Source organism: Patiria miniata, unplaced genomic scaffold (assembly GCF_015706575.1).
Source record: "Patiria miniata isolate m_02_andy unplaced genomic scaffold, ASM1570657v1 HiC_scaffold_6, whole genome shotgun sequence".
Lineage (NCBI taxonomy): Eukaryota > Metazoa > Echinodermata > Asteroidea > Valvatida > Asterinidae > Patiria > Patiria miniata.
The window spans coordinates 20018305-20124338 of NW_024037073.1; the positions used below are offsets into that span (position 1 = coordinate 20018305).

The 106034-nt window shown below is 40.6% G+C and overlaps 4 protein-coding genes and 1 long non-coding RNA gene across 10 annotated transcripts; 2 read left to right on the forward strand and 3 right to left on the reverse strand.

Annotated features, from left to right (window-relative positions):
• Positions 1–10750: 10750 nt before the first annotated feature.
• LOC119742521 (merlin-like) lies at positions 10751–26680 on the reverse strand. Its single transcript, XM_038218480.1, has 15 exons — positions 26250–26680; positions 25421–25549; positions 23950–24156; positions 22195–22346; positions 21395–21470; positions 20763–20897; positions 19335–19409; positions 18313–18426; positions 17619–17741; positions 16716–16847; positions 15885–15970; positions 14883–14988; positions 13473–13621; positions 12219–12378; positions 10751–11190 (listed from the first exon to the last, which is right to left on the reverse strand). Exons 1-15 carry the CDS (start codon positions 26328–26330, stop codon positions 11140–11142), a joined length of 1776 nt encoding a protein of 591 aa, XP_038074408.1. The 5' UTR covers positions 26331–26680; the 3' UTR covers positions 10751–11139.
• A 2281-nt stretch (positions 26681–28961) lies between these two features.
• On the reverse strand, positions 28962–43911 carry LOC119742522 (major vault protein-like). The gene is made up of 15 exons (XM_038218481.1): positions 43788–43911; positions 40643–40832; positions 39916–40111; positions 38856–39209; positions 38212–38337; positions 37182–37292; positions 36547–36672; positions 35769–35918; positions 35064–35305; positions 34430–34627; positions 33376–33520; positions 32366–32577; positions 31622–31865; positions 30615–30803; positions 28962–29497 (listed from the first exon to the last, which is right to left on the reverse strand). The coding sequence occupies exons 2-15, from the start codon at positions 40816–40818 to the stop codon at positions 29372–29374; spliced, it is 2595 nt and encodes an 864-aa protein (XP_038074409.1). The 5' UTR covers positions 40819–40832; positions 43788–43911; the 3' UTR covers positions 28962–29371.
• Positions 43912–45367: 1456 nt separating this feature from the next.
• On the forward strand, positions 45368–50188 carry LOC119743326. The gene is made up of 4 exons (XM_038219729.1): positions 45368–45375; positions 48538–48744; positions 48969–49138; positions 49422–50188. Exons 1-4 carry the CDS (start codon positions 45368–45370, stop codon positions 50186–50188), a joined length of 1152 nt encoding a protein of 383 aa, XP_038075657.1.
• A 1355-nt stretch (positions 50189–51543) lies between these two features.
• Positions 51544–84821, reverse strand: LOC119742498 (chromatin modification-related protein eaf-1-like). Of its 6 annotated transcripts, none has more exons than XM_038218440.1 (11): positions 84798–84821; positions 67960–68149; positions 66763–66958; positions 65702–66055; positions 63984–64182; positions 63693–63784; positions 62111–62302; positions 59671–60096; positions 59083–59253; positions 57917–58063; positions 51544–56726 (listed from the first exon to the last, which is right to left on the reverse strand). In XM_038218440.1, exons 2-11 carry the CDS (start codon positions 68133–68135, stop codon positions 56043–56045), a joined length of 2637 nt encoding a protein of 878 aa, XP_038074368.1. In that variant the 5' UTR covers positions 68136–68149; positions 84798–84821; the 3' UTR covers positions 51544–56042. The 6 variants fall into 6 exon arrangements, with proteins under 6 accessions (XP_038074368.1, XP_038074369.1, XP_038074366.1 ...); XM_038218441.1 differs by lacking the exon at positions 84798–84821 and adding an exon at positions 70021–70163 and having other exon boundaries at positions 59671–60090; XM_038218438.1 differs by lacking the exon at positions 84798–84821 and adding an exon at positions 70021–70163.
• On the forward strand, positions 70529–73986 carry LOC119742500. The gene is made up of 2 exons (XR_005272862.1): positions 70529–70722; positions 71727–73986. It is a non-coding gene; the product is annotated as an uncharacterized LOC119742500 (long non-coding RNA).
• Positions 84822–106034: the final 21213 nt, after the last annotated feature.

Sequence of the window (106034 nt, forward strand, 5' to 3'; positions counted from 1 at the left end):
CACTCACTGACTGACATTGACACTGACTGACTGCCTCCCCCTCACTGATTGACACTGACACTCCCCGACTGACATTGACACTCACTGACTGACACTGACACTCACTGACTGACACTCACTGACTGACACTCCCTCCCCGACACTGACACTCACTGACTGACATTGACACTCCCTGACTGACACTGACACTCACTGACTGACACTGACTAATACTGACACTCACTGACTGACTGACACTGACACTCACTGACTAACACTGACACTCACTGACTGACACTGACTGACAATCGGGGGGTTATGTAGAACATGTACACTGACGGTGACTGACAAACTGACTCGCTCCCCGACTCACTTGCGCCTTGGCAAGGGTTTTGGCTGCGGAAGAGTGCCGGGCAGTGCTATGTATAGGATAACTCCATAATGGGCTAAATCTAGCCCATATTGTGTAAACCAGATGCATGAAAAGACTTCCGGTGAATTTCGACGAAAAATTAAGGTAAAATCGCTCCAAAATTAAGACAAAAATTCACCGAAAATGGGTGATTTTTGCCCAAATTTTCAAAATTCTGCTTGTTAGAGTATTGATTGATTTTTCAAGAAAGATGTCTCAAGGGCCCTAAAACGCATTCCAAATCGATTGCTGGACAGATGTGCTATTAAAGGGGAAATTCTGTCAAAAAAATAAGATAAAAAAGTATGTACCGCTAGAGGCGACCACCAATAGTCGCCCCCAGAGGTACGTACCGCTAGAGGCGACCATCAATAGTCGCCCCCAGAGGTACGTACCGCCAGAGGCGACCATCAATAGTCGCCCCTAGAGGTACGTACCGCTACAGGCGACCATCAATAGTCGCCCCTAGAAGTACTTACCGCTAGAGGCGACCATTTCTGCCTTGTTTTGACAAAAGTCAATTTTTGGCCTTTTTTACTAAAAATATAAGGCAAACCCCTTGATTTTTTTTCAATTTTGGCCAAAAAATGAAATTGCTTGAAAGTTGCTAGAAAGATGTCTCAGAGAGAAAACGGCAGATGTAGTTGCTGATGCCACTAGTTTCGTTTTTGTGCAGTAAGTCCCATGAGACTGATTGGTCACGAAAAGAAGACAAAATATACAGAAGATTTAAACGAAATATTGTTTTTCTCTCCCTAAACAGCGTCTTGTGTCGCAACACGTAGCAAACTTGGCGATGGCCTAAAGTGGCAGTCCAAACAGAACATTTGCCTCACTTTTGCACAGGAACGATAGTCCACGTCTACACGCTATCTCCAAAATCAATTTGAGCATTGAATTGAATTTCGGCCAGATGATTGGTCACGAAAAGAAGACAAAAAAGACAGAAGATTGAAACGAAATATTGTTTTTCTCTCCCTAAACAGTGTCTTGTGTCGCAACACGTAGCAAACTTGGCGATGGCCTAAAGTGGCAGTTCAAACAGAACATTTGCCTCACTTTTGCACAGGAACGATAGTCCACGTCTACACGCTATCTCCAAAATCAATTGGAGCATTGAATTGAATTTCGGCCAGATGATTGGTCACGAAACGAAGACAAAATAGACAGAAGATTTAAACGAAATATTGTTTTTCTCTCCCTAAACAGTGTCTTTTGTCGCAACACGTAGTAAAACTTGGCGACGGCCTGCAGTGGCAGTCCAAACAGAACATTTGCCTCACCTTTGCACAGGAACGATAGTCCGTCACGACATGCTATCTCACAAATTAATTCGAGCATTGAATTGAATTTTGGTCAGATGATTGGTCACGAAAAGAAGACAAAATTGACTGAAGATTTAAACGAAATATTGTTTTTCTCTCCCTCAACAGTGTCTTGTGTCGCAACACGTAGCAAAACTTGGCGATGGCCTGCAGTGGCAGTCCAAACAGAACATTTGCCTCACTTTTGCACAGGAACGATAGTCCACGACGACATGCTCTCTCAAAAATTAATTCGAGCATTGAATTGAATTTTGGCCAGATGATTGGTCACGAAAAGAAGACAAAATTGACAGAAGATTTAAACGAAATATTGTTTTTCTCTCCCTTAACAGTGTCTTGTGTCGCGACACGTAGCAACACTTGAAGATGGGCTGCAGTGGCAGTCCAAACAGAACATTTGCCTCACTTTTGCACAGGAACGATAGTCCGTCACGACATGCTATCTAACAAATTAATTCAAGCATTGAATTGAATTTTGGTCAGATGATTGGTCACGAAAAGAAGACAAAATTGACAGAAGATTTAAACGAAATATTGTTTTTCTCTTCCTCAACAGTGTCTTGTGTCGCGACACGTAACAACACTTAAAGATGGGCTGCAGTGGCAGTCCAAACAGAACAATTGCTTCACTTTTGCACAGGAACGATAGCCCACGTCTACACGCTAACTCAAAAACTAATTGGAGCATTGAATTGAATTTTGGTCAGATGATTGGTCACGAAAGGAAGACAAAATAGACAGAAGATTTAAACGAAATATTGTTTTTCTCTCCCTAAACAGTGTCTTATGTCGCGACAGAACGCATTCCAAATCGATTGCTGGACAGACGTGCTATTAAAGGAGAAATTTCGACGAAAAATTAAGGTAAAATCTCCCCAAAATTCAGACGAGTATTCTCCAAAAATAGATGATTTTTGCTCAAATCTTCAAAATTCTGCATGTTCGATTATTTATTGAGGTTCCTCTTGCTTGCAGGGGAATTTGACAAAAGTCGATTTTTGGTCTTTTTTGACTAAAAATGTAAGGCTATCCCCTTGATTTTTTTTCAATTTTGGCCAAAAAATGAACTTGCTTGAAAGTTGCTAGAAAGATGTCTCAAGAACCCTAGAACGCATTCCAAATGGATTGCTGTACAGATGTGCTATTAAAGGGGAAATTCTGTCGAAAAAAAATAAGATAAAAAGTATGTACCGCTAGAGGCGACCATCAATAGTCGCCCCTAGAGGTAGGCACCGCTAGAGGCGACCATCAATAGTCGCCCCCAGAGGTACGTATCGCTAGAGGCGACCATCGATAGTCGCCCCTAGAAGTACGTACCGCTAGAGGCGACCATCAATAGTCGCCCCCAGAGGTACGTACCGCTAGAGGCGACCATCAACAGTCGCCCCTAGAAGTACGTACCGCCAGAGGCGACCATCAATAGTCGCCCCCAGAGGTACGTACCGCTAGCGTCGACCGTCAATCGTCGCCCCTAGAGGTACGTACCGCTGGAGGCGACCATCAATAGTCGCCCCTAGAGGTAGCTACCACTAGAGGCGACCATCAATAGTCGCCCCTAGAGGTACGTAAAGATGAAATTCCGTGGAAAAATTAAGATAAAATCGCCCAAAAAATTACCTTTTTCTCCAAAAATTGACGATCTTTGCCAAAATATTCAAAATTATGTGTGTTAAAGTATTGATTGATATTCCTCTTGCTTGCAGAGGAATTTCTGCCTTGTTTTGACAATAGTCAATTTTGTGCCTTTTTTGACTAAAAATGTAAGGCTAACCCCTTGAGTTTTTTTCAATTTTGGCCAAAAAATGAAATTGCTTGAAAATTGCTAGAAAGATGTCTCAAGGGCCCTAGAACGCATTCCAAATCGATTGCTGGACAGATGTGCTAATAAAGGAGAAATTTCGACGAAAAATTAAGGTAAAATCGCTCCAAAATTAGGACAAATCTTCTCCAAAAATGGATGATTTTTGCTCAATTCTTAAAAATTCTGCATGTTCGATTATTTATTTAGGTTCCTCTTGCTTGTGGAGGAATTTCTGCCTTGTTTTGACAAAAGTCAATTTTTGGCCTTTTTTACTAAAAATGTAAGGCTAACCCCTTGATTTTTTTTCAATTTTGGCCAAAAAATGAAATTGCTTGAAATTTGCTAGAAACATGTCTCAAGGGCCCTAGAACGCATTCCAAATCGATTGCTGGACAGATGTGCTAATAAAGGAGAAATTTCGACGAAAAATTAAGGTAAAATCGCTCCAAAATTAGGACAAATCTTCTCCAAAAATGGATGATTTTTGCTCAATTCTTAAAAATTCTGCATGTTCGATTATTTATTTAGGTTCCTCTTGCTTGTGGAGGAATTTCTGCCTTGTTTTGACAAAAGTCAATTTGTGGCCTTTTTTACTAAAAATGTAAGGCTAACCCCTTGATTTTTTTTCAATTTTGGCCAAAAAATGAAATTGCTTGAAATTTGCTAGAAACATGTCTCAAGGGCCCTAGAACGCATTCCAAATCGATTGCTGGACAGATGTGCTATTAAAGGAGAAATTTCGACGAAAAATTAAGGTAAAATCGCTCCAAAATTAGGACAAATCTTCTCCAAAAATGGATGATTTTGCCCAAATTCTCAAAAGTCTGCATGTAAGTGCGTTGATTGATGTTCCTATTGCTTGCACAGGAATTTGACAAAAGTCAATTTTTAGTCTTTTTTGACTAAAAATGTAAGGCTATCCCCTTGATTTTTTTTCAATTTTGGCCAAAAAATGAAATTGCTTGAAAGTTGCTAGAAAGATGTCTCAAGGGCCCTAGAACGCATTCCAAATCGATTGCTGTACAGATGTGCTACTAAAGGGGAGGGAAATTCTGTCGAAAAAAATAAGATAAAAAAGTATGTACCGCCAGAGGCGACCATCAATAGTCGCCCCCAGAGGTACGTACCGCTAGAGGCGACCATCAATAGTCGCCCCTAGAGGTACGTACCGCTAGAGGCGACCATCAATAGTCGCCCCTAGAAGTACGTACCGCTAGAGGCGACCATCAATAGTCGCCCCTAGAGGTACGTACCGCTAGAGGCGACCATCAATAGTCGCCCCTAGAGGTACGTACCGCTACAGGCGACCATCAATAGTCGCCCCTAGAGGTAGGTACCGCTAGAGGCGACAATCAATAGTCGCCCCTAGAGGTTGGTACCGCTAGAGGCGACCATCAATAGTCGCCCCCAGAGGTACGTACCGCTAGAGGCGATCATCAATAGTCGCCCCCAGAGGTACGTACCGCTAGAGGCGACCATCAATAGTCGCCCCCAGAGGTACGTACCGCCAGAGGCGACCATCAATAGTCGCCCCTAGAGGTACGTACCGCTAGAGGCGATCATCAATAGTCGCCCCTAGAAGTACGTACCGCTAGAGGCGACCACCAATAGTCGCCCCTAGAGGTAGGTACCGCTAGAGGCGACCATCAATAGTCGCCCCTAGAGGTACGTACCGCCAGAGGCGTCCATCAATAGTCGCCCCTAGAAGTACGTACCGCATTCGTACGTTGGCACAAGTGATGGACTTTTTTGTGGAGACGATAACTCAAGAATAACTCAGTGCACTGAATTGAAATTTCGTTCAATAATTGTTTGGGATATCGGACACATATGGTTTCAAAATTGACGGGAACCATTCAAGAAATTTTTTTAATATGATTTAAGGAAATACAGTGTACTAAAGCACTCTTTGTGGGGACGATAACTCAAGAACAACACAGTATCCTGAATTGAAATTTCGTTCAATAATTGTTTAGGATATAGGACATAAATGGTTTGAAAATCGACGTGAACCATTCAAGAATACATTAATATGATTAAGGGAAATACAGTGTACTAATCGCGAAAAATTATATTCGAATTCGCGGAGTCACTGTTGGAACAAAAATAGAGCACTCTTTGTGGAGACGATAACTCCAGAAAAACACATTGCACTGATTTGAAATTGCGTCCCATTAATGACTGTGATATACGAGACAATATATTTGAAATTCGACAGAAACCGTTGAAGACAAAAAACGCATACATCAAAAACAAAAACGACAATGTGTAAGAGCACTGCCGTACATTTTACCAACATCAAATTCTTGCAACAGAGGGCGCGCTACACAAATACTGGTCACCAAGCGCGCATACTTCTGTCAACGTGGATACGATCTGCCCAAACGAATTTGCACAGGTGATGGACTTTGTGGAGACGATAACTCAAGAACACAGTGCACTGAATTGAAATTTCGTTCCAAAATTGTTTAGGATATAGGACACAAATGGTCTGAAAATCGACGGGAACCATTCAAAAATAGAATTAATATGATTTAAGGAAATACAGTGTAAAAATCATTTTGCACTCAGTAACAAGGATTACACTTTTTTTTGCACGATAACAGCGAATACATCGTTTAGTGACAAAATACAATGATGCACAAATCATGGAAAGCCATTTGTATCATAAATATATATTGGGTTTTATTACAAACTATGTCAAATTTGTTATTAGTACCATGATAAATAGTTTTTGTACTGTCCAAGCAAAAAATGATAGAATGGTAGAAAGTGACAAAATTATGGGAACTCATTTAAATCAGAAAAATGTAATAACAATGCTGAACACCATATACTGAAATGTATGCTTTTCAAGGGAATCTTTGGGGTTTTTTTCCAGATGCGACTTGCAGGCCATTTTCAGACAAATCAATTTAATCAATGAATATTTTTTTTTGGGGGGGGGGGACCAAAATACGTACAGTATAAACCTTTTGTTACTAGATTTTTACATTTTTCAAAACGTTACATATTTTCACATTTTCTCTACTTTCTCAGTAATTTCTAATTCGCTGAATACTTTCCCAAAACAGTAAGGACCATTTTTATACACTTTTAGTTGGCAAGAAGAATGAAGTTGAAATCAGTTGCATATTGACACTTCATTGAATCATTGACACAGCTCTGCGAATCCACTCAATACAATCTACTCATCTCCAATATAATCACAATTAAAACTTCTTAAAGAAGGTATCCTAATGCTCAGAAAACCAAGTGCACACTCGGTAGAATCACCGTCGAATACTTTGTATTTGTTAGGCTTTTAGCATCCATTTTCTTGCTTCTACTGCAAGTGTTGAAAATTTCATAGGCACACTTTTTATGGACGAAGCTGGAGCTCTACAGAGGTAAATATGATGGGGAAATGTACACATTCTTTCCGTATGAATGGGAAAGCTTTTTTACAAAACAAAATACAGAAGGTCTTCTTACATTTGAATATCTATCAGTGGTTAGAGCCTTCCCGATGTTTGGCTTGAAAAAGACTTGAAGGTAATGTGCAACATTTGCAAACATTAAACAGCAAAACTACCATAATATTATGAAATACCTTACTGGACTGTAAGTGAATAATATCCCCAAGCATCCTGTGAAATTATGGCACCTGATATGCTGTCATTTTCAAGAAAAGTTGAATTTTGTATCAATTTCCAAATACTGCCCCAAATTCACCAAAGTTAGTTAGTCCACATTTTGTTTGTAATCAGTTAGACGTCCATGAACGGGTGCCAGCTTGTCTGGTTCCCTGACCTGATAATTCCCTGGCGTCTACAAATTGCTCTGTTTCGTCCAAAGCAGGGTCAAGGAACCAGACTACATGAACAGCAGTTTTTTTCAGTCTAACAATATTCACTATAAAAATACTAACCCCCAAATCCATCCACTTCTGAAAATTACAGCAAAAGCAAGTGTTGAATATTACCTTTAAACCTAATACATATATTCCACAGCGCTCAATTTACTTTGTACTTGCGTTCGTCTTGTGTTGTTTTGAAAGTCGTATCAAGTCATGTGAAAACAATTTCCCAAGAAGCAACATTGGTTTCACAAACTGCAACTGCATTTGAAAAAGGAAGAAAAGGCAGGTTTGGAAACCAGACGTCCATACCTGACCACTATTCTTTATACAATATCTTAGGAGAAATCTGGCTTCAGAATTTTGCACCCTCAAGACATGGTTTGCAAGACATGGTTTGCACTCAGCACAAAATTGAACGCGCATGCAAATTTGCGACGTCTCGTCAAGTTTTCTCGCTGCGAATTTGCAAAACTTGAACACATTTCAACCTGGACTACTTTTGCTGAGAATGTTTTGTGATGTCAAATTTGCTTTACGTTTGCATTCAGGCAGTATCCTTTTGTGACTTCATGTTTTTGAGCACACAACAATTAAAGAAAAATAAGCGTAGCCTGTTTGGATAGGAATACAAAATTCCCGCCATTGTAGTACAATTGTGCCCCACTAAATGTTCATCAATAATTTCTTGCAATGCTAAGAAAATAAATATACACTACAAGGCTAAGCAGCCCTGCACAATCACGTAGATAAATACGTATATTACATCATTATACAGGTCATTTTTTGTACACAAATTTGAACCATTTAAATAAACTCCAACTACAGCAAGGCAACTGTAAGTACTTCTTGTTACAAGATTGTCTCGGTGTTTTTGAGCAACATCACTTTTGAAAACCTTCAAAAAGTATCAAATTTATTTTACATAATTTTGGCAAAAATCCTACTGCTGTTAATAATGTCTTGGTGGTAGAACCCTGTTATGTATTTCAATTGTATCCCCTTCTTTTTACATTAAAAGCCCCCAACTGTTTGGGGCCACGCAATTTGTATATAGCTACGTAGGGCCAGTTGAGCTCCCACTGAAATATACTGTAAATGCAAACAAGCTTTTTACTTACAAAAATCAAAACATTTGTGTCCAAATTCTTTGCAATCAAACGTTTTCCCAGAGGCGGTTCTGAGGTCTGGTAGCCATTTTCTTAACCCTAACTCCCTAGGCATTTTTACTAGGATCCAACCTCAATCCTGCAAAATCCTCCCACTGCCTCCATGTCAAAATTGCATACAGCCTCAATCTTCCAAAATCCTCTGTTATCGCTGTCAATATGTTGAGGCAGAGCCAGTGACATCCTGGAGCAGTGCAGAGGATTTCAAGTATAATCTAGGCCTAAATTTATGCACGGCTGAACATAAACAACACAAGGTCCGGCCTGAGACCTTGACACACTGCATTCTCCAAAATCAGCCACGCAGTTTTGCCATATAGCCTCCATCCTGCAAGAGCCGCATTTTGCCAAGAGCATTTTGGAGGATATGGGAAGGTCTAAGGTTAAAGGTTTAATTCAAAAAAGTTCCAGTCCACAGAAAAGTACAGGTTACAGCATTATTCAGAATTGGAAGACAGAAATTATCAATTTTAATTTACATGTGAATAATGAAGAGCAAACATCTATTTTTGTTTGCACATGAGTCTAAATGTGTACTTACAAATTCAGTTGGCAAGGGCTGAATGAATACAGTATCGTTAATGGCTGATTTTGTAGTGAATATATATTTTGTTGACCTATGTTGTCTTTTTCTGTGCTTTTTTTTCACATACTAAGCATTCTGGAGTGTACTAACAACCTTGTCTTTGACAGCAAGACGATGCACCCACTGGTAACAATGCAAGATTACAACTCTACACTGGGGGGGGGGGGGGGGGGGGGCAACACGTGCCCGTGCTTCCCCCCCCCCCCCTCCCCTCCCAAGTGCCCCCTAGCAACCTAACCCTAGTTACGCCGCTGGGTCATTACACACAAGCTTGTCACCAACAGTAAGATCATAAACACTGTGAGTAGTCAAATTTCATCAACAGACAAAACAGGTAAGTGGTAGGTACAGCTTGCTTATCCATCACCACCAGTCAAAACATGGCTGTATCAAGTGACATAAACAGTCACAACCAGTCAATCCTGCTTTGGAGAACTCAACTGGCAGGAAACAGTCCCTTTCTTGAGTTTGACTGCTGGGATGGCTTTGTTGAATTTGCCAGACAGAGGAGTGTCATAAAAGGTGATTTGTAATAAAAAAAAAAATTCAAAGGAGTTAGGTCAAACGAGCTTTGAAATAAGTTTGCACAATTTAAACTCAATTACGATTGCCAACATAAATTACCCAAAACAGCTCATTTAAAGCACCTACATTTCATTTACAAGCACCAATTAATACAGTCATGACTGGAGAGGCAATCAAGTCCTTCGAAGGCTGAAAAATCCCAACAAAAAGAGGGAACTGAAGTGAATATTGACTTGCACTTTTGAACAAACAAATCCAAAAAAGTCCTCTAGCTAATTGTGGTTACAGAGGAACCTTACAAATGGGCCTTATACACGAGTCGGCCATATTGAATTGAAAGTGAGGTAAAAGCTTAATTTTTGGAACTTGCCGAGAGAAATGAAAGCAACTTAATTACTAATTAATTCCAGTCTGCTTCAATGAATTATTTAAAATTTGTGATTACACATTCCCTAATGTTTAAAGCCAGATTTTAAAAAAAAATTGCATAAATAGTCTGGCGCCATCCCATTCAATAGTTAATAATGAATGAAATACATTCAGGGAACTCGACAAAAATGGCCACTCGTGAATAAGGCTCATTGTGTGCCCTCTATCAACCAAAGCCTTTTACAGTCTTTATCAACGTACATCCAATACAAGATTAGCAAACAACCAGTTCTTATATCCACATGGAAAAAACACCCCCATTCTGCCATTTCTTTAGTTACGCCATTTGAATTTCCCACCTAGGATCCAACGGTTCAAAGCTTGGTTGGTTTCTTTCACAATTTAAAAAGAAAAAAAACAATTAAGGTCACTGCTCAAATGTGACTGGCTCCACAAAAAAAGGGTATTATGTCGCAAAAAAAGAGAGAAATTGAGTTATATACATGGGTGGAAGGCCCACAATGTAAGCTTTCATTTGGTATATAATAGAGCTCCATAGCCCCTGCTGTTCTGGAGATATGATGTATTTGCATATTAATTTCTTCCTTGGAGTTCGATTAAAACAACTGAGAAAACAGGCTTTGAAATAGCTGGCTTTGTTGTAGAACAACAGACCGATGCACCCAAATGGTTGTTTTTTCCACTTTGTTTATTAAAATCAACATTTCTGTGAATGAAACCTGGAACTGTAGGGATTTAAAGATGTCATTCATGACAAAAAATGAAAATCACATTTTGACAAAATTTTCACCCTCTTACACAATAATGTTTAGCGAGTTAATACCCTTTTTTGTGGAGCCGGTCACAAATCAAATACCACACTTTTTGTTCTTGTATTCATGCAAATTTGAAAATATTGAGGTACTTTAGCCTGCTCAGGGACATATTAAAGAAAAACTCTCTCTTCATGGACCAACCACTAAATTACACAAGTCATAAGCAGCCATATTTCCTAAGCAAGTTTTGAGCGGTCATTAAGAATCAATTTCAGGAAGTATAAATCTACAAAAGTTTGGTAAAATAAATATCTGCACTCTTTGTCAAACCTGGCTGATGGGGGGATTCCTCTACCTCTTTAAAGCTCTTCAAAGTACGCCACCCTTGCCTTCGTCGTGCCAGATTTGATCTGTAAAGAAAATCGAACAGAACAGTCAAATATTGAATATTGCAAATCTAAACCAGAGCTTATTTTACAATACTACATGTTCTTGTCGTCATACACATTTTTCTCAATACTTCAATTCTAAAAATTTAATACCAAAGTACAGTACAAACTTATGTCATCGCAAATACACCAAAAAAACCAACAATTATTAGTTATATCAGGCTTCCAGTGGTAAAAATAATCAGCGCATTGTTTCCTTTCGTAAAAAGTACCAGGATGACTGCAATATTATGTCAGTATTAAAACGTACCCAGATGAGCACAATATTTTTTTCGATACTGTCTTCATCCGGGCATTTGAACAAATTTCACTGTTTCCTGCTCAATCAAGAGTGTAGAAAGCCACAACTTGCATCAGTACAGCAAGGTCCCACAGATGCTTACACCTGATGCTCTGTGTTGCGTCTGCCAGGGTTAAGGTGCCTTTCCATATGCACATTTTTTGGTCCGTTACGCCTACGTTGCGTTAACATATTTAATTTTTAAGGACACAAAAAATTGACTTCATATTGACGCACACGTCCCTTTTCATAGGTACGCATACGTTGCGTGTCCATTTCGATCGTCCGCCAAAATCATTCCAAGAGCAATTTCGACACATATGCAACGCTTGGCGCAAGCGAACAACCCCCTACCATTACTGCGTTGCAATCAAAACGATGGTACGTCCCATTATCTTGCCTGCTTTGGACGATTTCATGGACCCACACCCAGTATTTTCGGTTTTTTTTGGAAAGAATTCTTTCACTGTAAGCTGCAGCTGCAATCAATGGACGCATTTTATTTTGACAGCTTGCCATTTTCTTTTTTCTACATTGCTATTAAACCAAATTCATTGCGCATACTTCACATATACATGGAAAGGTAAATCACGCGTGCAAAATGCATCGCGAACAACAGTCACGGACACAGCCAGGACTGAAAGCGCATATGGAAAGGCACCTTTTACTAGGAATCATTCTAAATAATTGAGATCGTCTTCCCACTTACTCTGACTAGCGTGATGTACTTGGTTTCTCCCCTATCCATCAGGTCATTGTGGATGCGATCAAGCTCCGTCTCTTTCTCCTCCACCTTCATCACCTCGATCTCTGACTTGAGCTCATTCAGTTGTAGCTGCAGATGCCTGCTCTTCTCCAGGTAGTCCACCCTGGGCGAGACAAACAATAGAGGTAGGCGGAGTAAAATAAAGGGTGGAAATTTGGAAAGACTCTTTAAGAAGTCCAGAGGGAAAACGGGATGACTAAAGGTGGTCTTCCATTGTGTTACTCTGAACAGGATGGAATTTGCATCGGGGAGATGGAAATTCAAGATTAGGTTTTGCCCTTCACCGAGAACAAATTCACAAGCTTACTCGGGTGGGACTGGAACCCACAGCCTCCTGCTTACTGGTGCAGACATCTTACCACTGAACCACCAAGCTTGCCAGGATCGGCTGGCTGGTTCGAATTGGATAAAGCAGCAGGTACTGCACCCAAACTATTTATAGAATGGAATTTGCGTTGGGGAGATGTACATTCAATAATGGGTGTTGTACTCTGTTCCTACAGTTTCATACTTTTGTTTCAGAGTCTCGCCCAACATAAATGTGTTTAGATTGACCCAAGACGACCAAAATAGAATTAGGTTTTTGACAAGCCAACTTCAATTTTCTACTGACTAGTCTCTGGACTTGTTTCAAAGGATTTCAACAGTCGATCTTCCGCGTTTGGCGCAGCTCCAGAATGCCAGGCCGCAACAGCTGTTAATACTCAATATCTGCCCAGTTTACTATAGGGGTGTTTTGTAAAACAAAATATTTTTTGGTGAACATTCAACTGCTACGTTTTGAGCTTGAATGTCAGCTTGAAAGAGATTTTTTATGATAAAGCAACTTCTATTCCATGTTCTTTTGTGCAGGGTAAAATATATTTTCTAGCCCTATTGCTGAGAGTGGATTTAGAAAGGTCATATAGAGGGCTCTCACTGACCCATTTGACTCGGCCTACATCCAGGTACCACAAAGTCAGCGTCGCCATTGTAGCAGACTAAGACCGATGGGTCGGCATGATTATGACAACCGTGCACGGCACAGGTAGTGACCATTATGCAATTTGATAACGGCTATGCCACACGAAAATACACCATACTGTCTAATTTACAATGAATGACGTGGTTGCTGACTAAAGGCTTGCCTCCTGCACTGAGGTAGGGTCTGAAAAAGCAGCTGGATGGATGTAGAAAACATATCACGTTGATACAAACCTTTCTTTCTCAATTTCTTTGGACAGTTTCTCCACGTCACCATCCGTCATCAGTTCATAGGAGTTGTTATCGTTGTCCACTCCGTAGTCTCCGTCTGTGAGCTGTAGCTTCTCAAACTCTGAGCTGGTTATGACATGCGCTGATGTTAACTGAGAGAAAAACACACAGAGGGAGAAATGGGTTACAATATTGCTTGAACATTTAATGGCGGAGGACGTGTAAACACGATCTGGCAGTGTACATCAGCAGGGGCGGGCGACGGGTTAAATCGTCAAGCTTTCTTCAAGTCTCAGGCGGTGGACGTGTTTACACGTCAGTGGTTCCCATTGGTTTTGTACACACTTTGTGTTGAACTTGAACTTGGCCATTACAGGCCTGGCATTGTATCATATCACTCCCTGGCGGGACCTCCGAGTTACGGTGAGGAGTATCATACAAATATTGTACAAATGACTCTCAAGATTTAGTATTTGTGGTGTTTGGCCGATATATTTAATCTTTGTGAAAATTTATGTTTTTCGGCCAAAAAAAATCCTGTCGTGAAGTAGCTACAGGTTATTATGGAAGTAAAACAAACTGTGCCACTGGTTTACTCATTGCATTGTGTGTTGATAACTGTCAAACACCTGCCAATTTTGTGAGCATTTTGTGCAATGAACACAAATTGCACAATGTATCTCTACAATCTAAGTTCTACTAAGAGCAAGTCATTTCACATTTTTAAGGTTATATGTGGGCAATTCCAGCATTATGAAAGGAAGTGTAATGTCCATGACAGAGCCAATTAACCACGATATCTAATTAATGATTCAGAGAAATGATCTAAAACTCCTAGTCTGTGGTCTCCTGGACCATTAATAGACGAAGGATGTAGAAGATTTGAAGAAAAATACATGTTCAGGTTTATTCACTGGGCTCTTAACAGCTCTATCACGGACATTACATTAACCCTAACCCTCCAGGGTATTTTGGCTAGACACCCTGCCAAATGCAGCAACATGCAACACTTGTCTAAGTGACAAGCCTGCCCAGTGCAGCAAGATCCATCAGGTCAAAATGTTTCAAGGCCAAACTGCCTCAGAGTCTGTGGTCCCCGAACGCAGCAGGATACAACTGTGGCATTGTTCAATGGGATTAGCTCTCATTGTCTCAGAAACGGCCGTTTACGCACTGGTGTTGGTGGCTGAATGCATCAAAGTGCACCAGACTTTTCCACCTGATGCACTGTGTTGCGTCTGCCAGGGTTAGGGTTGACGCTTAAACATTTTGGCAAAACCCTTCTGTGTGTCATTCACAAGCAAGTTTAATAATACTACGCAACATTTTGACTGCTAAGCTGTTTACATGTAGCATAGCAAATTTCTTATGCTTTCAGCTAAGCAGCTTCAAAATATCAGCCCAAGTACTCACATCCAGGAGTGGCAACTTGGTGACTTGGATGAGTTTCTCCTTGGCGTTCTTCTCAGCTTCCCTGGCCCGGACAAGCTGCTCCTTTAATCTCTCGGCCTCCATTGCTCTGAAAGAACAATAGAAACAATGACATCACTGACTTCCAATCTTAAAGCTTAAAGGGGCACGACGCTTCATCTCTGATGACAGGAAATGCCCTGTGCAATTAGAAATACCTACAGCGACTTTTTCAAGGGATCCCCATATGACCCTTGAAAAAGTAAAATTGAAAATCTCAGCGGGTGTCGGAGGATGCCTACGTGCCCAACGGAATCTGGGGCGGATTGCAATACCAAGGTCTTAGCTGGCGGGCTTAACTAGTCTGATTATACCTGGCTATCGCTCAAGGATGGTCTTGGTAAGATGCAAAAGCGATAAGCCGGTCTTTACTAAGCCTGCGTAAAGTATTGATTCACAAACATACATTCCGTGGTTATGGGCTATGGTGCTCACACGCCGTAATACCAGAGAAACTGCACAATTTTCAGCAGTCTGATTCAACTCATGCGAAATCAAATCTGTCGATTAGAAATTTGTGTTCAGAAAATTGTAACTGCAGTACAACTCAGTGTCATTACATTTCTTTAAAAGATTCCTTCTGTCTTAGACAATCCTCTCTCCAAGCAGTGTTCTGCTATTTAACATAATCATGTTTATATTAACTGAAGAAAAAAAATCTTTGACATTTTGTTTTGAACACACAGATGAATACAAGAAAATCCCAACAATAGACCGTTTTTAAGCCAGCCCAACCCGTACTTTCGAAAAATGGAATTTTCACAACAGGCATAATGAAGTGATGACATGAAGACGGTTAAGACACAGTGGTTTAATTTTTATAAAAATGCTGTCATTGCCACATTTTGTCGGTTAATTTTTCAGAGATTAAGCATCAGAAAAGCTGTCATCTTGGTACTAACAAGTTATAAAAAGATTCTGTGAATGGAAGAAGGCAGTTCCTACCTTCTATCTGACTCCTCAGCTAATCTGCCAGCAATCATCTCGGCTTCGTGAACTTTCATCTCCATTAAATTTCTCTCTTCTTCCGTCTACACAGGAGGGCAAATGTATGACAGGTTGAAAAAACAAAGAATCAATATTTATTCATATTCCTTCAAATCAGTAGAATTGCCGAAATGGGTACATCTTCACTTTAATAAACTTGTGCAACATGTGTGTTCGCATCGTACATTGTATCATCACAGTAATAGACCATTGTCATGTTACGGCCATCTTGATTTTTTTCTCATTTAAATCAACGTAACCCAAGCGAGGCTAAAAGGAAAAATAGTCTGGTTCCTTTTTGCACAAAAAATTATCATTCAGTACTGTTATTGGATACAGGGAACATGACTGAAATGGTGGCAGCATGATAAAGGTCTATGGCTTCTCATTACGTTTTGTTGAATAAGTCATCAGGTAATGCCAAGTAAAAAAAATAACAAATTCCTCGTCACTGCCAGTTTGATTTTTTTTCCCGGCTGCCTCCCTTTTTCTTTTTAATTGTACATTTGCAATACATTTTGTCTTATGTGTTTCCAGCGAACCTGTATCTATGTACAACTTCAAAAACTGGTAATAAGCATTGACGGCTCCTTTCGACACAAAATTATCAGCAAAAGAGTCAAGGAAATGGAAGAATCCATCTTAAAAAAATCCCATCTTGACAAATAAAAGGGCCGCCTCCTCCCTTCTGTCAAAAACCTGGATGAGTAACCATTTTTTCCCCCACTTTGTCTAATAGATGGTTCTTTTCATTCAAAATCCACCAGTCACAAAAGTCTTTCCGTTTACCTTGATAGCCTGTAGCCTGATGCGTTGTATCTCAGAATCGGCTTGGTTGGCCTTCTGAGCTAGCAACATGGCTTCCTCCTCCGCAACCTGGGCTTTCTCTCCGAGAAGTTCTGCCGTCTCCTCTGACCTCATCTTAAAACATAGCAAAAATGAACACAAATGAGGGAATAGGCCTAGAACACTTCTATTACAGTGGAATATTCACATGAGTTTGTGAGCACCCAACGAGGAAATTTGGATTGTAATGGGCTTATATTCAGCACACAATATCTGTGCTAGAGCTGCAAGCACAGACTGGTGAACTAAGCACGGAATTACGTGGTTCGACAAACCATGTTAGTGAGCCTTTTTTATTTTGCAGGTTTGAGGGAAGAAGGCCTATACACTATTTTGGCAATCTAAACTAGTGGCCATTATTGAGTTGGAACCATATTTGCATGCAGGCTGTATGCACACACTTACTATTCCTTTGATCAATAGCGTTACCAAAATGTGTACAAGCATGACATTCACTGTGTGGACTTCCCAACAAAAGATGTCCACATAAACCAGTTTTCAGCTACGTTGTGTGGACTTGCCCACGTCCACACAATGTTTCCCCCTCTCTGGAAAACAGGTTTAGAGGCATTTTGGGGTTAGGTTTATCCATTGCAAAAAAAATTGGGTGAGTTTTTACAGTGTGAGTAAAATGAGTTTTTTTTCACAGGTTTTTCTTAACAACGAAAACAAAGGAACGTCCACAATAGGTATGTAACGTAAACATATATGTGTGTGTGTGTGCTTCAATTTTAAGAATGCTGGAGAAATGCACACAAGCTTGGTTCAACCTCAGTCATGGCTTCCAATTTTGTTCATCAAATTAGTCTATAAACCAACATTAGGTAACAACAAGCAGCATCTCACCAGTGCATCGTGTGCTAGTCTTGCCTCGTCCCTGAAGTGCACCAGTTGCTTCTCCATGTCCTCCTTGTCACGCTCGGCTTGCTCCCTCAACTCTCTCTCCCTCATCAACTTGTGTCTCTCGATCTGACCCAAGAAAATCAAAAACAGTCTAACGTTTGTACATGGGAAAAACCTCTTTCTTAAAACTTAAAACTGGTGGTCAAGGGATTGAATTTTGGGTAAGAAGTAAAGTCTGTCACGAGCGAAATGGACCATCAGGCCAGTGTTTATTTCCAGTTTCCTTGGTGTGAAGTGACTGAGAACATTTCTACTCCCCTAGATGGGATACCAGTCCATCTTTAGGTAACTCCCCAGCTAATGCTGTTACCCATTTATACTCCTGGGTGGAGAGAGGCAAGTGGGGGTGAAGTGGCTTGCCCAAGGACACAACATATGGCCAGCAGCTGGATTTGAACCCCTGACTCTCTGATCACGAGTCAAAACCCTAACCCCTAAGTCACACTGCCCAGAGGTACGGACTTCACTCCGTGTCCAAAGGCAAGTCAGTTTAATAACTTCACTTTCCTTTATGAAAATAGCAATAAGCATGGACACTGGCATTAGTTGAGTAATAATCTCTGTCCATTCCAAGTGTTACGAGTTTTGAGATGCTCCCTTATGTGAGCACAAATCGACAGATTGACGGCTGACTTACATGTCTCTTGGCTTTCTCCTCCTTGGCTTGTGCTTTCATCTGTTGTACCTCCATCGTGTCCATCCGCCGTCTTTGCATAAACAGCTCGTGGTTCCCAACACACAGATCCAGAATCTACAAACAGATAGCGCACACATTTTTCAAAGTCACTTCACTATTGCCAATGCATTTTGGTACACCAAACGTTTGGTGCTATACCAGGCTTTGGTACTACTTGAGGTCTATGTCAATCATATCTCAAATAGATATAATTAAAATCTGTGATTTTTCGCAATATAATTTTGCATTGAGTGATGGATATTGGTTTGAGAAAGCCCACCTGGGGTTGTGGGTAGCAATTCTTACATACTATTGGGGGGGGGGGGGGATTAAGATCAACAATTTGATCTTAAGTATAGTTTTACAGATGAGGCTTAGAAAACTGATATTTTTCAACACTATCCCCTAAGGCCAAAAAAAAAAAGTCTCCGGTTTCTGGTATGGAGCTTGCCCAAAAAGTGATGCGGCGACGCGGCTTTTTTTTTTTTTTTTCCCTGACTTTTTTGCTTCAAATGTCGGCTGATGACTGCAAATGGTGTCCGACTAAACTGAGTGCAAATATATGGGAGTCCAGAGAGGCCACATAAAGCTTATTCTCGACCATAACCCAATCTAAAAACACGTTAAAATTGTGCAGCAGCAGTATTCCAGTCAAACCAGTGAGTTTGGTGGTTTTGGGACATCATCTTTCATTAAAAAAATTTTTTTCATTTTGCCGACGCGCATGGCTACGGCGACGCGCGCGCATACCAGAAACCGGAGACTTTTCTTTTTTGGCCTAAAATATGTGACAAACATATTAAAATTTGAGGACTGTTACGATTAATGATATTTTGGGAACTTAGTTTAGGACCTTCATTTTAAAAACAACTCTCAGGCTACAATGATCAATACAGCTTGTTTCCAAGTTCACCCAGAGTGCCCTTTTTCAAAGGTGTGATCTGTTCCACTGATAACAATGAAGATAAGGTACACCAACTCACCAGTTTGTTGAGTCTGAGCCGAGGAGATATGAAACAAAAGTCAGGTGATTTCTTGTCTATCGGCTTTATCGTGAACTGCAAGAGAAAAGTTAATACTTGTGAAATTTGTGCCGAAACCATTTGGGAATTTTTTCCAATCTAAATGTTTATGTGTGAAAAGATAAAAAAGTTTGTAGATATTTCTCCTGGTTAGATTGATGTTGATTATTATTCATTCAGGCGAAGTCATCAAATTGCAAGTTGGACTTGTGACTGGACTAGTGACTGGACTAGTGACTGGACTTGTGACTGGACTTGTGACTGGACTTGTGAAAGGATTGTGACTGGACTTGTGACTGGACTAGTGACTGGACTAGTGACTGGACTTGTGACTGGACTTGTGACTGGACTTGTGACTGGACTTGTGACTGGACTTGTGACTGGACTTGTGACTGGACTTGTGAAAGGATTGTGACTGGACTAGTGACTGGACTTGTGACTGGACTTGTGATTAGACTTGTGACTGGACTTGTGACTGGACTAGTGACTGGACTAGTGACTGGACTTGTGACTGGACTTGTGAAAGGATTGTGACTGGACTTGTGATTAGACTTGTGACTGGACTTGTGACTGGACTTGTGACTGGACTTGTGACTGGACTTGTGACTGGACTTGTGATTAGACTTGTGACTGGACTTGTGACTGGACTTGTGACTGGACTAGTGACTGGACTTGTGACTGGACTTGTGAAAGGATTGTGACTGGACTTGTGATTAGACTTGTGACTGGACTTGTGACTGGACTTGTGACTGGACTAGTGACTGGACTTGTGACTGGACTTGTGACTGGACTTGTGACTGGACTTGTGACTGGACTTGTGACTGGACTTGTGATTAGACTTGTGACTGGACTTGTGACTGGACTAGTGACTGGACTAGTGACTGGACTTGTGACTGGACTTGTGACTGGACTTGTGAAAGGATTGTGACTGGACTTGTGACTGGACTAGTGACTGGACTTGTGACTGGACTTGCGACTGGACTTGTGACTGGACTTGTGACTGGACTAGTGACTGGACTTGTGACTGGACTTGTGACTGGACTAGTGACTGGACTTGTGACTGGACTTGTGACTGGACTAGTGACTGGACTTGTGACTGGACTTGTGACTGGACTTGTGACTGGACTTGTGATGGACTTGTGACTGGACTTGTGACTGGACTTGTGACTGGACCTATGATGGACTTGTGGCTGGACTTGAGAACTAACTTGTGAGGGACTTGATTACACCTCTGCCACATGTGGGTTATTCTCATTATGTTTAGGTACAAGAGCTGGAGGTTTGTGGCATATTGCTTGCCATGGCTCACTTCATATATTCTGGGAATTCCAATTGTAATATATCAAATTTTGGCTTCTTACTTCACTTCACCTCGGCATCTTATCTTACCTTCTTGTCTTTGTAGGACACGTTTCTGATCTCGCTCCAAGGGAAGGATATCTTGGGCACCAGTTTGTTGTCAATCTCATACACGTTCAGCCCCATAGCGTCAACACCCAGATACAAATCTGTACCTTTCTCGTTCTAAAAACGAAATGCCAAATAAAAAGTATAAATACACTCTTATGGCAAAAGAATACACAATAAACAAGAAAAACACAATTTCAGTGCGATCTGGGGCTTTGCGTGGTTGAGAATACAGCATTGGAGAAGTTTACCAATGCTCCTCGAGTCAAAGTTACTTTTACTATAAAAGAAGATGGTAGTTTAGTTTTTCTCACTTCACATAGTGTACATATTTCTTAAACGTATTTCAATTGGAAATACAAATTGAGCAATACTTGTTAAACGGCTCTAATTAAGGTGAGAAATGTCGCATCACATGTTCACAAACTTCAATGAGCTCTAAGTTTGTGTGGTTCTGAAAAGAACTGTTTGGAAACTCAACGTTTTGGACAATATGCTCTGCCTGAGGTTGAACTACTCCCCAGGAACTCTCGCAAACCATCAGATTCTTCGCTGCGAACTCACAGTGCAACCCTTCAAATCTTAATTGAGCTCCATGTCTGTATGTAATTTACCTTAATCTCAAAATAGTTGACTCCATACATTTCAAGATCTTGTGTGATTTTCAAATACTCCATCTCTGCTTCATCCCTGTCAAAACAAAACATGAAAAAACATTTTAAAAATGTATTTCCTTTTTTGTATTAATTCTTTCTTAATTAACCTAAGCTACTTTCTATGTTACATTATGAATCGCTGTTAATCAGCATAGTATTTTCTTTATCGTGCTCCATAATTTTTTTTCTGGCCAATAAAATTGATTCCTCATTTACAAGATTTCATCCCTGGTCCAAATTCACAAACCTTGACTATGATTCAGGGTCACTATCCCTTGATCCGATACACCTCGTGATATTTACCACTTAATCCCACTGTTGGCATGCCATACTGTTATGTTTTTTTTTTCTCCTCCCACATATCACAGCCAACCAATCAAAACTCTCATTCACAAATCTTCATGACTGATTCGTGACCACCATCAATGGTTCCCTCATCTCACCATATTCTTGCCTCATGAGTCCCTGGTGCTCCGCATACCATGCTGTTATTTTTTCTCCTCCCACATACCACATCCAACAAATCAAAAACTCTCATTCACAAAGCTTCATGAATGATTCATGACCTCCATTACTGGTTCCCTCATCTCACCATGACAAATTTACCTCGTGAGTCCCTGGTGCTCGGCATACCACGCTGTTATTTTTTCTCCTCCCATATAACACATCCAACCAATCAAAATCACTCATTCAAAAATGTTCATGAATGATTCATGACCTCCACCACTGGTTCCCTCATCTCACCATGACATAGTTACCTCATGAGTCCCTGGTGCTCGGCATACCATGCTGTTATTCTCTCCTCCCACATCTCAGCTGTCATGTCAAACTGCTCCACCACTCTCTGCGGCAAGAGTTCTTCGTTGGCTAGGAACCCTGGCTGGTGCACATTCTGTTCGTAGTCGCCATACTGCACAGAACAGGACCAAGCGAAATGCTAGAGATTCACTACACAGTGTGCCAAAAAAGTGCAACATTCAGAAAACAAATAATTAAAACTGTTTAATGTTTTTCTTCAATGAAATTATATATTACATTAAAGCCTGACTATTTCTCAATCCACTCCTTTTTACCCCATTCCATTTGGGTCCCTAGATCCAGAAATACAATCAATAAGTGAAAGGGTGTAAATTTTACTTGGGCCACTCTCACCTGGACATGCTGAATCTGGGTTAAGCATTGAATAAGCACTGAAGTTGGTGACATCACAGGTGAGAGTGGCCGAAGTAATACGTACACCCTTTCACTTAATTGATTGTATTTCTGGATCTAGGGACCCAAATGGAATGGGGTAAAAAGGAGTGGATTGAGAAATAGTCAGGATGTGCAAAAAAAATGGTCAACTAAATTTGGTAAATTGGGGGCAGTATTTGTAAGAAGTCAGTGTTTCCAACCGTGGTCGGCCAACCATCTTTGCAAATTGATACAAAAATTACAATTTTCTTGAAAATTACAGCACATGATTGAGACTAAATTATAAAGTTACAGTCATGTAAGGTATTTCATAACAATTTGGTAGTTTTGTTTTTTGATGCTTGGAAATGTTGTTTATTATCTTTAAGTCCTTCTGAACAACTGCAAGAGTAAATTTTTCAATGCAGTCACTCCAAATTGGAGCACAGATGTTCCAATGGTCCAATTAACAAGGAAGAAAGAACTCCAATGCGATGTGTAGAATTTACGGCAATATAAAAACGGACAGCCACACCATAAAATTGTACGCAAGTTTAAAATTAAGTTGTTCAAGCATAGAGTAAAGACAGGATTTTTCATAACACCAACTTGCATGTCAGGCAACATAATGACAACAGGTAATTACACAATAAAACCTTCAGAACGACATGAATTTCAGGCAATCAAAATTGAATTTTCTTCAACAAGGCTCTGTTAATTTGACACAAATTGAGGGTATAAAATATTTGAAATGCACAAACTGCTCTGCCGTTTAAATTTTCTTCAACAAGGCTCTGTTAATTTGACACATATTGAGGGTATAAAATATTTGAAATGCACAAACTGCTCTGCCGTTTGTGCATTTTGTTTTCTGTAGCTTTTTAGCATTGCACGCATGTATTAGACGTTTTCATTTATGATGACCCTGAAAATTCCAACAGCTGATAATGAGCCAGTTCGGTATCTCGATGATGTAGTACAGGTCAAAGGTCATTCGGGATAAAAGGGCTGACTCGACTCAAACGTCTTGTAACCGCGATGTTACGCGAACACCCATTCTGCTCTTAATTAACGCGCAAGCGTCATGTGACTGTCTCATTGCGTGTCCATGCACCTTCAATGAGCATTCTCTTATCCCGAAGGACCTGTGACTGCGCGCATGGACAGTAAAAATACCGAACTGGCTTATTATTGTCGAAGATATGATTCTTAAAAATTATACACTCATTATTTTAAGTAACTTCTCAAACATATTTCCCAAGTACAAATTATGATAATTTTATTTTCATCTTATTGAAAGTAAAATTGAACAGTAATTTGTATTAACTTTAAAAACAAACCTTAGCCTGGACCGCATAGGAGGCCAGAAGTACGGAAGCCTCCGGTGGACAATACACCTCCTCGTTCAGGATCTGCTGCTTGACTTGTAGGAAGAAGAGATGTTGCGTGATCTCCTGTATCAGTTCCTCACTGACTTCCTCCGGGTAGAACTTGGCCGCAAAGAGGAAGGGCATGGGGGAGGTCTTGGGAATGCCCTGCTCCTGGACCTAAGGTGTGGAGCAGATAGGAATTGAATAGTCCAAATTGTGTCTAAAGGGCCCATGCATTAGTAAGGGTACAAATATATGCTTGGCCGGTTTTAAACAAGTACATTCAAAACCAGCTTGGGGCTGGATGCTGATAATGGCTCCAGCCAAAGGTGAGGGACATTATCGGCGACCAGGCCCCTAGCCGGCTTTAAACGTAGTTTGTTCAATACCGGCCAAGCTCGTAATTATTCCATTCATAAATACCTTTGAGTCAAAAAGTCAGAACAACTCAAAAGTTATAAGTTTTCAACAATTTTGTTCAACAATTTTACTTCATGTTTTTGTAGAAAATCCCCTCTAGCTATGTTATTGTAGGAGCCTCTCGCGAGTAGTCGGAAACATCTCCTTATATGGAGATTGTTGTGTACTGTCTTAGGCCGGACCTTGTGTTGTTTATGCTCAGACGTGAATAAATTTAGGCCTACATTATACTTGAAATCCTCCGTCCCGCTCCAGGATGTCACTGGCTCTGCCTCAATATATTGACAGTGATTGCTGGAGGATTTTGCAGGATTGAGGCAGTGGTCTCCCTTCCAAAGACCACATTCAAGAAATAACGGATGATTTTGGAGGATTTTGGAGGATTGAAGCTGTATGCAATTCTAACATGGAGGCAGTTGGAGGATTTCGCAGGATTCAGGTTGCATCCCAGCAAAAATGCCTAGGAAGTTAGGGTTTAAAAGCCTAAATATGTTGGGCCCGATCAGTGGATCTGCGTTATCACTCGATCGCCCAGAAATGCACTTGCGCGATCGGTCGATCCTGTAGGAAATCTCAGACTTTAGTTCCCTTTTCCAAAACAATCTTCCATAGCCATGAATAAGAAAGAAAATGTGATCAACTAATGGTGGTTCGATTGACTGATAGCACAGCGTGATCGACCGATCGCGCAGATCCACCAATCATGCCCAACAAATAATCTTGGCTTTTCCTCACTTGCTTTGGATTTTCCTTTTCAGCATGTCTACTATCTGCACAAGATGTGTATGTCATTCCCACTTGCCAGAGAATTGAATCCCTAAAAATGTCAACACTTTTTTTCTTATTTTTAGCCACCACAAACCAAAAATTCACAGGATAACGAACAAGAGCTGAAAAGGGTGTACATGTCTCCTGACAGCAGCTGGGGCTTACTGTCTGAAATAAGGAATAATTTTTAAAAAATGGGGGGGGGGGGGGGGGGGGCGGCGGGCGCGAATTTGTTCTTTCTCCCACTACTTACTTTTCTGTCCATCTTCAGCCAGCTAATGTATCCTTTGTGATCAATGAATCTCAGCCCAAAGTACCACGTTTCTCGTAACCCGATTGTCCTGCACACCATGTCAAATAACTGTCTCCCTGTAGCTTTCCACTGTTTGGTGAAAGGAAAAACAAACTAGCAAAGATCATTTTAAATGATAAATTATATATAATTAACAAGTGTATTATTTTTTTAGGACAACACAGCAAAACATTTAAAAACCATGGAACTCTAGCCAATGCGTCTGCATATTTTTACATGTAATTTTTTTTGCTAGGAAAGAATGTAGTATCCAGATGCCACTTCAGCGGATGTGTACAAAGTGTATGGAGAGTGAAGAACATTTTCTAAGAAGTTTCTAACAAAATTGGAAATGTTTCTCAGCCCCAGATTCATGTCTTTTCAACATTTTTGCAATGACTGACCTTTATTGAGATGATATGAAGAAAAAAAAAATAGGCGTCAAGTTGCAACATTCTTTCCTTTTTCTATCCCAACATTTTACTATTTTGTAATACAAATATAAATAAAAGTACTTTTTTATTGTTGGTTGTTGCATCAAAAATGTTGTTCCTTAAACTTTAAAGGCAATATTTTAAGTTAAACTTGAATAGTTCGATGTTCAATAGCTAACGCTTTAATATCCCGGAATGATGAAGAAAAAAAACAACTCAGACATAAATATGGAATATGATTCAGGCCCGTAGGCCTACCTCCCAAATTATTAATCAGTTCAATTTATTCCCAGATTTCAATGTTCTACAATCATTAAACCATAACAGCGAATTATCAGCCTGATCAGAGAACTCACATCTATGCCGAATTCCAACTCGGCATCCATGGTGGTGACGCGGACGGTGAACGTCTTTGGATTTCTACGCAACATCGACATGTTGCCGACCGTGAAACCGGCGGCCCTCTCCGCCGCATGCAGAGCAAAAAACACGGCAGCAAATCAACTTCCTTGTCCGCTCAACGAAGCCGCTAATCCCGTGGCCTCAAAAATAGATACACCGTCGGCACGGTTTTACTGTTAAAACCCGCAATCAACCAATACTCAGCAATCACATTTGGAGTTCAGACGGTGGTTGTAGTCAGAACAGAATGTCAGGGGTGGACGGCATTGTGTTAAAGAGGAGAAAACTGTGAGTAATTTAGTAAAAATGCGCTTTTGTCAAGGGCTACCTGCTGAGATGTGTGTGCGTGTAAACGTCCGACATGTTTATGTTGCATGCAGGCAGCAGGCTAGCCGTTTGTCGTTGGAGAGTCCGAGTCTAGACACACTCAATTGGCTTGTGTGGCATTTTTTCGGTACCATGCTATTTCTTCATGGCGCGCTGGCTAATCTAAATGTAGGGATCGCTCACAGCATAGCGCGCAAACCAGCTGCCTTGATTAATGACAGATATTACAGGATCAGACATCGAATACCGCTATTCGAAAAATGTCAAGATGTCCCAACTTTGGGGTCGCATGGGACACGAAAGAAGGGAATACCAATCAAGATCCTGTCAGGCCTTCTAGCTCGTCCATAAAGCTTCTTCCCAAACGATAAAATCAAAATCATCACAAGCATTTTTCCCCCGGTCTGACATTTAGAGAAAAGTACAAGTGCAACGATCACTTTCATGCGCAAAGTATTCGGCCAGATGTGCAAATGTGTTAATGTTACTTGCATTAGCCGCATTTTTGAACAATTGTTTGTCTTCTGATACTTCTGAGTTCAGCAACTTCCCTTGTCACTAGTTTGGTTTTCCGCAAATACAGAGGCAATTTGATTTTGAGTGGCCATGTTGGGCATTTCTTCTTTGGCAACACTATTTTCGGGGTTTTTTTTGGCAAAACTATTTTCGTTTAAGTCCACATAATTATTTGAAACTACATCAAAAAGGCATTGCATCACATTTCAATGACTATTTCCAAACAACCTTTTGTTAGCACATGCTATTTTGAACTAATTCCCAGATGTGATTTAATTGGGGAACAATAAAAAAAAAAATTCAAAACAAAATTCAAAAAGGGCCAAGGGATATTTCACAAACTTTTGGAAGATTGTGCTCGTGCTCGCCCGTCGATGAATTTCCTCTACAAAAGTGAATAAATTCTGAGACTCTAACAGTACCCAACAAATGTTTACTGCTACAACAATCACAACAAATGAATTGATTTAAAAACAAACAAACACAGTAATATTTGTTTATCTTTTACGGCTCTTTACTAAAGCCCATGTTTATTAATGACAAAATAAGATGTTACACAAACTTCAAGTTATATTTACTATTAAAGTCACTCTGTTTTATTTTATAAATTTTTTTTTGCACTTCAAAGTTTAAAACTTAGTTACAGTATTAAACACATGATCAAAATAAATCAATATAAACTGTTGCATATGTATACGTCTATTGACCTAAATTGTACATTTTGGAATAATATGAAAGTTTAAGGTTGTAATATTAATGTACGATCCCTCTACTTCTGAAAGTTTTTTTGTATATACGTACGTTATTTTTCCACAAAATGACTCAAAAAGGTTCTTTGCATACACTGTTTGGCTATGCCAAAGTTACAATTTAAGCTGCTATATAAAATATTTTTTAAATCCATCCGTTCCATGTTGAAGATAGCAATATCTAACTCTCACAGAAAATAAACATCAATCACTTTGACAGTTATTAACTATTTCCAAAAAAAAAATGATCCTTTCCAATTATAGGAAAACTTTGTAAGGCTTCAATGATAATTCTAAAATAAAAGGCACAAATGCTTTTTACATCTTCTTTGAAGAGAAAAAAATAAAAACACAAAATGCTTCACCTATTTCAGGAAAAGAAATCCGTAGCTCTCAACAATTTTGAGCAGAAGTGTATGATCTCATTCATTACCGTGTGTGCAGCTAATGAGGATACTGATGCAAAGTGATCCCTGTGAAGTTTGCTTCTTATATTGCAAGACAATATCTTAATATTTTTTTTAAAAACCTTTAAATGAAAGTCCAAATTTCCCCAATTGTGACTCCATTCACGATTAGAACTTAACTGCACAATCTTAGTGAATAATGTAATAATGACTACATCCATATTAAAATTATTGATAACAAATAACGATTTCATCGAATAAACCATCTCTGCTATATACCCTTATCGATGAACACCAGTTTTTTTTTTCATGATAAAGCACTACATAATAAAGTATATTACTTACGGTCTGAATTCAGAAATATTCCACTTTAAATACCGGATACCAAACATACAAGTCTGCAGAGTTGTAATCGCAAGTCAATCACAAATCAATCGCAAGTCAATCACAAATCAATCGCAAGTCAATCGCAAGTCGATCACAAGTCAATCACAAGTCAATCACAAGTCAATCACAAGTCAATCGCAAGTCAATCACAAGTCAATCACAAGTCAATCGCAAGTAAGGTCAGAAGTAACAGTGGATGAACAATAACAAAGGAATGCCTTTGTCAAAGTTCATTTGAATAGCTTGTGAGTTGACTTGGGACTGGAGGACTTGTGATTGATTTGTAATGACTTGTGATGATTTGTAACGACTTGTGATGACTTGTGATGACTTGTGATGACTTGTGACTGCCTCGATTACAATTCTGCAACACCATGTTATATGACTGAGCAAATTTGCTGCTGTAATACCAAGCACAAGAAAATGAACGTAAAGAACACATTAAGGCACGTTCTGTTGCATCAGAACAAATAAATGAGGCACAAAGACTGCTATATTTGAGTGTTAACTTTGTACACTTTTTCCAATGAATGTTGACCAAAAAAAATACTTTTCTTTGTGGAAAAAATACTCAAATGATGAATGAATATATTTTGGACTAATGTAAAATTTTACATCTTCGGGTCCCAAACCAATTTAACACTATCTCTCCCTGCAGTCGTTCATTCCTGGCCTACCACTGGGGTCTGTTTAATCAGTTTCCGGTGAGGCCACCATTCCTCCCAGCATGCCCTGGGCCGTGTTGAAGAGGTTGATGGGAGTGTTGCCGTCGGTGATCAGGGTAGACTTCAGCCCCAGACTCTGCAGGAGTTTCACCTGAGGGAAAGAACGAAAGAAGTAATTGATTATTTTGCTTATCGGAAGAAATGTAAGAAATATTTAGATACCTTTTTCAAATCAGAAATATTGCAGCGACGTAGCTTTCAATGTCATTACAACATCTTCATTCAGCGAAGTGAATTAAACCACTGCGGTCCTGTGACCACCTTTTATCGTAGTTGACTGGCAAGTCGTATGCCTTTTGTGTCCTGATTTGATTGCTTCGCCTATCTTCCTTTTCCAGAACTGGTCCTCCCTGGTAATGACTTGGACATTTTCCAAGTTGATGGAGTGTTGGTGATCTTTGATGTGTTCACCAACCGCTGTTAAAGGGACTAGCTTCAGGTTGGAATGGAAGGAATGTGGTTTGGGAACGAACGACGAAATGGGTTCTCTTCTTCAGCAGGAATCCCAGCACTTCATGAAAAACAACATTCCCTGATAGTTCACTGAGAAATTTCCAAAATTCCATGAGAAATATTTTCACTTTGAATGAGGTTGCTGGGAAGTTAAGAGGTGGTGTGGCACAGCAAATTGTTATCCGCTCCGTTCACAAGTACCCCCTCACCGGCACAGAAAGTACAGTTGGGGGTGACCAAACGACGCCATCTTGCCTGACTGCAAGATTTTGCCGCGAAGCGCGGCCACTGCGTGTACGAAGTACAAATCCCCTGGTGTACGTGCGTCACATACAAGGAACGGTGCACGCATCAACCAGCAAAATGTATGTGTCCCGCCAATGGGACGTCGTTGCTATGTAAAAGGGCGCCCTCTTTTGTTGGCGCACAGAGCCATTGTCTGGAGATGTGTGTAATATTCACACTGCATAAACACTAAAAAAACACTACAGCCAGTCAGTTAATGGACACAACTTGGACAAATTGCACAAGACGCATGATGCCAAACTGGCGAAAACCTTCCCCTTCTGGCTCCCATTCAAATTCCCCGAGTTTTCCCTGACTGGGAAAATGGAAACTAATTTTCAAGGTTTTCCCTGATTTCCAGAGTGGCTGGGAACCCTGTTCAGAACAGTGCACATAAAGCCCTACTGCCTGAGTAAAGAACTTAAGGTATGAGAATCGAGCAACGCTTGAGCTGGCTTAGCGACACCCACCTGCATCTCAGGTCCAGACACAGCGATGGCCCGGATGGTGTCCGATCCGATGGAAGTGACCATCTTGTTAAACTTGTCGGTCTCGATCTCCGACATCTCACGGGACTTGCCAATCTCCATCTCGTTCTGCTCAGTCACATACTTGAGCTCGGCCTCGCGGGCGTGGGTCAGACGATCAAGCTCAGATTCCTGGAGTGAAAAAAAGAGGATGGAATTAGAAAATATTGAGATTAAAGGGGATTAATGCCTTGCGGGCGTGGGTCAGATGCTTCAGGTCAGTTTCCTGGATTACCAAAACCTGAGGGATTAGCAAGAGATTGAGATTTTAGGAATGAATGCCCAGTTATGTGATCCAGCTCGGCTTTGCGGGCGTGGGTCCGATGCCCCAGCTCAGTTCCATGGATTACCAAAAACAGAGGGATTGGCGAGATGGAGATTAATAGGGGATTAATTGCTTAGTGATGTAACTTTGAGCTTAGCATCCTTGGAGTTGGTAAAACACTACTCGGATTCATGGATTAACCATCACCATTTGGAGAGTTCCCAGCTAAAGTTTTCCAGGCACATCAATTTGCTAACAATACTTCCTGCTTAGCAACTCAAATAAATTGGGTCCTTAACCCTAACCACACCAACCTGTCAAAATCCAACTGCATGCTTTGTTTGATTCTGTTGGAGTGAGGACTGCAGAAAATTGATTATGCTTTACATGGGGTCAGGCATAGCACTATAATCAGAGAACAGTTTGGTTGTTGAGTTACCAAATGGTGTTGGATTTTGCAAGAGTGAGGAAGGTTCCTAGTAAATCACTCAAGGGGGTTAGGGCTAAAGAATCCAATTTTAGGTAGCTGCTAGGCAGAAAATATGGGTATTTACTTGGTAAAAATTTGCTTGATATTTTGGCTGGTACCTGTTTTTTTTTGCAAGGAATTACTTTCTACGCTTAGCAAACTTTAGAGCTTAGCAACTCCAGGAAAACTGGGATCAGGTACGAATGTGTGACTCACGGCTTCAATCTTAGCAGCCTCAGCCTTCAGCTTAGCCTGTTCCACAGCCGCTTCACCCTCGATGCGTGCCGCCTCGGCACGGCTCTGGGCCTCAGCCTTGGCCTGCCCGGTGCTCTCCACCGCCGCGCTGTTGGCCTGCAGCAGGAGCAGCTCCTTGCGTGCCTTCTCCGCCTCGGCCTCGTCCATGATCTTCTGCCTCTCCAGACGGCCCTTGGCCTCCTGCTCCAGCCGCTCAGCCTCGTGTCTGTCAAAGACAATTGGAAGGATTAACCCTCACAATTGAAAAATCCTTCATAATCCTTTGGGAGGTTTGGAGGATGTTGAAGGATTGAGGAAGATGGAGCCTATCTAAGTACAAAGAGCGAGTTATTGTTCTACTGCGGGATTTGAGGATTTGGGAAGTTCCCATACAAAACCACATGGAAAGTTGGACTTCAGGATAAGTTAGACTTTGCAAAGCTCCTGTGCAAAACTCTGTGCATTGATCGTTTGAATATCTGTAATTTTTTATTCATTCTGAGACATCAAAGCAATGTTTTGCAAAAGGCCACTGATCTAAAAAACTTTGAAGTCTACGTACTTATGTCAAATACTCTGCACAAATTCTTTAAAAGTTGGTGCCACCATCAGTCAGATATTCAGCCATTTTTTTTTTTACAAACACCAGTGTCTCCAAAATGAGCTTAGCAATCCAAACAAGAAGTGTTACGAGTTGAAATGTGTGGAGCAATCCCTGTATTTTACCTGGCTGCAGCTTCCTGGGAGTTGGTGGTGATCTCAATGGCCAGCTGAACCGACTTCTGCAGGGCGTCACGAGTCCTCTGGTCCACGGGCTCTGCGGACTGGATATCGATGCTGGTGATGACCAAGTTGTTCTGGGGGAAGTGGAAGCGTTCCTTCACCTTCAGGTTCTCGTCCAGGCCAAAGACCGAGGCGCGGATGATCTTTGCCGAGTTCTGCGCAAAAGAATGCAAGGAAAAGCAACCGACTTTAGCTCTTTTTCTTCAGTCTTGATGATTTAGTTGTCACAGATAATTACAGCTGTCTGACATGAAGCAATGTCATTGTGCTGCTAAGCACAAAAGTTTGCTCATCACAGAAAAATATTTACTGGTCCAAAAGAATGGCTACCAGCCAATATTTCATGCAAATATAATGACTGTGATTGGACCTCAGCTGATTTTTTGGTAAGCATATATGCATTTATTAGACAATTTGCTTAGAAGCTCTATAAAATTGGTGCCTGGTATGATTTATGTTGGGTTTTTTTGTTTAACAATCCAGAATGAGTCTTAAAGAGAAACTGTATGAAATTTCGGCTGTTTTTTTTTTTTTAAGTAACAATTTGTTGAGAGGAGGGCTGTTATCCAATTCGTAAAAAAATCACCCCGGTAAATAACTTGCCTTAATGAAAGTTGTCATGAAAAGAAAAAAAAAACACAGAGGAGTTCAGGAACTCTGTTGTTTTTGTCTAAGGGTAAGAACCTTGAACCATTCCAAAATACCTGGGCTAGTCCATTTAATAGTCTTTTTGAAGTATGGTGGACACAATAGGATGCTGCTATTTGGAATAGGTATAAACTCGTTTGTAGTTCAATAGCACCCTACTATTGTGTCCGCCATACACACAAGTTTGCTTTACACACGTGACTATGATAAGCCAAAAAACCTATTCAAATCAAACCATGTCCCTCCATGTTAACTTTTTTTATTAATATATCAGTGAAGCAGAAAGGTTTTATTCCCCCCTTTACCTTGTGGAAATCATCAAAGGCAACTCCGGCTACAGCCCCTCGGATGCGGGAAGCGATGGCCTTGCAGGCATCGCCGATGAAGTCAGGAACGCTGAAGAGCTTGGCGGCCTCGGCTGCGGTGCTGTTCTTGTTGACGTCCAGATGCCTAGACAGAAATTATGAATGATTCATCACTAACCTCTGACCTCCAGATTAAATATCGTAAGAGGATGAGTAGAACTGTTGAGTTTATAATATAGTCTCTTTGCTAAAATGTCGGCATCAGACCAGCTAGGACATACTTATAAAAGACCTGAAACTTAACATTAACCCTAACTCCCTAGCATGATTTACTAGGAACCATACCCATCCTGGCAATTTCCAACACCATATGGGAAACTGCACATACATATTTCTGACTTTGATTCTGGAGGTGTGCCAACCCAATGTAAAAGACTGTCAGTTTAGGGGTACTGTACCCATCCCGACAGATTCCAACAAAACATGCCGTTGGGGTTTGATGGGTTGAGTTCTGTTAGGGTTAAGGAAGCTTGTGGTAAGGTAAATTGCTTAAGGACACTAAAAGTCTGAATAATCACTATATTGAACATTATCAAACCGTCCACACGAGTAACCTGTCTGTAAGCTACAATGTAGTCCTGTGTAAACAAAATAAGATCGCTGCCACCAATTACAACCTACCAAACTCTCTAAAATACGAGTATACAAACTAAGATGTGCACCAAAACGTTACTTTTGACCACAAAGATATTTCTCGGTTGGCCGCAAAGATATATCTGATTTGGTACAACACTCAACCCATGTTGCCCACATTCCAAAATTTGAGATAAGCATGCATTTGTAAATACCCAATTGGTCAAAGGCACACCGAGTACATATGCACAACCTCTGCATGAGCATTTTACCACATACACATATTGTCTCTGATGCAGATAACATTGATACCTTTGACCTTAAAGATATTTCTCATGGCCTCCTGTTAAAACGCCTTAAGGACTACTTAGGAGAAGAACCAACCAAGAACCAAGATAAAAACCACAAATTGACAACCTACCAGTTGTATGAGAGCTGCAGTTGCAGTCGGGCGTGATCGGAGGTCTCGATGGTGATGATATCCGTGCAGAAGTCCGGGCCCAGGAGAAGGCACAGGGACTTGATGACGTTGGGGCGTTTGGGTTTGCCTCCAGACAGACTCAGCTGGGTGAACTGCTCATCAGGGCCCAGCATGACCAGCTCGGGACCAAAGACGACCCTGCAAGAAATGTCAAAGGTTATTCCTAATTTTGTTCAGTGAAGCTAGCCTTTAAACTGTATAAAACCCTAAAAGGTTGCATTCCTTTCATTTTTTTCACGTATACAGTAAAAAAACATGTATGCTTGCCAAACAATTCTACACTCAAATCGTCAGTTTCCAAATATCGGGCATGTTTTAACTTCTCTTCAAAACGCATTTTTAATAACTATATATGCACTGTAATCTTAACAACTGTTATCCCCATGGTAGATAGAGTAGACCTAGACCTACCTAAGCACCAAAGATGACATCCAGAAAAATGTGTTATGTATGATAAACAAGACGTACAAAATCAGTTACTCACGTTATGAAAATGTAACGTGGGTAACCGTGGAATTGCCCTGTTGCTGATAATGGTCACAAAACTGATCAATCGCAATTCCACCCTCCTTACCTAGCTTTCTTCTCCTTGTAGTCGTAGATCTGCACCGCTGCATTGTGGGGCACTCGGAACGTCACCACCCGCGTCTTCTCCCGAGGTTTGTCCTTCTGACTGCCTGAGCCGCCGCGCTCGCCCCGGTCCGCCAGGGGGTCCTTCATGCTGATCAAGAGGGTCTCCACGGCTGGAGGCAGCTCCTTCTGCCAAAGCTCCTCATCTTGGCTCAGCATGTAGGTCACGCCGGTGATGGCACGCACCTGGGGGGAAAAGCGACAGCAACAATTTCAACATATCTTCTGAATGGAGCAGTGTTGTAGTCAAGACCTCCCATCTAGACTGAAACCAAGGCATTCGAGACCTGACCAAGACCAAGACCGAGACCAGACTTCATGGGTCTCGACAGTAAAACTCGGGTCTCGAGAGTAAAATCCGAGACCTTGCGATCAGAGACCGAGTCCGAGACCAGAGCTTTCGAGATCGAAACTCTGATAGGACGAGACTGAGACCGCAAAAAAAGGTCTAGGACAGTCTCGACACCGAGACTAAGTCTCGAGACCTACAACATTGGAATGAAGTGAGTTGTTAGTTCCTGAAATTTGTTGAAATATTGTTTATCGTGGAAACATCTGGAGTCTATTTAACAGAGCTGTTAAGCACAAAGGTTTGCTGAGCACGAAGCCCATAACAATGCAGGTTGCTTTTCATTTCTTAGACCCGTACCTTTCCTGTCTTGGTATCTCTGACGTAGATACCCTCGTTCTCATCCAGAGGGATGGCCTTGCGACGGTCCACCACCTCCACCTCCACGGGAGGGACGTACTCCTTGGGACCACGGATCATCCACTTGTCACCTGGCTGGCGATCCACATCCTGAACACAGGATAAAAAGAAAACATGACTGACTTTTGATTTTTCTGATCATCAAATTAAATGCTGTCACTGGCATTTATCTGCGGTTTCCTTGGCATGGAACAACTAAGATGTTTCTATTCCCCCGGATGGGATACCAGTCCATCACAGGTTACTCCCCACCTAATACCAGGACCCATTTATACTCCTGGGTTGGAGAGAAGCAAGTGGAGATAAAGTGGCTTGCCCAAGGACATATTATATAACCAGCAGCTGGAATTGAACCTCTGACCCTCTGATCAGGAGTCACGAACCCTAACCACTACGCCACACTCCCCACAGTGCTCCTGGGTGGAGAGAGGCAAGTGGGGGTGATGTGACTTGCCCAAGGACACAACATATGACCAGCAACTGGATTCGAACCCCTGACCCTCTTATCACGCGTCACGAACCCTAAACACTAGGCCACACTCCCCCATTGCTTAAACACATCAAAAACTTTTCCACATCTGAATCAGCATGCAGGTTATAACTATAGTGAAACCATAGAGCAGTTTTTGTGGCCTGTCCTTTTTATTCCTGCTATCCTTCTTTACCACACATCAACTTTGTCACAAATACTTATACCAAAACTGTCTTAGAAACTTACAGCGTCTGTGTCCTTGAAGGCCTCCTGGGACCTGAGCATGAGTCCCTCGTCCTCTCCCAGGACAAAGATACCTTGGATGCCCTTCTCAAGATGCTCACCGGGACGCAGGAAGAAAGACTTCTCACCCTATAAGACATCAAGGAGAGAAGAACAGGAGGACTTCAGAGTTTCTTGCTCAACTTTAGCTGGTTTAACCAATTTCAAAATTCCCGGAGATCAAAGTGTTATTAAGGAAAAGGGGTTTATGGTGTTAAATGCACAACATTTTGTTGTTGCCAAGAATTGAAGCATAGATATGGTGCATTAAACTTAATAGAATATGGGCCATTAGGTAATCTAACAATTCCAATGTACTAACATATAACTACTGTGATACTTAACATAATTACATTGTTGTGTAGGGGAAGGTTATATGTTTGTTGGGGGGGGGGAGTGGTGGTATGTTTTGGGATTCTTTCTCTTTCTTTCAATTTCTCACATAAAGCATTACAGAATTGCTTTGCACCAATCAACTTGGGTCTTCACAGTTGAAAACCAAATTCAAGTGATAACATTTCTCAAGGTTTTCAAGCTAAATCACAGGCTACACTCAAAAGGCGGGCAAGAAAGTCGTTCCGATATAACTTTGTACCTACCTTGACTAGTTTCTTCTGGCCCAGCTGTGGCTTGCCGTCCTCACCTACAGGATCCAGGATCACACAATACTGCCGGTTGGTCAGAGTGGTGATGGCTACGACTCCAACAACCTACAAAGTGCCAAGCGAACAGTAAACAGTCACAAAATGAAAACAGAGTACCAATGCATTACCTAATAAACCCCCAAGGTGTTTCGATCTGTTTTCAAATAATCTTTGTAAATCTGCCAAAATCCAACACTGAGATGGTTGGCTTCATCATTTTTGCCAGTAATTTGAGGTCTACAAGGAAAGTAAACACACGTTTGGTGCTGATTAACCCTTCTTTTTGCTTGATCAGTTACAGACAGACAACAATTAAATCCTGTTCCCCTGCCATATGCCAGGCATGCAACATGGAACTAACAAAAAATGAGGAAATACCAATCTTTACAGGACTTTGTACAGTGTTTTTTAATTTTAAATGGCAAAAGTCTGAAGGGAAAAACGAGGAAATCAGCTGATCCAAGGAAAAGTTGCATGCCTGATATATCTTTTACACAGGCTAGTCCCCATCAGTCAGATCATATTTCCTGTACGCAAGAGGTGCTGGTATTATTTTTGAATGATTATCATAATCTAAAAATCTCACTATATGTAAGGTTTTCTTTTCCTGCATTTAATTCGGGCGATTCACAATGCAGTGCGCGCCACCAAGAGTTTGCCACGAAGAGCTCATTTTTCCCAGTGCATTGTTGGAGATGGTCGACAAATTCGCAGCGCGGGACATTTGAAATTGTTCGTTTTTCCAGTCAGTTGTTTCGTAAGCGTATGATTCGAGTATTTGTTTGCCCTTTTCTTTTCTTTGTATCAATATGGTGTTTTTTGTAAGGCGGCAAAAGGCAAGCCCCAATCTATAACAAATTAGCTCAAGTTGTCTACTGACACTCATTCAAATGGGCCATGTTTTGTTGATCAAACTTGAAATATGGACTCTCCATGACAAACTCTTGGTGGCACACTGCCTTGTGAGTTGCCAGAATGAACCTACCTCCTCGTAGACCTGAGGAATGTGGGCTTCAGTGTCCTCCATGGTGATCAGCCATTCCTCTCCGTTCTTCCTGACCACGCCATGGTCGTCCTTGAAGGTACGGGTTGCAGTGACGTGGAGTGCTTTCTGCATGAAGAAAATTACCAAAAAATGTTCATCAATTTGTGGGTGATAGTTATTAACCCTAACCTTCCCAAATCATCCAAAATTCTCTTCGCAAAATGGGGTATTTCGCAGGATTGAGGCTATATGGCAAAAATGTGTGTCTGATTTTGGAGGATGCGCTGTCAAGATCTTATTAGGCCGGATCTTGTGTTATTTATGCTCAGTGGTGCATAACTTTAAGCCTAGATTATACTTGAAATCCTCCGCACTGCTCCAGGATGTCACTGGCTGTGCCTCAACATATTGCAAGTGATTGCTGGAGGATTTTGCAAGATCGAGGCAGTGGTCGTCCTCCAAGGACCACACTCAAAAAATAACGGATGAAGTTGGAAGATTGAGACTGCATGCAAGTTTTACATGGAGGCAATTGGAGGATTGTGCAGGATTGAGGCTGCATCCTAGCAAAAAATGCCTGGGGAATTAGGGTTAAGTGATGGGTGACTTTCATACAAAAGGGCAGAATGCCGTAGATGATGTACCTTGTCTGTCAGCACGTAGGCATTCACCACGCCCACCACCTCCTCGTAGGCCCCCGGCAGGTAAGCGCCAACCTTTTTGACCAGCCACTCTTCCCCGGTCACTCTGGCATCCCCCTGTCGGTCCAGTGTCTCCTTCCTTGCCCGCAGCTTGATGGCCTGGTTGGCCTTGATGATGGTCGCCCGGACCGTCTCGTCCACGACGACTTCCTTGCGGGGGATGTAGGTGCCCGGACCTTCAAAGAGCCACTCGTCGCCGGCCACGCGCTTGGTCTTGGCCACGGCGTCGTCGAAGTCTAGGATAGCGCGGAGTCGGAGGGCCGAGTTGGCTGGGACTACCTTGAGTGCAGTCACAGGCTGAAACACAATGGGGAAAAATCTATGATACAACAACTGAGTAAACCAGTTGGGAGTCTTATCCACTTCAGGATAAATACATATGGTAATCACATACAAGTCAACAGCCCATTCGATTACTGCCCCCGCACTTACTCGTGCAAGTGCCACTGCGTTCAAATTAATCCTCACGTGACTTCTCACGCTTACGCGAGCCTGGCCCAAGTAACCGACCCGCTGAGCCCGTTACTCGGTTAAATGTCCCACGTGTAAGTCTAACGCTGCGGCGGGGAGAATTCAAAAGTGTTTCAGGTTCACTTGACTTCACACTTGTACAAGACGACGGGATGAAAGTCAAGTTTTAAAATTTAAACATAGAGCAAGGATATACATGGGATTTCTTGTTCACTTTGGAAGAGCAGTACAGTGGTGGCCACCACGGCTCGCTTTCGACGGCTCGAATCCACTATGCAAAGAGGATTTAATCGCCGCAAGACCTCTTGACTCGGTTCGGTTGCTCTGGCTCGACCTGGAGTAACCCGCGATGATTCGTTTATTGCTACAGATTGCACATGTGCATCTATACCCAACACGAAATTAAGGGTAAGCTTGAGGGAAGTAATCAAATGCGCTGTCTGTGTCTGTACAGCCCTACTGCTTTAAGACCAATAAATAAAAGTAACCAACAAACGTCGAGAGAAACAAATAACAAAACACAGCAAATTACCAGTTTCAGGATTTCTCCCGGGTAGAGAGGGAATGGTTCTTGAGTCAGACGGATCTCCTGGTCGGCGTGGTTCAGCTTGATCTGTCCGCTCTGGTCCTCAATCACCGAGCCGTCCTCGTTGCGCTGGACAGGGTTCTCAATGATGCAGTAGTGACGAGGGGGGACCATGGCCATCTTCTCGGGACCGAAGATGACCCTAAAAAGGGGGAAAAGGAAAGGACGGAGATCTTGAGGCTCAGAAATATATTTTTTGTATCAAACGTCTAATGCGAAATATTTAGGATTGACTGTGCCTTAAAGCTGAGATCTGAGTATGGTCACATTCGCACGGCCATGTTGATGAAATTCAATCCCGTGCCAACATTGCTCCATGATCTTGGAAAGCTCAAGCCATGTGAGGGGGTAGTGTCTCGTTATTTTGGAAACCTGAAGGGATGGTAAACTAAAGAGAAGGTAACCTGAAGGGAAGGTAGCCTAAAGGGAAGGTAGCCTGAAGGGAAGGTAACCTGAAGGGAAGGTAACCTGAAGAGAAGGTAACCTGAAGAGAAGGTAACCTGAAGGGAAGGTAACCTGAAGAGAAGGTAACCTGAAGAGAAGGTAACCTGAAGAGAAGGTAACCTGAAGAGAAGGTAACCTGAAGAGAAGGTAACCTGAAGAGAAGGTAACCTGAAGAGAAGGTAACCTGAAGGGAAGGTAACCTTGTTCAAGATTTGATGATGTGTCTTACCTTTCATGGTCCTGCCTGATGAATGTGCGGGGCCCAGTCTCCACAGTGGTGACATTTGTGTTGTGGTTGAGCACGTGGATGTAGTAGTAGGGTGGGATCCTGTAGATGGACTCCTCCGAACCACTCCCGCCCGCAAAGCCGAAAGGGGCACCGCCACGCTTTCCCTTTTCTGTCATTTTGATTGTTTATTCTGTAATTAAACATATTAGAATATTACAATTAAGATTTATTTCTGGAAATATTGCACAGGACACATGTATCACTGATTAGTCCCTGTGGTACCAAGTGCATGTACAGAAATCTGTAGAGAGAAGATAATTCCAAAATCCTCCAAAATCCTCTTTGCATAAAGTGGAAGATTTCGAAGGATTGAGCCTGTACGGCAAACCTGTGTCAGTTGATTTTGGAGGATGCATTGTGTTAAGCCAATTGTAAAGATCAAAGTTCATTTTTAATAAAGTAATTACAACCTTAAGCTTCAACACATCACACATTCCAGGCAACCCGCCTTGTTTATCCAAGTAAGGTTTTGGTTGGATATTAAAATGTCACAGATTAGTTTCCAGTGTTGACACCTGACGCTCCCTTCTTCTGAAATCTCTCCAATAACACACTACAATGCTTTTTAAATTATAAAAAAAAGATTTCAATATCCTCGACTTAAAGGCAGAGTACATCATTTGCAGCGTTCCAAAAAGTAACTGACAAAGTTATTGCTGAAAAGCATACTTGGTTTAAAGATGGTAATGGCACTAAACTCCCTGTGAAATTATTCTTTCCGCCATGCTGTCATGAAGAAAACAAAAAGAGAAGGCAATTTCCAACGATGCATCTAAAGACGCATTTTTGGAAATTTCTGTTAGTAGTTTTAATTTGGCAAAGTCTAATAGGCACGCGGGCAAGCGTTGACACGATGCACACGGGCACGTGGTTGCTATTATACATCAGTGCAGTGTGTGACATCGAAGTAGCTGCAATCGGCTAAATGAGAACGTGTCCCGGATGATGATTTCGGGTGTAATTCAAAACACGACTCGGCAACTTGTGAATTGAAATCGAGATCCTAGAATATTGTTTTCCCTCATTTTATAGCATGTACTGAGCTGAAACGTCATCAGTTTAGTTGTTAAGTACCCTTCTTTAGATTTTCAGCACTTTGGTTGCTTCAATCGCAAAAAATGCACAAATGTCAAATGATGTACTCTACCTATAGGCCATGTGATTTTATAGTGTGTAACTTAGATCCCAGCAGTAAAGTCATAAATCAGGATTCTGTAACAACTTGCGCAGAGGAAACTACCCCTTTTTAGTTTTAGTATTAACTTCCTGATAAACCCACACCATTTCCTTCATCTGTGGCTGAGTCAACTCAATCAGTTTTCCAAAAAATGTTTAAAGGTGAAAAGTGACATGTCAATAATGCAAACTTGTACATGTACGCAAATTACACATGTTCTTCCACTTTCACTGCTTTGTGTCTGTGATATTAGAGTTTACACTACTTTGTACATGTAACATGGAAGAGTGAAACCTAGGGATTAATAGATTTGTAATTGTATGCAGTAGACATCGCTATACCTAACACCGCTATAACGAACATTCTGCTAAACTGAACATCGTCCGATCCTTGGCCCCTGATTTTTGTCTACAAATCGTACCAAACAGACAAGTGGCTATTATTTTCCCGGAGAAAGCCACCCATTGCTGTAGGTAGTAAGCTCAAAAACTGTGTAATTACATAATTCAATAGTCGGCACGGCTACAAAGTCGTCTTTCAGTATTAACTACCACTACCAGGCATGCAGGGTGAAGTTCTGAAGGGCACTATTTATTGAAAAGTGAGTACCAGAGCACCGGCAGCTTAAAATCGCTATACCGAACAATCGCTATTACAAACAATTTCTGTGGATCCCACGATGTTCATTAGCGGCGTTTCACTGTACATGTATTTCAACAATAATCCTATTCCAAATACCACCACTATTCCGTACTGGCAGTAGACATTTAACTGGTTTTTGTTTGTCATTCAATTTTTGCGTGCACTTGAGACCTATGAAAGCTGACTGACAAACTTGCATCAACGGCTGTTGCCTGCAAATATCTTTAGCTTCGCTTTATAGCTCTACTCCTCTAGTTCTTGAAGAGCTAGAATTCATTCCTTTTTCCAGTATTCAAGCAGTAGGCCTATTTGCGATAAGGCTTATTATGTGCCGCAGACCACATACCGCCTAGCTTAGTCTGAGTAACTAGGACTCGACGAATCGCCTTTTTTAACATTTGGAGACTATCGCCCGACCATCTTCAAATGATAAAAAAGGCTATTCGTTGAGTCCAAGTTACTCAGGCGATCGTGAAGTATAGGGCCCCTGTTTTGTTTTGATCAAATTAGAGTCAAAAATGTATTTTATTGCTCAAAATTCACCTTTACAATCAAAAGCAGACTTTTCTCAATTCTAATGACACCCGTTTTGCAATTTTGAACAGATTCTTGGGGTAGAAATCATGATTTTCCAGCGCGGTTTGTGCCTTGCGATTCAGCGCACCGTGCGTGCTCACGGTACATTGCGCGGTGATTGCCATCTTTACTTTCGGGTCGCGTGTTGTCACCGCACTGTCATCGTCATTTTACCCCCAAATTTTCCTCAAAAAATCAAAACCATGTCCTCTTTCTAAGACATAGGCCTATCTGTTTTTGAGAAAGTCGCTTACTACTAGTTTGGTGTTGGTAGACCTGTCCAATAACTTTATTTGGAATTTGCTCCCTTATATAGGAACCGGGCCCTACACTACACTATCGCCGTTACTTCCTCCATGCTCGGACCTACTTCTGAAATCAGAAGGCTTCTCTCCCTGATTTCAGAAGTAACTCGGACCATGGCGGAATAAAAACACAGCTACAGTAAAAGTATCCCCCTGTATGCACGCACACATGCACCTCCAACAGCTGAAGTGCACAAAATCCTGCAGGTCAATCCAGAAAAACAAGCCCTTAAAACATCCCCAAAAGGTATGTAATGCAACGCAACCAGCTTGGAAATCACGAGAAACATTTATATCTTGAAACTGTCCAGCCATGTACCGTTATTATTGCCTATCTAACTTACTAATGTACAACAGAACGGGAAATAACCAGAGTTTCACTTACCCACTTCCGTGAAATATGCCGAACCGATGCAGAAACACCGTGTATTTTATGCAGGGGCGTGTTGCAAGGTACTTGTGCAATGGTGGCTACGCACGGACCAATCAGCGTTCAGCACATTAGCTAGACGCCTACCTAGTTACTATTACTAGCGATTACATCATAATTTTTGCTCCCGGCTTCGGTAAAAAAAAAAAAATCAATATGACTGTACATTGTACCGTACCTGCGGACGTCATCAAATAGAGTGAAAAAATAGAAGCTCAAACAAAGCAAACTAAAGACTGCTGACCCTTGCAGAAGACGTGACAATAGTTTCGTTTTACACATTCAATATTGACAGAAGTTACTTTCCGTACCAACGGTAGTTTATACGGGGGAAAAATAAGATAAATATATTGCGGAAACAGCCTTATAATAATAGTATAAGTAGTAAATTATAGGCTAATGCGGGGAAATTACTACTTAAACAAAAATCGATAGGCCTAAGTGACTGCCCAGCAAGATTTTACAAATGATTTCATTATTTACCTAACACATTTGATCGTCAAAATTACCGAGAAACATTTTGTATTGAATCACTGACCGTTATTATCCCAGGGATTCAAAGTAGGCCTACAAGTGCAGGCATCGAACAGTACTAGAAATTGTAATCTCATCTACATGTGGAAATGGTAAATTATAGAAAAACTCAATTCTAGAAAAATCTGAAGATGCTATTTAAGATGTTGATATATTGTGAAAGATAGCCCAAAAAATGCTGATGTAAGCAAAGTGCCTAGTGAGTCACACTGCTTAACATCGTGCTGTGCAGCCATCATTTCATAGAGTGTCATCATGATCACCCTTCCTCCATGGTGTCATCAGCACTTTACGATCAACCTATTTATTGGGACGGTCTGATATATGAATCAACATCTAGCATTGTTGTGCAATTATTGTTCACAACTTAACTTTCTCTTCAAGACTTATCCGCATTCCTTACATTTTGTGACCTGTTAATAGTGATGAGCACAGCGAATTTTTTTTTGGGGGGGGGGTTGAAGAATGCATATTTTACAGAAACAAAAATTGGGTAATAAACAATATGTCAGCTTTCCCAAATCATGCAGAAAATAAAAAATCTAAAAACAAAACCTACCTAGACACGGATGGGGCAAATAGTAATATCACCACAGAACCCGGATGCTATCAAGGGCGGATCCAGAACACAATTTTTTTTGGGGGGGGCCCAAAAAATTTTTGGTCCCCCAAAAAAGTGGGTCAAAAAAATATTACGGCGTGGGGATCGGGGCCCGCTTAAGGGCCCCGAAAAAAATTTGGATTCTAGATGCTCTGTGGTGCGATCTGAGGCAATTTCTGACCACTTTAACCAATTTTTTTTTTGAGGAAAAGATGGTGGTGTACTCATTGCCTGCCTTTATTGCGATGTCACATAAAAAAAAAAAAAAATTGGTTTCGTTTTTTTGGGGGGGGGGGGCATGGCCCCCTTTGCCCCCCCCCCCCCCCGGATCCGCCCTTGGATGCTATTCGTGAACCTTTGATCGAAAATAAATTGTCTGAAAATAACATATCTAATTGACATGACAAGGTGAGCTATCTTCATATGATTTTCTAAAAGTTAATTTATTAAAACAAACAGATCAGATATATTTATGATGAAACAAAGGGGCTGGATCAGGAGCCGGGGTCGCCGTAAAAAGATTTCAGTACACGCTCCTTAAAGATAGTTTTCCGTGGTCTTTAAAAAAAAAAATTCTCCTAAAGAATTTCAATTTGTATGTTCTGTTTTTACGGGGAGGACCTACTTTTTAAAAGGGGCTTATATTTTGCACCCGATTGATATTGAACCCGCCCTGCGAGAGCCGTATTGTTGTCACAGGCCGCAAATTAAGTAGATTTTGTAGTTCGATAGAACGAACGTCGGTGGAATTGTTTTCGTTCGATGTCTGATTCAAAAGTGAATAACTTTAATATTGCTATATAGGAAAACTGAAAAAATGTTTCGGGTTCAAACTTGGTATAACACGGGAAATATGAGATAAGTCAGAATAGTCAGAATCAGACTTCACACCCCCTAAAAGAAAAACAGAAAATGGCAACATTGTTTTATTAGGCCTATATATGAGCAATCATTTTCTCCATCACAATAGACCGATGCCGTCATATATTATTCCCATTCAAAGAAGGTGTATGTCTAGCTGGGAGGGGGGGGGGGGCAATGCTGCTGGAACCAGGAGCGCAGCATACCGGGGTTCAACACGGATGGACGGAAATTAGACGCTCACTGGGTAGTTCAGTTCTGTGATTTATTACGCACTACGATCATTTTAACGAGAACTAAAGGCCCCCCCCCCCCGCTCGAGGTATATGCCCTATGCCCACACCCCATCCCAGTGGCCAAGTGACCCACCGGTTTTAGCATTTTTGGTCATCCCCCTCTCGCCGACACGGATGTACGCCACTGCCCTTGGGTGACACTGGGACGACTTTAAGGCAGGTTTTATCCGTGATGACAAAAACATTTCTTTGTGGTGACAACAACATTGGTTTGTCCTAATATTTTTATAAGCTTATTTAACCTATCCTGAACATTAATTAAAGGAAATTGCAAACCAGTCCGGTAGGTAATGATTGAGTTATTGTTCAAGCAACGCGTGTGTATTTTCTGTACACTGAGACGGCCTTAAGACAGGTTTTCTCCGTGATTACACAATTTTGTTTGTGACTGCAACATTGGTTTGCCTTAATACTTTATATGCTTATTTAACCTGCACTTAACAATAATTAACGGAAATCCAAAACAGTACAATAATTATTTAATGAGTTATTGTTCAAGCAACGCGTGGGTTGTTTCTGCGCGTTCAATAGTCGGGAGTATTTTCTGTACACTGGGACGTCTTTAAGGAAATTAAGGCAGGTTTTATCCGTGATGACAAAAAAAGTTCTTTGTAGTGACTGCACCATTTGTCTGTCCTAATATTGTATAGGCTAATTTTACCTATCCTTAACATTAATTAAAGGAAATTTTAAACCAGTCCGGTAGGTATTGACTGAGTTGTTGTTCAAGCAACGCGTGGGTTGTTTCTGCGTGTTCAATAGTCGGGAGTATTTCCTGTACACTGGGACGTCTTTAAGGCAGGTTTTGTCCGTGATTACACAATTATTGTTTTGGGTGACTGCAACATTGATTTGTCTTAATCCATTATAGGCTTATTTGAACTTTACTTAACAATAATTTACGGAAATTTCAAAACAGTACGATAACTATTTAATGAGTTATTGTTCAAGCAACGCGTGGGCTGTTTCTGCGTGTTCAATAGTCGGGAGTATTTTCTGTACACTGGGACGACTTTAAGGCAGGTTTTCTACGTGATTACACAATTATTTCTTTTGGTGACTGCAACTTTAATTTGTCTTAATACCTTATAGGCTAATTTTACCTATCCTCAACATTAATTAAAGGAAATTTCAAACCAGTCTGGTAGGTATTGATTGAGTTATTGTTCAAGCAACGCGTGGGTTGTTACTGCGTGTTCAATAGTCCGGAGTATTTTCTGTACACTGGGACGTCTTTACGGCAGATTTTCTCCGTGATTACACAATTATTTCTTTTGGCGACCGCAACATTGATTTGTCTTAATACTTTAAAGGTTGATTTGACTTATACTTACTAATAATTAACGGAAATTCCCAACCAGTACGACAAGTATTTAATGAGTAAATGTTCAAGCAACGCTTGGTTTGTTCCTGCGTGTTCAATAGTACGGAATATGTTCTGTACACTGGGACGTCTTTAAGGCAGGTTTTATCCGTGATGACAAAAAAAGTGTTTTGGGGTGATTACAACATTGTTTTGTCTTAATACTTTATAAACTTATTTAACCTATACTTAACAATAATTATCGGAAATTCCAAAACAGTACGATAAGAATTTAATGAGTTGTTGTTCAAGCAACGCGTGGGTTGTTTCTGCGTGTTCAATATCTGCGTGTTCATTATCTACTGTTTTCATCCACAGGTTTTTACTTCCCATTTGTTTTCTCTCCTTTTTTTGACAGGTCACAATAACTTTTGCTCTCTCCTTTCAATGCCCCTGTTTTTCCCTGTTTGCTTTACTTCTCATCTTGTCATGTCTTTTTCCCCCTTTCTAACATTTTCTTCCCCTGAGTAATAACCCACAGTTTGCTTCCCTCTGCAGTTTCATTGTATAACATTGTGTTTTTCGAGATCATCTGTTTTCCTTTTCAGTACACATTTCCTTTTGTATAATAACTCCGTTTTTTTTCTCCAGTTTATTTTGTCAAATTCTGATTGCACTACTCCTCTCCACAGTTTTTCTCCCATGTTTGTTCCCTCCTTCGATCATGTCTAACCAAAGATACGTTCGCTTGTTTCAGGAACTTAGGAAACTTAAAGAGAAAGCACTACATTATTCGTATCATCGAGACAACTACAGATTCTACACACTAACCAATTTCATTCCCACAGGTTTGCAGGTTAAATTTGACCCAGCCCTTGGGTCTCTGTCTACCCCACTTCGCAAGCGGTGGAACAGCACACTCCATAGTACATCTCTCAGCCTCATTCGTATTCTAACAGAACATTGTGATGTTTGTCTCAACAGCTTCAACCAAGATATTTCCTGTCTTCAAGCAGAACTTAGATCCATCTGCTCAGAAGCTCGTTTTGCGCAATTTACCAGTGAGATCGATACTGGTTTATCTAAACTTGAATCTGTTCTTAATTGCAGGAGAAATGGTAAGATTGGTCGTCTTGTCGCCAAACAGCAACAGTACAGACAGCGACGTTTCAAGCGTAACATACCCCCTGAGGCTGAGCAGTCAGCCCCTCCATCCACAGTTATTAACCTCTCATCATCTACCCTTTCAGATTCAGAACACAGCCTGCTCTCCAAGGGACTCAACTTCTGCCCCACTCCCCCCACAGCCTCAATCAGGTTGAGCTCAGTCAGGACCTCACTGACTATACCGCAGAATTCGCCTTCGTGAATTCTTCCTTGACTCACCATGCACCCATGGATCCAGAGCCATTTTACTGCAAGAGTAAATGGGCACCACCAAAGAACCGTGTTCCTTCCCTTGAAACTTACATACAGGTTGTTAGTTCACAAATTAATTCAAGCGATCATTCCACCCATTGGACTCATGACAACCTCCCTAGAGAAGAACGTGAGGCCCTTAAGACTCTACGAGCACGGAAGGACATCATCATCAAACCAGCTGACAAGGGCTCTGCTGCTGTTGTCATGGGCCGTCAGCAATACATCGATGAAGCCATGAGACAACTCAACAACCAAACTAACTATAAACCCCTTGACACTGATCCAACAGGTACCTTTTCAAAGGAGATTCAACAGACACTGGACGAAATGCATGACCGTGACCACCTCTTCAAGAAAGCTCACAAGTTTCTTTCCCCAGTCGATTGTAGAACAGCTAGATTTTACCTTCTTCCCAAGGTACATAAACCAGATAACCCAGGGAGACCCATCATATCTGGCAATGGTTCCCCCACTGAGAATATCTCTTTTTGTTGACCGTTTTCTCAAGCCTCTAGTGCCACAGATTCCATCATATATTCATGACACTCCTGATTTCCTCCGTAAAATCTCAGGTATTCAGAACCAGGTCCCCAACACAGCTATCATCGGTACTTTTGATGTGTCCTCTTTGTACACCAACATTCCCCAAGATGAAGGGATTGCTGCCTGCTCTTCAGCTTTGGCTAAGAGCAGTCACGACTCACCGCCCATTTCTGATATAGTATCCCTCATGAACCATGTTCTAACTAAAAACAATTTTTCGTTCATGGGTAAGAATTTCCTACAGGTACATGGCACCGCTATGGGTACACGGATGGCACCATCAATGGCCTGCCTATTCATGAGCCAACTTGAACAGCGCATGTTGGCGTCAGCCCCGTGCCGTCCCTGGGTCTGGTGGCGCTATATTGATGACATCTTTTTCATCTGGACCAGTGATGGATCTAGCCTCACAGCATTCATTAATCACATCAATTCCTTCCATAGGACCATCAAATTCACAACCGAATACTCAACCAAGGATACCCACTTTCTGGATGTCAAGGTTCTAAAGACGGACGATGGTTTGATCACAGATCTCTTAGTTAAACCCCCAGATAAACACCAATATCTCCACTCAACCAGCTGTCATCCCCGACACTGCAAAACCAGCATAGCCTACAGTCAGGCCCTCAGACTCCGTCGAATCTGTTCTAAAGATTCCGATTTTATCCACCACTCACAGGAACTTAAGAAACACCTCGTCTCCCGGGGTCATAGCTCCCTGGCAGTCCATCGAGCAATCCAGAAAGTCAAGGCTCGCTCCAGGGAGTCAGTACTTTCAAAAAGACCTGTTTAACAACAGAGTTCCAAGGAGAAAGTTCCCTTTGTTGTCACTTTCCACCCCTCACTTCCCCCCATTTGTACAATAACCAGTTCTAACCATCATATTCTTCACACGTCAGATCGACTTCAACGTGCTGTACAAGAAGAACCCATGGTTGCCTACAGACGGCCACCCAGTCTCAGGGATCTCATTGTCCGGGCAGAAGTCCCCCCCCCCCCCTTAATGATAATGTTAACCCCCCTTTGCCACAGTGAACTTTCAGGTGTCCCAACACCTCCAAATGCATCCTCGGTAGACAACACATCAGAGAATCGGACTCCTTCACCAGCCATACCGGTGGTACCACCCATAGGACAAGGGGTCATGTCACCTGCACCACCACCAATCTAATCTATTTAATATCTTGCAAAGTTTTTGGTGTTCAATATATAGGTGAAACGAGAACTACACTCAAGAGACGTTTCTACGGCCACAGATCCACAGTCAACACCCATAAGCTGGATACACCCGTAGGACATCATTTCAATCTTCCTAATCACTCAATTTCTGACATGATTTTACAGGGCATTGAGGCACTAGGAAACCACAGAGAGATTGTTCGTCCGAGTAGAGAGAAATTTAATATGGATAAGACGTCTCCAGACCATCCAACCCCATGGTCTGAACATCCAAGAAGGAAATGACTAATAACTTTTTGTCTTTACCTTCTCCTTTTCACCACAGATAAGCCACCCCCCCCCTCCAGTCTGCCTCATTCACCAATTAACTACCTTTCTCTCCCTCTCCTATCATTGACTTTGTCCTTTGTGTTCCCCACCTCTTGTGGTCAACCATCCCCTTCCCCCAATCCCCCTCCTTTCTGTTCAGCCACCTGCTTTCTCTGTGTATTTTCCTCTGCATCATCTATTTCCACTTGACTTATGTTAAATACATTTTTACAAGATGTACATGCTGAAGATAATTTAAGGGGGTGGAGACAGGGCAGGCTGGGGGGGGGGGGGGGGTTCCCTCCATTTTAAGACTTCCTAAAACAGGTTACATGGGCTCAACAGCGCTTGCTGTAAGTGGTATGTTTGTCTGAATCCCTGTATGAATGCAAAAATGTTGTGTCAGGCAGGCAGGGTAACGACTTGAACCACATCCGTGCCTCCATTCCCATGGTTCAAATCAGTGATTTAGTCAAGTCCCTGCAAGTCCATCACAAGTCCTCCAGTCCCAATATAACTCACAAGCTATTCAAATGAGCTTTGACAAAGGCATTCCTTTGTTATTGTTCATCCACTGTTACTTGTGCCTGGACTTGTGATGGACTCAAATACATGTTCAATGACAACAGAAATTATTTCAAACGTAAATATACGAGTATATATAGTCACTACATGCCAAACCTTGCAAAATTTAAGTCAGCCAAGTACATAATTAAGCACATTTGACGTATACAGTGAAATCTGATAACTCAAAACAAATGTCAAGTCAAACAAAGTATCCATTCCCTTCAGTATAAGTATAACAATGATATACAACCCTGCTTAACTCAAAACTCTGCTGAAGTCAAATTTTGAACCTGTTCCCTTGAGGTTTGATTTACCAAGATTGATATTCTGGACCCGCCTCTAATACTGAAGTTTAGAGGTGCCTAAACTTAAAGGGAAAAAAAACCTCTGCAGTGAAGCCCAATGTAAAAGCAAAAGATTTGGACAATACACTGATGAATAGTTGAAATAACTTTGAGGAAACAAATTTAACAGCACCACAGCCACCTTTGAGAAGTGTGCTTATTTGTTCAACGGGGACACCCATGAGTAGACCTCTGATGCATTTATTATTATTATTATTTATTCATGCCAATTCTATTTCATCACATACAAGATGGGCATAGGAGAGGCAAAAGCGATAACAATCACTGTGGTCAAAGACCTGCCAATCCTCATCAAGTTATGTACAGAGTAAAAAAATATATATAAAAATACTAATATAAAAAGTATTTGAAGCCAAAAGTTAGAACTTAAAAATATTTAAATATAAAAAGAAAAGGAATTACTGGAAATGAATGAAGATAATGTCCGCAATTGAATATGAAATTAAATAAGTTACATGAATAAGCAATTAATGATAAAGACACATTAAATAAGGACATAATAAACACAAATTAATAAATGAATAAGAGAACAGTAGGTAAGTGTACAATCAATGTAATGAAAATCTAAAGGGTGATTGGCAAACCGGAGGCTGAAATAGTACTTAAAATGAGAAGAGACCTGCTGCTCCTCATCGAGGTATGAGAAAAGTAAATAAATAAATATAAATAAGAATATATAAAAAATAAAAATAATAGAACATATGAACATTTCGGGAAAAAAAATATGCATTTTTGGAAATTTCAGTTAGTAGGTTGTTTTTAATTCAGCGGAGCTGCAATTGGCTGAATGAGAACGCCTCCTGGACGCTGACTTTAGATGTAATTCAAAACATGACTTGGCAACTTTTGAATTGAAAATCGAGATCCTAGAATATTGTTTTCTCGGAATACACAGCATTCACCGAGCTAAAACTTCATCACGTTCGTTAAGCAACCATCTTTAGATTTTGAACACTTTTGACGGTTGAAATAGAAAAAATCCACAAATGACGAATGATATACTCTACCTTTAATAAATTAACATAACAAAACACACCTTAAAGATAGCTGCTAATGCAATCAGTCTATCCACAATGTTATACTCAAACCTTCAACCGATAGACCTCGTGCGTTAAGGCAGAGTCAGAGGGCCATGGTTTGCATCGCTAGAATAGACGCGAGTAAACCTTTTGTGCATCCATTTTTATAAATTAAAATTTACAAAGAATACCCTCTGTGGAACATTCAAAGCAAAAGGTCTATGTGGCTCGGCCTGGCAAACCATTCGTCAATATTGGTGATATTATAACCAATTCAACATATTATTTGAGGCTTGATCCAATGCATTTGATTTGTATATAAAGAGTAGAATGCAAAATTTAACAGACGGAAACTTGATGTTTACCTCAATACCTCCGGGTTCAACCACGAGTTAATGCTTATTTTATTTTACATTCTTCCCTTCTCATTTAGGAAAAATGCTATCATCATTGGTTTAGGAATAAATACATAATCCTCTTTTCCATTATACGGTGAGGTAACGCAACATTTGTTGAGAAATTCATTTCCAGAAAAATTTCAATCACTACTTTTTGGCAACACATTTTCTGTTTGCAAAACTTTTGTTCCCTGTATTTAAAATCCCTAACACAATTTAAAAGCAAACACTCAACTTTAATACACAAATAATTTGGAAAACAAAATTAGTCTGCCACGCGACACAAATCATCTTACTAAAAAAAGGACGTAAAAGAAACCACCAGTGAACAACATCCAAAGAAAAGAAAAGAATAGAAAACATTCATCACGTGCAATCAAGAGATTTAGAGGGCAGGTATTTAAGCAAGACGGTTTGCTCAATGCTGTGCTAGTCGCAACTTGCAAGCCAAAAGCAAGTTTTGCAATGAATTACGCACACAAGTAAAGTCCCGTGTGGAATTGTAACTGTTTGGGGTTTGTTTTTTTTGTTCGCAGCTGTGAACCTCGGATGTTCCCACTTGGTTTTTCTAGACAAGGTGAGAATTGTATTTTTTCTTTGCAATCAAAATCCATGTCATAAAGTCTGCTCACGGCACTTTGAGGTATGATGTGATTTTGCGGCTTCATTTTAACCTCAGAAACTGCAGTTGATGTCGACGAGGTTCAGGCTTTGAGGTTGAGGTATTGAGGTTCAAAGTGCAAGAGGTTTCATGAAGGTTTTTTTTTAACATAAATTTTCTAACGAAATTACCCAAAAATTCTCAAAAAATACACAAGTCCGTAGTGAGTGGTGGCCATGTTTGCATCTCCATGATCCCGTTACTGTGCCAACCACCGGTTTTGGCAGATCTTACGTAATCACTTCGATAGTGAATATAGAAACACCACATTTAAAGGCAATTTCCTAAAACTTGACATTTCCACCATTATTCACTGCAAGCAGATATGCTCTCAGGCCAAAATTGTGTTAACTAGAACAGAAAATTGTGTTAACCTTTTAAGCACTCTTTCACAGCGTGGATGTGCTAACGGTTGCAAACACATGGGGATTCCTATTGTTACATCACTAATTTACGCAATTGTTTTTAATTGAGATCAGCAAGCTTTTTGCTGTGATTACTGCTCAATGTCTTTGTGAAATAGATGCAAGCTCTGTTAGAAGAACATTGTGAGCTTAGCACTGCCATGGAATTGGGACTGCAGTGTTCTCCAACTTTGAAAATTAAAGGTCGGTGCGCCGTCAAAAAGCGGAGGGGGCGCTATTTGCAGTCATACAATTCTTTATGCTAGGGGCACTATTTGCAGATGAATATGTAATTTATGTATGGATAACAGCTTTTAGGCCATTTCTAACACAGTAACAGTTAAGTACAATACTGGCTCAGCATCATCTTTTTTTAATACATCAGTGACAAGGGACTCTGAGGCAGTTTGGCCTTGAGACTTTTGACCTGATGGATTGCTACAATGGGCAGGCTTGTCATTTTGACAAGTCTTGCATGTTACTGCTTTTGGCCGAGTTTCTGGCCAAAATATACCCTGGAAGGTAAGGGTTGTCCCACTTGTTTGTCTTTTTTATTATTTTTATCATTTTTTAAAGCATGCCCGCAATTTTTGAAGGTTGGCGGCAACTTTTGAAGCTTGACGGGTACCTCAGAAAGCATGGCGGGGCACCAGGTTATTTTTACAGGTTGGAGAACACTGGGACTGATCTCTGCCTTTTTGTTTCCATTGGGGACTGGGTTGAGATGTTGGATAATGAGGGACGTGAACCAGTCACCATCTTAACATGCAAGTGTACTGGTAGGATCCGATTATTGACTGCTGTTGCTCTAAGGGTTCAGAATGTGGCTGCATATTAACTGTTCCCTCCGTGTTTTAGGGTCTCTTTACCCATGTTTATCATTTTCTACAGACAGGAAAATGAACATCGACTGTTGTTCTTGTAAGGGTTGTGGTTATATGTGAACAATACAGGGTCGTGCTAAAAGAAGGAAACCCACTTTTGACAGGAATTTTAACTTACTTGACTTATTTGAACTGTTTTTGTATAATGCCGTGAGGCATAGCTCTCCAACCATTGGGGTGAACAAAATCTTTTTAAAAAAAAAAATCGCAAGAATAGTGTTATTATGTTAATTTGAATACAAGTCACCAAAATCACTGTTGTCCACGTGTAAGTCTAGTGTGTGTTTTGTCTTCAACTCAAGCTCCGGAGCTCAGTCAGATCCAGCAGATGGATATAGCCGTCCATACACAAACAGGTTTGGCACATGAAATTTTTAAACTACCATATCTCAGAGACAAAATATGCATTGGCAATCATTTTTTTGGTCACTTACTCAATATTTTAATACCATTAAATTGAATTTTTGAAATATGCTCAGCAAGTGGGTGAAAATTGCTGTCAAAAATGGGTTTCCTTCTTTTTTGCATCACCCTCTATACTGTCACATTTACTCCTTTGATGGATTGGAAGGTTTGCGTAATCTCATTGCATATGGAGAGGCCCTGACTGGTGCTGCCGTGGTGGGTGGCTGCTGTTGTTTAGACTGTGCTGCTTGCTGTTGAGGCTCAGGTGATTAGGCAGGTGGATGCGTATCAGGTTTTTTGACGGCTGTGGCTGTGGCTGTGGCTGTGGGCAGGACAACAGTTGGTGACTCGGTTTTTACCACTACTGGGGCTTGTTCCCTAACTGGTGGAGTAGCTTGGGGCTGTGGCTGGGGCTGTGGTACAGACTGCGACTGTGGCTTGGCTTCAGTCTGTGGCTCAAGTTTGGCCTGGGTTGGGGTCTGGGACTGAGACGTCAGGCTCTGAAGTGCTTGGTGCTGTTGTTGTTGTTGTTGCTGTTGCTGCTGCTGTTGTTGGGCCTCTGCGCTTTTTGAAGTTGCTGCAGTTGCTGCTGCGCGGCAGCTGTCGCTTGCAGCCGCGCCTGACCGTTCCCGTCTGCTTTATCTGAGCCTGCTGTGTCTGGGCCTGCTGCACCTGGCAGTGTGCTGCCGATTTCAGCGCAGCCTGCCGTTCCGCCGGTGACAGTGACAGCGCTTTGGTCGTTTGGGCACTCAGGGTGACCTGCACCGGCGATCCTGACTGTATGGTCCCCTGGGGTTGTATGGACGCCGTCACCTGACTCGAGCTGGCAACCTGAACTGATGCCGCTCCACTAGTGCTCGCCTGGCCCTGTCCCCTGGACGGCTGAGTGGCTGGAACGCTCTGCACAGTCACCGTCTGTTGAGGCTGTAAGCCGCTGCCCTGTGATCCCTTCGTCATGGGTAGGGTTTGGGACAGGCCACCCACAGTTTTTGCCACGGTCAGCAGCGAGTTGCCTGAGACCGTCGGGATGATAGTGACCGGTTTGCCGGCCTGTTGGATGGACAGCGTGGCCCCAGCTCCTGTCCCTGATTGCTTGACTTGCTGCTGCAGCTGCTGTCGAACTGTGGCCAACTGCTGGACCTGTAGAAGGTAATATAAAACATCCCATTGATATAGAAATGTTGTTCGAGCCCAACACCTCAGAAATGACATTCCGCTCTTTTTCATCTCTTTTTCAGCATCAATTTAATAACAACTGTGGATTACTTTTGTCAGCAGTTACAGACACTGTTAACGGGGCATCACAGCCTGAAATCCCCCAAAATTTCTTATTTTGGATTGTTTACTTATACTATTTCAATGGTCTGGTTGAAAAGAAACCAACCGAATGTATTACCATTCCCAAGAAAAGAAAAAAATCCTGGTTGTTTACATCGGACGTGACAGACATTGTGTGGCATACCCATTTGTATTTCAAGTTGTGTCTATTCAATGAGCATACACGTTGTGTGTGTGTGCGGCACATAATACACACAGCACCAATACACAAATGATGTTTCTAACACATCCGCAGGGTGCGAATCACTGTGCAGCTGGATTCACAACTAGCATATATCGCTTTTTTTCAGGGACAAAATTGTAATCCCCGAAATTCATTCTCGCATGGTTCTCGCAAGAAAAACAAAAAAAACGCCCTGTTTTCAAAAGATGGTTGTGTGGACGTTTATATTCTTATTTTAAATGCCATTTCTATTTAATGTCATTTCGTTTAAAACACTTTTTGTAGCCCAATTGGGCGTATTACAGGCCATAATGTACCTTTGAGTCAACTTGAAAAAAAATTATGTAAAGCTGCAAGGAAAACCCACAGATTTAGACATCTGTTTTTAATATTTTAAGTGAAATTTGGCCTCACAGGGCCCTTTCAAGAGGGTAGCAATTGCAGAAAAATATCTTGCAGGGAGACACAAATCCCAACATCACAGCAACAAATCCTGTATATATATATCCTACAAATAAAAACAACAGCAAAATCAAGACGCTTGTTGTTCCATCTACAATCCTGGCCAAATCTCGCTGGGCCCCCCAGCCCCCGTTCAATGTTGTCTCTCATTGCGCGGTGTGTGCTCCATCAGCTGGAGAGAACAACATTGACCGGGGGAGCGGGGGAGCAGGGGAGTGGGTGACCGTGGCAGGCTCAGGTAGTGTCCCAACCATTTTGGCAGGGATTGTAGCACATGCTTTTTGGGGTATGGCCCATTTTTAATGTGAAAGTGCAGTTCCTAAATGACATTCAACATCATGTTAACATTAACACTTCTAATCCTCACCTGGCCTACTCGCTGCACTACCGCAGGGCTGCCCTGAGCCTGGGAGGTCGTGACCCTTTGAACTCTGACCTGCTGTATTTGCTGCGGGGTCAACGTGCTGACCTGCTGTGAGAGACGTTGCCGCTGGCTGCTTGTTGTCTGCACAACCTGTGTCATAAATAGACATTTTGGTACATCTTTGAAGAATCGCTGATTTAATATTTAAAGGTAATATACAACATTGCTGTTGCTGTAATTTTCAGAAATGGGACGGATTTTGAGGTTAGTATTTTATAGCAGATATTGTTACCGTGAACTGTTGAACTGTTTGTGTTCATATACGCTGGAAAAAACAGGGAAACAGTGCTCTTCTTGTGGTCTGGTTCCCTGGCCACTCCAGACGAAATGGAGCAATTTATAGTCGTCGGGGCATTGTCAGGTCTGGGAACCTGACTAGCTGGCTTGCACCCCTTCATGGATGTGTAACTGATTGCAACAAAATGTGAACTAACTAAATTTGGTTAATTGGGGGCAGTAATTGAAAAAACAGAATACTACATGTGTTGCTCACACTTGTATTGGAAGAAATGCATATTACAGGTTACTACTCGGTAGTATTTTGTAGCTTTAGGTGAGGTTAGGGTTAAATGACCGTAAACTTTTGTAAAATTTACAATTAACACTCGTACTATCTACTTAGCAGCTCTAAGAGAAATGAGGCCCTGTTCAGGGTTCCCAGCACTTTATAAAAACCTGATATCAGGTTTTTCACTGATATTTCCCTGAGATATTTTCAAAATTCCATGAGAAATATTTTCGCTTTAACACGGTTGCTGGAAAATCAAGAGGCTGTTGCAGCAAAGCAACTAAGATACTGATAGCACACTGGTAACTTGTTGACAAGCGATGGCCTCCCTTCTCCCCTTATAGCTATATTCCGAGTTGGTCAATGGACACAGCTTGAACACACCGCCCAAGACGCACACACACCCAACTGGCGAAAACCTTTTCCTTCTGCGTCACTATCAAAATTCCCTGAGTTTTCCCCAGATTTTTGGTGGTTTTCCAAATTTGCTGAGTTTTTCCTGACTGGAAAACTGGAAACTCATTTTCAAGGCTTCTCCTGATTTCCAGAGTGGTCGGGAACCCTGCTGCACCTGTCAGTGGACAAGATCCACAGTCCATACCTGACTAGCCAGCGAGCCAGTGACAGCGACTGATACCGACGGGGAGCTGATCCTGATCTGGGCTTGGCTGATGGTCTCTGAGGCTCCTTGCAGCTGGGTCTGGCTGACTGCTGTGTTGCCTGTCTGCATCTTCTGCTGTTGAGCCAACAGTTGCTGGGCTTTGACTGTCAGCTGGGATAAGGGCAAAACAAATAAACACTTGTTGTTAGAACTGCCATGTTGCTTTAGTCTTGTTGATATACCCTAACGTGGCGCGGCCGCTAACGTGGCACACTTTGATTTTTCGCCTCTAGTAGCTTGCTAGAGCAAAGTTTTACCTTGAATTTCACAGTAAGTAAAATTCCGTCAGGCTCTAAACATTTCCGTTCATAAATCTGGAGTCAGCCGACCCGGCAAGCTCGGTAGTTGAGCGGTAAGACTTCTGCACTAGAAAGCAGGTCATGGGTTCGAGTCCCACCCGAGTGATTTTTCTCTCAATCACTCGGGACAATACAGTATTTGGGTAAAACCAAATATTGAACATGACTGACTTGACATGGCAATCCCCAGCCCCTGCCCGTACACATAACGAGGACGAAAGCCACCCACCAGTTGTTGCTGCTTGGTCTGGTGCTGACCCTTCTGCATCTGCTGTATCTGGGTGAAGTTGATCTTGGGCCTGGCCACCATGCTGGGGAGAGTCAGGGGCTTCATGGGGATGTTGCCTTGCTGCTGCTGAGCTTGTTGCTGCTGCTGCTGTTGTTGAGCTCCCCCGGCCCCCTGGGCCTGCGCCTGGGCCTGGGTGAGACCCTTGGGTGCTCCCGCCGTTGCTGCAGCATTGCTGACTGTCAGCCCGCTGAGGGTGATACCCTTGAGTCCGGCCACCGTGGTGAGGGGCAGGGTGGTGATGGCCGTGGTGGTGGTCTTTTGGCTCTTCTGGCCCTGGCTGGCCAGGAGTTGGCTCTGGCGCTTCAGGATGGCCGTCAGTTCCTCGTTCTTGATGGTCCGGGTTATGGTCTTGCCTCCCAACTGCATCTAAGGGAAGAATTTTTTTTAAAGGAGTCACATACAATTTTAAGTCAAAACAAGTCAGGTGTGTTTACAAACACAAATGCCCCGCAACGATGACAGTTCCCATGACATAACACCACTCTTTTAACATCAACTTACATGTACCTTGGTCACATGGAACATTCATTGACAGCATTAGTGTCTTCTGTAGGTTTTATATGAATAAATCCCTAATCCCTATAATCTCAGAATAAATACATGATTTCTATTGTTTTAGCCACTGTGAACTTGACCCTTGACCTTTTGGCCCCAAATTCAATAGGCTTCTTAGGATTACCAAGAACAATCCACAAACCAAATTTGAAGTTCACATGTAAAGTATTTCTCAAGTTATCGCGCTGACAAGATTTTTATTGTGTTAGCCACTGTGAACTTGACCCTTGACCTTTTGGCCCCAAATTCAATAGGCTTCTTAGGATTACCAAGAACAATCCACAAACCAAATTTGAAGTTCACATGTAAAGTATTTCTCAAGTTATCGCGCTGACAAGATTTTTATTGTGTTAGCCACTGTGAACTTGACCCTTGACCTTTTGGCCCCAAATGCAATAGGCTTCTTAGGATTGCCAAGAACAATCCACAAACCAAATTTGAAGTTCACATGTAAAGTATTTCTCAAGTTATCGCGCTGACAAGATTTCTATTGTTTTAGCCACTGTGAACTTGACCTTTGGCCTTTTGGCCCCAAATGCAAAAGGCTTCTTAGGATTGCCAAAAACAATCCACAAACCAAATTTGAAGTTCACATGTAAAGTATTTCTCAAGTTATCGCGCTGACAAGATTTCTATTGTTTTAGCCACTGTGAACTTGACCTTTGGCCTTTTGGCCCCAAATGCAAAAGGCTTCTTAGGATTACCAAGAACAATCCACAAACCAAATTTGAAGTTCATATGTTAAGTATTTCTCAAGTTATCGCGCTGACAAGATTTCTATTGTTTTAGCCACTGTGAACTTGACCTTTGGCCTTTTGGCCCCAAATGCAAAAGGCTTCTTAGGATTACCAAGAACAATCCACAAACCAAATTTGAAGTTCATATGTTAAGTATTTCTCAAGTTATCGCGCTGACACGATTTATCCGGACACACACACCCACACACCCACACACCCATACTTGTTTCACATGACTAGTGTGGACTTTCCATTGCTTTCGTGTAGTTAAGAAAAACCAGTGAAAAAACTCATTTTTCTCAAACTGTGAAAACTCTTTCAACCCAATTTTTTTTCTATGATTCCCTTTAGTGTTTCTCTTCATTCTGCTACAGATAAACCTAACCCAAAAATGCCTCTAAACCTGTTTTCCAGAAATGGGGAAACACTGTGTGGACGTGGGGCAAGTCCACACAACGTCGGTGCTACCTACATTATGTGGACGTCTTTTGTTCGGAAGTCCACACTGCGTATGTAAGACAAACTCACCCACCCACACACACACCCACCCACCCACCCACCCACGGAAGGACAAGGCGGAAACAGTATGCCCCTTCGGCTTCGCCGCGGGGCATAATAAAATTGAGAGTCTGACATTTTGACAATTTGATTGGGAATCTGAATTTATACAAGGCCAAAAAAACCAAAAGTTCTGCTTCCGGTTCCTGACCTACCCTATTTTTATGGCCCTAACCTTTACATATTTATCGGCAAGTTACAAATAAATACTAAAAAAAAAATTCAAAATAATAAAGCAAAAAAATCCTGTTGTGTTTTCTGCTTTCACGAAATGCCTATCAACAACCTTTTTATGTCAAAAATGCTTGTATTTCTTTGTTTTTGCCTACTTACATTCGCTATTTTCGAAAAGAAACCATAGTTGTTTTAACAAGTTCCCTTCGCAATTTCAAGTTCCCTTTGCGATTCGCTATCGCGGTCATGAAAACATGTGCGCATTGATGTGTCAAAAAATCTGTCACAAAAGACACAAGATGTCTCTATTTGTATGTCTGAATCAGGAACGAGCTACTACTACTACTACAACTGACCTGTGCCCTGGCCTGGCCAGCCTGGGTCAGCTGAGGCTGGGCCAGGGAGGACGTCGTCGCAGCCACCTGGCTGACCGTCACGTTGCTGGTGGGCGGTTTCTGGCCGGACTGGAGCTGTTTCTGCACAGCTTGGGCCTGGGCCTCCGCCTGGGCCTGGGCCACCTTGGCTTGGGCTTGGGCTTGCTGCAGTCGCTGTTGGTATCAAAGAGAACAAGCTCCATATGATCTCGGAAGCCGTGGACTCCCAACGAATCTGTGTTGCACTTTGTGTGGAATGTGTACGCGGAGCAGGCATGAGGGTATTGTCTCCCGGATTATTGCCTTTCATTGAATGTTTGTTACTAATTAACGGAGAGACACAACTTGTCGAGCTGCTGTCGGCAGCTAAAAACCAGACGACTCTTAGGCTGCATCTGAATCTCTTGTCTATAGTTCTATATTTTTTGCCTCTATTATTTGCCGCCCATACATGAACCATATACTATCAAAAAGAGTGTTTTCGGATCATTCTAATGGTGCAGTTTATTCATAGTGTTACCATTGCAGAAACATTAAGAAAAGTGCTTCAGAAGTATCCAGCCACATTTTAAGGTATGCAGTGCCGTTTGGTCATGTGGTGAAATGGTTTGCAGTTTAGGTTAACAATTTGAAGTGTGTTGGACAGAAACAGAACCCTCAGCTGTCAGGAAAATCATGAAACATTTTAAATGTTATCTTTTGAAATTTGTTTGTTACCAAAAAGGGATGTCTCATAGTTTTTATATGTTTCAGACGAATATATATTTTCTACAAATATGCCCCAGTGTAAATTTCATTTCATAAACCCTTTAAGGCTACTTTAGCGATTTGCAGAAGATATGGCAAATGAGGTATGGACTCCATGAAGAATGATAAGAGATTTAAACTAGAAAGCACTCGGAGAGCGCAATCTCCGCCAAGGCTAAACAACCCAACCATATTGTTAGTACATCCAACATGAGGATCTTTTAAAATGCTCAATCATGTTCTGAAATCAAAGGGCAGAAACACTCAGTATTAATATGTATTGTTCACTTGTTGAAATTGAATACAGAATAATCAAGTGCATATGGCAGAATTGTGCCATTTCCATAGGGTCACTGTTTAAAATTAGGGTCATAAAACAGGGGCTTGCTAGCCGAGAAGTCTCTAGAGGGACAAGAAGGCTGGCATAATGATTTTAACGTACACCGCCTGTCACTTGCACTGTGTGCACAGTATATGGCCCAGCAATGGTCGGGTCCATTAGTTTTTTTGGGGGGGGGGAGGGGTGCCCAAGTTTCATGGCCTATGGCATATTTGCACATACAAAATGGTGAAGAATCCTTAAAAAAAAACCTGCATCAGGATCACGTCCAAAATCTAATGGGTCCGTACTTGTACCAAGGACCACCCCTACACAAATTTTCATGAAAATCTGCCCACAACTTTAAGAGTTCTTTTATCCTGTTCACAGACAAACCAACCAACTAACCAACACCGGTGAAAACATAACCTCCTTGGCGGAGGTAACAAAATGTGGGGGACTTTTTTACCTTCAATTATATTATTTGTTTCTACTGACCTTGATTTGTGCCTGCTGCTGTGCCTGAGCCTGCTGCATCAGTTGCTGTTTGATGGCTTGCTGTTTTATCAGGCTGTACTGAGCTACCTTAGCTGTGTACAGTCAACAAAAAAGTACACAATTTGACATTATTTATAAAGCTTTTCTTTTTCAAAATTTTTTGAAATATTATTTATCACAAATCTCTGTAAGGCCCATCACAGACCAGAGGTTGATTTCATACAAAGATGCGTTACAAGACGAGACAACTTTCTTGAAATCAGCCCCAGTAAAGAATCGCCAAGTGCCTACCTGTCATTGTAGCGGTGGCGGTGGGCGTTGATCTAGCCTGACTGACAGACCCTGCTGACGTGATGACCACCTGCGTGCCTGATGTGACTGGTGCACGGACCTGACTGGTGATGATGCCTCCTGAGCTAGGGAGGGAGACGTGGGCGATGGTGGTGCGGACGGCCTGGGCACGGACTACCTGCCCCGGGGGACTTGCAACCTTGTTCAGAAGAAAAAAGAAATGTCATAAAACTTCAACTCCCATAAAAAAAATTTTATAAAAATAATAATTATAATGTGGTGCTTATAATAGTGCTTTACACCGAAGGTCTCAAAGCACTTCCCAATTATTACCCCTGTTCATCAGGCCATGAGACATTTATCTGCAGCAGCTCAAGATCAGCGCAATTTAGTCTCTACCTTCACAGGTACCCATTTATACTCCTGGGTGGAGAGAGGCAATTGTAGTAAAGTGTCTTGCCCAAAAACACAAGCACCATGTTCCCCATCAGGGTTCGAACCCATGTACCACTGCATGAGTCGAACACCAAAACCATTGGACCACGGTGCTCCACTGTAACCTTGCTCGAAACCTTGCTAGTAACCTTAACCTTGCTCGTAACCTTGCTCATAACCTTGCCAGTAACCTTGCTAGCAACCTTGCTAGTAACCTTGCTAGTAACCTTGCTAGTACCCTTGCTGGTAACCTTACTAGTAACCTTGCTAAAAACCTTGCTGGTAACCTTCCCAACTCATCTCAAATTCTCTGACATGCAGATAACTAATGCCACTTTCCTTTGGTTGTATAACCTTCACAGTGACTTGCCTGGACTTTCCTCAATACTGCACAAAATCCTCAAAAACCACCTGGTAAATACCTACGGTTTGTGCACTTTCAGATGAAATGTTTTAGGACTTATGGGTTACAGACACTGTTAAAGAGGCATCACAGCCTGAAATCCCCGAAAATTTCTTATGTGGGATTGATTACTTATACAGGGGTGTGAGTGACCACTGATAAAAATAGCTGAAAAAGGTGTAAAAAAGCTGAACTTTGGAAATCTCCTACACTTTTGTACACGGCAAGTGAGGGAAAAAGCTGAAAAAAAAGCTGAAATCCAAAACAAAAAAAGCCTAACCACTAGGCCACACTCCCCACAGTGCTCCTGGGTGGAGTGAGGCAAGTGGGGGCGATGTGACTTGCCCAAGGACGCAACATATGTCCAGCAGCTGGATTTGAACCCCTGACCCTCTTATCATGAGTCACGAACCCTAAACACTAGGCCACACTCCCCCATTGCTTGAACACATCAAATGCTTGAACATATCAAAAACTTTTCCACATCTGAATCAGCATGCAGGTTATAACTATAGTGAAACCACAGAGCAGGTTTCGTGACCTGTCCTTTTTATTCCCGCTATCCTTCTTAACCACACATCAACTTTGTCACACATGCTTATACCGAAAATATCCAGGATGTCACTGGCTGTGCCTCAACATATTGCCAGTGATTGCTGGAGGATTTTGCAGGATTGAGGCAGTGGTCACCCCTCAAAGGACCACACTCAAGAAATACCAAATGGCGTTGGAGGATTAAAGCTGCATGCAAGTTTTACATGGAGGCAATTGGAGGATTGTGCAGGATTGAGGTTGCATCTTAGCAAAAAATGCCTGGGGAATTAGGGTTAAGTAATGGGTGACTTTCATACAAAAGGGCAGAATTCCGTAGAAGATGTACCTTGTCTGTCAGCACGTAGGCATCCACCACGCCCACCACCTCCTCGTAGGCCCCCGGCAGGTAAGCGCCAACCTTCTTGACTAGCCACTCTTCCCCGGTCACTCTGGCATCCCCCTGTCGGTCCAGTGTCTCCTTCCTTGCCCGCAGCTTGATGGCCTGGTTGGCCTTGATGATGGTCGCTTGGACCGTCTCGTCCACGACGACTTCCTTGCGGGGGATGTAGGTGCCAGGACCTTCAAAGAGCCACTCGTCGCCGGCCACGCGCTTGGTCTTGGCCACCGCGTCGTCGAAGTCTAGGATAGCGCGGAGTCGGAGGGCCGAGTTGGCTGGGACTACCTTGAGTGCAGTCACAGGCTGAAACACAATAGGCGAAAAATGTATGATACAAGAACTGAATAAATCAGTTTGGTAGTCTTATCCACTTCAGGATAAATACATATGGTAATCACATACAAGTCAACAGCTCATTCGATTACTTTCCCCGCACTTACTTGTGCAAGTGCCAATGCGTTCAATTTAATCCTCAAATGACTTCTCACGCTTACTCGAGCCTTGCCCAGGTAAGCGACCCGCTGAGCCCATTACTCGGGTAAATATCCCACGTGTAAGTCTAACGCTGCGGCGGGGAGAATTCAAAAGTGTTTCAGCTTCACTTGACTTCACACTAGTACAAGACGACGGGATGAAAGTCAAGTTTTAAAATTTAAACATAGAGCAAGGATATACATGGGATTTCTTGTTCACTTTGGAAGAGCAGTTCAGTGGTGGCCACCGTGGCTCGCTTTCGACGGCTCGAATCCACTTTGCAAAAAGGATTTAATCGCCACATGACCTCTGGACTCGGTTCGGTTGCTCTGCTCGACCTGGAGTAACCCGCGATCATTCATTTATTGCTACAGATTGCACATGTGCATCTATACCCAACACGAAATTAAGGGTAAGCTTGAGGGAAGTAATCAAATGCGCTGTCTGTGTCTGTACAGCCCTACTGCTTCAAGACCAAAATATAAAAGTAACCAATAAACGTCGAGAGAAACAAACAACAAAACACCGCAAATTACCAGTTTCAGGATTTCGCCCGGGTAGAGAGGGAATGGTTCTTGAGTCAGACGGATCTCCTGATCAGCATGGTTCAGCTTGATCTGTCCGCTCTGATCCTCAATCACCGAGCCGTCCTCGTTGCGCTGGACAGGGTTCTCAATGATGCAGTAGTGACGAGGGGGGACCATGGCCATCTTCTCGGGACCGAAGATGACCCTAAAAAGGAGGGAAAGGAAAGGATGGAGATCTTGAGGCTCAGAAATATATATATTTTTGCATCAAACTTCTAATCCGCAATATTTACCCTCAATCTTTTGGTAGGGATTGAAGACGTCTGTATGGGTGAGCAAGAGGTCATGGGTACAATTCCTATCTAAGAAATCTTGTGGACTTTTTTTACTGCTTAAATCTAAGAAAGCACCGAATATTCAAAATGCCTGAACAAGTTAAGTCTGTACTACAATATGTCTTATGGCTAATTAATTATTCATATGTATGAATGGCATTTCTGCTCGGTGTACACAACGTATATGCGAAAATTGAGTTTTCATGGCACGTAGCGCCGAAATTTTTTTCGCTATGGGCCAACCCGTGGTCCGATTTTTATGTTTTTGGTATCAAAAGATGCGCAAAGCTCGAGGCTAAAAAGTCATAACAGCTCGGATCGCGAAAATTTTTTTTTAGAAGCTATCGCGGAAAATGTTGAGGGGGGGGCGGATTCCGCCCCCCCCCCCCGGCCCCTTTATTCCGCCCCCCCCCCCCCCCCCCCCCCCCCCTTTAGGGTTAAACAGCTAGCCAGTCAATCCTATTTTATGTAGGCTGGGAATTCTTAACTGTTGAAAATAGCCACTTGATTGATTTTGACTGCAAGGGCAACTTGGACCAGAATGTATGTTTGCATAGGAGGGTTAACCCTCTCTCCCTCTCTGACTGGCACATTCAACAAAACCATCCCAGCAGTCAAATTCAATCAAGTGACTGTTTTGAACAATTGCATGCTCCCTCATAAAGCAGGGATTGACTAGGCCTTAAAGCTGGGATCTGAGTATGGTCGCATTCGCACAGCTATGTTGATCAATTCCAATCAAGTCTCAACATTGCTCCATGATCTTGGAAAGCTCAAGCCATGAGCGGGTGGTGTCTCGTTTATGTTGGTCTGTGTAACTTGTTGCTCTAAAGGGAAAGTAACTTGTCCATAATTTGATGATGTGTCTTACCTTTCATGGTCCTGCCTGATGAATGTGCGGGGACCAGTCTCCACAGTGGTGACATTTGTGTTGTGGTTGAGCACGTGGATGTAGTAGTAGGGTGGGATCCTGTAGATGGACTCCTCCGAACCACTCCCGCCCGCAAAGCCGAAAGGGGCACCGCCACGCTTTCCCTTTTCTGTCATTTTGATTGTTTATTCTGTAATTAAACACATTAGAATATTACAATTCTTTCTGGAAATACAGCACAGGATACATGTATCTCTGATCAGTCCCTGTGGTACCATGTGCATGTACAGAAATCTGCAGAGAGAAGATAATTAATCCAAACCTTCCAAAATCCTCCAAAATCCTCTTTGCATATATAAAGTGGAAGTTTTCGAAGGATTGAGCCTGTATGGCACAACTGTGTCAGTTGATTTTGCAGGATGCATTGTGTCAAAATCTACACCTTGTACATGTTGTAGCTTGTGTTGTCTATAGCCATGCATAAATTTAGGCCCATTATATATAATTCGAGAGGTTGTGGGTTCAAGCCCCACCGTGGCCATGCGTGTTGTGCCCTTGAGTAAGTCGCTTTACCTCAATTACTCCTCTCAACCCAGGTGTTTAATGGGAACCGGCATTATCCACTGCTTTAATGTGCAGATGTGATTGTTGGAGGATTTTGCAGGATTGAGGCAGTGGTCACCCCTCCACTGAACAAATTCAAGAAATGGAGGATTTTGGAGGATTGAGGCTGTATCCAATTTTACATGGCGGCAGCTGGGAGGATTTTGAAGGATTGCGGGTGCATCCTAGCAAAAAAAGGGTTTGGAAGTTAGTTATAAGCATAAAGTGTTCAAATAAGTCACATTGCAAACTGTGGTCGGTTGACACAGCAATGTCAGTTTTGCTATTACCCATCATGTGATTTTGTAAGCCAACTGTAAAGACCAAAGTTCATTTTTAATAAAGTAATTACAACCTATTAAGCTTCAACACATCACACATTCCAGGCAACCCGCCTTGTTTATCCAAGTAAGGTTTTGGTTGGAAATTAAAATGTCACAGATTAGTTTCCGATGTTGACACCTGACGCTCCCTTCTTCTGAAATCTCTCCAATAACACACCACAATGAAATAATTATCAACAATTTCATAAATGAACAATTTGTGTTTTTTAAATTATAAAAAAAAAAAATTCCAATATCCTCGACTTAAAGGCAGAGTACATCATTTGCAGCTATCCAAAAAGTAACAGACAAAGTTATTGTGAAAAGCATACTTGGTTTAAGGATGGTAATGGCACTAAACTCCCTGCGAAATTATTCTTTCTGGCATGCTGTTATATTGAAGAAAACAGTTAAAGAAGGCCATTTCCAACGATGCGTCTAAAGCTGCATTTTCAGAAATTTCTGTTAGTAGTTAATTTTTAAATCGGCAAAGGCGTGCCGTGAATGAGTGCGCACAAGCGTTGACACGATGCACACGCTTGTGGTTATTATTATTTGTGGTTATTTCCAAACTTTTTTTTAAAAGAGAGCCATTTACAGCCCTGTTTTTATTTGTAGGGCTAGTCAAAAAGTAACATGACATAAATGTTACAGTTGAGTTGGTAACCTGTAGTGATAGTACTGCTGTGACCAGTGCAAATGTATGTGCTTCGCAAATTTCTTTGGCTTCGCTTTACAGCTCTATACTCCTCTACGGCTCTAGTTCTTGAAGAGCTAGAATTCATTCATTCTTCCAGTACTCAAGCAGTAGGCCTATTTGCAATAAGGTATCCGTGTTAGCCTTTAGTCAAGTCCACGCGCTTACCCGGACACGTGACACACCCCGGATGCTGACACGTAAAAAGACTAGCACGAGCGGTGAAACCGCGAATTACCATCTCGTGGAGAACGCTTATGTTTTTCTTTACATTTGTCTACCGATTTGGTAGCCGAAAATATGGCCAGTTTACTGGACTGCCGCCGTAAACATAGGCCACACATCCGCCATCACTGAACCTACTCGGCAAAGTTTTCAAAGTGATTTCCACATTGCGACTTCAGACCCAGTTCATTTATGCTTTAAAAATACACTCACCCTCTTAATAACAAAGTTTGAACCTGCTTCCAGTGTCAGTTGCCCAGCTGCTGCGTAATTTACGATATTTTCTGGAGCCTTCTTGGCAACTTTTCGGTCCAAATGAACAATGACCTCGTGCAATACCTGACGGGATACGAACCAATATGTATGGGCGGCCATTAGGGCAAAAAAGACAAAAACAAAAATAAAGCAAAAGCACAAAATTAAACGAAAACACACAGAAATAAACGAACAACTCAGAAATAAACGAATTTAACTCAGAAATAAACGAACAACTCAGAAATAAACGAACAACTCAGAAATAAACTAACAACTCAAAAATAAACGAACAACTCAAAAATAAACGAACAACTCAAAAATAAACGAACAACTCAAAAATAAACGTACAATTCAGAAATAAATAAACAACTCAAAAATAAACAAACAACTCAGAAATAAACGAACAACTCAAAAATAAACCATCAACTCAGAAATAAACGAAGAACTCAGAAATAAACGAACAACATCCCCAGGGTGTCGAGCAGCAGTACGCACCCACCATGTACCATACATTACAGAAGTGCAGACGACATAATGTTTACCGCGGCATCCAAGATGGCGGACACTTTGCATCGCTTCACGCGATGAACACGGACACATGACGGATGTAGTGGGTTTTCGTCGACGACCTCCGACGCCAAAAAGAAGTCTATGCGAAAGGTAAGCCTGATTACAGTTTGATTTTTATGATGGTAAACGTTGACTTTAATCATAAAAGTTTACAATGGCATATCCCGCCGTCATGTCTGTATGTACGTCATGCATGTCATGTGTACGGCCGGGTTTGGCCGGCCACTGTACTGGCGCGGCGCGCCGGTGCGGTGGACAGACCACGGACCATTAAATGGTCCGTGGTACATGGTCAAACCATCAGACCGACCATCGAGCTATATCCGAGGTGGAATGATATCCACATCTGGCCATCTCTATTTTTCCCCTTCAGTGACCTATCATGCATCAGAAAGTGTTAATATGTCCAAACAAGTAAAATTTAGCTTCGGAAAATATTGAAATATTTAGGAAACACTTGGAATAGAAACGTCCAGACCAGTCTCATACGGTTTGTGCACAGGGATGGCCAGATATGGAATCTTCCCATCATGTTCCCTGCAGTGTTAACAGCCATCAGCTGGAGAACATATTGAAGTATTTACCGAGAGAAAAACGAGGGAGTGGAGGCAAGGGGGAGGGCGCTGCCCCCCCCCCCCCCAAAAAAAGGAAGAAAAAACAAGAAAAAGGAAACTTAAGAAAAAGAGGTACAAAGTCACATTCGTGTAAATTTAATGGGGTGGGGGGGGGGGGGCAAAATGTCCCTGCCCCCCTCTAAAACTGATAAATCGAGAATATGTTGAGAAATACAGGATTTTTTTGGGGGGGGGGGGGAAATATGTTTTACCCCCCAATAGAAAAACAATCATGGCGACGCCTATGTTTGTGCATATACATCATGGTCACTGTTATGGTGATTTCCAGGTATAAATCTTTTTTCTGGATAGCTTTATGATAGGTGATTGCACTGTGTTTTACTCTACACTGCCACCATCAGTCCCCTGATTACAACTTGATTAAGATCTCTGTAGGCCTGGTCTTACAGAGTTTGTGATGAGATTTTGGCAACTTTTCATGCTAAACCGTTTCATATATTTTGTCATTTGTCCCAACAGAGTGCAGGATATTATGGACAGTGGTCAAGACGGCTACATCAATGATCCAGAAGGAAAAGCAACAGAAACTCAACTGAAAGAAAGCAACTTTAGTCTTGTCTGATAAGTGCTGCATGCGTTCCACAGCCCATGCCAAGTATGGACTGAAATTCTGGCTGAACTACCAGATCTTAGCTCCATGATACAAGTATGTAGACAGCAGCTGGCAACTAGTAGCTGCAGCTCCCTGAATACCTTGTAAAATGGCAAATGCACTGTTAAAGTTATAGAGATTTTTTTATAAGACCCCTGAAAATCCTCAAATACATGTATGAGAGAAAGTTCACTTGCAATACTGATGAGCATCTATGCAGAGGATTCAATTAGTTTGGAACTTGCTGCAACCCCTGTGTAGGTTGTCATTGAGGATTCTGTCTGAGGACTTATTGAGGTGAACAGTCTGTCAAGTGTGAGAGAGGTGACACTAAAGGAAGTGATTCTAGCCAAAAAGGACTGCAACTTTCCTCTGCAACTGAAGGAATCAAAACCCCTGACGAAGGAGAAATCGAGTTTTACCAAGTCAGTGAAGATGCAGATGGCAGATGGCAGTTGTAGGAGTGCCTTGTTGTGACCTTCGAATTTTCACCAATGCCACAGCGATGTGCTCATAGTACAAAAATGTACATGTTTCATTCATTGAGGCATTTTTGAAACCATTGAGGATTCTTCAATTTCATAAAGGTCAATGTTTTTCATAAAGGTCAATGTTTTTCATAAAGGTCAATGTTTCACCATATAGCCCAGGGTTTGCAATTTTTATCAAGACACCTCGCACAAATTTTATTTGGCAAAACTAGTTAATTGGTCTTGTCATAAATGTGATTGCTCTAGTTCAAAGAGTAAAAGTGCATGTACATGTTATTAAAATTATATTTTTGACATTAAAATTTTTGTCAACAAATTGCAGACTTTTTAGTCATCTTTAAAAATCTATACTTTTCTATGAATAGTTAGTGCAATTTTAGGTGAAATACATTATCTACTAAGCAATTTGTTATCTCCTGAGCTAAATGCGTCATTAAGAATAGGAGCAACTTGACATGTTTCTGTACAAGGATTGGATGTATTTCATCAAGTTTGGTTTTCCAACTTCATACAGACGTCACTTGAGACCCTGTATACAACTTTGGGAGTGGTCTGAACATTTCTGTTTTCTCACAAAATTCTTCAATGTTTTCCCTGCTATATTTGACTTTTTACGACATGTTATCGCTTTCTGATGGCTGGTAGGTCATTGCAAGGAAAAATTATTGACGTCCTATATGCAATTCTTTCCTACATGTTCTTGTTATGTTTATTTAGTAGAAGGATTTTTTAAACAACATTTTAAGGTTTCCTTCCACTCTTGAGTTTTAATTTATTGCATTGTACTAGACTGGGGCAAGCATTATTTGTGTGTAACTGAAAGAAATTGCCTGAAAAAGTACAATTCACATTTCACAAGTTAATTAAAACCACTGCTTTAATATCTCATCCAAAAAAAAAAACACATTGTAATGTTAAATTAACAGTTATATTAATATCACTTGTGTTGTAAACATTTTTTTGAGAAGTACACAATGTATACAATTGTGCTTTTCAAAATATCATGTATGTACACAAGTTAACCATGCTCAACCTGTAACACTATAATAGCATTTCATGAGATTACACAAACATTTGAACAAAATGAACTAAAGGTGTACCATTCTAAATTTTGTGCAAACTATGTGGCATATGTGAACCTTGGTCACTGTTTTTCTAGTGTTCTGATGGTCCCCATGAATATCCTGATATCTGTTTGACAAAGGTGGGGGACAGGGGTGGGGGCGGAGGCACTGGAGGATGGAACATTTGGTGAATTGGGTGGGGGTGAGGGGGGGGGGAAGTGTGCAGTTTAAACTTGTGATTGGCTCCTAACACAACTCTCTGTAAAATTTACATGAATCTGCCAAAGATTAAAGACGACAATGCTGTGCTGGAGATCCAGAAACTTTACTGTGTAATACAACTTCTCCTGATACAGTTTTGTAGTGGTACATATGATGTCAGGCACAGATTGACTACAATAAAATAGAAAATAAAATGTATGTATTTGTTACAAGAAATTACCCAGTGTTTGTGTAACCTTATTGTAACAGAATTAGCTCATTACATATCACTTACATGTTCCAAACACATGCACACACATGTCCAAAGCAATGTTTATGTAAATACACATGTAGGCCCCTACAATGTACATGTACATGGAGTGAGAGTATCAACTATGGCATAAATCCAGTGTCAGTCCAACAATTTGCATTTATACTAGCTACTCCACATTTAAAGAATACTGAGGTCTACATGCAAGAAGGGTTTATGTACACCCTGTATAAATCTCGACCTGCAGTACGTGTGCTTTTAACAGGTTCCACAATACCGTGACTATGCAACCAACAAATGCGTTGAAAATGCAACTTTTAGGCTTATACGGTACTAAATATCACACTAATCACTAAATAATTTATAGAAATTGTTTAACAGTAAACAGCGGGATTATTGTTTTGGGCGAAGAATTTAACACACAAGTTGCAAACTCTACAACGCTAAAGCTATGGAGCACTTGGTTATTGTCTTTCTGGTACAGTGCCCTCACTACTAGGCAAAAAGAAGAAATCTGAGTTTGGCCGCTACATTACATGTATCTAGCACTGCATGTATCTATTTAAATTTAATATTTTTTTACAAATATCTGCAGAATAAAATGTAGCACCTCTTTTAGTTTCTGTGTGCGGAAGTTGCACAGTTACAATTTACATGACCTCAGGGTTCTCCCCACGTACAAACGTGCGTATCGGCCCGATACGCTGGAATTGTGGCCCGATACGCCGACAAAAATGCCGATCACATTTTTCAGCCCCCGATACGCACAATATAATTTATTACACAAGCCATTAAAATGCACAACATTATCGTTTCATACGCCATTATTTCATCTTGACATTCAAAATCTTGACAAAAATCCCGTATTTCTGATGCTGCATGTGTGATCAAAATGCACACGATGACGGGTCTTTCGCGACGACCGCCAGCACCCAGCTATATATTAGCGCATTCAGCATGGTACACTGGTTCCCTTCGCGTGCTAACAGTATCAATGCTATGATGAAGGACCGGAACCAGTGACTACTGCCTTGCACGTGCATACATGATGATTTCGGCCGAAGTTGGATCGTAAAAACACCAAACAAACATCGATGGAGAAAGAGAATTTCTGCAAATTAATTCACAGAACGTGATCTCTATTTTCTGTGTATGTATTTTCCATTAAAATGACGAGATTGCAAAGCTCGAACGTTTGGCGATCAACATCGTACGCGTAGCATGCTTCTTAGAAGCAGTGGTGCAAAATTTTCAGCCACATGGGATGGGCCGTACACAGTTCAGTAATGCACACTGATGCTGCGCCGTGAGCACAGCGCCATGCATGTACAGCCGGCCAGACTGAATGTTGACGGCGCCAGGGGCCATGATGTACGTTAAACATATTGTGGAATCAACTACCTCAAATATATTTTTAATTAGGTGAGGCAAGTTTTAATCACTTTTGATGGTCAGTCAGATGATAATTTTCGTGGTGCAAAGGAAAATAATCCAGGCACAAAACTACATGATTCCTTGTTCAATATGCTCCATTCAATCAAGTGTTTTTATTCCTCCATGATTCAATCAGCAGCCCAAAAAATTGGCGAAATAATTTTTCCGACTTACCGACGCTATTTTGAAAGGCATGTAATCGGAAGCAAAAGTGATATTTTTCTTCACCTTAATTTCTTAATTTGAAACTTGCTTGTTAATATAATTCATACTTTCTAGATCAGGAAGTTTTAACACAGGTTTTGAAATGTTGATTTTTTTTTTTAAGTTAAAAATTTTGATATATTTTTTTCTTTAATTACAAAAAATATCACATGATCTCCTCTAAATTTTAAGGGAAAATCTTCCTCAAAGACTCCCCAGATTTGCTCTAAAATGCACCAGAGAGCCTCTAAAGTTCAAAATTTTTCGGGGCCCTTAAGCGGGCCCCGAACCCCACGCCATGGCTTCGCAGGTTGGTGAATCACAACAAAACTTCCCCCACAGGTTTGAAAAAATCCTGGGGAGAACCCTGCATGTAGAACTGCAAATGTGACATGGATTAGACTTAGAGTGACAACAAAGACTAAAAAGTAGGGCCTACATGTACATAATTATACATGTAAGCTACACAGACAAAAAAACTAGGCCTACTTCATTTAGTGAGGGCCAAATATTGTAGCATAGCAGCGCACTCTTTGAACGCTTTCTGTAGTTTAGGGGTACCTCCTTTCCAAGAAAATGTCACTGTTTTCCCATTTAACGGTCGCACATGCTACTGCAACAGACTCAACTCAACCAGCTGATGAGGCTGCATTGGTCTGCTCCCATGAGAAAATGAGGCATAGTAAAGTTGTACATTGTAGTTTCCGCTTCATGATTGCTTCTCGGCAGGATCTTGTTTCATCACAGGCTTCCCTTCCATGTTATTAGAATTGTCCTGAAACCAACATTTGAGAGTTACAAATTAATCATCATGTTGACATCCTGTTCTGATTACTACCATTACCCTTGTAGTACCCTGTGCAACCAGGGGAACCAAAGAGAACTGATATAAACTGCTGATTTTGTTTAAGTAAATCCAATTCATTTTTTCCCTTCATTTTCTCTGCTTTCAAACACACAATGCATGATATTTTTTGTGGGTCACCAAAATAATGCAATATGCACACAGCAGTTCCCAGTTTATTTGGGGTTCACTGAGTATTTCAGGCTAAACAGTTAACTAACCATGTCAATGGCGTATTTGAGAAGCGGTTCGACTGGTGGCAGCGCAATCCACAGATCGCGCTCAACATTGATACTAGTACTAGGGGGGCTAGGGGCCTTTTGCGTTTGTACAAATTGTTGCGTAAAGATACTAAAAAAATTCAACTCGAACTGAAAAATAATGGGTAAAAAGTCTCTTTTATTAGAATTGTGAATAAAATTTTAGAGTCGCGGAAGTCGTTTGATCTTTATAGCGGCAAAATGCTCAAAAAAATAAACAAGACATATGGACCATGCCCGTCTGGGGAAAGAATTCCTTAGTCTACCTCCATGTCTAGATGGACGTTACTTCGGACCCTGTTACAAACCAGTATGATGAAACTGGTCTGAAAAATTGTGTTTTCTCACTAAATATTTCAATATTTTCCCTGCTAAATATCACTTTTTAGGACATGTTCACCGCTTTCTGGGGGCTACTACTAGTACTAAGTCATTGCAGGGAAAAACTAGTGGCGTACGTATATGGAATTCTTTCCAGTCTGACCACCGTAGTCATGGCGCAGTGCCACGCCGCGCCATCCCAGCCCAGTACATGTGGCCAAACCCGGCCGGCGTTGGCATACCGTTCGTACACATGACGTACAGACTAGGCGTGACGGAATGCAATGGTAAACGTAAACAAAGTCAACGTTTTTCATCGTAAAAATTAAACTCCATCCCAGGCTTACCTTTCGCATAGACTTCTTTCTGGCTTTGGAGGTCGTCGACGAAAAATCACTACATTTTTACCCTCCGTTTTTTCTAAGTGTTCATCGCGCGTGAAGCGATGCAAGGTACGTGTCCGCCATTTTGGATGCCGCGGTAAACATTATGTCGTACTGTACTGCATGGTACATGGTGGGCGCGTACTGCTGCTCGACACCCTGGGGATGTTGTTCGTTTATTTCTGAGTTCTTCGTTTATTTCTGAGTTGTTCGTTTATTTCTGAGTTCGTATATATTTCTGAGTTGATCGTTTATTTCTGAGTTGATCGTTTAATTCTGAGTTGATGGTTTATTTCTGCGTTGATGGTTGTTTTTTAGTTGTTCGTTTATTTCTGAGTTGTTCGTTTATTTCTGAGTTGTTCGTTTAATATTTCTGAGTTGTACGTTTATTTCTGAGTTGTTCGTTTATTTTTGAGTTGTTCGTTTATTTTTGAGTTGTTGTTTATTTCTGAGTTGTTTGTTTATTTTTTAGTTGTTTATTTATTTCTGAGTTGTACGTTTATTTTTTAGTTGTTCGTTTATTTTTGAGTTGTTAGTTTATTTCTGAGTTGTTCGTTTATTTCTGAGTTATATTTGTTTATTCCTGAATTGTTTGTTTATTTCTGAATTGTTCGTTTATTTCTGAGTTGTTCGTTTATTTCTGAGTTATATTCGTTTATTTCTGAGTTGTTCGTTTATTTATGTGTGTTTTCATTTATTTTTGTAGTTTTGTTTTATTTTTGTTTTTGTCTTTTTTGCCCTAATGGCCGCCCATAAATATGCGGGATCGTTCACCTGTCAATCACGCGCGTACCCGTGCACGAGGCACCAGAGTGAACCTGGCCGCGTATTCGGCCAGCTACCACAGCCGCGCATTCAGCAGTGTCAGCCGCGTATTCATAAAGTACGGAGGCCAATAAACAACATTATTGATATGATAAATGTTTATATATTTAATGCGGATTTCATCGAGGAGTGTACCGAAAATGAAGGACGTCAGTATTATGCTTGATGGTCAGTTATTTAGGTCTCGTGGCTTCCTATAAATTGTTTTGGTTTCAGATCTAGGGCAGCTATGAGTCACGTGATACTTGTCCTGAGAAAAGTCGTACTAAAATAGCATTTTGCGGTAATTGTACATTTATTAAAACTTAAGTTAAATTTCGAGACAAAGTGTACCAAACAGTGTGGGAGATAAAGTCAAATCGCCGATGGCATCTTAAAGAGTGGTGTCCCGCCTACACTCTATTTTGGTTTCAGGTGTATGGGGTGTATCTGTCACGTGACAATGGCATAACATATTGGGCTTTCACCGCCAAATTTACTCTATTTTATTATATTTAATGCGGATTTCAGGAAAAAGTGTACCGAAAATGCAACATGTCCGAATTATGTTTGATGGTCAGTTATTGAGGACTAGAGGCTTCCTATAAATTGTTTTGGTTTCAGATCTAGGGCAGCTATGAATCACGTGATACTTTTCCTGAGAAAAATCGTACTAAAATAGCATTTTGCGGTTGAATTATGAACAACATTAAACTTAAACTTCGAGACAAAGTGTACCAAACAGTGTAGGAGAAAAATTCAAATCGCCGGTGTCATCGTAAAGAGTGGTGTCCCGCCTACACTCTATTTTGGTTTCAGGTGTGTGGGGGTGTATCTGTCACGTGACAATGGCATAACAAAATGGGATTTAACCGCCAAATTTACTTTATTTTATATATTTAATGGGGATTTCAGGAAAAAGTGTACCGAAAATGCAACATGTCCGAATTATGTTTGATGGTCAGTTATTGAGGACTCATGGCTTCCTATAAATTATTTTGGTTTCAGATCTAGGGCAGATATGAATCACGTGATACTCGTCCTGAGAAAAATCGTACTAAAATAGCATTTTGCGGTTGTACAACATTAAACTTTATAAGTTAAACTTCGAGACAAAGTGTACCAAACAGTGGAGGAGAAAAAGTCAAATCGCCGGTGTCATCTTAAAGAGTGGTGTCCCGCCTACACTCTATTTTGGTTTCAGGTGTGTGGGGTGAATCTGTCACGTGACAATGGCATAACAAAAGGGCTTTCACCGCCAAATTTACTTTATTTTATATTAATGCGGATTTCAGGAAAAAGTGTACCGAAAATGCAACATGTCCGAATTATGTTTGATGGTCAGTTATTGAGGACTAGAGGCTTCCTATAAATTGTTTTGGTTTCAGATCTAGGGCAGCTATGAATCACGTGATACTCGTCCTGGGAAAAGTCGTACTAAAATAGCATTTTCCGGTAACGTTGTACATTTAACTTAAGTTAAACTTCGAGACAAAGTGTACCAAACAGTGTAGAAGAAAAAGTCAAATCGCCGATGACATCTTAAAGAGTGGTGTCCCGCCTACACTCTATTTTGGTTTCAGGTGTGTGGGGTGTATCTGTCACGTGACAATGGCATAACATAATGGGCTCTCGCCGCCAAATTTGCTTTATTTTATATATTTAATGCGGATTTCAGGAAAAAGTGTACCGAAAATGCAACATGTCCGAATTATGTTTGATGTTCAGTTATTGAGAACTAGAGGCTTCCTAGAAATTATTTTGGTTTCAGATCTAGAGCAGCTATGAATCACGTGATTCTCGTCCTGAGAAAAAAACGTTCTAAAATAGCATTTTACGGTTGTACAACATTAAACTTAACTAGAGGTTGTAGGAACAACCACACGGTGTTGGGCCATGGATTACCGCAAACTTACCTTGCATTACGAAACCGGTGTCACGGTCTCACTTCTCCGGCGTGCTAGCTTCTCCGGGTGGATTCGGCGGATAATTGAGCACGTCACAGTGCACGTTACACGAGCACGATTCATGCTCATGTGTCCGCTGTGCTTACTTTTCCTCGGGCTGTATTCATGAAGTCTACAAAGCCCATACACAGTGAGGTACTCCCAAGAATGTGTTATGTAACACTTCCTGTGGGTCAAGTCATTCCATGGTCTTGCATTTGTTGCAAGCGTTCTGATTTATGTTCCCAGCGTCATGCATGTGTGTGTGTTCATGGAGGAATAATTAAGAACGAACTCCTTGATCTGTGTTCCTTGCTCGTTCATGGTCCACTTTGTCCGCTTTATTTTTGGTTATTGGGAGTTATAATAGTGCGCGCCACGAAAAGTTTGGATTGGACTGGTACCCTGTAACCATGCATACAAATATCCTAAGATCTTACGTGCACCAGTACAACCCCAAAGAACTCAGCACACTAAATACAGTTGACGAAAATGTACACTACTGCGCAATTTTGTGCATGCGTGTTGAAGAGAAATTTCCCTTTCGGAGAAGCTAGCACGCCGGAGAAGTGAGACCGTGACACCGGCTCTCTTAAGAAAGTGGCTAGTTTCACACTGTTGAAAGCCCCTGGGGAGCCCTTAAGTAAATTAAACTCCCCTCCCTGCTCCACAGTCCCAGCGAGATAATGCCTTGTGGTTAAATGAAATACCACCTGTTAGCCACACTGATTTCTGGAACTATACTTTCTGGTGAATTGCGGTTTTATGCTAGCATAACAGTAACAGATCGTTCTCAGCCATTTATTGACGGATTTCCACATTTCAACATATAAAACAAGTTAACATTTCAGGTACGTCATTATGATAATACAATTTGTTGGCCGACAGATTAAATTTAGCAACCAAATATTATGCTTGAAATCTCTCAGGCAGAGTGACCTTTGCTCCTTTTAGGAACCAATTATAGAATAAGTGCTTATAAATATCTTAATCCCCTAGGGCAGGCTCCCCAAAATGATGTGTCCCTACCCGAGTTGCCTACATAGCTGGTCGGGTTGGTCTTACTCGGAGGAGTGTTCACGTCATGCCACACACATCAACTCAATATATGCATGTTTAAATCCATGTTTGACTTTTTCAACATGCCGCCAGAGGGCGCTCTAACATTTGATGACGTCACTTTTTTTTTTTACAGTACTGCCTATAGGCAGACACTCACATCGTTGAAAGCAAGTTCGCATCTTCTGCCAATTTCAAATAATAAGGCACTTCAGGTTTCGACCGGAAGGAAGGGTCAAGTGATTTTGCACTTAATACCAAAAATGAAGACCCTGCAATATTGTATCGATTGCCATAAAAAAAACAAAATTAAATCTGTAGCAGTTGATTTTATATTGATTTTCAAAGATTAAATCTAGAAATCTTTGATTGCTTGCAATACGATACTTGATGACGTCATTATGACGTCATTGCCAGAAAGTTCAAGAGCTATTTTAACTGTGCTATATACAGCCAAATCTTGATTATATCTATCATGGTATATTTTCTAGCAATTTTTGAAGGTTTAAAGGTCTTTTTATTGTAACTTCCGGTCTGATGACGTAATCATTTTCTTTTCGCGCACAGGTGTTGTCTGCATTATGGTCATCATGTACATTAATTTTGAAGCGATTACCGCAAACTTCGCCAAAGACATGAAGTGAAAATGCGTTTTTGACGTTTTTTAACCTGCCGCTAGAGGGCGCTCCAACACTTCATGGCTTCACCCATTATTAGGTGTTGGGCTTTAGCCCAAAACCTATTGTTTTTGCTAGGGTTTTTAGGGTTTTTTTTCTTCTATACACATTCCTTCTCCAGAACTGTGTGTCAAAATGAAAACAGATATGAACTTCAATTGTCAATACATGAATGCACAACCTACCGCAGATGTGCTTTTTTGCAATTACGTAATCATGACGTCATCACGGGTCACGTGACGTCACTTCAAAGTTTAATAAATTTAATCTTTGAAATGCCATATAAAATCAACCGTGAGAGACCGGAACCTGAAATTTGCGGGAATCGACATGGTAATACATGATCTTCATTTTATTTTGTGCGCGTAAAATCACGTGACCCTTCCTTCCGGTCGAAACCGGAAGTGCCTAATAATTTTAAAGTGGAAAAAGATATGAACTTGCTTTTAACGATTTAAGTGTCTGCCTGGATTGACCTTTCAAAAAAGATAATGGGTGACGCCATGAAGTGTTGGGGCCATATGGGCCCAAAAAGTGTCTCAACTGGACTGGAACACATGGTTTGGACGGTCCCAGACAATGTTGGGAGCATGCATGGTCAAGTTTGGGCGTAACATTAACGGCTATTTATACACATGCAATAATCTACGAACATGAAGACAAGATGATCGCTCGATCAATTTCTTATGCAATGAGGAGGAATCACATGAAAACTTTAACTGGTTCACAGTCCCAAAGGTTTGTGCACAAATTGCCTGGTTTACTATTGACATACCAAAATATAACCGATTTCCCAAATTGTATGGAACATTTAGTTAATAAAGGCTGCAACATTTTCTCTTGGGCTCACGATGTAAATTAATGGATTTTGAGATGATAACATCAGGATACAACATTCGGGTCTGTACATGAGTTCATAATACAAGCCAAATCACATGACATCTATATATATTTTTCTCTCCATCAAAACTCAACCTCCTACTCAAACTGAGACTCAGATATAGGGCACACAGACTCGCACTTGGTATACTCGGACTTCGATTCAGACTTTATGACAGGGAAGTAACGAAATTGATCAAGAAAAACACAAAATATTGGTTCATAGGGTTTAAACGGGTCCTTGCAAGCCACTGCTGTATAGCTATGAACTAGAGCTCTGCCTGTGGCCTTGGATTTGAGGCTTTGATAACGCACCTTTATGAAATTCCAACGCACTTATTATGCAAATGACCATAAGAAAAGATCAACATCACAAGCTTGCCATAGGTTGCTGCACAAGCATAATGCGCCTAAAGCTGGGGTCGAGTGTTGAATTTTAGCAAAGCAAAAACAAGTTTGGCGAACGACGTGTCTGCTACAAAGAGGCTAGGAGTGGGTAGCAGGGTTATACATGTAAATACATGTACATGGAGTTCAATGGCGGATGTTTAAGTACGGTGTGTATACACAGTACCTGTGATACCTGCGTCCGTTCCATTCACTGCATGAAAGCCATTTTGTAAAATAAAATACATTTTGATACATTGCAATGACGCTGGTAATTACTTTTTAATTAGTTACAATGTGCTACAGCCGGGGCGGAGCCAGAAATCGCATGGGGGAAGGCGTTTTAGTCATTAATTGTGGCTTCTGGATGCATGAAGGGGACGAGTTTAGATTCGGATACTCAAAGGAAAAGGAAAGAATAAATCCTACAAATGATGGTAATTATTGTCTTGCAGATGGTAGTTTCCTTTAAAGAAATAAAATCATGAGTTTCTGATCTGTGTAGTACACGTTCTTTTAAAGGTGCATTGGCACACACAGCCGAGAAAAACACATTATATAGTGCAGTGAAAACAAGGTTATATAATGGGCTAATAATAGCGACTAATTAGTGTTCGACTGAAACGTCTACAAAAATTTGGTGTGCCTACACGAATGATCTCTCAGATTACGAAATAAAATTGTGAGTTTTTACTCCATGTGTGTACAATGAATGTCACATTCCTACGTCAACATAAAATCATTGCAAAATAGCGCGAAAAGTGAGGTTTTCCATTCAGCAGCTAATGTAACACTAATTACTGCATCAAGAACGCAAAAATTGTTCATGAAGTTGTGGTTAACGTTGTGAATTTAATCTGGCATGAGAATATATTGTGTTTTGTTGTTAGTTTGAAAAATAAAAGGTTGAATAAATGAAGCACACTTTCCGAGTAAAAAGGATCATCTGCTTTATGTGTTCTAGATTTGTAGCATCTGCTTCCTTCAGCCATGTTTTAATACTGCATCAATCAACTGTGTCAAAAGAAACATGTAGTTCCTAATCTCTGTGGCATATTTTCTCCATCAGGCATGCCCCCAGACTACTGATGGGGTCAGTCTTTTCAAACAGTTGGACATGTACCAGTCTAGTCTTAGGATTCAAATCTAATAATTTTGCTTTTCAGGTGCAAAATTTTGAAGAAAAGTTACATTTAAAAATTGAATTGAGACCTCAACTTGAATGATGAAGTACTGAGAACCTTGCATTTGCCTCGTGAAATGTGTGGAGAATTTTGTCAGCTATCATAGAGCGTCAAGCTGGCCTAACTGTAGTTTTGCATGTTTCATCCTATCGAAAGTGTCTCAACTGAACTGAAACACACGGTTCGGACGATCCCAGCCAAAGCTGGGAGCATGGTCAATTAAGTTGGGGCTTAACACTAACAACTATGTTTAGTGTTAAGTTATACACATGCAATAATGTACGAACATGAAGAAAATACGATCGCTCAAATTCGTTATGCAATGAGGAGGAATCGTATAAAAGTTTCAACTGGTGCACAGTCCCATAGGTTTGTGCACAAATTGCCTGGTTTGTTATACACAGCCACGATGCAACGTGTAGGCCTATACTATATTTGTCATCATTCAAAATCTAAACGTGCGCAAACATGACTAAAAGTTAGCGAAAATTGGGTAGCGAAAAAATTGTATGTCAGCTTCTGTACTCACTATAATTTGCTGAAAAACAGTCCTCCGAACTTCTGTCTTGCCGATCGAACTGCACCTTCAATATTGTAACTTTTAATTACAATTTTCAAGAGAGTTGTTAAGTCCACAAAAGTAATGCAAGTTATTTCCTGTTTCGCAATGCCTATATTTCGCAATGCATTATGGAAATAACCGTTTTTTTCCCAAAAAAAGTCGGTTAGATGAAAGAGCGCCCTCTTTTTGTTACATTTATTTATTCTGACTCCAACGTCGTTTACATGGTCTCTAGCGGTACGATCATTTTTTTGAAAAGTTCAACCCACCCACAGACTTACATCGTTAAAAGCAAGTTCATATCTTTTTCCACTTTCAAATTATTAGGCACTTCCGGTTTCGACCGGAAGGAAGGGTCACGTGATTTTACACGCACAAGATAAATTGAAGATCGTGTATTATCATGTAGATTCCCGCAAAATTCAAGTTTCGGTCTCTGACATGATTTTATATTGAAATTCAAAGATTCAATTTATTATTTTTGGAAGTGACGTCACGTTACCAATAATGACGTCATGATGACGTAATTGCAAAAAAGCACATCTTTAGTGGCTTGTGCATTCATCTACTGACAATTGAAGTTCATATATGTTTGTTGTTGTTGATTGTTAATGTTGATTGTTGATGTTGATTGTTGATGTTGATTGTTGATGTTAATGTTGATTGTTGATTGTTGCTGTTGATTGTTGATGTTGATTGTTGATGTTGATTGTTGATGTTAATGTTGATTGTTGAGTTGATTGTTGATGTTGATTGTTGTTGTTGATTGTTAATGTTGATTGTTGATGTTGATTGTTGGTTGTTTATGATTATGTTGATTGTTGATTGATGATGTTGATGTTGATTGTCGATTGAATTTGACGGTGGTTGTTCGTGTCGAATGTTGATTGTTGATAATTGATTGGTGTTGTTGATTTACGATTATTGATGTTGATTGTTGATAATTGTTGCTGTTGGTTGTCGATGTTGATTTCGATTTTTTGTTGTTGATTGTTGATGTTGATTGTTGATTGTTGATGTTGATTGTTGATTGTTGATGTTGATTGTTGATGTTAATGTTGATTGTTGATTGTTGCTGTTGATTGTTGATGTTGATTGTTGATGTTGATTGTTGATGTTAATGTTGATTGTTGATGTTGATTGTTGATGTTGATTGTTGATGTTGATTGTTGATGTTGTTTGTTGATGTTAATGTTGATTGTTGATTGTTGATGTTGATTGTTGATTTTGCTGTTGATTGTGGATGTTGATTGTTGATTGTTGATGTGGATTGTTGATGTTAATGTTAATGTTTATTGTTGATTGTTGATGTTGATGTTGAGGGTTGAGGGTTGAAAAATAGCGCGTGGGGTAATTATACAGAGGATAGTTAAAAAGAGTCAGGTGAGGATCTGCACGCGCGTATGCTGCTGTACTGTAAACTTATCTAGTACAATTGTTACAAAAACCCATTAAATAGTTCATATCTCTAAAAGTAAAGGTCGCACACCATTGGCGCAATTCAAGATATTGCTCGCCATACCCTCTTAACCCCAATGCGCATGTTTTTAGTATCATATTGAGTATCATATGAGGGGAAGTTCCCTTTTACGCAATCGCAGCACACTGTTTTTTCGGGATTTTCCCTTTGTACGCAATTATCCCCATTTGCTGTACACACAATGTACGTGGCATTAAATGAGCGTTTCAATGCGTAGGCGTGTTCAACTTCAAACTTCAAGGGGGCTGCAGGGCATCTTCTAGTAAATTTATTGTAACCTTGGGAAGTTTGAGACCTATTATTAAAGTGCAATTTGAAGCACAAAACTGGATAATATCTCTGACGGTTGATTTTTTAGCAATTTTCAAAGAAAAAGATGTATTTTCATTGTAACTTCCGGTCTGATAACGTAATCATTTTTTTTTCGCGCACAGGTCTTGTCTGCATTAAGGTTATCATGTATATTAATTTTGAAGCGATTACCGCAAATTTCGCTACAGACATCAACTGAAAATGCGTTTTGGACATTTTTTAACCTGCCGCTAGAGGGCGCTCGAACACTTGATGGCGTCACCGATCATTTTTTTGGAAAGATCAACCCACCCACAGGCTAACATCGTTAAAAGCAAGTTCATATTTTTTTCCAGTTTTGAATTATTAGGCACTTCCGGTTTCGACCGGAAGGAAGGGTCATGTGATTTTACGCACACAAGATTAATTGAAGAGCATGTATTATTTATGATGATTCCCGCAAAATTCAAGTTCCGGTCTCTCACGGTTGATTTGATATTGAATTTCAAAGATTAAATGTATTATTTTTTGAAGTGACGTCACGTGACCCATGATGACGTCATAATGACGTAATTGCAAAAAAGCACATCTTCAGTGGGTTGTGCATTCATGTATTGACAATTGAAGTTCATTTGTGTTTTCATTTTGACAAACGGTTCTGGAAACGAATGTGTCTTGGAGAAATAAAAAAAATAGTAAATTCTTACAATAACAATAGGTGTTGGGCTCAGGCCCAACACCTAATAAGTTAAACTTCGAGACAAAGTGTACCAAACAGTGTAGAAGAAAAAGTCAAATCGCCGATGACATCTTAAAGAGTGGTGTCCCGCCTACACTCTATTTTGGTTTCAGGTGTGTGGGGGTGTATCTGTAACGTGACAATGGCATAACAAAATGGGCTCTCACCGCCAAATTCACTTTATTTTATATATTTAATGCGGATTTCAGGAAAACGTGTACCGAAAATGCAACATGTCCGAATTATGTTTGATGGTCAGTTATTGAGAACTAGAGGCTTCCTACAAATTATTTTGGTTTCAGATCTAGGGCAGCTATGAATCACGTGATACTCGTCCTGAGAAAAATCGTACTAAAATAGCATTTTGCGGTTGTACAACATTAAACTTATTGTTAACTTCGAGACAAAGTGTACCAAACAGTGTAGAAGAAAAAGTCACGTGACAATGGCATAACAAATGGGCTCTCACCGCCAAATTTACTTTATTTTATATATTTAATGCGGATTTCAGGAAAAAGTGTACCGAAAATGCAACATGTCCAAATTATGTTTGATGGTCAGTTATTGAGGACTAGAGGCTTCCTACAAATTATTTTGGTTTCAGATCTAGGGCAGCTATGAATCACGTGATACTCGTCCTGAGAAAAATCGTACTAAAATAGCATTTTGCGGTTGTACAACATTAAACTTATTGTTAACTTCGAGACAAAGTGTACCAAACAGTGTAGAAGAAAAAGTCGAATCGCCGATGTCATCTTAAAGAGTGGTGTCCCGCCTACACTCTATTTTGGTTTCAGGTGTATGGGGTGTATTTTGTCACGTGACAATGGCATAACATAATGCGCTTTCACCGCCAAATTTATTTAATGCGGATTTCAGTAGAAAGTGTACCGAAAACACAACATGTTCAAATTATGTTTGATGGTCAGTTATTGAGGACTAGAGGCTTCCTATAAATTATTTTGGTTTCAGATCTAGGGCAGCTATGAATCACGTGATACTCGTCCTGAGAAAAGTCGTACTAAAATAGCATTTTACGGTAACGTTGTACATTTAACTTAAGTTAAACTTCGAGACAAAGTGTACCAAACAGTGTAGAAGAAAAAGTCGAATCGCCGATGTCATCTTAAAGAGTGGTGTTCCGCATACACTCTATTTTGGTTTCAGGTGTGTGGGGTGTATCTGTCACGTGACAATGGCATAACATAATGCGCTTTCACCGCCAAATTTACTTTATTTATATATTTAATGCGGATTTCAGTAGAAAGTGTACCGAAAATGCCACATGTTCAAATTATGTTTGATGGTCAGTTATTCAGGACTAGAGGCTTCCTATGAACTATTTTGGTTTCAGATCTAGGGCAGCTATGAATCACGTGATACTCGACCTTAGAAAAATCGTACTAAAATAGCATTTTGCGGTTGTACAACATTAAACTTAAGTTAAACTTCGAGACAAAGTGTACCAAACAGTGTAGGAGAAAAAGTCGAATCGCCGATGGCATCTTAAAGAGTGGTGTCCCGCCTACACTCTATTGTGGTTTCAGGTTGTGGGGTGTATCTGTCACGTGACAATGGCATAACAAAATGGGCTTTCACCGCCAAATTTACAATTATTTTATATATTTAATGCAGATTTCAGGAAAAAGTGTACCGAAAATGCAACATGTCCGAATTATGTTTGATGGTCAGTTATTGAGGACTATAGGCGTCCTATAAATGTTGTACATGCTGCAAAAGGTGATCTGTTTTCCAGATAGATAATTTATGTTATTCAACGAATTTTTCAAAATAAACGACAAATATCAATATTTTTCTATGGTGTATCAGAGTTCACAATATAAGCAGCCATGTCGTCAACGAGTTTTGAAAATTTGATGCAATAATTACTTAGAAATTAACTGCTTAATGCGAATCATCACATTTAATATAATTTTTGAACGCTTTTAGAGATGTTGAAAAATAATGCATCATTTAAAACAAAGTGTACCTCACATGTTGTCAAAAAAACATAATTTTATTGCATAATCTACGAGATCATGTGACTGGGCACGCTTAATTTTGGTATTGGCTTCAGCCGAGCACTAATTAGTGCCTAATTAGCCTCTTAAAGTGACCCCATTTTCCAGGCACTATGAGAATGCATTCTTTTCAACTGCGTATATCACTGCTTCTTTAAAACAAAGTGTACCTCATATTATGTTGCCAAAAACTTGCAGTTTTATTTCATAATCTACGAGATCATAATTATCACTGGACACACTTTAATTTTGGTATTGGCTTCATCCAAGGACTAATTAGTGCCTAATTGGCCCCTTAAAGTGACCCCATTTTCCCGGCACTATCAGCATGCATTCTTTTCAACTGCATACATCACTGCTCCTTTAAAACAAAGTATACCTCACATGTTGTCAAAAACTCATCATTTTATTGCATAATCTACGAGATCATGTGACCGGGCACACTTAATTTTGGTATTGGCTTCATCCAAGGACTAATTAGTGACTAATTGGCCCCTTATTAAAGTGACCCAATTTTCCCAGCACTATCAGCATGCATTCTTTTCAACTGCATACATCACTGCTCCTTTTAAACAAAATAAAGTGTGCCCAGTCACATGATCTCGTAGATTATACAATAAAATGTTTTTGCCAACTTGTGAGGTACACTTTGTTTTAAAGGAGCAGTGATGTATGCAGTTGAAAAGAATGCATTCTGAAAGTGCCGCGAAAATGGGGTCACTTTAAGGGGCTAATTATGCACTAATTAGTCCATGGATGAAGCCAATACCAAAATTAAGCGTGCCCAGTCACATGATCTCGTAGATTATGCAATAAAATTATGAGTTTTTCATAACATGTGAAGTACACTTTGTTTTAAAGGAGCAGTGATGTACGCAGTTGAAAAGAATGCATGCTGATAGTGCCGGGAAAATTGGGCCACTTTAAAGGACCAATTAGGCAATAATTAGTGCTTGGATGAAGCCAATACCAAAATTAAGTGTGCCCGGTGATATGATCTCGTAGATTATGCAATATAATTATGAGTTTTTGACAACATGTGAGGTACACTTTGTTTTAAAGGAGCAGTGATATACGCAGTTGAAAAGAATGCATTCTGAAAGTGCCGCGAAAATAGGGTCATTTTAAGGGGCTAATTATGCACTAATTAGTCCATGGATGAAGCCAATACTAAAATTAAGTGTGCCCGGTGACATGATCTCGTAGATTATGCAAACAAAGTATGAGTTTTTTACAACATGTGAAGTACACTTTGTTTTAAAGGAGCAGTGATATACGCAGTTGAAAAGAATGCAATCTGATAGTGCCGGAAAATTGAGTCACTTTAAGGGGCCAAATAAGCACTAATTAGTCCTTGGATGAAGCCAATACCAAAATTAAGTGTGCCCAGTGATATGATCTCGTAGATTATGAAATAAAACTGCAAGTTTTTGACAACATGTGAGGTACACTTTGTTTTAAAGGAGCAGTGATATAAGCAGTTGAAAAGAATGCATGCTGATAGTGCTGGGAAAATTGGGTCACTTTAAGGGGCTAATTAGGCACTAATTAGTACTTGGATGAAGCCAATACCGAAATTGAGTTTGCCCAGTGATATGATCTCGTAGATTATGCAATAAAATTATGAGTTTTTGACAACATGTGAGGTACACTTTGTTTTAAGGACCTGTGATGTATGCAGTTGAAAAGAATGCATGCTGATAGTGCCTTGAAAATTGGGTCAATTTAAGGGGCTAATTAGTCATTAATTAGTGCTTGGATGAAGCCAATGCCAGAATTAAGTGTACCCAGCGATATGATCTCGTAGATTATGAAATAAAACTGCGTGTTTTTGGCAACATGTAAGGTACACTTTGTTTTAAATAAGCAGTGATATACGCAGCAGAAACGAAGGCATTACAATAGTGCAGTAAAATAGCGTCGCTTTAACGGGCTAATTAGGCACTAATTAGTTTTCGGCTCGAGCTGATACCAAAATTAAGTGTGCCCAGTCGCATGATCTCGTAGATTAAGCAATAAAATGATGAGTTTTTGACAATTTGTGAGGCACACTTTGTTTAAAAGGAGCAGTGATATACGCAGTTGAAAAGAATGCATTCTCATAGTGCCTGGAAAATGGGGTCACTTTTAATAAGGGGCTAATTTAGGCACTAATTAGTGCTCGGCTGAAGCCAATACCAAAATTAAGCGTGCCCAGTCACATAATCTCGTAGATTAAGCAATAAAATTATGAGTTTTCGACAACATGTGAGGTACACCTTGTTTTAAATGATGCATTTACTTTTCTCTAAAAGCGTTTGAAAATTACGTTAAATGTGATGATTCCCATTAAGCAGTTAATTTCTAAGTAATTATTGCATCAAATTTTCAAAACTCGTTGACGACATGGTTGCTTATATTGTGAACTGTGATACAGCGTAGAAAAATATTGATATTTGTCGTTTATTTTGAAAAATTCGTTGAATAAAATAAATTATCTATCTGGAAAACAGATCACCTTTTGCAGCATGTATTATAGATTTTTTTACTTTTGGTGAATGCGCGGCTGAATACGCGGTTGAATACGCGGCTAAAATCCGGCCGAATCCGCGGTAACCTTGAGCCAAGTACTATTTGGTACACTTTGTCTCAAAGTTGGGCATAATAATATTTAACCGCAAACTGCTATATTTTAGTACGAATTTTCCCAGGACGAGTATCACGTGACTCATAGCTGCCCTAGATCTGAAACCAAAATAATTTATAGGAAGCCTCTATTCCTCAATAACTGACCATCAAACATAATCCGGACATGTTGCATTTTCGGTACACTTTTTCCTGAAATTCGCACTAAATATAAAATAAATGTCAATTTGGCGGTGAAAGCCCATTTTGTTATGCCATTGTCACGTGACAGATACGACCCACACACTTGAAACCAAAATAGAGTGTAGGTGGACTTTTTCCCCGACACTGTTTGGTACACTTTGTCTTAAAGTTTATGTTATTTAACCGCAAACTGCTTTTTTTAGTACGAATTTTCTCAGGACGAGCATCACGTGACTCATAGCTGCCCTAGATCCGAAACCAAAATAATTTATAGGAAGCCTCTAGTCCTCAATAACTGACCATCAAACATAATCTGGACATGTGGCATTTTCGGTACACTTTTTCCTGAAATCCGCATTAAATTTATAAAATAAAGTTAATTTGGCGGTAAAGGCGCATTTTGGTATGCCATTGTCACGTGACAGATACACCCCACACACCTGAAACCAAAATAAAGTGTATGCAGGCTACCACTCTATAAGATGTTATCGGCGATTTGACTTTTTCTCCTACACTGTTCGGTACACTTTGTCTCGAAGTTTAACTTAAAGTTTAATGTTGTACTACCGCAAAATGCTATTTTAGTACGATTTTTCTCAGGACGTGTATCACGTGATTCATAGCTGCCCTAGATCTGAAACCAGAATAATTTATAGGAAGCCTCTAGTTCTCAATAACTGACCATCAAACATAATTCGGACATGTTGCATTTTCGGTACACTTTTTCCTGAAATCCGCATTAAATATATAAAATAAAAAGTAAATTTGGCGGTGAGAGCCGATTTTGATATGCCATTGTCACGTGACAGATACACCCCACACACCTGAAACCAAAATAGAGTGTAGGCGGGCTACCACTCTATTAAAGATGTTATCGGCGATTTGACTTTTTCTCCTACACTGTTCGGTACACTTTGTCTCGAAGTTTAACTTAAAGTTTAATGTACTACCGCAAAATGCTATTTTAGTACGATTTTTCTCAGGACGTGTATCACGTGATTCATAGCTGCCCTAGATCTGAAACCAAAACAATTTATAGGAAGCCTCTAGTTCTCAATAACTGACCATCAAACATAATTCGGACATGTTGCATTTTCGGTACACTTTTTCCTGAAATCCGCATTAAATATATAAAATAAAGTAAATTTGGCGGTGAGAGCCCATTTTGTTATGCCATTGTCACGTGACAGATACACCCCACACACCTGAAACCAAAATAGAGTGTAGGCGGGACACCACTCTTTAAGATGTCATCGGCGATTTGACTTTTTCTTCTACACTGTTTGGTACACTTTGTCTCGAAGTTTAACTTATAAAGTTAAATGTACAACGTTACCGCAAAATGCCATTTTAGTACGACTTTTCTCATGAGTATCACGTGATTCATAGCTGCCCTAGATCTGAAACCAAAATAATTTATAGGAAGCCTCTAGTTCTCAATAACTGACCATCAAACATAATTCGGACATGTTGCATTTTCGGCACACTTTTTCCTGAAATCCGCATAAAATATATAAAATAAAGTAAATTTGGCGGTGAGAGCCCATTTTGTTATGCCATTGTCACGTGACAGATACACCCCACACACCTGAAACCAAAATAGAGTGTAGGCGGGACACCACTCTTTAAGATGTCATCGGCGATTTGACTTTTTCTTCTACACTGTTTGGTACACTTTGTCTCGAAGTTTAAGTTTAATGTTGTTCATAATTCAACCGCAAAATGCTATTTTAGTACGATTTTTCTCAGGAAGAGTATCACGTGATTCATAGCTGCCCTAGATCTGAAACCAAAACAATTTATAGGAAGCCTCTAGTCCTCAATAACTGACCATCAAACATAATTCGGACATGTTGCATTTTCGGTACACTTTTTCCTGAAATCCGCATAAAATATATAAAATAAAGTAAATTTGGCGGTGAGAGCCCATTTTGTTATGCCATTGTCACGTGACAGATACACCCCACACACCTGAAACCAAAATAGAGTGTAGGCGGGCTACCACTCTATAAGATGTCATCGGCGATTTGACTTTATCTCCTACACTGTTCGGTACACTTTGTCTCGAAGTTTAACTTAATAAGTTAAATGTACAACGTTACCGCAAAATGCTATTTTAGTACGACTTTTCTCAGGACGAGTATCACGTGATTCGTAGCTGCCCTAGATCTGAAACCAAAATAATTTATAGGAAGCCTCTATCTAGTTCTCAATAACTGACCATCAAACATAATTCGGACATGTTGCATTTTCGGTACACTTTTTCCTGAAATCCGCATTAAATATATAAAATAAAGTAAATTTGGCGGTGAGAGCCCATTTTGTTATGCCATTGTCACGTGACAGATACACCCCACACACCTGAAACCAAAATAGAGTGTAGGCGGGACACCACTCTTTAAGATGTCATCGGCGATTTGACTTTTTCTTCTACACTGTTTGGTACACTTTGTCTCGAAGTTTAACTTATAAAGTTAAATGTACAACGTTACCGCAAAATGCTATTTTAGTACGACTTTTATCAGGACGTGTATCACCTGATTCATAGCTGCCCTAGATCTGAAACCAAAATAATTTATAGGAAGCCTCTAGTTCTCAATAACTGACCATCAAACATAATTCGGACATGTTGCATTTTCGGTACACTTTTTCCTGAAATCCACATAAAATATATAAAATAAAGTAAATTTGGCGGTGAGAGCCCATTTTGTTATGCCATTGTCACGTGACAGATACACCCCACACACCTGAAACCAAAATAGAGTGTAGGCGGGACACCACTCTTTAAGATGTCATCGGCGATTTGACTTTTTCTTCTACACTGTTTGGTACACTTTGTCTCGAAGTTTAACTTATAAAGTTAAATGTACAACGTTACCGCAAAATGCCATTTTAGTACGACTTTTCTCATGAGTATCACGTGATTCATAGCTGCCCTAGATCTGAAACCAAAATAATTTATAGGAAGCCTCTAGTTCTCAATAACTGACCATCAAACATAATTCGGACATGTTGCATTTTCGGCACACTTTTTCCTGAAATCCGCATAAAATATATAAAATAAAGTAAATTTGGCGGTGAGAGCCCATTTTGTTATGCCATTGTCACGTGACAGATACACCCCACACACCTGAAACCAAAATAGAGTGTAGGCGGGACACCACTCTTTAAGATGTCATCGGCGATTTGACTTTTTCTTCTACACTGTTTGGTACACTTTGTCTCGAAGTTTAAGTTTTATGTTGTTCAACCGCAAAATGCTATTTTAGTACGATTTTTTCTCAGGACGAGTATCACGTGATTCATAGTTGCCCTAGATCTGAAACCACAATAATTTGTAGGAGGCCTCTAGTCCTCAATAACTGACCATCAAACATAATTCGGACATGTTGCATTTTCGGCACACTTTTTCCTGAAATCCGCATAAAATATATAAAATAAAGTAAATTTGGCGGTGAGAGCCCATTTTGTTATGCCATTGTCACGTGACAGATACACCCCACACACCTGAAACCAAAATAGAGTGTAGGCGGGACACCACTCTTTAAGATGTCATCGGCGATTTGACTTTTTCTTATACACTGTTTGGTACACTTTGTCTCGAAGTTTAAGTTTTATGTTGTTCAACCGCAAAATGCTATTTTAGTACGATTTTTTCTCAGGACGAGTATCACGTGATTCATAGTTGCCCTAGATCTGAAACCACAATAATTTGTAGGAGGCCTCTAGTCCTCAATAACTGACCATCAAACATAATTCGGACATGTTGCATTTTCGGCACACTTTTTCCTGAAATCCGCATAAAATATATAAAATAAAGTAAATTTGGCGGTGAGAGCCCATTTTGTTATGCCATTGTCACGTGACAGATACACCCCACACACCTGAAACCAAAATAGAGTGTAGGCGGGACACCACTCTTTAAGATGTCATCGGCGATTTGACTTTTTCTTCTACACTGTTTGGTACACTTTGTCTCGAAGTTTAAGTTTTATGTTGTTCAACCGCAAAATGCTATTTTAGTACGATTTTTTCTCAGGACGAGTATCACGTGATTCATAGTTGCCCTAGATCTGAAACCACAATAATTTGTAGGAGGCCTCTAGTCCTCAATAACTGACCATCAAACATAATACTGACGTCCTTCATTTTCGGTACACTCCTCGATGAAATCCGCATTAAATATATAAAAATTTATCACATCAATAATGTTGTTTATTGGCCTCCGTACTTTATGAATACGCGGCTGAATACACGGCTGAATACGCGGCTGTGGTATCTGGCCGAATACGCGGCCAGGTTCACTCTGGTGCACGACCCACGCCGCAGGCCTGGTGGTAGTCTGGTTCCCAGGCCTGACAATTATTCCCGACGCTCACGTCTAAATAAGGCTGCATCCGAATTAACTGTCTAGAGCTAGGTCTAGGTCCACGCCACTGATCTCTATAATTATAAAGACTGGATAGCGGATATGCATACAACATTCACACAGTAGACTTTGCATATTGACCAATTCGCCCCCGGTCTCACGAAGATGGCCGCGTATAATACGAACGTTCTACGCGTAAATACGCGCGCGTTGTATCAACAGTTGACGCGCATTTTGGTCACGTACACATATTATGATGTTCTAAAAGGAACACATTTCCGTAGTGATTATTATTTCAAAAACGCCGAAAAAGTGATTTGCGGCATTATAATAGTATAACCACTACGTTAGAAAAATTGTTGTAAACCTTGGTCAGTTGGTCAGTGGTGGTGGCCAAAATATAAGTCAAGTGAGCCGCGACGTTACAAAAGAAATCAAGCTGTCTAAAAAAGACGGCAACTTGTCCTTTGTATCTCACCAGCCGGTCTCACCAATATGGCGTCAAATTCGTACATTGTGCGGCTCTTTATTAGCTATCCAGTCTTTATATAGAGATCAGTGGTCCACGCCCATCCGGTTCGTTAGTATAAAAAAAAAAAGACGCGCACCCACCACTGATTACTAGCGTCCATTGGCTACAAACGCTCGAGCTGCGTTAACTTCCGGTTCCAATCGTGCAGAAAGTGCTGGAGGTGACGTCACACTAACGAACCGGATTGAAAATACGTGAGAACGCGCTGACAATAGACTTTATAGCCGTAGCTCTGAAGCCCGTTTCGGACACGGCCTCATCAACCCAACCTCGTCCCCAGGGTGTCGAGCAGTACGCGCCCACCACTACCTGCTCTCTCACCCTGGTATTGGATCATTTGCATGTGCAAGATTTTTGCACACGTATGCAAATGAGGAACAGTCAGGTGCCTGGATATGCGTTACACATTAGCGTTTGTTTTTGTATGCGGTGTCTGGGGTAAAAACAGAGTCAATTCGTAGCAGCGCGAGCACGGTGTGAGTTACGAAAACACGATTTCTGAAATCAAACTGTTACGATCTTATTGAGACAACATGCAGTATCATATTTCATATTAATATGAGCAAATTGGAAAGGAAATTAGTATTTTCGAGAAGGCGTGGACGATGATGATCGCGAAAACACGTACTGCACGTTGTGAATATATAGCACCAAGTACACGATAAAAATCCATTACTAGCCAATTGCGGTATCCAATGAGGATACAGGAAGAAAGTTTCCTATCCAGGGTTTACTATTGGAAACGTACGAAAGCCCATTAGCGCCACTGCAAGTATATATGTTACAGCTTATGTAATTCGTTATTACGGATTATTAATTCGTTATTACGGATTACTTAATTCGTTATTACGGATTATTAATTCGTTATTACGGATTACTTAATTCGTTATTACGGATTATTAATTCGTTATTACGGATAATTAATTCGTTATTACGGATTATTTAATTCGTTATTACGGATTATTAATTCGTTATTACGGATTACTAATTCGTTATTACGGATTATTAATTCGTTATTACGGATTACTTAATTCGTTATTACGGATTATTAATTCGTTATTACGGATTATTAATTCGTTATTACGGATTATTTAATTCGTTATTACGGATTATTAATTCGTTATTACGGATTACTAATTCGTTATTACGGATTATTTAATTCGTTATTACGGATTATTAATTCGTTATTACGGATTAAGTCTGATGTTCTCACACGTAGAGAGCACGTGACCAGGGGCCTATGTATATAGCGCCGCTAGGCGGCGCTATCTTTGCATACAACGTTTGCTTTACACCGGCACCACTCCTGTGCCATACTTGCCGAGTAATGACTCAGAACGTATGAGTAATTCGTAATAACGAATTAATAATCCGTAATAACGAATTAAATAATCCGTAATAACGAATTAGTAATCCGTAATAACGAATTAAATAATCCGTTATAACGAATTAATAATCCGTAATAACGAATTAATTAATCCGTAATAACGAATTAATAATCCGTAATAACGAATAAATAATCCGTTATAACGAATTAATAATCCGTTATTACGAATTAGTAATCCGTAATAACGAATTAAATAATCCGTTATAACGAATTAATAATCCGTAATAACGAATTAATTAATCCGTAATAACGAATTAATAATCCGTAATAACGAATTAATAATCCGTTATAACGAATTAATAATCCGTTATTACGAATTAGTAATCCGTAATAACGAATTAAATAATCCGTTATAACGAATTAATAATCCGTAATTACGAATTAATTAATCCGTAATAACGAATTAATAATCCGTAATAACGAATTAATAATCCGTAATAACGAATTAAATAATCCGTTATAACGAATTAGTAATCCGTAATAACGAATTAAATAATCCGTAATAACGAATTAATAATCCGTTATAACGAATTAGTAATCCGTTATAACGAATTAAATAATCCGTAATAACGAATTAATAATCCGTTATAACGAATTAGTAATCCGTAATAACGAATTAATAATCCGTAATAACGAATTAAATAATCTGCAACATATATACTTGCAGTGGCGCTAATGGGCTTTCGTAGAAACGCCGTTGGAAATAAAGTAAGTACTGGGGACGAGGTTGTCATCAACCATCATCAGGAATAGTCAGAATCTTTTGGTCTGGGAACTGGACTACCACCGGGCCTGCGGCGTGCCTTGGCACGCGTGATTGACAGGTGAACGATCCCTGCATATTGGTTCGTATCCCGTCAGGTATTGCGCGAGGTCATTGTTCAGTTGGACCGAAAAGTTGCCAAGAAGGCTCCAGAAAATATCGTAAATTATGCAGCAGCTGGGCAACTGACACTGGAAGCAGGTTCAAACTTTGTTATTAAGAGGGTGAGTGTATTTTTAAAGCATAAATGAACTGGGTCTGAAGTCGCAATGTGGAAATCACTTTGAAAACTTCGCCGAGTAGGTTCAGTGATGGCGGATGTGTGGCCTATGTTTACGGCGGCAGTCCAGTAAACTGGCCACATTTGGGGCTACTGATTTGGTAGACATGCGTAATGCATTACCCGTTGTGAATTGACCAATGAAAATGCAGAATTACTAACGTAAATCAGCCGTCGTCTGGCGCCAGACAGCACGCGTGCCATGGCGCGGGTGCTGTTGCTGGTAACCGCAAACCACCGTTAGATGATTGGTTTATATTGCTTGATTTATATTATTACGTGAATAAATGAATAAGTGATTAGTTCCACGAGATAGTAAAGGCCCTCGCGGTTTCGCCGCTCGTGCTAGTCTTTTTACGTGCCAGCCTCCGGGGTGCGTTACGTGTCCGGATGGTCCGGGTATAGGCGCGTGGGACTTGACTAAAGGCTATATCCGTGTAGGCACCTGCGACAGCTGAAGTGCACAAAATCTTGCAGGTCAATCCAGAAAACCAATCCAGAAAACGAGATAAAAAAATAATTTTGGATGTCCCTCTAGGGGCTCCGTAACTTCATAAAACTCCGTAACTCCGTAAAATGTATCTCATAAAAACGAACTTCGAGAAAATGTATCTCATAAAAACGAACTTCGAGAAAATGTATCTCATAAAAACGAACTTCGAGAAAATGTATCTCATAAAAACGAACTTCGAGAAAATGTATCTCATAAAAACGAACTTCGAGAAAATGTATCTCATAAAAACGAACTTCGACAAAATGTATCTCATAAAAACGAACTTCGACAAAATGTATCTCATAAAAACGAACTTCGACAAAATGTATCTCATAAAAACGAACTTCGGACAAAATGTATCTCATAAAAACGAACTTTGACAAAATATATACAGGGCTTTCGTAAGAAACATTTATATCTTGAAATTGTCCAGCAATGTACCGTTATTATTGCCTGTCTAACTTACTAATGTACAACAGAACGGGAAATAACCAGAGTTTAACTTACCCACTTCCGTGAAATATGCCGAACCGATGAAGAAACACCGTGTGTGGTGTGTTGCAAGGCACTTGTGCAATGGTGGCTACGCACGGACCAATCAGCGTTCAGCACATTAGCTAGACGCCTACCTAGTTGCTATTACTAGCGATTACATCATAATTTTTGCTCGCGGCAAAGGTAAATAAAAATCAATGACTGTATACATTGTACCTACGGACGTCATCATATAAAGTGACAAAATAAAAGCTCAAACAAAGCAAACTAAAGACTGCTGACCCTTGCAGAAGACGGGACCATAGTTTCGTTTTACATATTCAATATTGACAGAAGTTACTTTCCGTACCAACGGTAGTTTATACGGGAAAAAAATAAGATAAATATATTGCGGAAACAGCCTTATAATAGTATAAGTAGTAAATTATACTAGGCTAATGCGTGGAAATTTTTACTTAAACAAAAATCGATAGGCCTTAGTGACTGCCCAGCAAGATTTTACAAATGATTTCATTATTTACCTAACACATTTGATCGTCAAAATTACCCAGAAACATTTTGTATTGAATCACTGACCGGTATTATCCCGGATCCAAAGTAGGCCTACAAGTGCAGGCATCGAACAGTACTAGAAATTGTAATCTCATCTTCATGTAGAAATGGTAAATTATAGAAAAACTCAATTCTAGAAAAATCTGAAGATGCTATTAAAGATGTTGATATAGATAGCCCAAAAAATGCTGATGCAAGCAACTGCCTAGTGAGTCACACTGCTTAACATCGTGGAGGTGCAACCATCATTTCATAATATGTCATCAGCACTTTAGGTCAACCTATTTATTGGGACGGGGCTGATATGAATCAACATCTAGCATTGTTGTGCAATTATTGTTCACAGCTTAACTTTCTCTTCAAGACTTGTCCGCATCCCTTAAGTTGTGGCCTTCTAATAATAATAGTGAGTGTCTTACTAGCGCAGCGATGGGGGGGGGGGTGAAGAATGCATATTTTACAGACAACAAAATGGGTTATAAACAAATGTCATTCAGCTTCCCAAAAAAATTAAGAAAATAAAAAATCTTACCGAAAAAAAACACCTACCTATAGAAACGGGTGGTGCAATATAGTAATATCACCACAGAACCCGGATGCTATTCGTGAACCTTTGATCGAAAATAATTGTCTGAAGATAACATATCTTATTGACATCACAAAGGTCATCAATATTTACACAATATGCAATATAAACACATCACTTTCCCGTGAAAAAAGGTGAGCTATCTTAATATGATTTTTTTCTAAAAGTTAATTTATTAAAACAAACAGTTCAGAATTTTTTTTATGAAACAAAGGGGCTGGATAAGGGGCCGGGGTCGCCAAAAACAGATTTTAGTACTCGCTGCTTAGGCCTAAAGATAGTTTTCCGTGGTCTTTAAAAAAAATTGTCCTAAAGAATTTCAATTTGTATGTTCTGTTTTTACGGGGGGACCTACTTTTTAAAAGGGGCTTTCATTTTGCACCCGATTAACCCGCCCTGCGAGAGCCGTATTGTTGTCCCAGGCCGCAAATTAAGTAGATTTTATAGTTCGATAAAACGAACGTCGGTGGATTTTTTTCGCTCGATGTCTGATTCAAAAGTGAATAACTTTCATATTGCTAGGAAAACTGAAAAAAAGGTTTCGGGTTCAAACTCGATGTAACACGGGAAATACGTCTTTGAGATAAGTCAGAATCAGACTGTATTCCACCCCCTCCCCCCCCCAAAAAAAACACCCAGAAAATGGAAACATTGTTTTATTAGGCCCAGGCTATATAATGAGCAATCAGGCTCCATCACAATAGACCAGTGCTGTCATTATTTCCATTCAAAGAAAGGTGTATGTCCAGCACTGATCTCTATTATACTGACTGGACAGCGCTTCGGGCCGTGGGGGTGAAGTCACTGGACGCCATTTTGACAATCCCTCGTAAAAATATATGCAAAGTCATGAAATAAAATTCTTTATTTGAACAAAATCTATAACATGAGTAAAATAACACTGTGGGCATGGCCGCCGCGTGTGTGCGAGGGCGTCAAGGTCTTGTGCAGACGCATATGGTCGAAGCGCTATCCAGTCAGTATAAAAGAGATCAGCGATGTCTAGCTGGGCCTGGGGGGGGGGGGCAATGCTGCTGGAACCTGGAGTGCAGCATACCGGTGTTCCACACGGATTGACGGAAATTGGACGCTCACTATTTCAGTTATTCGATTTATTACGCACTACGATCATTTCAAAGAGAACTTAAGGGGCCGACCCCCCCCCCCCCCCCCCCCCCGCTCGAGGTATATGCCCGCACTCCATCCCTTTGGCCAAGTGACCCCCGCTTTTAGTATCTTTGGTCATCCCCCTCTCGCCGACACGGATTTACGCCACTGCCCTTGGGTGACGCTGGGACGTCTTTAAGGCCGGTTTTCTCCGTGATGACCAAAAAAGTTCTTTGTGGTGACTACAACATTGGTTTGTTGTTATATTTTATAGACTTATTTTACCTATCCTGAACATTTATTAAAGGAAGTTTCAAACCAGTCTGGTAGGCATTGATTGAGTAAGTGTTCAAGCAACGCGTGGGTTGTTTCTGCGTGTTCAATAGTACGGAATATTTTCTTTACACTGGGACGTCTTTAAGGCAGGTTTTATCCGTGATGACAAAAAAAACTTTTTGGGGTGATTACAACATTGTTTTGTCTTTATACTTTATAGACTTATTTACATTTCCTTAACAATAATTGATGGTAATTTCAAACTAGTCCGGTAGGTATTGATTGCGTTATTGTTCAAGCAACGCGTGTTTTTTTGGGTTTTTTTGCGTTTTAAAAAGTCTGGAGTATTTTCTGTACATTTAGACGTCTTTAAGACAGATTTTCTCCGTGATTACACAGTTATTTGTTTCCGTTAACTGCAACATTGGTTTGCCTTAATACTTCAAAGGCTTATTCAACCTGCACTTAACAATAATTAACGGAAATTCCAAAACAGTACGATAAGTATTAAATGAGTTATTGTTCAAGCAACGCGTGGATTGTTCCTGCGTGTTCAATAGTCGGGAGTATTTTCTGTACACTGGGACGTCTTTCATGCAGTTTTTACCCGTGATGACAAAAAGTATCTTTGTGGTGACTACAACATTGGTTTGTCTTAATACTTTATAGACTTATTTTACCTGTCCTTAACAATAATTAATGGTAATTTCAAACCAGTTCGGTAGGTATTGATTGCGTTATTGTTCAAGCAACGCGTGGATTGTTTCTGCTAGTTCAATAGTCGGGAATATTTTCTGTACACTGGGACGCCTTTCATGCAGGTTTTATCCGTGATGACAAAAAAGTTCTTTGCTGTGACCACAATATTGGTTTGTCTTTATATTTCATAGGCTTATTTAACCTATCCTTAACATTGATTAAAAGAAATTCCAAAACAGTACAATAAGTATTCAATGAGTTATTGTTCAAGCAACGCGTGAGTTGTTTCTGCGTGTTCAATAGTCTGAAATATTTTCTGTACACTGGGACGTCTTTAAGGCAGGTTTTATCCGTGATGGCAAAAAAAAAGTTTTTGGGTGACTACAACATTGGTTTGTCTTGATACTTCATAGACTTATTTTACCTATCCTTAACAAAAATTAATGGAAATTTCAAACTAGTCCGGTAGGTATAGATTGCGTTATTGTTCAAGCAACGCGTGTGTTGTTTCTGCGTGCTAAAAAGTCAGGCGTATATTCTGTACATTTAGACGTCTTTAAAGCTATAGTCCATCATTTGCAGCCATCCGAAAAGTAACTGGCGTAATTATTGTTGAAAAACAAACTTGGTTGAAAGATAGTAAGGGAACTAAACTCCCTGTGAAATTATTCCTTCTGGGAAGCTGTCATTTTGAAGTAATCAACGAAAGAAGGCATTTCCAACGGTGATTCTTAAGAAGCACCGTATAGGAAAATTTAAATTAGTAGTTCGTTTTGTTATTCAGCGCAGCGCGCACAAGTATTGGAACGACGCACACGCGCGCGCGGTTGTTATAATTCGTCGGATCAGTGCGCTACGTCGCGTATGGCTGCAATTCAAAACAATTCAAACATGATTCAGTAACTTTTGATTTGAAATTGAGATCTTAGAATGCTGTTTTTCTCGATATGTACAGCTGAAGCTTAGCTGAAACTTCATCAGGTTAGTTGTTCAGTATCCTTCATTAGATTTTGAACCCTTTTGTTGCTTCAAACGAACAAAATGCACAAATTACAAATGATGGACTATAGCTTTAAGGCCAAAAAAAAAAGTCTCCGGTTTCTGGTATGCGCGCGCGTCGCCATGCGCGTCGGCAAAATGAAAAAGTTGTTTTTTTCAATGAAAGATGATGTCTCAAAACCGGCAAACTCACTGGTTTGACTGGAATCCTGCTGCTGCACAATTTAACGTGTTTTTAGATTGGGTCATGGTCGAGAATAAGCTTTATGTGGCCTCTCTGGACTCCCATATATTTGCACTAAGTTTAGTCGGGCACCATTTGCAGTCATCAGCCGATATTTGAAGCAAAACAATCAGGTAAAAAAAAAAAAGCCGCGTCGCCGCACCACTTTTTGGGCAAGCTCCATACCAGAAACCGGAGACATTTTGTTGTGGCCTAAGACAAGTTTTCTCCGTGATTACATAATTATTTTTTTAGTGACTGCAACTTTGGTTTGCCTTAATACTTTATATGCTTATTTAACCTGCACTTAACAATAATTAACGGTAATTCCAAAACAGTACGATAAGTATTTAATGAGTTATTGTTCAAGCAACGCATGGCTTGTTTCTGTGTGTTCAATAGTCAGGAGTACTTTTTGTACACTGGGACGAATTTAAGGCAGGTTTTCTTCGTGATTACACAATTATTTCTTTTGGTGACTGCAACATTGATTTGTCTTAATACTTTATAGGCTTATTTAACCTGTACTTAACAATAATTAACGGAAATTCCAAAACAGTACGGTAAGTATTTAATGAGTTATTGTTCAAGCAACGCATGGGTTGTTCTTGCGTGTTCAATAGTCGGGACGGACATTATGCTTGTACGGATTATGAAAAGTTAGTTTGATATTACAATGATACATGACAAGTTTAATATTGATCGGTTTCGTTTGGTTTATTTAGCAAAATCTAGTATAAACGAGAACTGGTTGTTGCGTTCAGCGTGCTAGTTTTGAGATTCATCCCCCAAAATAAATTCTTTTTTTCTATTAACATTTTTCTAGCAATACAAAGGTTAATATTCACTTTTGAATGATGCATCGACCGAAATAAATCGGCCGTATTTAGTTACTCAATTATTACTTTACAATTTCGAATTATTGGCCGTCAGACAATAGTCGTCCTCGCGGGTCAGAAGAGCACGGGGAACGTAACTTTAAACAAACAAGTTGTATATTTATTCTTGTGCTTTATACTCGAATATTTATACCTACTATCACCTTAGCCAAACTGGGGATAATGATATAATTTTCTGCCTGCGACCTTTAAAGGGAATGTACAA

What these genes read in the sequence shown, in the direction of transcription:
- LOC119742521 (XM_038218480.1), bottom strand. Translation starts at nt 26,330, where the DNA reads ATGTCGATGTTGCGTAGAAATCCAAAGACGTTCACCGTCCGCGTCACC. An exon ending in GACTAGCACACGATGCACTG is followed by an intron (nt 16,848 to 17,618) that starts GTGAGATGCTGC and finishes CTATGTTTTAAG; the next exon opens with ATGAGGTCAGAGGAGACGGC. An exon ending in TCAGGCTACAGGCTATCAAG is followed by an intron (nt 15,971 to 16,715) that starts GTAAACGGAAAG and finishes CCTCCTGTGTAG; the next exon opens with ACGGAAGAAGAGAGAAATTT.
- LOC119742522 (XM_038218481.1), bottom strand. Translation starts at nt 40,818, where the DNA reads ATGACAGAAAAGGGAAAGCGTGGCGGTGCCCCTTTCGGCTTTGCGGGC. An exon ending in CCTACGTGCTGACAGACAAG is followed by an intron (nt 38,338 to 38,855) that starts GTACATCATCTA and finishes TTCTTCATGCAG; the next exon opens with AAAGCACTCCACGTCACTGC. An exon ending in GAGATACCAAGACAGGAAAG is followed by an intron (nt 35,306 to 35,768) that starts GTACGGGTCTAA and finishes TTTTCCCCCCAG; the next exon opens with GTGCGTGCCATCACCGGCGT.
- LOC119743326 (XM_038219729.1), top strand. An exon ending in CCCCCCACAGCCTCAATCAG is followed by an intron (nt 48,745 to 48,968) that starts GTTGAGCTCAGT and finishes CAACCTCCCTAG; the next exon opens with AGAAGAACGTGAGGCCCTTA. An exon ending in CCTTGACACTGATCCAACAG is followed by an intron (nt 49,139 to 49,421) that starts GTACCTTTTCAA and finishes GTAAAATCTCAG; the next exon opens with GTATTCAGAACCAGGTCCCC.
- LOC119742498 (XM_038218440.1), bottom strand. Translation starts at nt 68,135, where the DNA reads ATGACAGAAAAGGGAAAGCGTGGCGGTGCCCCTTTCGGCTTTGCGGGC. An exon ending in CGGGCGAAATCCTGAAACTG is followed by an intron (nt 66,056 to 66,762) that starts GTAATTTGCGGT and finishes ATTGTGTTTCAG; the next exon opens with CCTGTGACTGCACTCAAGGT. An exon ending in TAGTGCAGCGAGTAGGCCAG is followed by an intron (nt 56,727 to 57,916) that starts GTGAGGATTAGA and finishes TACCTTCTACAG; the next exon opens with GTCCAGCAGTTGGCCACAGT.